Below are 124,902 nucleotides of genomic sequence, written 5' to 3' on the forward strand. Positions count from 1 at the left end.
CTCAAACCAAGAATCGGAATGAGAAAGAAAGGGGCTTTATGGCACTTTTCGCACTTGGTTGTTTGTACTGGATAGGTTGGTCTTAGTATTTCAGAAACTTTAGATCGACTGGGATTTTCCTGCAGAAGCATATTTAAGGTTTACAAACATCGGCCTGAGCAAGAGAAAAGTCCAGCAAGCAGAAGTTCTCTTGTCCAAAAAGCCTCATCGATGCCAGAGGTCAGAGGAGAAGGGCCAGACTACAGGGTGGGCCATTTATATGGATACACCTTAATAACATGGGAATGGTTGATGATATTAAAGTCCTGTTTGTGGCACATTAGTATATGTGAGGGGGCAAACTCCTCAAGATGGGTGGTGACCATGGTGGCCATTTAGAAGTCGGCCATCTTGGATACAACTTTTGTTTTTTCAATAGGAAGAGGGCCATGTGACACATCAAACTTATTGGTAATGTCACAAGAAAAACAATGGTGTGCTTGGTTTCAACGTAACTTTATTCTTTCATGAGATATTTATAAGTTTCTCTTTGTTCACAGCCATTGACATGTCGAAGAGGTTAACACGTGAGGAGCGGATCGAAATTGTGTTGATATCTGGTGAACGCAGTAACCGGGTCATTGCAGCAGAATTCAATGCAAGACACCCTACGAGACCACCCATCTCCCATGCTACAGTTAGCAAACTGCTTGCTAAATTTCGTGAAACTGGTTCAGTGTTGGATTTGCCAAAATGTGGACGCAAGAAAACTGTCACTAATGAAGAAACATCAGCGGCTGTCCTAGCTTCATTCAGCAAGAGCCCACAGCGTAGCACTCACCGCATGTCACTGGAGAACATCCCTTCGGCGGATATTAGCTACTCACAAATGGCACCCTTACAAACTCCAGCTACTGCAGCATCTCAACGAGGGTGACCCAGATTGGCACACAGAATTTGCAGAATGGGCAAAACAAAAATTGGAACAGGACCCTCAGTTCACGCAGAAGATTTTGTTCAGTGATGAGGCAAACTTTTATGTGAATGGTGAAGTTAACAAACAAAACCACCGTTATTGGTCTGACACTAACCCACATTGGATGGATCCCTCCAAGACTGTTGGAACAACAAAAGTGATGGTTTGGTGTGGTATATGGGGTACAACAATAGTGGGTCCATTCTTCATCAATGGAAACTTCAAGGCCACTGGATATTTGAAATTGCTACATGATGATGTGTTTCCCTCTTTATGCACTGAAGCTGGCACGTTCCCTGAGTTTTTCCAGCAAGATGGTGCACCACCACATTATGGGTGCCAGGTCCGAGCATTCGTGGGCCAGTTGAATGGCCCCCAAAGTCTCCCAATCTGACCCCCTTAGACTTTTATCTTTGGGGTCATCTGAAGGCAATTGTCTATGGTGTGAAGATACGAGATGTGCAGCACCTGAAACTACGGATACTGGATGCCTGTGCTGGCATTTCTCCTGCGGTGTTGCTATCAGTGTGTGAAGAGTGGGAGAAGAGGGTTGCATTGACAATCCAACACAATGGGCAGCACATTGAACACATTTTATAAGTGGTCAGAAACTTGTAAATAACGCATGGAAGAATAAAGTTACGTTGAAAGCAAGCACACCATTGTTTTTCTTGTGACATTACCAATAAGTTTGATGTGTCACATGGCCCTCTTCCTATTGAAAAAACAAAAGTTGTATCCAAGATGGCCGACTTCTAAATGGCCACCATGGTCACCACCCATCTTGAGGAGTTTGCCCCCTCACATATACTAATGTGCCACAAACAGGACTTTAATATCACCAACCATTCCCATGTTATTACGGTGTATCCATATAAATGGCCCACCCTGTAGTTTAAAACCAAGGTTACAGTAGGAATAAAAATGAAAAAAAATCAGTAGATACAATTAAGGTGTGCAGAAGAGCAACATGTCAAACTTTACAGCAGATGGGCTATAGCTGCTGCTTGACACAGATTCTGGGTGGTGGGCAAATTTTGCCAGATATCTGGGAAAATACAGCTGAAGTGGTGAGGGAAATGACCAAGAGGGTATTTGGTGTATTCTCTGGACAGAGGAAAGATGACAAGGATACTTGTTGATGGAAGTGTTTAAAGAAAAGGGACACTAAGGGACTTGTAATGATTTGGTAGGCAGAGACATTGAGCTGGAAAGGATGGGCAGCAGAGATGGAAATGTAAGAGAAGAGAGTATGATAGAGAGAATGATGAGAAGGTGGAAGGAGTACTTTGATGAGTTGATGAATGAATTTAATGACAAAGAAAGGAGGACAGTGAATTAGGGAGGACGGAGGGTTGGCAAGGAGGAGAGGGCAGCGGATGCAGAGTGGAAAAGTAGTTGGTCCAGATGATATACCTGTGGTGATATGGAGATGGCTAGGAGAGAGGGCAAAGGACCTTTTGACCAGACTGTTTAGCACAATCTTGGATGGTGAGAGGAGTCCTGGTACTGATCACAGAATAAAGATGTGCATAGTTGTAGTAACTACAGAGAGACAAAGTTGATTAGCAATACCATGAAGCTATGGGAAAGAGCTGCCGAAGGCAGAGGCAACAATAAGTGAGCAGCAAGATGGCTTTATGCCAAGAAAGAGCACTACAGATACAATGTTTGATTTAAGAGTGTTAATAGAGAAGTATAGAGAAGGTCAGAAGGAACTTCACTGTGTCTGCTGGACCTGTTGTACTGCATGAGTCCGAGTGTCAGAGAATCATGTAGGGATGGTGCAGGACATGTAAGAGGACAGTGAGACAGTGATGAGGTGTGCGGTGGGAGTGACAGATGGGTTCAAAGTGAGGGTGGGATTACATAGGGATCAACTCTGAGCCCCTTCTTGCAGTGGTGATGGACAAGTTAACAGATGAGGTCAAGCAGGAGTCTCCCTGGACCATGTTGGTTTCAGAAGACATTATGATCTGTACCGAGAAGATCTGTGGAAGAGAGCCTGGAGAGGTGGCGGTATGCACTGGAAAGAAGTGAAATGAAAGGTACTGGAAGCATGAAAAAGGTGGAGTGAGGTGCAACGAGTGTCAGGGGTGATATGTAACAGAAGGCTAGCAGCAAAAGTGAAAGAGAGGATTTAGAAGATGGTAGTGATGTATGTTTTGGAAATGCTGACCCTAAGAAAAAAGACTGGAGGCAGAGCTGGAGGTGGCGGGACTGAAGATGTCAAACATTTCACTGGGAGTGATGACAACAGATTAGAAAGAATACATCAGAGCGACAGTTCAGTTTCATGTTTGGAGACAGAGTTGGAGATGGTTTGGACACGGACACGTGCAGAATATGTGTTGAATATGGAGCTGCCAGGCAGGAGGAAAAGAGGAAAACCACAGAGAAGATTCATGGATGTAGTGAAGGAGGACATGCAGAAGGTTGGCATTGACTGAGGAGGATGCTAAGGATAGGGTGAGCTGTGGCAACTCCTAAAGGGAGCAGCCATAAGAAGAATGAAGCATAAATATTCCATATTTACAAAGACCAAAGGCTGTATTTGTCAGGTGTGTGTGTGTTTGTGTGTGTGGCCCCTAACTCGACCATGTGCTAACCCCACACAGCTGCAGAGTCCCCTTGAGGGTTTGTCGCACAGGCAACAGAGGAAGGGCGGAGAAGGTGGGGTGGGGGGTGGTGTGTGTGTGTGTGTGTGTGTGTGTGTGTGTGTGTGTGTGTGTGTGTGTGTGTGGCGGTGGCGTGGCGGTGTGGGGTGGATTGAGCACTCATTTCCATGCCGCACTGTTCTGGCAAAGACATTGTACACCGCTGTGATTGTGCGTCTCTAGTGCTATTGCTCAATCTTTTTAGGCCTGTCAGTTAGTGTTTTCATCAGCTAATTCTCTAGGCACCAAGGTTGGAAAGCTCAATGTGTACTTCACTGTGGCAAATGTGTTTCTTTATGTGTGGCATTGCATGTATACAGGAGATAGAAGAAGAGACAAGGGGACTCTTTAGATGGAATTAACAAGATAATAATCTGATTGTTTTCTTTATGCTAAACATCAAATGGAGTTGCAGAGAATACAAATTAATTTAGTCTCTGCTCAGATACCTTAGCTGAATTTTATTCAGCTATATTATCGTAGCACTTGTCAGTCTTGTAAAACTACAAGTGTTTTCTGCACACTTGTAGCAGACATACGACAGCTCATAGTCCAGCCTGAAAACAGTAATGGAGAAACCAAGGAGTCTCAGGTTCCTCAAATATCCCTGTCAATCACACACCGTTTCCTCTGAGTGCGTTTTCTATCTGTCAAGGGTCATAGAGAGTGAGGATGAGCCCCGTCCCTCCCTCCCTACTGCTGCTTCTCCATCTCCATCTCCTCCACCTCCATCCCTCCCTCCTCTCTTTCTCCTTAGAGGTGTATCTCTACCTTGTGCATCACGTCTGGGCATGACCTGTTGCTAGGTAACTCTGGGTCACAGCTGCACACTATGGCAGACCCTTTTTTTATTTATCAGTGAGTTATGTGGGAGACGGGGGCTGTAATTTATTAGTTTGATATTGGCCAGGCTGCGCAAGTTTGGGATTGTAAAAAGAAGAGACGGCCTATAGCTCATCAAAATGCTCATTCTGATCCCGGGCCTCCGTTTGCTGAAGAGATTCACAACAGAAGGGATCACAACATTATAAATTCATCTGCTTTTTACTAAGAAAATCAAGCATCTCCAACAACAAAGCCAATAGTAATGCACTTTCCATGCTGGTAATTGAACAGATGTGGTCAGAGCTTAGAGGACCGAGGAAAAGGAATTCATCTCAGTACAGTATGTGACTGATTCATGTCCAAGGATGAAGTGGGTGCAGACAAATAGCGTTATCCAGCTTTGTAGTACCTGCAGGATAAATTTATGCAGAGCTTGCATCAGACTGATTAAGTTAACACATTTGTGTAAACCAATGATTTTGATAGAAATAAAAACTAAAAATATGATAAATGTCTGATCTGATTTCAAATTCACGGTTTCATTTAGATGTATTTTGGTTTGATATATAGGGAACTGTGCTTCTTTGCTTTCGGTAAGGTTGCCACCAGTCTCATATCTGTGAGGTGAACGCAAAGCTGGAGCAGCAGCTGGTTAGCTTCGCTTAGCATAAGAGCTGGAAACAGATGGCTTATGTAGTGTAATAAAAGGTTATCAGCCATAAAGAAGATATAAAGGTTATATATCAAAAGATCAACATCTATGGCATTAACCGGAAATATTACTAATACAATAGATCGAGCACAATGTAGAGTTTTCATTGACCTAAAGAGAAGCTTTAGAGACAATTTATCATGAAATACCTGACCACTGGAGCACTATGACATTAGTGGAGTGGTGTTGGAATGGGTCAAGAGTTCTTTGAGAAGCAAACACAAATTTGTGAAAAGATGTTATTATCAATCAAAGTGCCTGGACACTGTTTTTGGAGTCCCTCAGGGATTAGTATCAGGACCAAATTTGTTTATCCTGTTCATTAATGATATATGTGAAATATCTGATATATCACAGTTTAATTCATTTGTAGATGATACAAATATCTTTTTGTGCTGAAAAAAATTCACGTCAGCTTTTGGAAATTCACACAAGAAATGATTCAGTTGAGAACGTGTTTGATGGAACCAAGTTTGAAGAAAACTAAATTTGGCGGTATTGGTACATACAAAACTTCACTTCGACAATTATGTAAACTTGATAAAAAAGAGAAATCTGGATCATAAATCAAGCATGATTTAATATTCTTTTTTTAAAGTAAAAAATCTTAAAGTTCATGTACCTCGTAAAATATAACACTGCACAAATTATGTATAACAGTATGTATAAATATAAAGAAGACGTTTGTTGGCAGGAAGGGGACTGTAACCTGAGGGGAATGTAAAACTTGAAGACTTTTAATGGTCAAACATCAATTAAAACCTTTTGCATTTCTGTTTGTGGATTAAAGCTGTGGAACAATGAACCTACAGCAATGTTTAAGCACTATCCAGATATGAATTTGATGTTTGATGACTATGTCTACAGTAAGACAAATTAATACATTTAAAATAGATTTATGTGAGTTAATAGAATTTTCTTTTTCTCCCTCTCTTTTTGTGTTGACTTAATGCAAATGTTATAATGATGAACATGGTAAATCTGTAGAATGTTGTGTAAGGATTGAAAGAAGCATGTGCATACTCTTCCTATTCCATTGCGGGCTTGATGATTGAGTTGCCATTTCATGTCATGTCGATTCTGTTGACTTTATTTGCACTCATATATGAGTACATATATATATGTATATGCTTATATATGTGGGTATACATGTATTTGCAATTGTATATATGGGTTTGTTTGTTTTGTATGGCAGAAATAAAAGGTTATCATCATTATCATCATCATTAAAATTTTATAGGTGGCAGCTATCAACTGGAACAATAGCAACCATTAATATTATTACTGCTAGCTAATCACTAGCATAGGGCAAAAACACCAGAATGTCACCTCAAGGAAACCATAACTGCTTGTTTTTACTCACAAATTCTAAGTAATATGTACATACTGAAAGAGATCTTGGTGTTTCCATTGGTGCGATTGATGTTTCTAATTAGAATTAAAAATGGCGGGAATTTTCTAATTAAAGTAAGCTAACCAGCAGCTAGCAGAACTGTTAGCAGTATAAATATTCTTGTGTCACTCTGAGAAAGAAAGCTTGTTCACTGAAATATACCAACATATTTCCATAAAACGGAAAAATAGTTATTTTCTGTTTTAAACATATTTTTTGTGGTAAAGCAATTTAAAATTTTTGGAATTTTAATGACCCGAGAGAGATTTGTAGATACCGGCAAAATGCATAAGGTGAGACATTTCCCTAGGATTATTACTACTCCTTAAAATTTATCAGAATAAGAATTTCTACATTTTGCAGTAAAACAGCTCTCATATTATTTTATGCTATATAAAATAAAATTCTACATTTCTTTTCTTTCTTTCTGTTGTTGAAATATCTAAACAGATACATGGAAATAACTCACCCCCTAAACTAAAATGTGGTTGGTAAAATTTTAGAACAGACTGCTGCCATGTGAAAGTTTGACAGTTTTTGCAACACTTCAGTATGATATTAATTTGTGATGCATCTGCTGCTGTTGACTCAGCCACACATCTCTCTCTTTGCCCTGATGAAAGCTCACCATTGCATCCCAGGTCTTGCCCGCAAAGCTTTTGTTAAATTCCTCTCCCTAATGTGCGTGTGATGAATATTTTTCAGATGCTTCCTTCAGGCCATAGCTGATCAAAACAAATGCACCTGCACTTTTTTTTCCCTCCTTGCAACTGCAACTCCCCCAGGACTGGTAAAAATTGACTCCCTGGCTTCCTCCACCAGGCAATTACGTGCCATCTGTTCCCATCTTGGTTGTTCCAGCTCGTTTTGTTTCTGCGATTGTTCGTCTAATATCATAGGCCTGAAAGTGTTAGAGAGGATGGCGGGGTGGGGGGTGGGGGGTAAGAGTGGAGGGGGGCACAAAAATGAGGAGTGGCATGAAGAGGAATTAATCGAATCTAACAGTCGAACCAGATCTTCCCCTCTGAAAGGAGATAGTCCCACTAGAATGAGGACAATTACCATATTCATCACCTAATATTGCCTGCTGTATGCAAAGTGGAGAAGAAGAGTGTGATATGACTTTCTTGACCACCTTTCTAATTCCATCTGTGGAAGCTTACAGACTTGTTTTTTAATTGTTTGTTTGCAACAAGTCCATGTTGTACCTGCTTTGCTGTGGCGCGGCCATTTGTTGGAGAGTGCTAATAATAACCCATTAACTTCCCTGTCATATAACCCACTGATAAATCTATATGTGTGGTTGTTATGCTGCCATGCTGAATCACAATATTGTTTTGTTACAGTAACTATTGGGCCCATTACTCTCTGCCACACACACGGGCTGGTAGCAGCGTGTAGATTTAATTGCGGTGATGTTGCAGGCGAGGCGAGCAGCTGGATTGGAGAGTTTTAACAGTGATATCAATAACGGAGCGCCACCTTAGGCCGATATTATTTTCCATCTCTCCTGGCAGAGCGGAAGATAGAAATAATCAGTCACAACACCAGCCAGGCAGCCTGTAGGACCCCGTGTGACATCCAGCAACACTGATGGCTCAGGACCCATCTGTGTCCAGGGGGCAACGCTCAGTGTGTGTGTTTGAGTGTGCCTCTCACGATAATTGGTGAGAAGACGCCGGATCCTATAAGAAGCGGGAATCTGTTACTGTGCTGAAAGGCTCATACAGTAAAAACCCTAACTGTGTTAATTAGTGGATATCAAACCTCTTTTGTGCCATCTTAAACAAGTATCCAGTGCTTGCTTTGGCAAACCAACATTTTACACTACAGTTTTTAGATATCAAATGAAAAGAAAGGAAAAGAAAAGAGATAGCAAAAATAGCTTAACAATAAAATATTTTGAAAAAACGAGTGAGAAAATGACAAAAAAGAAGATGGAAATTATCTGCAAGCAGCTGAGGACAAATTCAAGCACAATATCATTCCAGTATCTTCTTAACCTTCTTCTGTAAATTGTTACCTCTGAGAGGTTTCGAGTCTCCACCCACAGAACCGGTGAGATCATTTGGTTTTTAATAATGGTAATTAGATAAGCAAAATCCCATAATGCAACTGAATATCGACAGGCAGCTGTTGAACATACGTGGCTTGAAGCTTGTTGACAGCAGCAACAAACCCTGTAGGTTTACTGTTATTTTAAATTCATATCCGCAGTTTCTTTTCCAAAGTAGCCACCCTGGTTGGAATGGCAGCTTAAGCTTTAAAAAAATAGGAAGGTAAGTGTGAGTCTTTAATTGGTTGCAAATCTGTTAAAAAATGTGAGCTTCCTGTGTAGAGATGCTGATAAGGTTGACCGACTGTAAAATGCTATCTGTAAAATGCTATATGATGGGGAATTTTCATAGCTAAAGTTATTTAATATGAAAATATACACAACTAAAAAGTATTTTCCTCTAATTAAATGACTTTAAGAAAATGATTTAATCTTTATCTATATAGTGCAGTATCTTTAAGTTGTGTGTGAAACTGAAATATAGCTGTGGGGTGAACTCCTGGGAGTTTTGGCTCCTTGTTTAGTAAACCTGGTGAGAAAATAAGTCTTGACAGTCAGCCTGAATGATAACCTCTTTCTATAGAGTAAAATACATTGCTTTCTTAGAGCTGTTTAATTTGGAATTAAACAGCTCTAACAAAGAACAAATTGTATTAACTTGCATGGCAAGCTCCCCTTCGATTCTTTATATTTGCTGACATCTAGTGGTTCAAACTTAAAATGGATCTGTAGAACAAGCGTCAATAGAGAACTTCGTGTGATTTCTCAGATATTTAAAAGTAGAATAGGAGGCAGAGCCTTTGGCTTTCAGGCTTTCCCTCTTCTGTGGAACCAGCTCCCAGTTTGGATTCAGGAGACAGATACCCTCCCTTCTTTTAAGATTAGGCTTAAAACATTCCTTTTTGCTGAAGATTATTCCTATGGCTAGATCAGGTGACTCTTTAGTTGTCCTGCAATAGCTTCTGCGGAGTTCCCATTATGCACTGAGTGTTTCTTCTTCTCTCATCTTTTTTCACTCACTTTGTGTTTATGCATCAGTCTGCGTTTAATTATTAGTTCTTATTCATCTCTGGCTCTCTTCCACAGAGCGTCATTTGTCCTCTCTTCCTCCCCTCATCCCCGGCAGATGGCCGCCCCTCCCTGATCCTGGTTCTGCCGGAGGTTTCGTCCTGTTAAAAGGGAGTTTTTCCTTCCCACTGTCGACATTTGCTTGCTCATTTCGGGTCATGATTGTTGGGTTTTTCCTCTGCATCAGGTCCTTAGTTTACAATATGAAGTACCTCGAGGCGGCTTTTGTGATTTGGCTTTATATAACTGAATTGAACTGAAATGTATTGAATTAGTAAAGTGCTGTATTTTCATTAAATTAAAAAACTGATGGCTTATAATATACAGTGTTTGTGTTTCTAAACCTAGCGAAAGTTTGCTGACATAACACACCGAATAGTTAACAGTTACATTAAAATTATTATTAGTATTATTAGAGACAGCTATATGCCTATTGTGTATTTGGTTCATCTAGTTTACGAGCCAGAGTCCAATCAAAGTGAGTTCTAATGTGACATAAAATAATCAAAATTAAAAATCCATTTCTAATTATATAATTGAAGATGGGTTTCATTATTCAAATATTTACAAAATAATAAGGAGTAAGTCTGTAAAAAGCTTTTTACTTGATTGATTTTTGAATGGGAATTCATTCTTGCAAAGGAGTCATCCTCATGATGTTTGTAGATCTTCATCCTCACCTGCTAAAGTCTGCCAAAGATCAGCAGGTATTTAATGTGAGACATTTGTTAGGAGCAGACTGATGATGGCAGATGATTTAAGCAGCATCGCTCTGTGGGAGAATATGTATCATCACAAATGTACCAGCAGGATCAAAATGACAAAAACATAATACACATTACATTTGTTTCAAAATAGTTCTGTGCTCCATCAATCTCATCGTCTTGGGGGGTGGGGTGAAGTTTTTATGTCTCATGTTGCTTGTTGTTTGAAGGTACACCTTCTTAGCTATCATTTACATATATCATGCATAAACTGTTTTTGCTTTTTCCCCCCCTCATGAATTTTTCAGCTCCCCAAAATGATCTACATTTTCAAAGAAGTTAAAATTATTATCCCTTACTGTAATTCAATAACACAACAATGCAGCCTATGAAATATGCAAGGACACAAAAAGGGGGGGAGAAAGATCGGGGAGGAGGGAAGCAGGAAGAGGGGGGAGGAAAGAAGGAGTAGAGGCTGCAGGTCAGAGCAGAGTGAGGAGCAGAAGGAGCAGTGCACACCTTGGTTACAGGTAGGATCTCCTTAACATTGCTACTTTTAAGACAAAAAGGTATACATTGTTCTGTATATTCACCTTTAAAATGCTGGTATGCTCTATAAATACCAAAAATGCAAATGATGGCTTTTAGGGACAGTTTGCGACTCACAGATTTTCTTTCAACCAACTGCAGGACATGTGAGTTTCAAAGAGGTGTTTAGCTGTGCTGAGCTTTACACTCCGTAATGCTTTCTGAATAGCTCTCTTATTTAGTTTGGATATGCAGTAATGCTCATGACCGTACTGCATAATCTTTTCAATTATGAATGGTATGATTTTTTTTACACTCAGTGGAGGGCGTTTGGTAACTTAGCAACTACTGCCTCTCATTCAACATTAAAGTGGGGTAACATGAGAAGTCAGTGTCCTCTCTCCAGATAAGTGACAGGGATTTGTTATTGAATGTAACCCACAATTTCCTTAACTTTAACCAACAGATTAATTCACAGACCGTGCATATTTTAACCCAGTTCATGTGTGCATAATCTGTAGTTTTGATTAAACTTGAGTTTATGTGTCCAGTGATTTCCTGCATCTGAGTTCTGTTTAAAGTAATGTTTTTATTGACCTAAAAATGTATAACAAATCACTCATGGAAAATCTTAAACATAAAAAAACCCCATAGTAAATAGATTTTATCCATTCAAAACAGGAGTTCACATCTTTCCTTTGGGGCCTTATTGTGAACCTCCACAGGTAAACTGATACCTCCCCTTTCATCCTTGCAAAAGCTTTTTTGTTTGTTCCGAGGGAGCACAGAACTGCCTACCCAGGTCTACACTATTAACATATACAGTACATGCACCTACCCACAAATGCCAGCTCCAAATATGATCCCTTTATAAATGGCCATAAAACGCATAGGCTTGCTGAAAGCACTGACCTTCTCTGGCAGTGACTCGCATACTTTGTGTCAGAGTTGAAAGACAGAGTTCAGTTTCAATGCTTTAAGCAGATAAGTGTGGCTGTTTCCACCAAGAGTGACAATGGGGCACCTGTGCTGCGTTCAGAAAAAATATTTGAGGCTAAGATTTCATGATGAGTAACATCAAGAGAAACAACTTGGCAACCATAAGCCATTGTGTTTTGCCTGGACTTCATGTGTAATGAGGATTTAATAATAATTTGAAGTCAGAAAAAGCAGTAGATTATAAAATAAGGTATACTTGAGCCAACTGTTGATTAGCATCCTGTTAGAGACATTTATTGTTGTCACCAAACTCTTCCAACAGAGTTAAAGTCTGATTACAACACTGACCCCAGAGAAATGGAACAGTGGTTACCTGAGAGTATTTTGGAGTCTCGTGAGAAACTGGATATTGTATGGGATAGATAAAGTTGCAATGAAAGAGACTCTGTGTCCCAGTTTTAAAACAGCAACAGATAGGCCATGCGGTTTTTCAGGGGGACTGTGGCATTCATTGATAAAACACCACAGACTGTGTTGATGAGACCCAAGACATCTGAGTGACGTACCATACTTAATTTTGCTTCAGATCTACTTAGCTTTTATATTGGCCTGCCACTTTTCTGTTGGATGAACATCTTATTTTGAATTCTACCTCCACATGTCTTACATTTTTTAATGCGTTCAAATACTACAAAAGTCTGTATATTTTCTATTCACATGAATAATCTTTTAACTCTTTACAGAAACATAAAGGAGTAAAAAGTAAAAAGAGAACTACTGAAATCTATCCGGCACAATGTTAATGAGGTCTCACTCAGAAAGAAGAGCCCTTCCTGGGTTCTCAGCCCTGCTGACACATAGCACTCCAAAACTGAAAGATGTGACTTTCCCACCTCCACTTTCTCAAACCCCACGGGAGTCCATCTTTACTCCCATATCTCTTACTTCACCACCTCCATGGGTAGCACAGGCTCTTTCCAATCTGGAGCGAGGAGAACAAGAGCTATTAAATCTCAGGGAGCAACAGCAGGCCGAAGTAGAGGAGGTGAACCACGAACTGGACAGCGCTGCAATTGAAGCTCAGCGAGAGGAGCGTCGCCTTCTTGAAAAGGTTGAGCAAGATCACAGAGAAGCCCAACGGCACCTCAGTCAAGTGAAGAGAGAAAATGCTGCTGCGGTGAGAGTTGTGCAGTCCCTTGTTGATCAGCAACTCAGAAAAATTGGTCAGCTGAGGGAACAGATACAAAGATGGGGAAGTACAGCTGGAGAATCTAATAAAAATCAACTGCAAAGAGGGGTAGCAGAGATGACCCAACCATGGGAAATCTCTCTAACACTTAAAAGAGTCAGTTTTTTACCAAGCCCTCAGTCCAAATCTTTAAGCTTAGGGGAAGTTGATGTTCGTGAGCAAGGTATGACCTACCACATTGGTGTCTGTAGTGCTCAAGGACAGAAGTGTGCCTTGCACTCAGCAGATATGAAATTTTTTAACCTTTCCCCTCTAGAAATTAGAAAGGAACCTCAACCAAGCAGAACTGGCCAAAGGTATAGTCCAGAGGAGAGCATGAAGACAAATACTGGGAACATGCGTATTGTCCGGAAACTACGTCTGTCAAGTTCTACAGAGAATGAGGAAGACTTAAAATCACCCAACTCTCCCATACCAAGACGCCGTGGTGTATCTGAGTCTTCCCAAGATGAATTGGAATCCGTGTTTTCAGACACACAAGGGCAAGACCTTTTCCTTGCTGTCCAACCTGTCTCCAGTCAAGGAGAATCTGAAGGAGATGACTCTGACAGCAGACCAAAGGGAACAAAGAGACGCAACACAGTGAAAGGTAAAAGAAAGCAAAAGGCTCTTGTCTTGGTCTCATGTAAGGAACCATCCTGCCCTCCTGAAGAAACAGGTGAAAAGACAAGTGATACAGCAACATCTCCAAACACTAGACACAAAAGTTCACTCTCCAGGCACAGTCTTGTAGATGTTTCTACAAGGCATCTTTCTCTTTCCCAACAAGGCCTTTCACAGAAATCCTCATTGGACAATAGAAGCCCGCCATCCCCAGCCAACAGTGAGCATTTCTGCTACACCTATACTGTGAATACTCCAGTAAATGGATCCCTTAGGCAAGAACACTGTCGCTCAGTATCCACAGCTGACCTCTATGGTAAACTCCGTCCTTTAATTAGTGATGACAAGACTGAGAGCAGTGGAATCAGAAAGGTCAACAGAATGTGTCTTGTCTCTGAATCCTCAACTTTTGAGCAAGGCCAAGGAAACTCCCAAGAATTTGAAGGGAACACAAGCCGTGATGAACAACAGTCCACAGCCATGACTCAAGTTACACAGGGTTTTAGTTCAAATCGTGTGAGCAGATCTCTGTCAATGTCAACCATTGAAGGTGACAAATTCCACAGAGTCAATGAAACACAGCAGGATATGGAAGAGGAAGCTGTGTCTGGTTTGAAGGAGTTGGTGGAAAGAGCTGGTGGTTCAACTGCCCTAGACTCAGCTTATCTAGTCAAACAGTTTGGAAAACAAGGATCAGGCCGTACTGACTTCAACCTGCCAAGTGGTATCCACGCAACTGTCAAAGGGCAGCTATTTGTGGTGGATTGTGGTAATGCCAGAATTCAAGTCACAGATCTCCAGAAGAATGTTGTACAACAGGTGTCTCCTTCAGGATCTGAAAGGTCGTCCCGCATCTGCAACTACTTTGATGTGGCTGTGAACTCAAAGGGCCTCATTGCCCTGACTTGTGCTGCTGAACGAGCTGTGCTGGTGTTCAGTCGTCATGGACGGCTCCTGCAAACGTTTGGAGGCACTGCAATCGGTTCTACCACTGAAGAGTTAGATGCTCCGAGAGGGGTCACTGTTAACCGTCAAGATGAGTTTTTAGTTGCTGACATCAAGCGCGGCACTTTAACTGCCTTAAAGCTGGATCCCAAAACAGGGGCCAGGTTAGAGCGCACAGTGGTGACAGGGTACCACAGACCCTACTTGGTTGCAGCTTGTCTCACCACTGGGCTCATGGCAATATCAGAAAGAGGCAATGAAACTGGGCGTGTCCCATGCATTCGAGTCCTGGAGCCAGGCTGGAACACTATCCGAATACTGGGAGTGTGTTCTGGCCTGGGGCCAGTCCTGACCTGTCCATGGGGCCTCTCTATTGACAGTGATGGGGATGTATTGGTGACAGATTGGGGCAAACAGCACCACCGTGTCCTTATCTACCCATCCAAGGGAGTTGGCTGGCCTCTGGTGACTGACAACCTAAGTAGCCCAAGAGGTCTAGCACTTCTCCCTGATGGCTACATGGTAGTGTCAGACAGCATGAATCACTGCATTAAGATCTACCAGTACAAATAAATGCAGTGCATGGTAAAGACTGAGATACAATAAAATAGAGATACACTAAGGGTGAAAAGTTTTAGAACACCCCAATTTTTCCAATTTTTTATTGAAAATTATGCAGTTTTATATCTCATTGCACTCTGAAATGAAAGCATGTATTTTAAACTTCTGACTGATCAATGTAGCCACATTTGGCAGATACAACAGCTGAACACACACCAGTGGCATTCACTCTACAACAGAGATCAAATATTCTTCAGAAAGTTCTTCCCATATCTGTCGCACAAGTTCCCATAAATGTGGCACGTGTAGGTTGCTTTGCTTTGACTCTCCTGTCCAGTTCATCCCAAACCAGCTCGATGGGGTTTAAGTCTGGAGACTGTACCGGTCACTCCATGTTTTCAAGCTTACCATCTTGTTCTTTGTTCCTGAGGTAGTACTGGCATAGCTTGGACTTGTGTTTTAGGTCATTATCTTGCTGTAGGTTGAAACCCTGACCAGCTAGAAGGATAACAGAGGGTATTGCATGGCGCTGCAGAATGCTGTGTTAGCCGTTTTGGTTCAGAGTGCCTCTCACTCTGTACAAGTCACCCACCCTGGATCAAGCTTCAAACCATCACACTTCCTCCTCCATGTTTGACAGTTGATGCCACACATTGTAGAGCCATCCTTTCGCCTACTCGAAGGCATAATACCTTCTTCCAGTCTTCAGTAGTCCAATGGCGGGGTTTCATGGCCCAGGCAAGCCTCTTTGTCTTATTCTGACGTCTTAGCGATGGCTTTCTTCCTGCAGCTTGTCCTGTCAAACCTGCAGCTCGAAGTCTTGCTTACTACAATCACTATTGAGCTGTGCTTGAAGCTGTTGTCCTTGTCCTGTAACGTGAACTGTGAAATCTCAGAAATCTGTCCTCTGATTCAGTTGTGGCTTTGGGTCTGCCAGACCTTTTCCTGTCAGAGTTTGCCCAAGTTTCATTGCCTTTTGATGGTGAAAGAAACTGTACTCACTGACACCTTAACTTTCCTTGCAATTTCTCTTTAGGAAAGACTTACATTTTTAAGTGTTATGATGGTCTGTCTCTCTTCCATTGTTAATTGCCTCTTTCTTTCTTTCATTTTTGTAGCAACAAACTACTTTCTGCCATGCAATGCAGCACTTACCTTTGTACCATCTCAAGCTATTCATTAGACTTGAACAACTTGAATTGCATTAAATAACTGGAAAAATTGGGGTGTTCTTAAACTTTTGACTGGTAGTGTATTCTAACAATAATTGGTGAAATAATTCGAGGTAGGTTAAACTCTTAGAAGAGTTATAATCTGACATTTTTTGAGATTCTTCTAAAATCTTGTACCTCTTACCAGTTATATTTGACATGATTATGCTTGAAGAGGTTTAAAGATTTAGGGTCATAAGTTAGAGTGGTGTAGAAAATTACTACTTTAATAGAATTAATTTTCAATATTTTCCTTTAATTTCCAATTCCAGAAGATGCAAGCAATATGGCATGCTTGGAAAATGTGAGCACAGTGCAATGGGTACATCTATAACTCTTGATAATTGTGTGTTTCTGGGTGATATTTAGACTTTTTGTGTATATTTCCATATTGCAAAACATTTAGATGATCAATAATAATCATGACAAAATATAATAAGATCATTGTAATCTCTCCTGTATCAAACTCTTTAGTTGGCTTGGGAAGGTCTGAATAACTTTTGTACTGTCAGTTTCTTAGTTAATTTTATTAAACTTTCATTCAAATCTAATTTCAAACTATTTTGTTGTTTCTGGAGATTTTTTTTAATCCTACCCTTTCAAGGGTGTTTCATTAGCTTTTCGGTATTTCTATAACTGACAAACTGTCCAAAATTGCAGTATTTTCAGAAATCTCTTACAAACACTGTAACACAAATGGAGTCTTTTTTGACCAACGTGCAATTATCAAATGTAGTTAGAAGTGGTAAAATATTAACCAGAAGATCAATAATTACACTTTAATCTGCTCCATAATGAAAGTAAATCTTCTCCGCATTTACTCTCATCTCAAGGCAGATATAGAAATATAGTTTGGTCTGCACACATTCTCATGCAGAAAGAATAAAAATTAGCAAAGTTGAGTGAAAAGTGATAAATGATTATGTTACAGCCATATTTCGCAACAACAAAACTTCCATCACTCTGGCTATACAAACACACACAGGAACACAGGATTTCCTAACCTGTCCACCCACACATGCACAGCGCAGAATAAAAGTGCAGCTTCAGCTCCTGTGAAGCTACAGCAACAGCACCGCTCCAGAGTGAGACTCCACATCTGAGGACTTCAGCAAGAGAAACATGGAGCTGATCACCAGAACTCTGCTTCTGGGTCTGGCACTTTCCCTCACTAATGCAGCACCTGCGTGAGTGTAAATGAGCTCCATTTATTTTTTGAAGTTTTAGTCAAAATAGACAATTCGTGTTGGCAGGATTTTTCCTACTATCCTGGCTTTAAAGGCAACATGATGTGCCATGTCTTTTAAAATAATTTGCAAACACTTGGAGTACGAATTTTCTGTGGGTTGATTCTTTGTTGAGGTTAAAAAGGCAAAATGTGAAACAACTCATATTTTGTTTCTGTAAATTTAGGATTAATGGAACACATTAAAATTGCTAACTTTTCTTAAAATGTCAGTCTGTAACTATTTAGTTAGTGGAATAATTTCTGGAGTTTTTTCTTCTTATCAGTTGGAGATATAGTGAAAAAGTCCGTTTCATCCATTTGGAACCCTGTTTGTTAGATCACAAAGTTCACCAGATGAATCAATAGAACAAATTTAAGACTGCTTAGCCATCATATTATCGCGCTGTTTTGTCAGTGACTCACTTTTTTTTCATCTAGAAAAATAACTTTTTGAAATTATCTACAGGCATCAAGACGAGCCAGCACCAAAAGGTAGGATTTTATGTACATAAACTGTACGTTGTTTGTCAGTTACATAACAGCTGGATCTCAATCACAGCAGCATTCTGTACTGAGCAATACTTGTATGTGTCTAATGACATGCATTTTGAATATTAAAGTTACATTAACAGTTAAAAGTATGTTACTTTTATCTTGGGAATAAAGATGGAGATGCTGCTCTACCAGACCGGTGTGAAGGAATTGAGTTTGATGCCATCACTCTTGATGAGAGTGGAAAAAACCCCTTCTTTTTCAAAGGTATTGGACATGTTCTTTTTCTTAGAATGTTGGACTAAATCATCCTCTAAAATATTGTGTCTGTGGTGTTTTCTCCTCAGATGGCTACCTGTGGAATGGTTTCTATGGTCCAGCTAAACCCTCAACGATGTTCTTCAAGGAGCTAGATGAACACCACCACCTCGGCCATGTCGATGCTGCTTTTCGGATGCACGATCACATCTTCCTCTTCCTGGTACGATCCTCATATGCTTTCAGCTATAATATGGGTCAAGACATCTTTTACTGATCTCAGATATTGTGTACTATTGTGTACTAGGATGACCACGTGTTCAGCTATTACAACCACACTCTGGAGACCGGATATCCAAAAACTATCCAGGAAGTTTTTCGTGGAGTCCCCACACATCTAGATGCTGCTGTGGAGTGTCCTCAAGGAGAGTGCATTACCGACTCTGTTCTGTTCTTCAAAGGTATGTTGGCATTTACTGCTGCAAAACTGTTCAGTAAGTTGAAATGAATTCTTTGACAGCATTTTGTTGAGTACTGTGATATAATGAGGTTACAATAAATAAAAAAGAACACTGTGATGACTTGTGATCTCCTTCTCAAAGTGGTCATTTCCCTCCATAGGGCAAGATGTGTATGTTTATGATATAGTCACAAAGACAGTGAAGACCAAGACGCGGGCCCGCCTGTCTCCCTGGGCCCGCCTGCCTCTCTGCACGTCTGCTTTCCGCTGGGTGGAACACTACTACTGTTTCCATGGACACAACTTCACCAGGTTCAACCCAATATCAGGAGTAGTTAACGGCACGTACCCAAAGGATGCCCGCAATTACTTCATGAACTGCAAAAACTTTGGTGGGTTCATTAAGAAGAGAATCTTAGAGATTCATTTTGGAGGTATTTTTTTCAGACACATGCAATCTTGTGTGTTACCTGCAGGTCACGGAGGTGATCACAAGGCTCCTAAATGCAGTGAAGTCAAACTAGATGCCATTACTACAGATGACAGAGGCAGAATTTATTTATTTACAGGTAATGTGACGTATGTTTCAAAATCTCAGTTAGCTCTCACTTAGTATGATCTCACATAATTGAATAAATAGATTATAATTTAATTATTTCTAGATGTGCCTTTAGCTGAGGGAACTTGGGACAGTCCTGGTATTGGAGTTAACTTAGGATAAGCAATAAAATTTCAAGCTAAAAAAAGATATTTTGGTTTAATTTATTGCCATCAAACATCAAACTGTAAGAGTTTAAATACAAAAAAAAATAATGTTAACAGTCAACTAAGTAATGATGTTAACAAGCTAAACTAAGAAGGTGCGTATTAATAATGCACTTAAAATAGCATTTAGCTATTTGGCTAAGTAACATATAGCCTTATGTAACTGCTAAAGTAGGATTCTTTTGCAGTTTAGTTGTTGCACAGATCAAACAAACAAATTGTAACTTTTTTTTGTAACTTTACAACTTCCCAGGTGTATTTTTGAACTTTAGTGAGAGTCAGGCTAACCCGGAAAGATTACAGAGAAACAGCTGAGTTAATAGTATGTTGATCCACACTTTATATGTAGCATACAGATTTAGGAGTGCTTCATCCAAATGTGATCCTGTAACGGGAAAAAAGTGTCTTTAAGTTTTCTGCCATGATAAAGAACAAGTTCAATCTCTCAGGGCTTAACTACATGCGTGTGGACAACAGGCGTAACGGCCTTCACGCCTTTCCAATAACCAGGGGATGGAAAGAAGTGACAAACGGGGTGGATGCCGTTTTCTCCTACACCGACAAAATGTACTTGATTAAGGTAGACACCATATAACCACTCAGGTGTTGTTCCCCCCCAATTTCTGTGTTGAAGTTAAAACTAAAATCCACTTATTCTGACAAAACACTTACAGGATGATCAGGTTTACATCTATAAAACTGATGCCCACTACGTCCTGATTGAAGGCTACCCTAAATCCCTCAGGGAGGAATTGGGCATTGAAGGAACGGTGGATGCCGCTTTCCTCTGTCCCAATGAACACACAGTTCATATACTCCAAGGTAAGTTACTGAGTGCTTTTGTCTTGGTTTTTGTGGAGAAAATTGGTATTTACACATGCTTTCTCCAAAAGGACACAGGATTCGTGATGTTGACCTCAGTGCCACACCCAGGGTCATCAACCGAGAAATACCTTTGCCCTTGCCTGACATTGATGCTGGTCTCTGTGGTCCAGATGGCATTAAAGTGTTCAAGGGGTCACAGTATTACCTCTATGAGAGTCCCATGGTATTGGCTACAAGCAAGATCGCTCCTGTTCCTCAAAACATCACGTCAGGAATGATGGGGTGTGAGGATCAATCAGAAAAAGAAAAATGAGGAAGAAACCATACTAATAATTTATTGGCAAGTCAGTTTTTGGATGTGAAGACTTCAGCGAAACCTAAAGTAATAGGGAACAGCTTTATTAGGTGACCAATGCGTTTCGGCTTGTGGTCTTAATCAGGGTCATTCAAGTCAGTTTTTGGAAAAATGATCATGTCTTGCAATGAAGTTTGACTTGCTTGGTGAATAAAGCATTTTTTCATGGGGAAATCTTTATCATTAAAGGGTCTATATTTTGAATCTGCAAGCTTGGAACTGAAATCAACCAAATTCAGTTAAAATGAAGTAATGTCAGAGTTTGGCCACAAGAGGACCTTCTGTACAAAGGCATGCATATTCCCATGCATGGCTCTGTCCCAGTGACTTCTTTCTTTAATGAACAAAGTGTGACTTCTTGTTGTTGCACTGATATTACAGGTCCTCTTGCTGACCAAAAGTTTTTCTTTTCCCATAGCTTTCAGAAATGATACTGGTACTTTAAAACTTATATACATTTCTTTTCTATCAGCTTTATTCAATCAACACTGAATGTTCAGGTATCTGAAAAATCCTGTTCAGGACTATTATTTGACTAAAAGGCATCAGGTCAAACAAACAGCTCATGCAGATTGTTTTCAGTCATTGCTTCTGTGCCCAAATGGGACACATCCTCTGATGTCACATCCAAAGGGGCACTTGAGTGCTCTAAATGCCTCTTTTGTAAGTGCATCTGTCTTCCAAGGGGCTCTTCGGTCGGCCCAGATAACATTTTGGTTAGCTTAAGTGCTCCTTTAGTGTGAAAACTAGGAATTAAAAAAAATGAACTTTTGGCTTAACCCCTCCCTCTTAAATAGCCTATTGATTGCACAAATGCACAAGGGCAGCACAGTAATGCACGTGATGGAGATTTTATCCATTGTGTTGTTTTTAAAATAATTTTCGGACAATCTCTTTTTCACCTTAACCTTTGAAAAACCAAAGTGCAGACTTTTTGACATAATCCCAAATCAGACCAGTAAGGGACAAATGGGTTGTGCATGATGCTATCTCAATATCAAAACATATATATATATATGTATATATATATATATATAGATATAGATAGATAGATAGATAGATAGATAGATAGATAGATAGATAGATAGATAGATAGATAGATAGATAGATAGATAGATAGATAGATAGATAGATAGATGGAGCTATGTACAAAACTCACAAGTCTCATTTACCTTTGAAATAGAAGCAGTGCACTTAAGTGTTTCATTCCATCACATTTCATGTTACTCTTATAAACTCCTCCATGTTCTCATATGACAAATGAAACTTTTACTAGATCATACCTTTTATTAGCTTCTTGAACGTGTTGTAGGTCTTACAATTATTTTTGAAATTAAAAAAAAGAAAACAGTGTTAATTTTTAATATGTTAACCTCAAAGTCAGGTATTGCATTTCCATCATCCTTTTATTATCAATATGTATATGTAGATATATATAACTGAATTATAAATACAGTTCTCTCTCTTTATTGCAAAATATTTAAATTACTGTCTGTAGCCATACTGGACCATGCAGACACGTACGCACCAGCCTGCAAGAGTCCAGAGGTCGGAATAGCATTAGCAGGCATTCAAGGCCTTTTCTCTCCCCGGAGAGGTTTTTGTTCAGCCAAAATCCCTGGGACTTTCAGCTAGCATAAAAGAAGTGCTGGCCTCAGCACAGCTTAATGGGCGAGGCCATTGGGAGACACACACACACACACACACACACACACACACACACACACACACACAGCAGAACATGTGTAAGTGCATATTCGCGCATGCGATCCAGTGTACTTGTTACTATGATTAAATAATAAACATCTGTTTATGAATTTATTGATTGTCAATGATTCTGTTGGCTTCTTTTAGACCAGTTTTTGTTCCGCTCTCTAGCACTGCACATTTGCATTTAACTGAGAGAGCTTCCTGAGCTGAAGCAGGAGTTTTTGTTTTTCTAATATTTATTTATTTGTATAAATACAAATGGAGTCATGGTGAGTTATGACTTTCAAAAGACACATGCAAATAAACATATATATTTTCCATTTCCTGTATTTAGAGGGATTGCAGGTGGAGAGAACTATTTTGCCACTTGGCAGAGAGCACAGTTCATACCTGATACATATTTTTACACTTCAACTGAGTTACTTGATTTGTGATAATAGTTGTAATTAAAAGAAAAGGACTCAATTAGATTTAGACTAGGAATACACTGTCTTAGCTATACTTGTGTCAGTGGGCCTATCCTTTCCATTAAGTTGTATGTTGTTTGTTTCACCACATGACTCCAAATGTCAAATGACTTGACTTCAAATGAAGCTCCTCAGTCTCAGCAATAGATATCATACAATATCATACATATACAAACTAATAGATTGCTTTTTTTTCTATCTCACATTTTGCCTAGAGACTGCTAGAACATAATTAGGTTCATACATTTTTGGATAACGACACAACTTTTGTAATTTTGCATCTGTACACCACCACAGTTGATTTTACAGTGATGTGGAAAAGTATTTGCCCCCTTCCTGGTTGCTTAGAATTTGCATAATTGTCACACTGTCATGTTTTGGGTCATAACATACATTTTATTATTAGTCAAAGAAAACCCGAGTAAATCCAAAATGCAGTTTTTAAATGATGATTTAATTTATTGGCCCTATTTGAAAAAGTAACTGCCCCCATGAATTAACTACATTTTTTTAAAAGCTGACTTCAGTTCCACTAGCCACACCCAGGACTGATTACTATCACACCTGTTGAATTAAGAAATCACTTAAATCTGTCAAAGTGAAGACATCTTCTGTGGCCTGAAATACCACAGAAGTAGGGATGGGAATCGAGAACTGGTTCCCAGTATTCCAATTCTTTAGAATGTTAGTCTGCTTGTCTATCGATCCCAATTATTGGCTCCATTTGCACTTATGGTTTGATCTATCAAACCAAGTCATCTATCAAACTTGATGGAGGCCAACACGTTCTCACTCCCAAAGCGTAACATTTTACGCTAGGTGAAAAATAGTCAACATATTACGCTTTTATGGCACCCAACACGTCCCTATATTACGAGATTAGAAAACATGAGAACCGTTTGGAATGAATCTACACATGTATGTTCGTTTCGATTAAATCGCTTTGGAATACACTATCTAACGTCATTAGAGTGCTAGTTAAGGTTAGAGATGAGGTTATGGTTAGGGTTAGGGCTGGAATACATGGCTGGAACGTGTATTTCATCCATAACCCGGCGTGTAGCATAAGAACGCGGACGCGGACGGTCACCTTTCGCGTTCCTGAGGAACGCTGCAAGACTTGACAAATTGTCATTAGATTACTCCTCGGGAATGAGAACAGGCTGTGGAGGCAGTGTTATAGTTATGTTATAGCATGGACATCACTAGTACTTTTGATGATGTGTTCTAAAGCTTACATGGCACACTGTCTGTTCAGATTCAAACAAAGTCTGCAAAACTGATTGGAAGGGAAAGTGCAAATATGATGAGCATGTTTTTCAGTTAAAAAAGACCCAGCTGGATGCAAAAAAGGCTCACAAACAGTGATGGCAGATGCAGTAAAAGGTCTGAAAGAGTATCTCAAGGTATCAAGCACAACATATGGTGATCAGTCCAAGGGTTCCAGACTTCAGGGAATCATTGACTGCACAAGATTTTAATTTAAAAAATGTTAAAAAAAAAAAAAAAAAAAAAACTCGCACTTGCACTTAAAATGATCTTTGCTTGTCCAATTGAAAATGGGGGACTATGTATAATCACTGAGGGTTAGATTCAAAGTATCACCAAAAATTTAATTAAAGAATCTTTAAGTGTTCCCTTGGAGCTTGGAAATAACTAGACAACAAAACATGAATATGCTAATTAGCACTCTCAGTTCAATTCAGTTTTATTCATATAGCACCAATTCACAACAGTTGCCTCAAGGCTTTGTAAAGTAAAGACCCTAAAATATTGGAAAAAATCCCAACAATCATACAACCCCAATGACCAAGGACTTTTTACCAGGAAGAAACCTCTAGCAGAACCAGGTTAGGCTAAGTTTGAACTACTTTCCATTGAAATCAATTGGCAACATTGCTCTGGACCCCAAAATATTCCAAAACAAGCAACAAATATAGGTATGGTACAAAATGTTTATTGAGTAACAGTTCTGTAAACATCTGAGGTAAATCAACATTTACATCAACATGTTCTTCAACAAAAGGTTCAGACAAAAGGCACTTCTCTTCAAAGACAATCATTTTACAGTGGGAGTAGTCGCAGGGGTTGTTCTGTGTCTGCTCCTGCTTGTGTCGATGATAAGTCCATCATACAATCTTTATTATTTCCCATCAGAAAGTCTTTGATTCATGGTACATCCACTGGTAAAAGGTAGAGCCAACATCTCTTCAACCATTTTCAGGACAGAAAAATATCACTTTAGTTTCATTTCTCGTCCATTCCAAGTCTAATTGTGTTTGTTATTTCCACAAATAAACTAAATATGTTCATATATCCCTCTTTATATGAAACCCTTCTGATTTTTGCTTCTCTCTAAATATTTCCATGTCTTTATAACTATCTAACTGTGCAAAACTTTACCTACATGTCAAAGATACTAAGAACAACTTGATACAACAAAGTTAGAAAAAAAAACATTTCAGCAATAAAAAAAAGATAATACCTTATTTCAAAAAGTCATCTTTTTAAAAGAAACTCTAACATAATGTATTTTCTGTATTGTATTATCTCTTTGGTAGATATTTCTTTGGTTTGGTTAAATCAACACATCACAACTGGCAACTTCCTCTCTAAGAATAGATTAAGTCGTTCAGCATCTACAGTGCACCGAATTTATTGTCATCCAAACTTGATCAGAGACATAAACTCTATCCACAAACACCATTTATGCGGGGCTTATTTTATGCATTACAAAATTATTTGCTCTTAACTACAATTATGTAGAACAAGTTCCTTTCACAGTATATTGTTTCTAATTTATCACCTTGTTTCTTATGTTCATTTATGCAGTTTAGGAGTTGAACTCATAACAAGATGGAACTCTTTGAAAAGTTCCAAAAATGAACCTGTGGGTGACCCCATCAATGGTCTGATGCCATCTAGTTTTACAAGAAATACATTCTTAATCACAAACTTAATGACTGCGATCACATCATAGTCAAATAAAACAGAGGTAAAACTCTACGAACAGATTCAATGTCACTTGAGGCATGTCCTATCTCCAGCGAATAGCAAATATTTGGCAAGTACTGTGGCATTCTCCTTAACTGTTTTGATATCGATATTGGTATCAGGCCATTATAAAAATACCCTAAGGATGTCATCACTTTTACAGATTGATGAAACCTGAAATGTGACATAGTTAATGTCTGAAAAGGCCTCTGGTTTGTACCATGAAGGTGGTAGATGCTTGCAAGGGATATTGTATTTCGGGGAAACAACCGCATTTGCTATATATTTTTTAATTTATACTAGACAAACAATCCAGCAGATCCAATTCAAGCGCTATTTATCTGTGTAGGCCTATCTGTAAATCCACAAGATAGGTAGTTGTGCTAATCAATATGCCTGGGAGCAAGGGTAGCTATATATAATATATTAGCTAGCAGTCTAGTCTAGTAGCAGCATTAGCATCTTTGGAACAATAGGTCAGACCCTATTGTTCCAAAGCCCTGAGGCAAACCCCTAAGGCTCTCTGAGCAACGGAAAAGGGAAGGGGAGGATTAGTGAGTGTCAAATCCACAGTCCAGGATGAAACATGGAGCATCCACAAATACATCAAGAGGATGGACCCTCGAGATAAGCAGCTGCAAGAATGCCTCTGGCAGCTGAAGACAGAGGGCGATGGACGACCAAGCCGCTGCATGGGATGAACCATTGAAAGAAAAGGCCGGCCTAAGGGACAGCACAGAGGCACTGATCATGGCAGCACAAGAACAGCCCCTAAGCACCAGATCCAGAGAGGAAGGAGCCTACCACCGCCAACAGGTCCCAAGTTGCAGCCTGTTCAAAGGTGCCCAGGAGACTATCCACCACATATTAGCAGGATGTAAGGTGCAAGCTGGGGCTTTACACTGAGAGGCACAACCAAGTTGCTTGGATGGCGTACAGGAGCATCTGTGCTGCATATGGACTAGAAGTCCCCAAGTCCTGATGGGAAAACACCGCCAAAGGTGACTGAGAACAACAGGTCGAAGGTCCCGTGGGACTTGGAGTTCCAGACAAGCAGATGCTGGCCAACCAACCAGGCATAGCGGTGGTTGAAAAGGAGCAGAAGACTGCAATCGTGATAAATGTGGCAATGCCCGCAGATAGAAACATCAGGAAGAAAGCGCTTATGAAAACAGAGAAGTACTGAAGGAACAACTGCAATAGGAAAGGAATGGAAGGAGCTGTAACCCTAAAACTGGAAAATTGGCTCCAGCAGATTCCAGGCACAACATCCGCAACATTCAGTTTATTCTGGAAATTTAGAACTTAGTTTTACTAAGAATATTAAGTTGACTTTATCCACTACACCATGTCTACGCCATCCTAAAAGTGTAAAATATGAACCTTTTCAAACTGAAATGAATGCAGATTATCGAACAATCACTAGATCTACGTTTATGCATTTTGTTTCAGTATATGAGCATTACTTAAGGAACTTGAGCTGTGAAGTATATGAGGAAGAAGTGTTTAAATTCAAATGGTTATCACTGACTGTTCTTTGGTAGGTTGCATTTTTTTCAAGCATGTCATTTATAAGCAACTCAAATCTGTTCATAGAGGAACACAAAGTTGCAAAAACACAAAACACAGTTTGCTCCAAACCACTCTCTCCTGCTGTCCTGATGCAAGGCTGACTTTTTTCCCCCCAATGGATAAAATTGGATAAATTAAAGCTTTAGGGAAGTTACTAATAAGCAACATAACAACTTAGAATGCATAAACCATTATCCGTATGTTTTCTTGTGTTTTTAATCTGGCAGGAATTAATAGAAAAACAGGACATAAATGAACATTCCTATGTGGGATGTGTTAAGTACTAACAGCAAAGTAAAAATGAACACTTCTTAGATCATATTGCTTTCTTTTCTCTCAAAAAAATCTAAGAGCTACAGCATAATCTACAGCTCATCTAGAAAATTAACTTAAGAGTCCTCCTAAACAAAACAGCTCCAGGGAACTCAGCACTTCTGTGCCACACTGCAAACACAACCAGCAGAAAGAAGGCAGTTTTTATACTCAGTTCAAGCTGCAAAACTTAAACCTGTTCAGTAAGGAACTTTGAAATACTGTCTTATTAGGCGACTCAACTCTTATGCTAAGGGGTTTTGCATAGTGACAAACTTTGGCTCAAAGTCAGTAAAATGTTAAAGCATTTATGGTTCTTGGTTTCTTATGTAAAACTGCAGCTTGATCAGAGACAAACTTTTTATAAACATAGGTAGTTCTGTATAAAGTCTTGTCGTGAATATCAATGCTGTTAATTATTAAGTATTTACATATTTATATATAGTTTACCCTGATGTAACTGCAGAGATATTATTTTGTAAACATGAAACATTATAAATATACCTAAATGCAGACACACACACAGCCTGTAAAGCCTTAAAACTACATCTCTGGGTGGGCCTGCTTTATGGTCACCTGCTATTTCCTAATGCTGTGAATCCCTCTATTTATTAAAACTACAGGCTGTGTAGAGAGCGTACACAGAGATGGACAAGTTCTACACACTTACGACACTTCAGCTCCACCATCACATCACAAGAAAATTAAAGCTCAAGAAACAAAAGTGCAAACCTTTCCTCTGATGTCTCACAGGAAAGAAATAAAAGAAAGATGAAAATAAAAAACTGCACAAAAACTTATTAGTAGGTCCAGTCATCATCATCATCACAATAACCTTTCCTTATTTGTATTTTTGCTGGCTGTGTGGATATTTTAAGTGTGCATATGTGATGTGTGCAGTTACATTAAATGTCATCTAGATTTCTTATTCTGTATTATTTATCTTTTGTCAAAGAGGAGTGAGAGAATGGCCAGAGAAGCAAAATTAAGTAGCAGTAAAATTGACTTGTGCATTTCTGTCTTTGTGTCAGTAAACTACTAAAACAATGGATTTGATATGATTAGCTTAAATTGGCTGGGGGTGATACTTTTTTCAGTGGGCAATATCATGGCTACAGGAAAATTCCTGAAAACTCTAAGCTGGAATGACAACCATGGCCTGATAAGATTTTTGGTCTCGAAAATCTATATACAAAAGATATAGTTTCTTTGGCCATCACAGTGGCTAGTGCCATCTTTAATATACAGTAGTTTGACTGGAAAAAGCAGTATAATAGAAACTATCTGCTATGATGCATCTGGGTTGTTTGATTGATTCTTGGAAGATTAATACTGTGATGGAAACAAACAAATGCTCTTTTCATTTTTTCTATTTGTATTAAACTAACACAAATGTATTATGAATACATTTTAGAGCTGTTTATTATGAAGTGGTAACTTTTTCCCTCTGTGTTAACTCAGTATGCTAAGCTTAGCCTAATGACTTCTCTCTTTAGCTTCATCATTATTATACTGACACAAGAGTGCTATTAACCATCTAATCTCCTTCTCATTGTGAGCTGAATGCTTGGTAATGACATTACCACAGTAGGCTGTTTAATTAGTTGAAATGAAGCTGAAAACGTGCCAGTTCCTATTTAATTTAGCCTCTAAACCTAATAGTTAAAAAGTAAAATTAAAATAATCTGGATGTTTTTATATGTTTGTAAATGAAAAAAAAATGGACCCCCATGCGCACAGCCATTACTCTAAACAATTTGAACCTCCTTTGAACTGAAAACTTACACGTTAAGAAACTAATGTGGACATACCCTAATGTTGTCGATATCTATGTGGGGCATCAAGATGTTGTCTTCCATATGACAGAAAGACTTTTTTTTTTTTTATCCCTGTTTCAGATTCGCAGTGTTGACTATAAACTAAGCAGCCAACTCCAGCAGGCATCAGGCTCATACTGAAGTGCATGCTTAGGTGTGGTTTTATGCTGCAGTGCATATTAAAAGAAAAAAAAGCATGTGTAGGCTCTCTCTGTGTATAGAGCATGCATGCATAGTTGGGTAAAAGTGTGAGTGAGTGTGTGTTTTAGCTACACGGCCAGGTCATCGGGGCGAGCTCGTCCACCGCCACTCTTGCTGGCCCGACTTGGCTTGCGGTTGTCTGTCCCCGCAGCAGCAGGAGGCTGATGCATCTCCGCTCTGGTTACCACAGTGAAGTCATTGTGCAGGACCTTAGAAGGTGCTGTGATGACAGTGGTTTCCTCTTTCATTGCCGTCTCCTTTGGCATGAGAGAAGAAAGAGGGGTGTTGCGCGGAAGTGTGGGAAATGCAGATTGCTGCTCCTCTGGTGTTGGGGTCTTTTCAACTTGAGGAGAGGAGGAGGCTGAGGCTGAATTTTTTCCATTCAGATTGTGGACTTCCAGCACCATGTTGTTCCAGTTCTGCTCCATCGCTACCAGCTGTCCTTGACTTCCAACGCCCACTTTCTCACCGCTGCTGTAAAAAGAAGCAGCATCCAACAAAAAGTCATCTGGGTGGAACATCGTGCTGTCCATCTTCATCCCGGCAGGCACAGGGGTGGTTGCAGCGTTTAAGGAGGTCACAGTAGGGAAAGACTCTGGTGGGCTGTAGGCCCCTCCCTCAGCTGCCCCGTCTCCCATCACACTCACGCTGCCGAATGCCGGCAGACAGTCGAGCACCAACGGAGAGGTCTGCTCAGGGCTCGTCTCTGCGTCTGTGGGCTCATCTTCAGCCATAATCAGTGACTCGCTATCAGGTGCAAACTCATTGGTGACCCCTCGCTTTACTTTCTTCCAGCCTAGGTGATAGATCTCCAGCAGGTTGAGGACCAAAGAGACACAGGCAACGACCAGCATAAAGATGATGAAGATTGTCTTTTCAGTGGGCCTATGGCAACAGAGGAACAAAAAGAGGTTGTGATTAACAAATCACACCAGTGTATAATAGGAAATGTAACATTAAAAGAAGAAGAAGGAAGAAAATCCAGTGTTATTATTGGATTTCTCATTGTTCTCATTCTCAGCGATGGGCAAAAGGCTGCAGTGGGTACACTTGGTAATAATCATTTTTAAATAACCCACAAGGGCAAAAATGTTAATATTTGAACAATATCTTCATAGACTCAAGCAACTAGCTCCTTACTATTCAATATACTACCTATACAATATAATATTAATTCTGTAGTCCCATGCCCTTCACATTGATAGTGATGGTATTGACTTTTTTGTTCATACTGTGTCCTTTTACTTTAGACTCCCTCTGTAAACACAAAATTCTCTTGTGTTAACTGAAACTGACCTTATTATACTCAGGTACTCAGGTAACGCTGTACTTCCAACTGGGGGTCTCTCCTAGAGTAGTTTTGCATGATTGTCCGTTCAAAATAATTCAAAATAATCCTTGAGCCTTTTTGCATCCCTAGATTCATCCACATATTGAAATAAGGCTTCTCTTTAAGCCCTTTGCCTTGATTCACATTGGCTGCCACTTACAAACAAAAGATTTGATTTGACCATGCTAAGGTTATTGATTATTGACACCATATTATTGACACCATACAACATACAAACATGATACAACCCGTCTGATACTGAGTGTTAAGAGCATTTTGTTTATTTATAAATACTGACTTAACTATTTTAACCTTTAGCCAAGCTGGCCCCTTAATGTTTTTAACAGTATTATGTGCTCATGTATAAATGTAATTTAGCTTCGAGTATAATTTTAACTAACATTAGTGTCACGTCTTTAAAACAGTGTGTATATTTCAGTGGCCATGGCCCAGATTGGTAACAAGCCCATCAGCCTTGTTTATTTATGGGCTGGTTTGTTTCACGCATGTGCAACACACGTAGAGCAAATAGTCAGACTCACAGCCACACACTAGCATGTCATCAGCATAGAAGCGCTTCAATGTGAGTGAAAACACAAAGTTCGCCAAAGTAAGCTGTAGGAGGACCAGCGCGAAAAGCTTCTTAAAAACAGGCCTAATCAGACACTTAAACCACTCACACCCAGCTGAGCATGGACATTTGAAAGATGCTAAGCAAGACAAAGCCACTAAAGCTTTATTTGTAGCTCATTATTTGTACCTCCTCCAGTAGCAGAGCACTTTATTTTCAGTTATTTTAGAGAAAATAAAGTGGTTCCAAATGATCAAAAGCCCAGCACAACCTCGGATAACCTTGTCTTTTTTTATTTTTGCACTATCAGTCTTTGTAAGAAAAAATGATTCTTAATTTGTTTGTTTTTTTGCCCCCGTGGTATTAAAATGGTATTGGGTATCAAAATTCTAGTAATGTGGCAACCCTGTTGGAGACAGGAATATAAATTGTTGTTTTCTTTCAACTCTTTGAAGCAGTCTATTAGCCACAACACTACAACTGACCAAACTGCAATGCCAGCCGCATTACAACATACCGCCCATTTCTGCATGCAGAATTGCTCTTTTTCATTTAGAAACAAAAGGTCCCACATCGCAGACAGGTCTGGCCCTGGTGTCAAGCTGGCACTGCTGGCTGACTTCTGGCATGGTAAGTGGTATGTCATCCAGATAGGGGCCAGGCTTGGCGTAGATGGCACTGTCTATGTGATGGCATGCTACATCTGGCTCGATTGTGGTTTGATGTATGTGGCCCAGATCTGGCATCAAGCTGGCACTTCTGACTGACTGGTGTCATGGCAGGGTGTATGTCAACCAGATGTGGGCCAGGTCTGACAATGATGCCACTATTTATGTTCCTATTTTCCTATTTTAGTTAGAAGACCCAAATGCCATGTTGCAATACTACACTGCTATGGTAGCCAATGCTTCAAATGCAGGTTTGACAGGTTTGTGAGTGTACACTTTATCCAAAACCTAGTGAGGTTTTACTCATGTTTATCACTGGGTGGCTGTAGCTCAGGAGGTAGAGCAGGTCACCTACTGATCAGAAGGTTAGTGGTTTAATCCCTGACTCCTCAAGTCTCCATGTCAAGAGTATGAATGTAGTTAGGAAGCACTCAGTTTAGAGAAAGTGTGTGATTGTGGAATGTGGAGCACTTTGAGTAATCTGGGAGAGCAGAAAAGTGTTATATAAGAATCAGTCCATTCACTGTGTGAACAGAGTTTCGTCATGTTACTTTTGCACTATTATGTTCCGGTACATGTTGTTATTACATGGCTTGATTAAGGTACACATTAGGCTGATATCTGGGGCCAAAGCTGAAACTGTTCTGGGCCAGCACAGGAACACCAGTGTGTCTGCAACTGGCCCTGTGCTGGCCTATGTGTGGGCCACATCTGGCCAACCTGATTTCGGCCACCAAAGGGCCGTCATTCTTTGCGGTATGTGGGCCATGTGTAAGCACATTGTGTGGGCCAGATCTGGGCCATACCAATTTTACTATGTGGGGTGTTGTTTAGACTATTAGTGTTGTACAAGAACATAGAGTGTGATAGATTTAGTAAATATAACTAAGTGACAGGATGTATGTGCAGAGTATAATGAAGAATAATTAAACCAAGACACAAAGAAAAAAAACTTTGATTGTGATGCAAAACAATAAAACTGGACTTTCTTACCTGGAGATGAAGCAGTCCACAGTATTGGGGCAGGGCCAGCGGCCACATTTATAGAGAGGCCTCAGCTGGAATCCATACAGGAAGTACTGCCCTAGAATGAAGCCCACTTCAAACAGAGTCTTGAATATTATGTTGAAGATGTAGGTCCTCAATAATGCCCCGCGTATCCTGATTTTTCCATGTTCATCACGAATTGGGGGTTTCTCCTTTTTCCCTCCACCATCACCAACTCCATTGTGATAGAGAGGATCATGGTCGTCCTGGTGTCGTCCGGCCTTTCTGAGCTCCTCTTCCCTCTCCCTCCTCTTCTCCTCCATGCGGACAATGTGTAGTACATGGCCCAGGTAGATGAGGGTTGGTGTGGAGACAAAGATGATCTGCAGCACCCAGAAACGGATGTGGGAGATGGGAAATGCCTCGTCGTAGCAAACGTTCTCGCAACCGGGCTGCTGTGTGTTACAGGTAAAGTCTGATTGCTCGTCACCCCAAACTTCTTCAGCTGCTGCACCCAGCACCAAAATTCGAAAGATGAAGAGTACTGTGAGCCAAACCTGGTTCGGACAAACATGACAGTTAGAAACACAGTAGTTAGTACTTCCTGGATAATGCAGAGGGTAACTAAAGCTTGTGGTTTCTCCACAGTGTCAGTATGGTCTGCCTTTTACCAAACTGAAAACCAGAAAATGTCATCAACAATGTTGGCGTATCAAAAGTTCTATGAAAAGGAAATACAGTGAAAATCATCAAAAGGTAAGCTTAATATGTTTAACAGATAATGTTTTTGTTATCAATAGTCGGTCACCTTTCCAATCACAGTGGAGTGTTCTTGAGCATTCTCCAGCAGTCGCCCTAGAAAACTCCAGTCACCCATGCTTCTCTCAGTTTTCTAGCCTACAAAGAGACATGAGAGTCTGTGGTGAACAATAAAAAGTCAATTAAAGAACAATACAACAGAAAGTCAGTATTTAGGGTTTTATCTGAACTTTTATGGCTGATACTGTTTTACCTTGTGTCTCTATGTCTGATTGTAGGTGTGTGTGTGTGTGTGTCTCATCACAGAAAATCATGTCAATATGTATCTAAATCTCTGAGGAATGTATACAGCATCTTGTTGAATTCACAAAGAATTAAGCCAGTTCTGAAAATCAGTACTAGCAAGTGTCCTAATCAAGTGTTCGGTGAGTGTATTTTCCATGACGTTTATGAGGAATCATTCAATCTCTGTCAGTCTGTTTCCCTTTTTTCTTATGCCAAACATTCGCTTTCTCGTCCTGTAATCAGTTTGACACTTCTTTTCCATGAAAACATAAAGAACTAGTATTGTTCCCTTTTTAGTCTGTGTCAAACACAGACTAGTGAGTCCTAATGAGATCTAACGGACAGTTCATCTATAAAGTCTTTAGCCTAGAAGTTTTTGAAAGTATTCATCTAAGCCACAGTTATTCATACACTGTTCCAAAAAATAGTAATGTCAAAGTATCTTACTGTATATTTTACAGTTTTGTACTGTTTTTCTAGAATATCATTAAATTTACACAAGTAGACTGTGATTTTACATGTCAAATGTAAAATAACATAACATCACTGTAAATATAGTAAAACACAATTAACTTGTTTTTTAAATTTTTTTTTTTTTTACATATGCATATTTAGATTGTAAAAATACATTCAGAAATGTATCATAATTTCACAAATATTTGTCTGTTATGTGAGAGAATGATCTGTTAAATTCAAATGTAATACTATGGAAAAATATATAAAATGATCGAAAATTAATGAGAATAATCAATAATTAAAGGAGTATTTGAATTATAATTTTGCTGAAAATTTCATGTCATCTAGGTCTGATTCAATAATTCAGAGGTAACAAGTGAAAATATAATTAATAGGAATAAAAACTAAAAAAAACATATAAAACATTGCACGGCCACGCTGTGCTAATTATATATTTTAAAAAATAAATGTAGAGGTAGGAAATGCAATTAATATAAATCTCAAAGTATTCACAACATTCCTGAACAGAAATAGGCCTCTGCACCTGGGGTGAGGGTGTGGCCATGAAAACAATGTGACATGCCATTGGATGTTGGGACACATAATAACATGACGCTAAGCATCAGCCAATGAATGTGAACTAACAACCACAAGGTGGCGGGTATGGCTGCACTGTAGGAAAAAATCCTAATATAGAAGTATTCTACTGTGCATTTTACAGTTTTGTTCTGTTCTTCTAGAATATCATTAAAGTTACGTAAATAGACTGTGACTTCACATTTCAAATGTCGATTAACGTTAAATCACTGTAATGTAATAAAACATAATTTTCATGTTTATTAAATGTATGTCTGTACATATGCATATTTAGATTGTTAAAATACATTCACAAATGTATCATGATTTCACAAATATCTGTCCGTTATTTGAAAGATTGAACTGTTGAATTCAAATGTGATGCTATGGAAAAGTATATAACATGATTCCTGTAAGCTTCTGTTACATCACATAAGTATTATTAGCATTGCTATTTAGGGCGATCGTGGCTCAAGAGCTGGTAGTTTGCCTTGTGATCAGAAGGTTGCCGGTTCGAGCCCCGGCTCGGACACTCTCGGTCGTTGTGTCCTTGGTCAAGACTCTTCACCTACCGCCTACTGGTGATGGCCAGAGGGGCCGATGGTGCGATATGGCAGCCTCGCCTCTGTCAGTCTGTCCCAGGGCATGCAATCCATTATTATTTAAACCAACTGTTAACTGTATATTTCTGTACATTTACGTATTATGATTCATATTGCCACATTCATTGACCTTGTTTATAGGTAATTTCATTGTTTAATCACGTTAAAATGTTCCTAATTTAATGTCTAAAAGCACTTGGAAAAGGCAAGATCCCATGTAAAATTAGCACAACAAACTGTATTGTCATTACTGGAAATAACCGTATTTTTATGAGGAAGTTATTTTCTGTTATTTTACGGTAGTATTTTGGCGCCCCAGCTGCCAGAATATTACTGTTTTAAGATGTTTTTTTTAACAGTGTATATTTAGTTTAATTCCATTAAATTTTATTTATATCTCAACAGTAATTGTCTCAAGGTGCTTTATATTGTAAGGTAAAGACCTTACAATATAAAGGCTATCATCATCAAAAACAAAATTCTTTGATATTCTGAAATATTGCTTCATATAAACGAGTGCTGTTAATACTTACCAACAAAATAACTGCATGAACATCTCAAGCAGTATCTTGCCTTACAATACCAAGAAATATTTTTTTACCATTTAAACCTTGGTGTTTCACTGTGAAATTTTACAAAAACTTGGCTGCTGCCCAAAAAGCTCTTTTCAACTGAGCACAGAAAGCATAACTACTTTCGAACTTCAATGCTAAAATCAAGAAGAGAAAAGACTTCAAAATAAAATTTCAAATAAGTTGGATTGTTTTGAAAAAAAGAAAAATTAAGCTGACTTACTAAAATATTGTTGTGTTGTCAGAGATAAATCCATTGACCAGAAATCAGAACAAAAACTATATCTGGAAGGAAGAGACAAAATGCTTTGTGTTAGCTTTTTAGGCTATCATCATACAGACATCACACAAAAAAGGATACAGGGCTTTTTGATGCTGATGCCAATATGAATATTTTTCTTAACCAGAAACATTTTAGTGCACAGTAGGTACAAATGATGCCATATATTTATAGTATGGCATCGGAAACGGTCTTGTTACTCCTCACCTGATGCTAGGATTAGTACCAGTGCTAAGAACTGTCCAAATTTTTTTAAACAGTTCAGATATTTTAAATTATCAATCACACAGGTCTATAGAGTGATAACTTCAAAATTAATTCTGCAGCATGATGAAAACCCCAGAAACATAGCATAAGACATAAAGAACAAGCTAAATTGAGTTCGGCAGCGTATGGTATGACCTTTCAGAGCATTCTCATTCCCAACGTGTAACATAACTACAATTTGTCACGTCCCAAGGCATCTCAAAGGTAACCTTCCGCATCCCTATGATACGCTCCAGATTGTGGATGGAATCCAATAGAATGACACTCGCGGAGGTAACACACATTCCAGCCGTGTATTCCAGCCCTAACCCTAACCTTAACCATATCAGATAGTGTTTTCCAAAGCGATGCATGATCAGAACGTAAAATAAATTTACATGTGTAGGTTCATTCCAAACGGTTCTCGTGCCTCCGAAAGCGTAACATACCGACGATTTGTCTCATAGTGTCGGTATGTTATGTTTTGGAATGAGAATGTGTTGGACCTTCACAGAGTCCAGGTTTCAGCTTCACAGATTCCATGTGGAATTACATGAAAAAGGAGAAAGAGGTCTCACAGAGGACCCGGAACAGTCAAGTACTCTGAACTAAGTGTACTACTAAGAATTGGTAGCTGCAGTTTAAAAGGGTTCATTTATCACTACTTTGAATTAATTTCACTCTTTTTTCTTCATCTGACATTTTGGTGCAATCCAATGCTCACAGTAGCACTGCACATGTCTGAATGTTTGATAGTTATTCCATGGTATACATTTGCTTTTGGATGTGCCAAATTTGTGTGTACTTGTGCTGGTATGTGTGTGCGTGATGCGAGACTGGCTGGTTAGTGGACAATGGCTGGCCATCTGTGAGAAGTGAAGTGAGTGAATAACAGGTTGTCACTGTTGAATGCCGGACTCATCACATCCCAGGAATGCTGATGGGGGCAAATGTTTGCCTGGGATTCACTGATATGAACGCACACAAACATATACATGCATTCTAAAGTTTCAGCAGTGTTCTGTACTCCTGCATATCGCCACTGTGTAACTTACTTCCAAAATAAAATGTAAATCCAGGAATTTGTGTCTGATAAGAGGTAGGTCAACTGAGTAAAAAAAAGAGAAAGAGAGAGAACGGAAGCTCCATAGACAGAAAGGAAATATCGCGGTCATGATTTAACTGTGTTCTTAAAAAACTGCTTAGAAACACAAATAAATAAATAACAAAGACTTTTCAGATGTCTTACACGTGAAACATATTCTCAACTGACAAATGGCTACAAATTCACCAGTCTAACGGTGGTATGTGTACATGTACATGATGTGTTGACGTGATGAAATACCATCGGCCATGGCAGACAATAGGGAAGCTGCCAGATGGATATTGTTCTGGCTGCTGTGTGCTTTTGATGGATCAGAGGTCTTTGTGCTAAAACAGCCCAAACAGTTAACTCCTGGCCTGCCATTTGCACAACGAAATCCTTTTAAAAATATGCACAGTCACAATCAAAGACAATTCTGTTCATTACTCAGTTAGTCAGCTATCCTAGTGTATATCCAGAAACTTGAGAGGACTGTGCTCAGTGTTTAAGCAATTAGTTCCACATGGTGTGGAATAGTACTGAAGATGATTAAATGCAGTTTGCCAGCACAAAGAAGATATTTTTGATACATATATTAAAAATGTAAATATATGTCTAAAAGTGCCATTCCAAAAATGTGGAAAGAGTTTGTAACTGTACACACAAGTGAATAAATGGGTCCAAAGTTGCCTAAGATACTAAAAGTACAAAAAACGTCTTTTTTTAAAAGTGTGCAGAGATTTATAGAATGGCACACAGCATCTAAAGAGAGTTTGGAAATAATCAATTCAGCAGCTGGTTGGCTGGTTGGTAGCAGCATCTTATTTCTTCCATTTACTACAGCAAGTCACACAGTACAATTCCAACAAGCAGAAAAACTACAGGAAGGTTCTTCCTTTCGTGGTAACATTAGACAGTGTGTCTCCTATACAAAAGCAATGGTTACATTTAAATAGCCATCAAAATTAAAATGTAAACTTCCCTACAGTTGACCTCAAATTTATTAAAAACAAAACAAAACAAAAAACAGTCCTACCGCCTGTTTTCCATTAGTTTCTTGTCCATGACCCTTTAAAAAAAAAAACTTTTTTAAATTAAAGTATCAAAATCTAGCCTAAAACCCCACAAAATGCATTCTTTTTTCCCAAAGATTATTTAAGCCTGGACGATATTGCTTTGGATTTGTGGCTTCCTGTCTGCCGTCTTTCCCACATGGATGTGAACGCACCATGAGAGGTGCTGATAATCCAGCAGGTGGAAAGATGATAATCCCTCTTCCCTCCCACTTTAGCCTCCAGCATCACTTTACGGTGACCCTGCTTACCGTTAGGCACCGCGCTCCTTCTCTTCTTTTTTCTTTTAGTCCCACGGAGGTTCTCGGGGCAACCAAGAGAAGAGTAGGCAGATTGATAGAAGAGGAGAAGGGAGGGAGAGAGACAGAGAGAGCAATACACAGAGTAACAGAGAGAGAAAGTTAACAACAAAAAAGGAGGAAAAAAGAAAAGAAGAATACGCGAGGCTAGTCTAGTCTAAAAAAGGGCGCCTGTGGAACCTGTCCCGCGAAGGCGAAGCACAGCGGCTGCGTCCCGCGTGGCCAAGGCCATCCGCCACTGTCAAACATTGGTGTCCCCGTGCAAGGGGCGCACGAGGGGGGTGGTGAGGGGAAGGCGCGCGTTTGAGTGCGCGCGCGTGTATATGTGGTGCAACGCAACTATCACATTCCTGACCAGACAAAAATTTTCTTTAAGAACTTCTGATAAGGGGGAAAATATATATTTGGATTGTTCCTTTTTTCTTGAATGCTGTATGAGGTAAAACACCGTCTGGGTATTAGCTAACTTACTAGCTTTTTTACTGTCATTACACATAAACATCAATATGGAAGATTACTGATGTCAAAAATTGAGAAATCAGAAAAAAAATAGACAAAAATGGAAGTGTAAAAGTAAGCTCATCTTTCTAAAAGTTCTTCATATTGCAACAGTTTTTTAGCCCCCAAAAGGAATTACATGTTAAAGTGTTACATTACATACATGACATTTAGTTACATGTAAATTACATTCAGTTACTCATTAAGGGTAAACCTCACCTACAAAGATGATATTTTAAATGATTTAAAAGAATAGAAGCATTAAACACCATCAAGTTTTCATAATAAAAGATACAGGATAACAGAAATTAAACACAACAAAATACAAATGTAAAGACAAAAACGATATAAACAGAAGCAGAAAATGCAGAAACTAAAATCAGTTATTCCAAGCTTAGTACAGACATGAAAATCTTGCAGTAATAGTCAGCCGTGTGGCCAAGCTTAATATGGCCCAGAGCACCAGTGAAGAATAAAATGAATTCTATCCACCCAATGAGAGCCTTATAATTAAACACTGACATATAGCCCATTTTTCACATCTTTTAAACAGAAAAGACTACCTTGGTATTCATGTGAGATTAAATGATTCATAGTATAAATGTTGACTGCAATAAATGTGAAAAGTAGAGTGATAAATAACACCCACAGTCTTAATAATGCTGGCAGAGACAAATAAATTATAAATGTCACTGTAGCTTTTTTAAAACCTTTTTTCACTCCAAAACATTGCAAAGTTTTTTCTTTTTCTGTACGAGAAAACAAGTTTTTTGTTGTTGCTTCTTAACAACTACAAAGGATGGGGTGACACCATCTATTCACCTATGTTATCACTTAGTTTTGTGTCACCCAAGGAAAGTCCCTCTGGGTAGGCAGGGGAAGGAATTGTTGCAGACCTGGTTGCTCACCAGCAGGGGTCAGCAGAGTACAGTACCTCATTACAGAACAAAAGAATTCATGGGTTTGTCTTTTTCATTCCTTTAAACACAAACATCATAAATATCATAAGAATATACTACATAACCAATAAAATGAAAAGAAGATTAAATGTTATCTGGAGAAGTTTTACATTCAATTAATTATTATGAAAAATACAACTTTTTGTAAATGTTTGTACACCAGTGGCTTTTCATCAGGACCTTTCAACCAGGACATGGCCCAGGGGTTGGGGACTGCTGCTTTACATTACTGCCTTCTGGTGGTCTGCTTGTTTTGTACTCATAGGAAATTGTAGCTGTCCCCATTTTTTTCTTTCTACAAACAATTTATAGAACATGATTCTGGACATTGGACAGAATAAAAAGTATTTAAAATGACCTCAACATTAAACGCATGTAGTTAAATACACATGATGTATTTATATTTTTATTTGTTAAACAGCTTATCTACATACAACCTCATTTAACATGAAAGTATAGTTTTGAGATGCTAACATCCTCTCCACCCCTTGATTTTCTACAGAGTATCATCGAAAATGTCCGATTTGTGAGTTGTATTTACATTTATGATTCTCACACATGTATTATATCTCTAAAATGACAATGTTTTTATCAGTTTCTTCTCCACCCTCTGTCTTCTTGCTACATTTCAAAATCAGGTTGAAACAACTGACTTTTGGTTAGTCCTGATCCGCATCTTCTCTCTGCTGCCTAATTTCCTCTCCTTCTGATCACAGAGACCCCTGCAAGAAAAAATAAATATATATATATAATATAAAGAAGTGCATATGGAATGCACAGCTTAAAACTCAAAAACAAAATAATCCAAAAAAGAATTGCATCAATCAGCTGATTAATCACCTGACTGTCTGATTAATACTATTACCTAGTGAAAGCCTTGATGACAAGATATACAAGTTCAGCCACGTTAAGGACCATGCAGATAGATGAGGTAGTGGCCATGAAAACAGTGAAGATGGTTTTCTCAGTCGGACGTGAGATGAAGCAGTCCACCAGGTTAGGACATGGCCATTGATCACACTGCACTAGCCGTGGCATCTGGAAACCATCATACACCACATACAGAGCATACCTGGAGACACAGATATCATACCATCAAACCACAACAGCTATCTGAGACTGACGGAAAAAGGAAGCACTGGTCTTACATGAATCCTGCTTCAAACAGCAGCCTGAACACCAGGCTGCAGGCATATGTCCACCAGAGGGCACCCGCTATTGGGAGCCTCCGCTTTTTCAGAGTCTCCAACTCCTCATCTTGGCCTTTTGCGCTGAGAAACCCAGCTCTACCAGGACTCTGTCGCACAGGATGAGATAATTTGAGCACTCAAAGAGCTTTCTACTACAAGTCTCATTCACCCAAACACACACATTCATACATGCCTAAGTGCCTTTTTATCTAATATTAACTTACACACACTGATTAATGCATTGGGGGCAAATCAGGTCTCTGTCACAGCTGCCCCAAATGACATCATCATTTTGTCTGTCATCACAATGACTTTGCCGTAATCATAATAAAACAACGCACACACCTGAAGGAGCTTCCTCTTATCTCTGTGGTTACGATAGGCCACATACATGGCAACCAGGAGTGTTGGCGTGGAGACAAAGACAAGCTGAAGACACCAGAGACGGATGTGGGACACGGGAAAGAACTGATCATAGCAGACGTTTTCACAGCCAGGCTGAGGGAAAACAAACCCACCATGATCGTCACAATTATGACAACATCAGTGTTTAGTTAATCTCTTTGCCTGGTCCACTGAAATCAAAGGTCAGCTACTGAGTGAAAAGTAGGTGGAAGCTGCTAATAATTATCACACTCTGTGTCATCTTATACGTCTTGTCCATACGTTTGTACCTTTGTACCTGTGGACAGTTTACGCTAAAAGGCCAAGATCGTTCTGCTTTGAGATAGTCTTTGTGTAACTAAACTCACCAGTAGGGCTGCTCAATTAATCGAATTTTAATCTAGATTACAATCTGGGCTTTCAACGATCATTAAAAATGACTGAGCCGATTATTAGCACCTCCCTCGTGCTTTACTCTCGCGCTGCTCCGTGTGGCAAATCGAGCGCACCTCTCTGCATTTCGAATAGGGGTGGGTTTTAATAATCGATTCATCGATTAAAATCGATTCTGGCTTGGATAACATGAAATCGATTCATTAAAATCCTGAATCGATTTTTTAATATAAATTTATTTTGCCCGAAACGCCAGAATCTCAGGTGAAACCTCACAAAATTTCAACAACCACCAAACAGCTAAGACAGTAAATGAGAGCAGGTACACGGATTCTGCACAAGGACGTAAACACACAGCGCGGACCTGCGGATCAGAAACAGTGAGATGTCGCCTTTCTCACCCGACGGGTGCTGCCGCTTTAAGCGGCTGCGCGCGCTCCCGCAGACGGCAATCACTTTCTGGCAGACAATCACTTTTTGGCACAACAACTGCACGGACACGGTCGGAGCTGAAAGCCGACAGCTCGCTGATTCTGATGTTTCGGCGGGTCCGCGCTTTGTGTTCACGCCCTTTTTGCGCTGATTCTAAAGCTGTTAGTTTTATCTCTCTCCAAACAATATTGACTGAACCAGCAGCAAAAGAAGATCCAAACTACGCTTCACATAAACATCGTCATGAAATCACTCTGACTTTTACTGTTTTGCTTCCACCGCGATAAAAATCACACTTCATGCACAGCTCTCTCTCTCTCTCTCTCTCTCTGTACTTCAAGAACAGTTTCCCGTCTAAAAATCTGTTTTCTGCATTATTCGCTTGCTTGTTACGCACAAGTCTACCGTTGTTTACAGCGCTGTCGGCCGCTGTTTTTTTTTTTTTTTTTTCGTTTTACATACTTCCGAAAAGAAAACCTAATTTCTGCCGTTCAATTTTGAACAAATTTAAACTTTTTAAAATTATGCAAAATGCAAAACGCTTAGCCGTGTCTCTAATAAAACCGCTGTAACGTCAGAGGTAACGTTCATATGTTGATTAATGGTTTTCTTTCGTTTTTGATGTACTGCAGAATATTTTTATAAAATCCCAGGCCAGGAAAACCACCTTCATGTTTTTCTGTGTTTTATCTTCAGCTACTTTGACACAAAGGCATCTGATGTGACGCTCACACCTTTGATAAAGTCTTGCGTGTGTCAGCTTCCTTTTTATAAATACAAAAATATTTAAATGTACTGATCTGAATTATAATATTTCTGACTGTCAAAATTTCCCAGATTCAAATCGAATTTAATTGAATCGAATCGAATTGAATCGAATCGTGGATCGAATAGATTCGGGACCTTGTGAATCGGAAACGAATCGATTCTAGAAATCAGTGACGATACCCAGCCCTAGTTTCGAACACGTCACAACAATTAAGAGGACCCGAGGGAAGCTCGGAAAGCTCGGAAAGCTAAGCAGAAGTTATTTGGAGAGGAGAGGATAATGGCTGCTGAAGAAAGAATGCCGTTGGTTGAAAAGAGAGATAAAACGACTTCAGTGGTGTGGAAACATTATGGGTTCGCGGAGTCAGACGTGGATCAAATATTGTGCAGTATTTTGAAGTTCACTAAACATAGATGTTTACATTTTTCATTTATTTTGTATATTGCAAACATTTCCACTGTAATCAGTATTTGCACACTATTCTATATTATTTTTTGACAATCTTTAAAGCCATTATTCAATACATTGTTATTGTTAAATAAATATCGTCAAATAATCGAGATCTCAATTTCAGTGAAAATAATCGTGATTATCATTTTTGCCATAATCGAGCAGCCCTACTCACCAGCGACTTTGTTAGTTACACCTCACAAGTACTGGGATGAACCTGTTTTTGCCTTCAGAACTGTTCTTCGTGGCACCAATTCAACAAAGAGCTGGAAACACTCCTCTGATACTGCGGTCCATGCCATCACTCAGCTGTCATTTAAACTTGTCACAGAGTCTCCGTTTCCTGTTCTAGCCGACAGGAGTGGTGCCCGACACAATAAAAGCACAATAAAAATATTAAGTGGTGATAGTGACTACTTTTTAGATTATTAATACTTTATGTAGTATAAAACTTTACAGTATAACTTTGAAGTCAGTTCTTAGACATACAGGAAACCAGTGGAGAGAAGCAATCTGTTAAAACCAGTGAGAAGAGTAGATTCTGTATTCTTTGCAAACTGGGGGTGAGAGAATGATTCTTTGAGCTGCAGAATTCAAGCTCAGACAATAAAACCCAAATCTTATTTTAACAAATAAGTGTCATTATGACTTACATCCCATGTGTGGATCAGATGTAAAAATGGACACTTCCTACCTGCAATGTATTGCAGGTGAAGTCAGACTGCTCGTCCCCCCAGACGCTCTCCGCGGCAACAACCAGCACCATGACCCGGAAAATAAAAAGCACAGAGAGCCAGATTTTACCCAGGCTGGTGGCATGACGGTTCGCCCCGACCAACTGAGTGTACAGAGCGGGCCAAGACATCCTGGGGGAAAGGACAGTGACAAGGGAATGGGAATGCTTGCACTACAGAACAGGGATTCATCAGCGCACTCTTTTGCATTTCTTGTCATTACATGGCCGTGTTTATCTGCTTCTTTTACAGCATCTACACGTCTGACACATGGACACCGATTTCAGACATTTACGAGGAAGTCAGTGGCAAATGATGAAAGCAGAGACCGGTACTGAACAAAAGACGAGTTTGAAAGAGGACGGGATGAAAAGGAATGAAAGTGAGAGGAGGAGGGGAGAAGGTCCACTGCCAGCATTCATGTGAACTGATGAACCTCTCTGCCCACTGTGGACTGTACTGAACCGAGCCCACTCATCTAAAAGCACACTGAAACACACTGTACAAGCACACTGCTGCGGTTCTCACTGAGCTTCACCGTTCACACTCGGTCACTGATTGGTTCATTCATATATTTTAGATGATGTGTACTTGCACTAAAAGAACCTGGGATATATTTCACATGACATGCTTATTAAGAGGTTTGTTTCTAGCTGGAGATGTTTTGTCGTGAAGTAAAAACAGAAATTCTGATAAAAACCTGAAGCGACTTTTACCACAATAAATTAAGATTAACCTTTGTTTTGCTTTTGTTGTCGTTTTCTTACCTTGTGTCTTCAGTGTCAGGATGTTTCCGGGAAAGTATTCCACATGATCCTTTTCAGTATGAAACACACACACACACACACACACACACACACACACACACACACACACACAGCCTGTTGTTGCATCAGTCACATTTAAAAGAAAATCTCAGTCTAAGAAACTGAATAAAACACAAACCTGCAGCTCCTGCTTCCTTTGCATGAAATCAAAGATGCACCTCTCAGTGTGAAGTGAGCCAGGATGATGTCTGATAACTTCCTATGATGACTTTCAAAATAAAACAACACAGCGCAGATTGTGCATTTTTGGAGGAAGAGCCAACAGAGAGGAGAAATACAACATTTTTAGCAGCAAGAAAAACTCTGGATTGTGACAAGAAGCACTCTGAGAGTTTTGCTATTTGCTCTGTTAAAACCCATTTTAAAAGGCTTGACATAATTTTGATTATTTTTATGTGGATATAGCACATTAATTTCATGACTTAGTAAAATCTGTTTTATTGTTTAGGAATCAACATCAAATTTAAAACGTTTTTGATCACAACCTTATTTTGTTTTCCCCAAAAAAATCCTTATTTAGGAACATTGTGCAAGGATATTCATATTGTTACATATTTAACTGGTTATAGCCTGTTATTGTAATGTACATAACAAAGTCCTAATGAAATAAATGTTGGTAAAAACAGCTGATTTTTAAGCATGATTTTAAGGATAAAAGGCATTTTATTAAATTTTGATCTTATCTGACCTCAAGAAGAGGTCAGAGATCCAAAGAAGTGTGATAGCTGGAATCCCCATACATCACTCCCTATAAGTCAATATACATACAATACAAACAAGAGCAGTAGGAAACATAGTTTTAAATAGCCTTGTCTAGAATTATTATTACTTTGACCTTCCGATCAAGCTACTGATCTTGAAGCAGAGGTCAGAGGCCAAATGTATTTTTATTCAGTGCTTTCTGTGTAATACACACCAAAACTTGTAAGATTCATATTTTCAGGTTATAAGGTTTTTGTCCATTTTCCACCAGTAAACCATTAAGTTGACCTTGATGTCCTCGGTGGATGTAAATCAACTTATAATGGACTGTTAACATGACCTCACTCTACATCGCTACAAAGTTTTATCAAATTTTATTCAGGAATATAAACTCAAAGTAGTAATGAGATGAAATGCCAATTATTGATCAAACTAATAAGGACAGGGCAGGCAATTACTAAAGAGGGAAAACAGACAACCTGGGCAGGAAGTAAAAGAACAAAGGGAATGCAAGAAAGGTTTGTTTCCATTAAAGTTTCATAGAAATTTTCCACTTTTTACTGTTTCACAGGCTGGTTAGTGCTCTTTGGAAAAGAGCTCAATTTCATGTGCAAGATGAGTGGGACGAGTCACTTTTCTTTGACATACTGGATTTTCCCAACTAAATAAACTTGGTTTGGATGACCATCCACTGCACCTCCTCTGCAGTGTGGAAGTCCGAGAGCAGAAAGAAGCAAAGCTGCGCTGGGGTTTAATGTGTGTGCGCGATCTGTCTGTGGCTGCAAGCTGAAACAGGTAGAGTCAGATGATTTTTAAGGTCCAAACCTGGACTTGGCAGCAGTCACCCTGCAGGACAGAGCAGCTCTGTGTGTTGCTGATGGCTGTGACCGATGAGCCTTTCCCACTGTTTGTCAACATGTGGGAGGATAAAGCACAACTTCCTCAGTTTACAATAAGGACGCTCAGAAATGAAGACTATTGAGGAAGCTCTAACTTGTTCTGCATTCTGTGCTGCAGTTTGAGTGGCGAGGTACGGATATAAACTTTTAAACAAATATTTTGCAAACGAAAAGGTGCCAGCGTGTTAAAAGCTGACGAATGAAGCAGAAGCGTCTCCGTGCAGAATTGCAGACATCCTGGCTGGACTCTCATGTGCATAACTACACGTAACATGACCCAGCATGATGAGGAGACAAGAGCTGAGACAGAGAGGGCATCAGTGATCGTAATGGAGTCATTAGGGAAATAACAGCAGCACTTATTCTTGATGCATATCAATGAATGAGTATCAGTGTCAGGGCCCGACTCAAAGAGCCACTGTTTGATCTTTCAGTCAGCACAGGGTGAAAACAGAGGGGTGAAAGCTGGCAGATTGGCTGCCCATTCTGATGAGAGGAGGTGGTGATGCAGTGGTGATGGTGGGGGGCTCCAAGACACGCACACACACACAGTGAATGGGTGGAAAGAAAGAGAGAGAGGTAAAATAGAGCTGATTGTTAGAGTAGCTCCTGATCAGCCACAACTGCAGGAGAACAGAGAGAGGCACTGTTAGGATACACACACTACACAAACACACACACATACATACTGTACAAAGACGCACTGTACAACGCTCACATATATGTTACCCAGAAATCTACACACGCTCACCCTCGCGCCATGTAATGAGTGAGGGGGAGAGCAGCATGTGACTGAATAGCAGGTTTCACATCTGTAGGTGGACTTGGCTGCCTGATCTCAGATCAGCCACTCTGTGGAAGTCTGTACAAGTGCTGCAGGATGAGCATTTACCTTAACATCATTTGAAAGGCTGCTACAGGTGTTTGAGACAGGGGTGCACTGGCCACCCCCACTCCATACTGAGAGAGCGAATTCGGATTTCAAAATCTTATTTGCTTTCATGTACCTATTTTCAGTGATATTAACTTTAATAGCAGGAAATTAACTAGGCATATAATTCTTTTCTTTCTCTCTTATATAACTTATATTTGACAATAACATAATAAAACCGCTGATTCTCTTTTTGTTGTGCCATCCCAATATTTTTAATGCCCCCCCCCCCCCATACAGCCACTCCTGTGAAAAAAATCTGGAGGCGTCCCTGACCAGAAGGTGGCAGTAACTTACTCTGCGGTGGACGAAAGCACACCGGAAACGGAAACTACATGCTATCCGCCTCATTTTTGGCTGCAGTCTGACTGAAATATCCAGCACGGAGGCACAAGTCACCTAACTGAAGCAGTAAATTATTAAAAAAGTAGCAATGGCACTTGAATCGCGGATCACACAGGAGGAAATAAAGAAAGAACCAGAGAAGCCAATTGACAGAGAAAAGGTAACCAGCGAATTTTGATTCGCGTGCTGTTTTTGTTATTAGCTCCGAGCTAACCTGAGTTAGCCCTGAAAGCTAACTGGTCACTTTGATGCAGACTGGCTGATGTTTGCTCAGAACTGTCGCAGTTTTAGGGGTAAAAATGGATAAAGCTGCATTTGTGCTTTGTTTTCAGGATATGCAGCGTTAATGCTCAGAGAGTCACCAGTTTGGATACAAAGTGTGCTAATGAGCAACGGCGTGTGAGCTAAAATTCAGTTCGATAGCATCCAGCGGCACTGTTGCATATATCATGTTAACCTGATATAATTTTGCAGCTGATTAGTAACTTTTTGCTTAGTGTTTACTTCGTAAAATGGTAAAAAGAAAAAAAGAAAAGCTATATTTGAATCGTAATTCACAGCTGGCAAAAGCACGAGACATTTTTCCCCCTTTTTTAAGCTAGAATACCTTTAAGGTCTTTATCGAAATCCTGGCGTTTTGAAATGTGCCTATACGCAAATGCAAGCCAAAGCATTAATTTAGCTCAGTTGTCCGGTTAGATTTAGATTCAAGAATTTCAGTGATGTCTTACTATCAGTTTACTTTTGTAGCATTTTGAGTAAAACAAATAAAATAGCTCTGCAGTTTAAAGTTAGATTTGTAGGCAAAAGTTCAGAAATTAGCAATCAGGGAAACATTGTGACGTGCGTAAAATAATCGGTCAGTAAAATGTGAATCCAAAGGCTCTAATGCGTCTCTTTCATATCTTTAGAACAGTCTGCTTGCACCAGTTTACACAAAATGAAAACGCATTGATCTTATTACTGGTGTGTAAACAAGCCTGTGCCTCGATCACCATAGATTTCCTTTGCTTTCTTTCTTCATTGAGATTGGGAAGTAGATCTTACATCTTTCAAGGCAGACTTATGAGATGGATGTCAAAGCTTTCACTTAATTTAACCTTGTAGTAAAATAATTTTGAGTGCGGTCCACATTTCCATTAGCTGGCTTCACATACTGTGACATTGGTAGTGAGAGTTTATACAGTGTTCCTATCAACTGGAAAGTAAACCTGTATAGCTTTACTGTCAGTTATTCACTGTGTAAAAAACACAGTGGTAGATGGGAGCAGCTACAAAGTTGCTTTTCTTCACGTTAGAGTTTGTGGATCAGGTGGCTGGATGATGGGCTTTTCTCAGTGTTTTCCCAGTAAAGATTTTAATGGTGAATTTACAGGAACAAGCTTAAACTTTATTTACATGTATATTTCTCTCATCGTCTTAAGAGAGAGTTTTATAGCTTCTGCTAAACCACTACGCAAGACCAGCAACAGAAACAAAGTGGTAGTTCATCCATGTGAGAGAGAGCAGTGAAGTATGGGGCTGTGGCATACCATACATGGTGGTGGAAAACTGCAAAATAAAAGCGGAGAAGTGCACAGATGGACTCGCCGTATCAGGTTCTGTTACTTTGTGCAGGGTTCCTTGTTAATCATTTAAAAAATCACAGAGAATACACACCTGAATTATTTGAAATCAATATTTTTTTATATCTCTTATGAATCAGATGTTTTCATTGTGTTTCTTCCATTGTAAACTGAATTTGTTCAGTAATATTATTATTATGTTTCTTTGCTGCAGACCTGCCCCCTTCTGCTGCGAGTCTTCACCACCAACAGTGGGAGACACCACAGAGTTGATGAATTTGCTCGAGGAAATGTCCCTTCCAGCGAACTGCAGATATACACTTGGTAAGATCACAGATGTCTCACTGTTTTTTTTGTTTGTTTGTTTTTTTGTGAGTGTGTTGGCCGGAGTTGAGGATTCGCCAGTGTTTTAAGCTAAGTTTGTAAAACAACAGAAACATAGTGTTATGATGCTCTTCGGGGTTGGATAATTTTCTCAAGTCAGTGCTCCTGGCCATCTCCCTGTAGCATCGGTGATCAGTGATAGCATTGTTGCTGTGGCGACAGAGGACGTTGATTGATTTGGTTGATTTGGCAGCCGTGGTTAACATAATTGGAAGCACATCGGCTAAATAGTTAAAAGAGGACTAAATAAAAACATTGGCAGGCCCTTTTTAAAGTTCGAGCTATAGTTCTCATGTATCGTCCAGTTTGTTTCTGTTGTTGCCACAATGGAGAGTAATTCTTCAGATTAGCAATAGGTGGATCTCAGCTTCCCAATTCCAATTAAAGTCAAAAACACAAAAACTACAGGAGAGGAGCAAAAGTTCTATGCCAGCTGTTTTATTGAACAGTGTAGCTCAGCAAAACAGAAGGAAAAGCAAAGCTCCCCTAGGGTGTTCGCAGTAAGCGCATGCAGGTAGGGACCAACCCCACGGACAGACAGCAGGAAAAAGCCCAGAGGGCTGTCCCCGGCCCCCTTTTAAAGGTACCAGTAGTCCCACCTCCTGCTGCTGAGTAACTTTCCCACGCACCCAGGAGCAGCAGGTGCAGGGTCAAATGCCGGCCAGAGTTCACACCTGGCGCTGGCTGAGCGCCCGGTCCAAAGTGACACCCCTAGGTTAACCCTTTGCTTTACCCTCTGACAATAGGTCACAACATGGTCAAAGGTCACACATTAGTACAGCAAATAGCATAGTTTTTAAAAGATAATTATGATATTAATGTGAATAATACTTGGCCTAACTACATCAAATATATGAGTTAAATGCATAACATAAAAATAAAACACTCCAGTGTAGGTTTATAGTGTGTGTGTGTGTGTGTGTGTACAGGACAGTGAAGATATGCCTCATGAGTGTGCTGCATGACTTGTGGGTGTGTGTGTGTGTTTGTGTGTGTCACCGCGTGCCTAAAACCCCACATGAAAGTTAGAATATATATATTCAGATAGATATATAGGTACAAATCCACCACATTAGATATATAAGTATACATGTCATACAAAAATCCACTACATTTCCTCTGTGTCATATCCCACCTGTCTCTGGCTCTCTTTTCATATACGGTGGAGTTTTTCCACAGACAAAAAGGACATTGTGAAAAAGTTAAGGAGATAAGGGCCTTGTTTTTTGGTTTTTTGTTTTTTTTTGTTTTTTTGTTTTTTTGGGGGGGAATAAGGACACTGGAGCTGGTCTCTGATTGTGTGTATGTGTTTCAGGATGGATGCTACACTAAAAGAGCTGACTAGCTTGGTGAAGGAGGTATATCCAGAGGCCAGGAAAAAGGGGACCTACTTTAGCTTTGCCATTGTCTACCCTGATCCCAGAGGGAAGATGTACAAGTGAGTATCACACCAAAGACTGCGCTCATTGGATTCACGTAGCTAAAGATTGTGGTGAGCTATGTATATTGCGTCTTTAATAACCTCTCTTCTCCCACCTCCTTCAGGTTGAAAGAGATTGGCAGTACTGTGTCTGGCAGAAAAGGTGCAGATGACTCAATGACACTGCAGTCTCAGCGCTTCCAGATTGGAGACTATCTGGATATAGCCATCACACCACCCAACAGAGCACCGCCCCTTGGCACACGCATGAGGCCATTCTGAAAATACACATGCACAAACCAAGACCTTCTGTATTTTGTCTTCTTTTCATCATCTTGGATGATTTTGACTCAGTTTTTTTTAGAGTGTGATCTGTAATAAAATTGTCCCTTTTTTTTCCAAAGTCTGAATAGTTTCTTTTGTGTCACTGTGAGATGATTATTGAACTTGTTAAACTAGCAAAGAAACAGAAGTGAAGCAGGGAGATCGCCTCTTCCTTGAATGCTGTATTAATTTCCAGGATTGGAAATGTAGCCATTTACTGAATTCACATTATTTGGCTTCCTTTGTATTTGTAATCTATAATATTAAAATTAACTGAATTGCATTTTAATTAAAAACATGAATAAATATTACAAATTAAGTGCAAAAAAAAATTTTAATGCCAAAAAGTGCATATTCAATATTCACAGTACCCACAAATCACCAATATCAAATGAGTCCAAGCTACATGTAACAAGAACTGCTTGATCAAAATGTTCTTTTCTTTTGAATGCAAATCTATAGTGAAAGATCGATGAGAAAAACATGGTCACCATTCGTTTAATTTTGTATAAACGAATTTAAAAGTGTTCAAATCAAGCTACTCTATTAAAAATAACCAACTATAGCTAATCCAAGTACAGATTTCCCCGATCTAGGCTTACTATAATTATTTTGTAATTGTTTTATTTTATTAGTTTACTCTTGTTAATGTCTGGGGTAGTCAGTGTGGGAAACGTTTTATTTTGATAGCTATAAGAGGAAGTTGTACCCTCTCCGTCAGCGCATGCGCGAAGCTACATACTGAAGGCTAGCAGAAAATCCAAGTGACTGTTAGCTAAAGAAACTATTTGGTTTCTGTATTAAACACGGGGTGAAATGTTTCGGAGAAAACTGGGCGCTCTGGATTATCACAACCCCGACGGCTTTGACTGCACAGGTAAGAATAAACTTATGAAATAGCAGTTCGGTTGGTCAGTTGAGTTGAACGTGGAGCCGGCTAACGTGTCCTGTCTGTATGGAGACAGAGAGCTGCCCGATTAATAACGTAGAATATGTATGTTCAGTGTGAGACAAACGTGTATCTTTATGAAAAAAGCAATGTACAAGCTGCTTGTGTTCGACACTATTATTAATTTTAGCTAGTTTTGACTATAGGTTGTTTGCATTTTACACGCAATAAACACACACACTCGGGCTTGATTAGTAGGCTGCAGATATCAGCTTGCCACAGTCATACCAGTGAGTTCAAACGCTTCCTGGTGCCAAAGTAAACAATTTGCGTCCTGTAGTGAGTGATTCAGCAGATGTGGTCTTGGAACCTCGGTTTTATTTATTCACTCCTTCACTTACTGGCCATGTGTAGCTGCTGATGTGTTGTTATAGGTATTGTCTCATTTCTCGTCAGATGAGACACAGTTTAGGAACTGCATTGTGTGGCTGGAGGACCAGAAGATTCGACATTATAAAATCGAAGACAGAGGTAACCTGAGGAACATCCCCAGCTCAGAGTGGCCCAAAGCCTACCAAAAGGTAAGACTGCTGGATCATCTGAAAGTAATCACTGCATTTCTGATATAATATGAGGAGCACGGTGAGTTGTGTTTGAGTTTTCTTTACCTGTGTGCAGTACCTACAGGATGTGAACTGTCCGTTTGGAGTCGATGAGAGGAAGGAGGCTGTAGATTGGTTACTGGGCCTGGCTGTGCGGTATGAATATGGAGACAATGGTAAGGGGTTTTATTTGGTTCACATTTACTTGTATAATGTAAGAACTCCTTAAAAAAAAAAAGCAAAAGGAAAAAAAAGACTTCTGGCAGAACCAGACTGGAGGGGACCACCATCAAGTGGAAAAGTGCAAGGAGCTACAGTAAGGGATTTTCTCCTTACCGCTGTTTTCCAAGTGTTCTCTCAAAGTTGGTCATGTGATTGTCGGGGTTTTCTCTCTGTATTATTGCAGAGTCTTTGCCTTATAATATAAAGTGCCTTGAGGTGTCTGTTGTTGTGATTTGGTGCTATATCAATAAAACTGAATTGAATGCAGTATGTGTAGAGAGCTGTGCTACAGAGCAGAGGTTTAGTGGGAAAACCTGAGGGTTAACTTGGATTTACAGGTTTGCAGAGGGGGTTCACATCAACACAGTTGTGTGCCGCACTCCTAATGGGACTTTTAGCAGGTTATGGTTAGGATAAGTGATAATGTGTACAAAACTGCCACCTACTGGCCAGTCAGTTCCCTAGTAAAAAGTGTCACCAGTCTATTATTGTGTACCTTTTAAGTTGTGTGCATATAACAGATTACATGAAGACATTTGTTGTTTTATTGGTGTCACTAGAACAAAAATGTTGTCATTTTAACCTGTCACTAGTTGAAATACCAATGATGACCAGGAGATGGAGACATTACAAAAGGAATACTTTTTGTTAAGTGTCAGATCGTATGTCTCCTTTTACTGCAGAATAAGAAGAACAAATTGTTACTCTTGTACTCGTTAGTGTGAGCTCCCCTGTTAATGTAGTGCAAGTCAGTCTGTTCATCAGTTGCATGTTTTGTGTGTCTCTTCACAGTGGAGAAGTACAAAAACTGTCAGCCCCTGGCAGCTTCAAGTAACAGCGATAAAGCAGTGGACCCTCTGGTTAACCTTGACAGTAAGTAAAACTTGGATTTGAGCTTCCTCCGTCATTCTTTCTTCTTTCCCTCTTCAAATCTTTGCAGGATAAAAGTTAAAACGTGTGTGTTTGTTTTGTTTTGTTTTTTTCCAGGTAATTCTCCAGATTTCAAAGCAGGAGTTACAGCTTTGTCCAACATCCTCAAGATACAGCGGCATGACGACTACCTGGTTATGCTTAAGGTGAGAGCAGACTAAAGGGCTCTTTAATACTGTAGCAAAGCTCACCTGGGCACAGAGAAAGAACAAGTTGGTCAGTTGGTGAAGTTTGTGGTTGCTTCACAATAAAAGCCCTTAAAATGATGAAATCCTTTAATGTGAGCTGGCAGCCCTGATTGGTTCTTTTAATGGTCAGACTGATAACACGGAGATAATAGTTGGCACTCAAAAAATGCAGAATAGAAATTTTGCACTTTCACTCGCCACTCGAAATGGAAAGTAATGCTGTTAACCATATTAAGGGTGTTTTTGTTTTTTGTTTTTGTTTTTTTAAAATATGGAAATCTTATGTATTAGAAGGATCTGAAATCATTAAGAAGAGAGGTTTTTCTTGTTTTTCTTTGCAACTGCCAGGCCATTCGTATTTTGATCCAAGAGAGACTTTCTCCAGAAGCCATCGCTAAAGCCAGCAACAATAGAGAGGTAAACTGAAGACACATGTGCATAATATGCATCAAAAATCATAAGTCTATGTATAGATTGCTGCAAGTCTAGAGCCATGATTTCAGTGGGGTTATTGACAAAACTTTTATTCTCAGCCAGATATATTTTCTTTTTTCCTCCAGGGTGTTCCAGTAGCTTTAGACAAGCACATCTTGGGTTTTGACACTGGAGGTAAGTTATTTATTTAATTAATTTTTTCTGCAGGAAGGCTGAAAGCCGATGAGCAAATGCTATGACGATCAGTCTGCCCAGAGTTCACAAGAATTGCTTCTCTTAATGTATTGGTCAGATTTTGGTAAAACTTCCGTCTTTTCTCCTCAGATGCGACTCTAAACGAAGCGGCTCAGATCCTGCGCCTGCTGCACATTGAGGAGCTGAGGGAGCTGCAAACCAAGATCAACGAGGCCATCGTAGCTGTTCAGGCCATCATAGCCGACCCCAAGACAGACCACCGGCTGGGCAAGGTTGGCAGATGAGAGCGAGGACGGTGACGGACAGCAGAGGACGGTGACGGACAGCAGAGGAAGTGAGGGACTGAACCTGATTAGATTTTTGAGAGGGAAAAACCTTTTGTTTGGATAAAGGACATCAAATAATTTTTGTTGTTTTTTTTCCGTTGTTGCATGAGATCGGACTGTTTAAATTGGGAATCTCATAAATAAAAGACCCAAGTGTTCATATGTGGACATGCAGCCTGGATAAGTTGTTAAAACTTAGTAATGTATTAAATAAATAAATAAATTATTAATAATAATAATAATAATAATAATAATAATAATAATGATAATGATAAATAAATAAAAATGTTTTCCATTAATTATCCAGTAACAAAGTTTAAAGCTTCTCAAGCAGCATCTTTTCTTCTGCAATATTCAAACTGACTGTTATATTTGTTTCTGGTGTTTCTGATGAAATATTTTTTGCAGATGAACAGAAATTGTTATTTTGAGGTGTGAGGGGAAAATCTATAAATCCAGCTGCACACAGTTTGACTCCTGCGCTTCTTTTGTGGTGAATCTTTGACAATTCTTTTTTTTTCACAATAAAGCAAAAGAAAAGACAAACGTTCAGAAAGTGTCTGAAGTACCCAGTCACATTTTATTTTATAAATATCACACCTTATAAAAAAAAATTAAAGTAGAAGAAGAAAAAGTATTTGCTAAAAGATGTCATTTGTGTGAAATACAATTAGTAGTGCAGATATGTATAGTAGGGCTAATTGGATGGGGGGGGGCTGGAGAAACATACTCCGATTACAGTAATCTGATTACAAAAACTGGTAGGCATACAACAGTATCAGTGACAAGGGTTACAAGTATCATGATTCCTTGGCAGGTATCAATACATTTGGGGGGAAAAAGATGTATAGCTGTGTGCTATATATGCTCCTAGCGTGGCTACCTGTCAAGAAAGAGTAGCTAAACTTTCTTTAAACTAATAGATGCTCTTACATTTTACTTTTGCTGATATAAAAGAATCAAGTCATCTTTAATCTTTAGTGTTAGGTGCTGTATTTTATCCCTGCTTCCACTCGTTCAGTGATGGTAAACTAGTCTTCTCCTGACTGTGGCTTTATCTTTAAGCATAGACTGTATATAAAAGAAGAACGTAGCCACTATGACTTTACCCACTGAGTGGAAATGCCAAGGTGTATGATAGCATGGTGTAAATCCAACTGAGAAACTAGGACTTTGCACGCTGCAAGTTTAACGTCTCAGAGCTCTTATTCTTTTAACTGTTATTTCTAACAGACTGTTTACAAGACAGTCCAGAATGAAAGGGGCTCAGTGGAGCAGTAGCCAGACAATGTCTCTTAATAACAGTCACCAACAAACAACTTCTGAAGTCTACCTAAAGTCTAACATCAATCAAGCGTTTTCTGATGTAAATCTTTAACAGGCATTAGCATAATGCTAGCATTTTATGGGCAAAACTAGCTTCAGTGTAACAAAGACTAAAAGACATAAGTGTTGTTTTATTGCAATTTGGACACATAATCAAACCACGTAAAGTGCTGCGACACGTAGTGCGCAAAAGTCGCCAACGTCCGCTGACTCAGTAACCACCGAGTTTCAAATCCTCTGTCATTAACATCAACACAAAAAGCTGTGTGCTAGGAATTTCATGGCATGGGCTTCCATGGTCGAGCAACTTCTTTAGGTGTAATGTGTGGCAAGGACTTTTTTCCATATATCGTATATCCAGTTTTTCTTAGTCTGTGTATTTAGCTCATGGATGTGAGTGCAGTGTTATTCCCAAAAAGCCAGACTGCACCTTTAATATGCAGTTGTTCTTGTTAACCAGAGACCACTATGAGTGCAACTGTAACTTCTCAACTTAATGGCCAATGTTATTTGTTGATATATTAAAAAAAAAAAACAACAGCTTGATGTTAGGTTTCCCAAAAGGAAAAGCTTCAAATTATTCTTCTTTGGCTTTAAAGTACAAGGAAGCCCCCAAAAACTACAACCATGCATTTTAACATCTGATTTCATTGTTCTGCACCTTTATTCAACAGAAAAACAAAAATCTCAAGCAATACAAAAATACAGTAGAAAAAAACTAAAACTGAGGTATAAAACAAATTTACAAATCATTTACTTTGGGTTACATTACGGTGAGATACTGGGGTTGGAGTGGGTGTAAATTTGCTCTGATTGCTGATCTGGCTGTCGGAAGCCATCTTTGCTCCCTGCTGAGTGTCCTTTTTCCAGAGGGACACCAGAGGGCCTGGACCTGCCCTATGTCCATGAATCACCTCAGAACTTTAGCACCAAAGCGCACTGCGGGTGCAGGCCGTCGTTAGTGGCTCCCTGTGACACACACACACACAAAGATAAAAGCTCATCACTTTGAAACATCATCCCATAGTGGAAGTACTTTAAGGATCTAAGTTAAAATGAGAGGTTAAAGGTCTCCTTTTCTGCGTGAATCCAAATGTGACAGGATGACAACTTGGGCGCTGCAGTGCTCTAATGACAGAACAAACAGCCGTGCACTTTGTAAATGGAAGCGACTGAGAATTATCTCTGTAAAGAATGTGTGTATATTTATGTATTGCACAATAAGAGCTTTTAAGCCTCTCGCAAGCTCCTCCCAAACCTTTAGGATGTGTGTTTTAGAGCTGTCATCATGGCAACAATTGCACCACACATCGTCATCTTTAAAGCTAGCGACTGTAATCTAGTCTGACTGTTGAAGGATGTGACTTTTACAGCAACACACACCAGTGATAGTGATCCTTCCGACTGTTTTCAAAGGCAGATGCATTGTGATGAGATTATGTACTCTGCAGATGTGTGTAGCTTTAACGGCGACATTTGCCAAGGTGCTACTTTAGGGATTATCCTGTGTACTTTGTACTTTAACGTGAGGCTTTGAAAGGACTTGAAGCCATCTGCAGACATCAACACATCAAACATGACGCGTGCAAAACACAGGTAGAGGGTCGCACACAGCTGTGTAATCTTTGTTCTTTGGTCTCTCACACACGCAGGTCACAAGTAGAGGGTCGCAGACAGCTGTGCAATCTTTGTTCCTGTCTATTTCATGGGTGTATGTGAAGTCACCCCTCAGACACATATATCTGCAGAGTGGTGGGTGTTAGCCAGCTGTGTGATGAGTGCAGAGTGATCAAACATGAGCTGTGATTACTTCCAACAACAAAGACTGCCCAAAGAAACCAGTTTGATTGACCTTTATCGGTAACATGGATTAATAAAAAAAATAAAAACGTAAAGCTCTGCTATCACTTCCAACATAAATGATGACAGGAAACTAAACAGTAGTGATGTTTGTAGGGTCACTGAAGTTGGACTAGCTGGTATATAATGATGTGCTATGTGACTGCTAGCGACACAGCTGTGTTAGCATAACATAAACACTGTGAAGCTGGAGGATTAACGCTAACTTTTTTCCACTCAAAAGTTAACGTGACGGTTCCTGATGCTTAGGGACAAATGCAATTGCATGGCAAGATGCTGTAAACGGACCAAACTTCAGTCAGGAGAACAACTGAGATAATCGAGGTCAGTCATTAATTTACTGCTGCATGGGCTGGGCTGTAGTTACATCGTAAGGTTTTAAGTACAGTGGCTGCATGTCCTGGTTAGAGAGAACAATAATGGGTGATAACAATTCTTAAGGATAGCAACAGATGGCAGAAAGATACCCTACTCAGAAATGTTTCTGATGAACTGAGAGAAATGTAAATCTCAGACAAGTAACACCATTCATTTCAGAGGAACTGTAATCAGTGGATATGCAGCCTGCACAACATGTTGCTGAAGGCATCTAGTTTCATTTCATTCATACTGTCAAATGTCATGTTATTCAAAGGATGTGTGAGATTATATGAAAGTGCAGTGCAGGAAAAGCAAAGTTGGTACACAAACCAATGAGTTCACTGTCTGCAACACCTTTAAGTTAGAGTGTGTGCATAATACATTTAGTTTTCCTTCAGTTTAGCCCTGTGACAGACTGGCAGCCTATCCAGGGTATATCCTGCCTTTCACCCAATGACAGCTGGGATGGGCTCCAGCTCCGCCCCCTGCCGTAACCCTTAACTGGATAAGTGGTTAAGAAAATGGATGGGTGGATGTTCCTTCAAACTTGAAAGACTGACTCTGATTACACAATATATCTCACCTGGTAGGCAGTGGGTCGTTGCTACGGTGATGCCATACAAATGAGAGCGCTGCTCAGGCAAGTACTCATCAGTGAACAGACTTCTGTCTTTATTCACTGCAATCACGCCATCCCTGTGAGTAACAGGTTAGAGAGGAATGATATCAGCGATATACACATATCAACTTATTGAACTGCGACCACCACTGAGATCTGAGTAGAGGGAGATGAATGAAGAAGACTACCTCCGCCAGTCAGTGTAATAGAAGTGGTTCCTGTAGTAGACCATGCTGAATGGGTAGTTGAGGTTGGTGTGGATTACTCTTCGACCTGAACCATCTGAAGATATACACTCTAAACGCTTTGTACCTGACCGACACAGGAAGACAGCATGGCTCATTACAAGATCAAGAAAATATAGATTAGGTAAATTCTAGAGTATTAACTTTTAATTGAAGAGTTTTCAACTATCTCAATAAGCAAGATATGACAGTATATAATCTGAGAGGCAGCTGTACACTGTTTACAGATGTCATAAATTATGTTGGTACTTTAAAACCCTGGGACAATAAATAAAGGACCAACTGTCATGAATGCAGTATTAGCATTAGAGCCCATGTTTACCTGCATCAGCCCAGCAGATCTGTTCAGAAGCAGAGTCATATGTTAGAGCATTTGGCAAACCAATCCCATCAGACACTATTACCCGGCGGTTTTGACCATCCACTGATGAGCTCTCGATCTTAGGGGCCTCTCTGTTCCAGTCTGTCCAATACAGAGTACTGCAGGGAGACACAGGAGGGGGAAACTTATTACTCTTACTCTGATTGTTCCTTTACTCTTTTCTCCATAAAGACAACATTTGATAACCTGCCCCGAAACCACCTCAGAATATATCAATAAAGATGTGATTTGACGACCGTTAGAATAGTGTCCAGGGTTTTCCAATAGGCAGCTGCATATACAGAAACCACCCTCACTAATTTCTGATGCAAACCCAGTCATTTCATTCTTAAGTAGGTCTGAAATATGACGGAAACTACTCAGTTGGGAAAAGAAATTCAAGCATTTCTCCTAGTGGGCTTTCAGGTACTAAAAGAGTTAAAGGGGACCTACTTGTGGGAGTCAAGCAAAGCTACTCTAGAGTAGAGATGGCACGATACCACTTTTTTATGTCCGATACCGATACCGATATCATAAATTTGGATATCTGCCGATACCGATATGAATCCGATATAGTGTGTTTTTTAATCAATAAAACTGTTTTTTTAATATCTTGTTGCATTTTGTATAAGTTCATGCTCAAGTTTAAATAAACAATAACACTAAAGCTATTCTGTTATACCTGTATGTAAAAAATACACTGCACCCAAAATATTTCATAGTTCAGCAATACTGACAAATCTAATAAACTTAATCCTCCCTATTCTGGTATTTTAAAGAGTACTTAGCAGAAATATTAAGCAACCTAACTAATAGGGTTGCAAACTCCCAGCAAAAAAAAATAGGGAACCACCACCCACCCTCCACCTGATGATGCTTAATCGATGTAATCAACTTTAATTTGTTGCAGGGTGAAAAAAAAATGCTCAGAAATAAATTATTTTTCAAGAATAATTAAATAGATTCAACATCTTTCTTCAACAGAATTGCAGAATTCACAGATGGTATCTTCCCAAAGGAAAAAGTACTATAGCTTACTAGGGTATATTAGACTTAACAGTTACTATATACAGTAATGGACTGCTATACATTTTACATCAGATTAAAACTTTGGGTGTAAGATTCAGATAATTATTTATTAAAAGCTAGACATTTTAAATGAGAATAAGAAAGCAAAGTATGTCTTTGTGCCCCCTTTTCCCTGTTCATGCCCTATCGGCCCCCCTGGCTGCACTTTGCTAGATCCGCCCCTGCACAGTTACCAGCCGTCAGCTGCGTAGAAAAGGATCCTGGTGTAGAAAGTAATATTAAATACATTCTAACAACAGCTTATCAAGCTTAAACGTGCTGCTGTTGTTCCGCCGCTGGTTTCCTCTTTCTGGTGCAAAGTGGACCAAAAACAAAGAAGAGAGACGGACTCGCGACAGAAAAGCCGATCAGCTGATCATTGATCAGTTTCACTATGAAGTAGCAGCAGGAAGGTGAGGGAGAGAGAGAGGCAGTCGCTCCATATATCGGTTGTTAAGCTTAACATGGGAACGCTTTACAAACATTCAGAGATGAACTTACACACTTGCTTTACTTCTCTCTGGGATAACTTCCTCGGAGATGAAATGCTGTTTTGGTAGCGAGACTACAAATACACACAGCCGCTCTATCACATGAGGCATACTGCTGCAACGTGCTACGGTTATGAGCCGAGTTACGCCGTGTTGCAAGTTTTGTGACATGCTTTTTTGATATTTAATGGATCGGATTACATTTTTTATTTTTCGCCGATATCCGATCCAGTAATTTAGGTCAGTATCGGACCGATACCGATACGTAATATCGGATCGGTCCATCTCTACTCTAGAGTCCAAAATTAAAAATATGGAGCTGGACATGAGCAGAATGAACCCCCTTCCATCTGGATTGTTGACTACAGTCATTTTGCATTGACTTGTTTCAGTGCCGGACACTTATATGTGGTTAAATCACACACACACACACACACACACATGACTAAAGGGACCAGTGGTCTCCTGATAATGAGGTCAAGGTCAGGCTAGTCTTTTTAGTTTTTAGTCAAGCTTTATCTGTGTACATAGAGAACGTGGACCACACTGCCTCACACATGCAGACATATTTTTCAGTGTTTTCATATTTCCTGTTTAATGAAGATTTAAATAATATTTTAAACAGGCTGCTTATGTGCTGGCAGTCCTCTGGGAACTACAGGTAATACACACCACATGAACATTCAGCTTATACACACACACACACTATGTACTTATGAATTTGGTGAAGGTGCAGGGCAGCAGATGTCTGACACGTTCACACATGTGTACATGCTTTTATAAAGCCTTTGCGTGTCATTTTGGTGTGTCTGCTTCGCTGAGTGTCGTGGTTAGGGTTAGGGATGAGAATATTCAGCGACCCTCCCCAATTCGGTCTATTCACCTGATATTGGTTAGGGTTTACCGCACGTGTTCATGTAAAGTGAACACGTGCAGCCTCAGAAATCACAGAGGACATGCTTAATCAAAAGTACATAAGTGTGCCCGTATGGAACAGTAATTACCTTTCAAACCTGAGTTTTTGTCAGAACACACACACCCCATATATTTACCCTTAAGTCAGAAACTAAGCTGTAAAATCAATAATGTCAAGCAAACATTTCAGGTTTTATGACCAGGGTTATTGCTGCTGTGTTTAATCATTTGTAACAACCACATTAACCAACACACACACACACAAACATGCACGCGCATAACTGTTGATTATGTGATTAGTTGCTGTGATGAAGAGCAGATGTTATTCCTGGCGAGTTGGCCAATCAAGGCCTCTTGCTTTCATCCTATGAGCGTGTGTGTCCAGGATTAATGGCATCAGTAAAGTCAGGACAGTCTTCTTGGCTCAGTGTGACACCCACAGAGACAGCACTAAAAATCACTTGTGATAGAATTAGCAAACACTTGTTACTAAAGACAGACTCCACCTGAAAATCCCCATTCCTATATTTTTTCTGAGTGCCAGTCTCATAATGATGAAGTCATGTTTTGGTCACAGTCTAAATCTTAGAATCCAGACTCAACAACCCCCTTTACTGCCAAATAGCTTTAAAAACAGAGTTTGCACTGTACTAATGAATTAGGTACAGGGCTCATTGAGTCATAGCCTGTTAAAGAACTAGTGTTTAATTTTCATTCTCGTAGTAACAGACTGAAAACCATCTGTGCTCTCCTCTTCCATAAAATCTCTGTGGATACAGTGAAGGCTATCTCAGCAGAGCACCTCCAGGTTGTTGCAAGACAGTGTGTGGGCTCTTGTTTGTTTCTTGTTGCATGTCTGCAAATCCAGATTATGTTAACATACTTTTCTTCATTTCTAAGTGGAGCTTTGTGCCTTTCTGTATTTTTTTCCATATACATATGTTGTGACGTTGTTGATACTTCAGACTGCTCTAAACACTCAGCCAAAGCTATCCCTATTTGTATGAGAGAACTGAGTTGTAACCCTGCAAACATTCCAATGTTCAGTTTTATCCTATCTAGTCTGAAAAATACTTTCAAAATGAAAGCTGTGCAGACATTGAGAAGTTAAGTTAAGTTAAGTTAAGTTTGCCATCAACTCGCTGTACTTCTTGCACATCGCCTGGATGCCTCCGTTTGACTTTTCAACAATGGTATTCTGTGTGCAAGACAGACATCATATTATTCCTTCGTACAATTCTTCTAATTCTTCAAACTATAACAAAATAATAAGCAAAATATTCTTGATGGTGACATCGAAAAGCCCTAACCTTTTTCGTCATAATACTGCAGCCAGTTTCAACCCAACAGATTAGATTGCATATGCATATCTCTTACCCAAGCTATGGCTAGCAATGTGTATCAATAAACATTTAGTGGATGTTTTTTTTTTAAATATATCTTATTCATTTTAACACTGGTTAAAAACAATTGGCTGCTTTGATTAGCAGGTGTGCTGACAGCAGATGTAGCTAGTAACTGTTTGCTAGGTCTCTTCTCTACTAATGGAATTATCTTGAGTTATTAGCTAATGCCGATAACTCAAGATTCAGTCATGTCATCCAAATGTGATTACGTCAGGGTCTAAAAAAACAACATAAGTGTAGTCAAATTGCTAATGTTGAAGCTTTCGTATGGGGAATCCAGAACCCCACGGAAGATGTCACTGTGGTTTCATCTGTTTAAATCTGCTCTTTGTGCGAGGCAGTGGGCTTTAGGGAAGGAGAGCAGCAGTTAAAGAAAGAGACAAGTTGCTTCAGACAGTGCATCACATTGATGTCAACAGCAACAAGGACAGTTTTTTTCAAATAACACTACGGATCTGGAAATTGGCATTTTGAAATTAGTGAAAGCAAAGAAAGATGAACAAATGATTTTACCCGGTGGAGGAAACCACTATGATGGCACGGGGGTTGACCAAGTCTGTGTCAAACAGGGTCCTCCTCCCACTGCCGTCCAAGTTGGCTCTTTCAATCACATCAGGAGTAGAGTCCACCCAGAACATCAGCCGGCGTTTGACATCCACTGCCAAACCTTCTGGACTGACGAGATCTGCAGAAGCGAGAAGAACAGAGACATCATAGAGGAGATATTGAAATCATTTAAGGGATTCCACAACAATCATTACAGGAACAAGCACCACACAACTGTGAAAGCTTACTTGTGTTAATGAGAACCTCAGGCTCAGCACCAGACACCATTGAAGCTCTGTTGATTGATCTCGCAGACAAATCTGTCCAGTAGACTTGGTTTTCTTTGCAGTCATAGGCTATACCAACAACTATGGAACCCTGGAGACACACACATAAATACAAGCTTCACGAATGTTGACTTACATCAGTTCACACAACTGTACCTCAAAGATGAGAACTCACCTCCAACATTTTGGCCATGGTGTGAACCAACAACAAAACTCAAAGTTAGTTATAGATACTATGAACTATGTGCTCTTCTTCTATTGTGGTCTCTCTTTCCCATCACCAAATTGATCGAGACAGATAGCTGCCTCTCCCTATGCCTGATTCTGCCAGAGGTCTCTTCCTGTTATAAAAGGAAGTTCTTCCTCCCCACTGTCACCAAGTGCTTGCTTATTGGGGACTGCCTATTCACTGGGGTTCTTTATCTAATATTTTAGGTAGTTTTGCTTAAAGTATAAAGTGCCCTGAGATGACAGTTTAACAGAAACTTAACAGAATTATGTCGTTGCAGTCACTTGGTGTATGGTGAAAGGTGCTCTAAAGTTTACCAGTTCAATGATCCAGCTTTTTAAGTGGATAAAAGCATCTGCATTCAGATACAAATAAACTAAAACACCATATTTATATATCTGCCAGATTTAATACTTTCTACTCAAATATGTAATTCTTTATATTTATATACATAATATTAATTATACTAGTCAGATATTTTCTAAAATCTAGGTGCAAGGTATTCACAGTGACATACAATTTGTAATACATGATGTCAAGTCAGTTTTTACTTCTAATTCTGAGACACAATTCTGCTTAAGACATAATGCTGACAGATTTTTTCTTTCTTTCTTTTAAATAGCAAACAAATTTACTACAAAAATGAACAAAGATTTAAAAAATCATTTTATAAAGTATGTGATCTACTCATTAATTTCTTACATGGAGAGCCAATAGGGTTTTGGACCGACTTTCGTCTAGTCTGGTCCCGTTGAGAGGCAGCGCTCCTATTTTCTGTCCCTGAGCATACAGCAGTGTGATGTCAGTGTTTGTGGGAGGGGTGACATCTGGACGGGATGTTGGACGCACGGTAGGCGGTGCCACTGACGAGATGCCTGGGACATGATTGGATGGATAAAAATGTTTGAGTCATAATTAGTGAAAGACAAAACTTATATAATACAGTACAATGACATGTATCTTTGATGATTATTGCTTACATGCAGGTTTGACAGCATCATCTGATTTGGTTCCGGGAACCATGTGTCCATTCTGGTCCACACACCAACAGTAGTTGGTCTCCCCGTAACACTGGACTGGACTGGGAGGGTGCAGGCAAACGGAAAAATCAGAACACCTTTAAACAGCAATGCAATTTTTTTTTCTTGAGAACTTCCTCTTATGACTGCATATCTGCTGCTAACCTGAACTCTCCATCTGGCTCACACTGAGGTACATACTGCTGTGGGCCAGGTTTTCCACCATAGTGTTCAATCAAACTGGCTCTCCATCGCTCACACATGCTCTCAGGGCGTTCTGTTGGAGTCACTGCAACTAAGGGGAAGCCAAAAAACCCAAAACAACCCATCAGTACTTCCATTCATAAAGCTAAAGATAAATTACAAGTCAGATGATATTCTTCTGCAGTTCATCATTATTTATTCAATTACACTCTCAGGATGTTCCCTACTTTGCTGAGTTTATACTACAGTGTTAGTTGGAGGCTAATGGTGAGGGGATGCCTTGTGTTTAAAGAGGCACACATATACACTCATCGTACTTTTGTCAGAAATGTTTGCCGCGTTAAAATCCCTCTAATGACTCACTTTATTGGAGAGCATTAAAACTAAACCTCAGAGCATTTCTGGCTTCTACTTGTGTTTACACTGGCCTCGCTCTCTCTGTGTCAATTTTGAATGTGAGACTTTGCTGTTTGTAGACTGAGAAGGAGAGGAGGACATTTGAAAGGGACCAGTTCTCTATTGTGAGACAAAGACGAATCAAACAATTAAATGCAGTTAGCTTTTCCAGAAGTGTTTATTATAGTGGCAGTTAGCCTGCTCCTATTCAGTCTGCTGGATCACTTGGTTTTGCTTCTATTTAATGTTGAGACTACCCACTAAATATAGCGGTTTGGAAAAGAGCAACAACGCTAGATTGCTAACAAACAGACAGACAACCAAACAAATGGAACTGATTACATACATCCTCTCTTTGGAGGGAAACAGTCTCACCTGGTCTGTCACAGTCTACAGGTGGTGCACCAGGTGGAGTCCTGGTTCCTGCTCTCTCCTCTCCTCTACTGTCCACACACCAACAATAGCCAGTGGAGCCATGGCACTGAAATAACGATGAGAAATACATTATTTTTGGGGCATTTTGACCTTTATTTGATAAACAGTAAAGAGTTTTCAGACATGAAAGAAGGGAGGAAGAGTGGTGGAAGCCACGCAGCAAAGCTCCCTGAGTGAGAGTCAAACATAGACTGCTGTGTTGAGCTTTTCAGCATAAAGTTGTCTGCTCAACCACGTGAGCTAAACTAACACCAATAAACACAGTCTTAAGAAGAACAAAAATAAATCACTGATAAAAGCCAAAGAAGAAACTGTAGTTATTCACTAAATAAATAAAAAGTCAGAGTTTAACCTGCTGAGGTAGATACTGTCCTTCTGCATCACACTGTGGTTTGTAGACTCCAGTTATAGGATATCCATCAGCACCGGTGGTCTTTACGCTGTCTCTGTGGTGCTCACAGTGAGTTTTAGCACGCTCTGGTTGAACTGAAGGAAAAAATAAAAAAACACATATAAGCCTTGCTGTGTCAACTCTAAATAAACCTGCGTAAAACAATCTGAATGAAGAAGTCTCACCTGGTCTGTCACAGTCTACAGGTGGTGCACCAGGTGGAGTCCTGGTTCCTGCTCTCTCCTCTCCTCTACTGTCCACACACCAACAATAGCCAGTGGAGCCATGGCACTGAAATAAAGATGAGAAATAAATTCCATTTTGGGGCATTTTGAACTTTATTTGATAAACAATTAAGTGTTTTCAGACAGGAAAGATACACAGCAAAACCAACTGGGACAGAATCAAACACGGGCCACTGCATTGAGGCCTGTAGTTTACAGCTGCCTGCTCAACCAGGAGAGCTAAACTGCCACCAACAAATGCTTTGTTAAGAAGAACAAAAAGAAGTTATAGACAAAAGCCAAAGAAGAAACTGTAGTTATTATATAAATGAATAAAAAGTCAGAGTTTCACCTGCTGAGGTAGATACTGTCCTTTTGCATCACACTGTGGTTTGTAGACTCCAACTATAGGATATCCATCAGCGCTGGTGGTCTTTACGCTGTCTCTGTGGTGCTCACAGTGAGTTTTAGCACGTTCTGGTTGATCTGAAGAAAAAAAGGCAATCGATGCTTTGTTGTACCAACAGGAAATAAACCTGAATAAAACCAATCTGGATGAAGTATGAGCCACAAGAATACCAACAGCACCCAGAGAGAACAACTGCTCCTGAAGGAAAAGGGCTCCACTAAAACTTATATATTTTATGATGTTTTTATTACAGCATGCAGAACACTCATGTCACCAAGGCCTCGTATATTGTTGAAAAGTTTGAAGATAATCCATAAAAATTGTGCGTACCCCTCCCGGGGTATGGGCCTCCAAAGGTACGTAGATCTCCAGAGATTTCTGTCCTGGGCCATTCCTTCTAGTTGGGTTCAGGTGTAGCCCATCTTTTTTGCTTCTGCCTCAAGGTCCTGTCGCCAGGTGTTTCTTGGCGGCCTCTCTTTCACTTGCTTTGGGGGTTCCACCTGAGAGCCTGCCTGGTGATGTTGTTTGGCAGTTTGCGTAAAGCGTGCCCTACCCAGCACCATCTTCTCTTCCTGATTTCTTCCTTAACAGCGAGTTGACAGGTTATTTTCCTTAGTTTGATGTTACTAAATGTGTCTGGCCCACGAATGTGAAGAATCCTTCTGAGACAGCTGTTGAGGAATGTCTGGATTTTCTTATTTGAGGTTTCATTTGTCTTCCAGGTTTCAGCCCCTTACAGCAGTACTGATTTCACGTTGGAGTTGAACAGTCGGATCTTGGTAGTCAGGGTCAACTCTCTGGATGCCCAAATGTTCTTGAGCTGGATGAAGGCAACTCTTGCTTTGCCAATCCTTGTCTTGACATCTGCATCGGTTCCACCTAGGTAAGTAAAAGAGTGTATTTCCTAAGGGGACTTCCACTAAGGATGACTGGGTTCTTGCTATTGGAGTTGATCCTAAGGATTTTGGTCTTCTCCTTGTTGATAATGAATTCAACCTGTGCTGATGTGGCTGTCAATATGCTGGTCTTTTCTTGCATCTGCTGCTGGCTGTGGGAGAGAAGTGCGAGGTCGTCAGCAAAGTCTAATACATCAAGTTGACTCGACGGGGTCCACTGAATTCCATTCCTGCATTAGCTGGTGGGTGTCTTCATGATCCGGTCGATGATGATGAGGAAGAGGAATGGGGACAACAGGCATCCTTGTCGGACTCCGGTCTTCACCTGGAAACTGTTGGTAAGTTGCCCTCTGTGGATGACTCTGCAGGTCGTGTCCTCATATGAGCTCTTGATCATGTTGACCATCTCTGCTGGGATGCCATAATATCGGAGGAGCTTCCATAGGACCTCTTGGTCCACAATGTCGAATGCCTTCTCATAGTCGATGAAGTTGATGTATAACGATGAGTTCCACTCCAAAGACTGTTCCACTATGATGCGTAGCGTTGCGGTCTGATCTATCCACGATCGGTTCTGTCGGAAGCCTGCTTGTTCATCCCGCAGTTGTAAATCTACAGTGACCTTTATCCGCTCTAGGATGACCTGATTGAAGACTTTGCCTGCTACTGACAGGAGTTTTATGCCCCTGTAGTTGTTACAGTTACTGAGGTCACCCTTCTTGGGGAGCTTGATTAGATAACCCTCTTTCCAGTCAGTCGGTATCTCTTCTTTTTCCCAGATCTTCTCAAAGAGTGGATGTAGCAACACCACTGATGCTTCAATTTCAGGGCCTCTGCTGGTATGTCGTCAGGTCCAGCAGCCTTTCTGTTCTTCATTAGAGTGACAGCCTTCCTGATCTCTTCTCTGGTTGGCTTGTCGCAGTTAATATGAAGATCTTCGTCGGCTGGATTGATGTCTAGTGGATTTGGTGGTGCTCATCTGTTCAGGAGCTCCTCAAAGTGTGATGGCCTTTCCCTCTTTGTCCTTGATGGGTCGTTCTGGCTTGCTGTACTTCCCAGACAATTTCTTGATTATTGCGTAAAGGTATTTCATGTTACCATTGTATGCTGCCTGTTCTGCCTCAGCTCCCAGTCCATCTATGTAGACATTCTTGTCTTTCCTAATGCTCTTCTTCACTGCTCTGTGGGCTTCTGCCTATTCCGCTTGGGCCTTGGCTTTATCTGCTCTAGTCCTGCTGTTGTTTACTGCCACCTTCGTGTGTTTTCTCTCTTCTATCTTGCCCAAGGTCTCAGCTGTGATCCATTCTTTATGATGCTGTTTCTTTATTCCAACCACTTCTTGACAGATTGTTCTCAGTGTCTTCTTTATGGTCTGCCAATTGGCCTGTATGCTGCTTTTCTCCTCTCCCTGAGAGGAGCTGTATGCAGCTAATTAAGCACCTTGATCTTGCTCTTCAACTGAAATCTAAACTCCTCCCTTGATCTTTAGTCGACTGACATCATACTTCACTCTACGCTGTGTTGTTTTTGTCCAGTTCTTCTTTAACTTCAGCTGCATGTTGGCTGCTACAACATGGTGGTCAGATGCCACATCTGCTCCTCTTCTCACCCTAACATCCTGGAGAGATCTTCTAAACTTCTTACTAATGCTGATGTGGTCAGTCTGGTTCTCTGTCACACTGTCTGGTGATACCCAGGTTCTTTTGTGGATCCACTTGTGTGGGAAAATGCCACCTCCGATGACCAGGTTGTTGAATGCACACAAATCAATGAATCTCTGCCCATTATCATTCATTACTCCCAGCCCATGTATCCCTATGATTTGTTCATATCCTGTGTTGTCAAACCCAATCTTGGGTTCACATTAAAATCTCCCGTAAGGATAATGATGTCTCTGGCTCGGAATGCTAGATTGCTAACAAACAGACAGACAACCAAACAAATGGAACTGATTACATACATCCTCTCTTTGGAGGGAAACAGTCTCACCTGGTCTGTCACAGTCTACAGGTGGTGCACCAGGTGGAGTCCTGGTTCCTGCTCTCTCCTCTCCTCTACTGTCCACACACCAACAATAGCCAGTGGAGCCATGGCACTGAAATAACGATGAGAAATACATTCCATTTGGGGGCATTTTGAACTTTATTTGATAAACAGTGAAGAGTTTTTAGACATGAAAGAAGGGAGGAAGAGTGGTGGAAGCCACGCAGCAAAGCTCCATGAGTGAGAGTCGAACATAGACTGCTGTGTTGAGCTTTTCAGCATAAAGTTGTCTGCTCAACCACGTGAGCTAAACTAACACCAATAAAAAAAGTCTTAAGAAGAACAAAAACAAATCACTGATAAAAGCCAAAGAAGAAACTGTAGTTATTCACTAAATAAATAAAACGTCACAGTTTCACCTGCTGAGGTAGATACTGTCCTTCTGCATCACACTGTGGTTTGTAGACTCCAGTTATAGGATATCCATCAGGACTGGTGGTCTTTACGCTGTCTCTGTGGTGCTCACAGTGAGTTTTAGCACGCTCTGGTTGAACTGAAGGAAAAAATAAAAAAACACATATAAGCCTTGCTGTGTCAACTCTAAATAAACCTGCGTAAAACAATCTGAATGAAGAAGTCTCACCTGGTCTGTCACAGTCTACAGGTGGTGCACCAGGTGGAGTCCTGGTTCCTGCTCTCTCCTCTCCTCTACTGTCCACACACCAACAATAGCCAGTGGAGCCATGGCACTGAAATAAAGATGAGAAATAAATTCCATTTTGGGGCATTTTGAACTTTATTTGATAAACAATTAAGTGTTTTCAGACAGGAAAGATACACAGCAAAACCAACTGGGACAGAATCAAACACGGGCCACTGCATTGAGGCCTGTAGTTTACAGCTGCCTGCTCAACCAGGAGAGCTAAACTGCCACCAACAAATGCTTTGTTAAGAAGAACAAAAAGAAGTTATAGACAAAAGCCAAAGAGAAAATGTAGTTATTCACTAAATAAATAAATAGCATAAATATATATAAAAACTTAATGTATAAAAAGTTACAGTTTCACCTGCTGAGGTAGATACTGTCCTTCTGCATCACACTGTGGTACATAGACTCCAGCTATAGGATTTCCGTCTGGACTGGTGGCCTTCACGCTGTCTCTGTGGTGCTCACAGTAAGTTTTAAGACGCTCTGGTTGATCTGAAAGAGAATATTTAAACACTGATCTAAACCTCTCTGTGTCAACAGCAAATAAACCTGCGTAAAACAATCTGAATGAAGTACGGGCCACTAGAATACCAACAGCATCCAGAGAGCACCACTGCTCCTCAAGGGCAAAGGCTATACAAAAACAGTGATATTATGTTTTTATGATACAAAACTCCATCATCATCATACAAGAATGTGTAACAAAATTATTAATAATTACATTTCATTACAACATGCTGACGTCAGTCTGGTTTTTAAGGTTAGCTTTGACCTTGTGTGTTAACAATGAAAGTCAAAGTCAATTGGTTAGCGAACCTCGGTACTCATGTCCCTCAAGACCCTGTATATTGTTATGAAGTTTGAATATAGTCTGTATAAACTGGTGAGTAACATAAAATGTTTACCACTTTTCACATTTGGTGTGACCTGATCTGATTGTCACTAAAATGAAATTAGCTCAAGCTGTTATTGGGGTCTGCCATCACAAATCATAGACAAAAGCCAATCCAAAACTATATATTCGCAACAGTGGACGCTACTTTGCTAACAAACAAACAGACAGACAACCAAACAAATGGAACTGATTACATACATCCTCTCTTTGGAGGGAAACAGTCTCACCTGGTCTGTCACAGTCTACAGGTGGTGCACCAGGTGGAGTCCTGGTTCCTGCTCTCTCCTCTCCTCTACTGTCCACACACCAACAATAGCCAGTGGAGCCATGGCACTGAAATAAAGATGAGAAATACATTATTTTTGGGGCATTTTGACCTTTATTTGATAAACAGTGAAGAGTTTTTAGACATTAAAGAAGGGAGGAAGAGTGGTGGAAGAAACTGTAGTCATTCACTTAATATATAAAAAGTTACAGTTTCACCTGCTGAGGTAGATACTGTCCTTTTGCATCACACTGTGGTACATAGACTCCAGCTATAGGATATCCATCAGCGCTGGTCGTCTTTACGCTGTCTCTGTGGTGCTCACAGTGAGTTTTAACAGGCTCTGGTTGATCTGAAAGACAAACAAAGTGCATCTACACCTTGCTGTGTCAACTCCAAATAAACCTGTAAAATACTGGCGGCCGCTAGTACTACCCCTCAACTTCATAGTAGCTGCACCTGCATGGTATCAATGTCAAAATCCTTGTTCACAAATAAGATTTTTAGAAAACTTGACCTCTGACCTTTAGGTCAAGGTCACTGAGATTTGAACTCATCTGAGATTTTAATTAGATACATCTGTGGTACCAATTTGAAAATCCCATGTCGCCTTATTCTCGAGTTATTGAAGGGTGACAACAATACCCCACAGCTTTTTACAACTGAGGGGTAATATAACAAATCTGAATGAAGTACAGGCCACTAGAATAAGAGTCTCACCTGGTCTGTCACAGTCTACAGGTGGTGCACCAGGTGGAGTCCTGGTTCCTGCTCTCTCCTCTCCTCTACTGTCCACACACCAACAATAGCCAGTGGAGCCATGGCACTGAAATAAAGATGAGAAATACATTATTTAGAAGAACAAAAATAAGTTATAGATGAAAGCCCAAAGCCAAACTGTATTAACTGACAAATAGATATAAAGTCAGAGTTTGACCTGCTGAGGCAAATACTGTCCTTCTGCATCACACTGTGGTTTGTAGACTATAGGATATTCATCATCACTGGTGGTCTTTACACTGTCTCTGTGGTGCTCACAGTGAGTTTTAGCACGCTCTGGTTGAACTGAATGAGAAAAAAGAAAAAAGGAAATCAATGCCTTGTTGTGCCAACAGGAAATAAACCTGAATAAAACCAATCTGGATGAAGTACGGGCCACTGGAATACCAACAGCACCCAGAGAGAACAACTGCTCCTGAAGGAAAAGGGCTCCACTAAAACTTTAATATTTTATGATGTTTTTATTACAACATGCAGAACACTCATGTCACCAAGGCCTCGTATATTGTTGTAAAGTTTAAAGATAATCCATAAAAATTGTGGGTGACACAAAGTTACATAAAGTGACCTGATTTTCACCGAAATAAAATAGACTGGAGCTGGTATTGCTATCTAGCATCACACAAAATTTGAAAATCTTATCTTGAAAACAGTTTGCTAACAAACAAACAGAGAGACAGACAACCAAACCAATGGAATCGATTACATACATCCTCTCTTTGGAGGGAAACAGTCTCACCTGGTCTGTCACAGTCTACAGGTGGTGCACCAGGTGGAGTCCTGGTTCCTGCTCTCTCCTCTCCTCTACTGTCCACACACCAACAATAGCCAGTGGAGCCATGGCACTGAAATAAAGACAAAATATGTCTTTAAAAAACATGTTTTTGTGCCATTTTCAGCTTCGTCTGATAGAACAGTGAAGATGCTTCAGATAGGGAAGACACACAGCAAAGGGTACTGTGCCAGAATAAAATTCATGCTTCCACATTGAACCTTGTGGTATATGGTGACCTGATCAACCAAGAGAGCTAAACTGGCAGGAAGAAATATATTCTTAAGAAAAACAAAATCAAATCACTGATAAAAGCCAAAGAAGAAACTGTAGTTATTCACTAAATATATAAAACGTCACAGTTTCACCTGCTGAGGTAGATACTGTCCTTCTGCATCACACTGTGGTTTGTAGACTCCAACTATAGGATATCCATCAGCACTGGTGGTCTTTACGCTGTCTCTGTGGTGCTCACAGTGAGTTTTAAGACGCTCCGGTTGATCTGAATAGAGAAAAAAATCACAAAGACAGAAAAAAGCTATTAGGAAAAATAACAAACAAAATATAAAAAAGCATAAATTCTCGAGCTGCAAGAGACAATCTGTCAACATCAGAAGTTTCTGACTGGCAAAGACACCTGTTTGGAAAGTCAAGGGTGAACAGTTCAATTCCACCTGAGATCACAAAGCACAAAGGCCCTCAACTCAACACTCAATGGTTAAAATCAGACTGAATTGGAGTCTTTGCCTTTAAACCAAAGGCATCTTTTTCAAAGGCACTGGTTGACTAGATTTAGCCCAGAATACAATATCCATGGAGTGCTACTGACCTTCCTGCTGGGAACAGTAGAAACCATTCCCAAAAAACCCCAGCTGGCACTGACACTGGAAAGATCCCAGTCCATTAATACATCTGGCATTGATGTGACATGGAGAAGAGCTGCACTCATCTATATCTGAGTCAGTGGTGACTTCAGTGGTGATTTATCAGTAGTATGATTATCTAAATGTAGAGTATTATACATAGTGGTATTTTTTTTTTTTTTGCGGGGGGGGGGCTCAAAGAAAGTTCATCAAAAGTTCACACTGATGCGTGAAAGGAGGACATGTATGCGCACACACATTCACAGACAGACACACAAACACACACACAGGCAGGACCTTGCTCCTCCACACATTCCAAAGCAACAAACACATTGTGCCGTTGCTCCATTTGTCTTTCCCTTAACCCCCGCCCGCCCTGTCTAATCTCACCCTGTCATTCTCACATTAGTTCTGTTCTCACATTTCTCATCTATCCTCCCCTCTGCCTGTGTTTTCTAGCTTTTTGCAGCTGTGGATGAAGAAATGTTGTAGCTCTGCTTGGACAAACAAGTGGACCTTTTCCAAATATTCAGCTCATTTTGGAACTTGGAGGACAAAATGCTCCGAGAACACTTCTCAGGGGGGCAGTTAGTCCAGCTGACAACGGATAAAATGCAACAAAGGCAGAATGGAAGAATGATGTGGTTGCCACAAAATATATGTGTGCACATATTTGGTTAAAATTTGCATTTGCATCGAAGGTACGGTATGTGAAAGCAGACAGGATGCCACAGCTTAAAAAGTCAGCAGAAAACAGCACGTTTCTAAGCAGAGATTCATAAAACTGACACGATGTTATGGCTTCCAGTTGATTTCTTTGCACACAGGGGATACTCCTAAGTGGGAATTCTGAAATGCTAAACATTCGGTTTAGTGGAAATTAACTGCCTGTTTGCTGAAGCTAATCATCAGCCGTTCACCACCGTCATCATCATCATCATCATCATCAACCAAGGGACTGGATCCTCTCTAGAGAAGCAACTGAATAACAATGAGCGCCACAACACCAGTCACCTGGCTAGCCAGCTGACAAATAGTGAAAATTTTCAAAATAAGAGCTCATGAGAAAGGGTTTTCCAACAATAAACTGATGATAGATGCAACACACGTCAGTTCTTATACAGAACAACTGAAAATGTTCACACTTGTTGCTGATGATGTGATGAAACTGATAGGAGGCAGTTCAGAATGTGCAGGCTGCAAGTGTCGCAAGAAAGTTGATATCAGCCCTTAATGGAAACAATCTGAGAGGCAAAAGACGAAGAATTCATGCAAGAGATAGCAAAAGAGGTGGACGAGAAGTAAAAGAATATGGAAAAGAAGCACAACATTTTTGGCTTCTAATGAAATTATTGGATAGAGTTCCATTGATTGATGTCAAGTCATTCATGTTCCCCTCAGAGCGACCCGTAATAACTGATGAGATCTACTGACTTTGCAAAAAATTTCCTCTCACATTTTATACAGATGTTTTATGCATTTCTTGAAGGAATTTCCATCTAAACTCACCAACACAGGTACGCCCATCGTAGCTAAATTCGTAGCCCGTCTGGCAGTGACAGCGGTGACTCCCAGGCAGGTTCACACACTCAGAATTATCCCCACATGTGCCCGAACCCTCAGCGCACTCATCTATGTCTGCAGAGAGGGAGACAAAGAAATTAGCTTTTCTTTAAATTTACAAGTCTGTAAATCAGGAATTCCTTGTCATCACATATAAAAGCTGTAATTAGGGCTCATTACTGGTGCTTTTACTGTATAAAAAGAAAAAGAAAGGTTTCATAGGACTCTGTGCAGTCTAGTAGTACACCCTTAACAGCTTCTAAAGGAATTACGAGGGTAAATAACAGTCAGGTGCTGCCCTTGATTAAGTGATCATCAACAAGTTTGAGCACCTCTATAAAAGCAGAGGTTTTGGCAGTTTGCTGTTCTGACACATCCAGGTGTGTGCTAACACAATGCCACAATCTTCCAAGAAGTAAACGTCTCAGGTCAGTACAACTGACGAGCTACAACTCAGACTCTACAGACCTCAGTTAGCATGTTAAATATTAAACATTGGTGGTGGGGTGATGATTCACGGTCAGTTTGCAGGACCTGGGGACTTTGTAGTCATTAAGTCGACCAGGATCTCCTCTGCATGCCAAAGTATTCTAGACAAATGTCAGGCCATCTGTCTTACAGCTGAAGCTTGGACAAAATTTGGCTATGCAAAAGGATAAAGATCTCAAGCGTGCCAACAAATCTACAACAGAAATGCTGAAAAAGAAAAGAATCAAGGTGTTGCATCAAACTCCAGTCCAGATCTTTACCTGATTAACATGTGTGGAGGGACATTAAGAGAACTGTGCATGAATGAATTCCTGCAAACTTCAATGACCTGAAGTGACACTGCAAAGAATAATGAGCCAAAACTCCTCCACAACAACGTGAGACAATGATAAGTCGTACAGAAAACAATTGCTTCAAGTTATTGCTGCTAAGGGGGTTCTACAAACTGAGAAATGGTGGTGAGTCTTGTGCATGTTTTTTTTCCTCACATGACTGTAAATGCATTGTGTAATACAACATGGAGATCATCTGAGCAGAAAAGCGCACATCCATGAGAACTTAGGATGAGCCTGGGGCTTTCTTTGCTGTCAGCAGAGAAAAAGACCTGCTGCTGGGCTAATGACAGACCACACACCAGCTTGAAGTCCTGAAGGCCCTTTTAACGTGAAAATTAACCTTAAAGAGACGAATGGAGAGGAAGGATGAGGAGAAAAGAAAAGAAAAGAAAAGAAAAGAAAAGAAAAGAAAAGAAAAGAAAAGAAAAGAAAAGAAAAGAATGATTAAGGACGATTCTGCTCAACCAGCCTGTACTTGACCCCTCTACACTGCCTGGACAGATGTTGATAAAACACAGAAACACTGTCTTGGACTTCGACATTTTGTATGCGACAGAAAACGCTAGACTAAACAAAGGCAGAGGAAGCACTCTGAAATGTACATAAACCGTCTCATTGCTGCACAGTATATCCACAGAAGAATTATCCTTGTTCACAGAAGGACCGACACAGATACAGATAGATACCGTAACAGTTGTGCCCATCTCCTGTATAACCAGTAGCGCACTGGCACTGGAAAGCCAGGTCCTCTAACGGGATGCACTGGGCTGTGGTGTCGCAGTCATGGGTCCCGGCATAGCAAGGGTTGTACAGCTCAGGGCCTGGAGCTTCCATTTCATGAGGGAAGAAAAAGAAAGGATTGTGTTTTTAATCACAGTGGATGCAACTTAACAGTGACTGACAGTGACAGTGAAAACTTACTCCAAGATTCCTAACAGTGCTGCTGGAGAGAGAGGATATGTTTGGACACCAGGTGTCTATGATTTTTAGGGTCAAGTACAATAACTCAGTTTCATCTGAATTTAGAAACAGATCATCCAGATCTTTATGTCTTTTATACTTACCTGCATTCTAACTAGTTGGTATTTGTCATTTGGTTTCATGGATAGATAAGCTGGGTATCATCTGCATAGCAGAGAAAATGTATGCTATTCCTTCTAATAATACTGGCTAAGGATAGCATGTATAATGTAATAGAATTGGTTCTTGCAAGGAATCCTGTGGAATAATTAACCTTAGAGTGTGAAGAGGACTTCCCATTTACACAAATAAGTCATAGTCTATTAGATAGATGTGATTCAAACCACAGCTGCACAGTACCTTTATCACTAATTGCTCTAATAAAATATTACACTACTTTAATCTATTCACTGCAAGGTCCTTAATGAGCTTAAGTACTTTTTATATGCTAAATTTCATATAACTCCCTGTAACTAGTGTCTAATATACTTTCTTTATTTAATGTAATATATATACTTCTGTCATGGTGGATTTTTCATGTTCAAAGTTTCAGTTGAGGTCAGCCTTAAAAATAATTCAATATTTCCTCTATTTCAGACATTATTTTGTCTTACACTGGCTCTGTATGATGACAAAGAGAGACCATATCCCTGTTATAGTCATCTCAGTCAGATTGTTTTGGCTATGGTTACAGAAGCCCCACCCACTTGCTGGTAAAACCTTCTGTTTAGGAGTAGCAGCCAGGTAAAATGGCTTGTTTCAGGTAACCTGATGGAAATCATGCAAAGCTACTCTATTAGAAAAAATTGCTTGTGTACTGTCACTAATGTCCTGTTGTCCATTTGAAGTCATTTTCACTTTCTAGTCTTTCAAAGCACATTAAAAGTGGTACCTTCAACAAATGTTAAAAAAAGAAAGAATTTAAAGAAGCAGACAATAACATTAACAGACATTATAATCTGAAAGTAAACTGCTTTAGACATAAAAGAGCAACACTGTTAAAGCTGGTGTGAGAAAATTCAACCAAACAACCACACAAAATCTGCTACACACCAAATGTCCTGAACTCAGATCAACTGAGGTCTGGATTATTTAGTGAAACTTCAATGATTAGGGCAATGATTACAGGGCAAGTTAACCAAACACACATGTAAAATCACTCCAGACAAACTCCCACAGGACTCCTCTTAGGAAGTGACTCCCTTCATGTTCTCTACGTTCAACATATGGACAAGCTTAGACGCATATGGGGGGGGGTAGACACATAGACAGAGGGATGAGTGAGCGGATGTGAGTTCAGGGTTTCCTCATACCGCTGCGTGGCTCAGACAGACAATTTCAAAAACAAACCTCAGAGTAATTTTGATAAAATCAGAAATATAAACAAAAGAGCAAAGAAAACAATGGGAAAAAAAACAGGAATGTTAAAAATGAATAAATATGCTTAAAGTTCAAATTCGCTCTGTACAGCAGGATACAGCAATGATCCTGGCACTGTTATGAGAATGCTCCAACTCTTATTTTTTGTATTATCATAACTTTAACGTTAAGGAATATTATAGTGTCCTTAAAACAAATCTCAGCATCTTGATCGATAACTTTGGTCTCGTGTCATGTAACTATTATCTAATGTAAAATACCCCACACTGCTCAGGCATTCTTTTAATATTCCTTCTACCCACACAATTTAAATATTGGCCCAAATATGGAATTTAGATTCGGCTCAAACACAAACCTTCAGTGTCTGCATAGTTTTGCTTTTATTTCAAGGACATCTATAGTTAGTCGACTCCAGTTGGCTGGGATGTAAAATATTCTCAGTTATGCACATGAGCACATCTGTTATAATATCTGTTTTTAATAATCTTAGAGTGTTTCAGGCTGGACTTTTGCTTTACTGTCAGCTTCATCATATGCCATAAACAACAATACACTTGCACATAAACAAAAACAAACACACACACACGCAGCTTGTTTTCATCTCCTGAGGCCAGAGAGCAATTTTGGCTCATTATCAGAGAGAGAGGGAGAGAGAGAGACCCTGCAAAGTCTGAATGTGGCGGTAAAGAAGGGGAGATGAGAGGGTGAGATACACATGGACTGAAGAAAAGGCTGAGGGATAATTAAAGAGAGAGAGAGAGAGAATGGGAGACGCACACACACACACACACACACACACACACACATCATCAAAGTGGTGAGTGCAGTTTCCCACCTGTTGCTTTTCAAAAATCTCCTCCACACACACATAAACACGTAGACACAAACAAACTGGGTTTATGCACTGGACACTTAAAGTCCAACGGTCCACCCTTGAGCAACACTGAATCATCTGAATGCACTGAAAGCTGGATTTAAGTGCTTTATCGGGCTAAAAAAACCCAGCACAGCTAAGGAGAAAACTACCCAAATGAATCCATAATGTGTCAACAGTTATCTAAAGTGAGGCTGGAAATAAAAAACGAACTGCAGGCGTGGTGCTTAAAACATGCAGTTCTTTTAAAATATGCAGCTTTGGCTTTTGCATTACGGGGAATATACAACAGGGCCTTTGAAGCCCGAGGCTCATTAACAGACTCAGACTCTTTAAATTGATGATATGTTTGTTCAAAGCAAAATCCAGATAATTAAGACAAATATGAATCATTTTAGCAGCACGGTGGCACAGTGGGGTCTTTCTGTGCGGAGTTTGCACGTTCTCCCCATGTTGCGTGGGTTCTCCCCAGGTGCTCCGGCTTCCTTCCAGAGTCCAAAGACATGCAGTTAGCGGGGATAGGAAAACACTAAATCGCCTATGGGTGTGAATGTGAGAACGAATGGTTGTCTTTGTCTATGTGTTAGCTCTGCGACAGACTGGCGACCTGTCCAGGGTGTACCCTGCCTGTCGCCCTAAGACAGCTGGGATAGACTCCAGATGGATGAATAATTTCAAATCTTTACTCCAAAACAATTTACTCCAATACTTTAAATTAGAGATGGACCGATCCGATATTACGTATCGGTATCGGTCCGATACTGACCTAAATTACTGGATCGGATATCGGTGAAAAATAAAAAATGTAATCCGATCCATTAAATATCAAAAAAGCATGTCACAAAACTTGCAACACGGCGTAACTCGGCTCATAACCGTAGCACGTTGCAGCAGTATGCGGTCATGTGATAGAGCGGCTGTGTGTTTGTAGCCTCGCTACCAAACCAGCATTTCATCTCCGAGGAAGTTATCCCAGAGAGAAGTAAAGCAAGTGTGTAAGTTCATCTCTGAATGTTTGTAAAGCGTTCCCATGTTAAGCTTAACAACCGATATATGGAGCGACTGCCTCTCTCTCTCCCCCACCTTCCTGCTGCTACTTCATAGTGAAACTGCTTAATGATCAGCTGATCGGCTTTTCTGTCGCGAGTCCGTCTCTCTTCTTTGTTTTTGGTCCACTTTGCACCAGAAAGAGGAAACCAGCGGCTGAACAACAGCAGCACGTTTAAGCTTGATAAGCTGTTGTTAGAATGTATTTAATATTACTTTCTACACCAGGATCCTTTTCTACGTAGCTGACGGCTGGTAACTGTGCAGGGGCGGATCTAGCAAAGTTTAGCCAGGGGGGCCGATAGGGCATGAACAGGGAAAAGGGGGCACAAAGACATACTTTTCTTTCTTATTCTCATTTAAAATGTCTAGCTTTTAATAAATAATTATCTGAATCTTACACCCAAAGTTTTAATCTGATGTAAAATGTATAGCAGTCCATTACTGTATATAGTAACTGTTAAGTCTAATATACCCTAGTAAGCTATAGTACTTTTTCCTTTGGGAAGGTACCATCTGTGCAGTCTGCAATTCTGTTGAAGAAAGATGTTGAATCTATTTAATTATTCTTGAAAAATAATTTATTTCTGTGCATTTTTTTTTCACCCTGCAACAAATTAAAGTTGATTACATCGATTAAGCATCATCAGGTGGAGGGTGGGTGGTGGTTCCCTATTTTTTTTTGCTGGGAGTTTGCAACCCTATTAGTTAGGTTGCTTAATATTTCTGCTAAGTACTCTTTAAAATACCAGAATAGGGAGGATTAAGTTTATTAGATTGATCAGTATTGCTGAACTATGAAATATTTTGGGTGCAGTGTATTTTTTACATACAGGTATAACAGAATAGCTTTAGTGTTATTGTTTATTTAAACTTGAGCATGAACTTATACAAAATGCAACAAGATATTAAAAAAACAGTTTTATTGATTAAGAAACACACTATATCGGATTCATATCGGTATCGGCAGATATCCAAATTTATGATATCGGTATCGGTATCGGACATAAAAAAGTGGTATCGTGCCATCTCTACTTTAAATAACAGGTGGCTATATTAGATTCAATTAAATAATCGAAAATAGGGGGCACTCAAGAAACTATACCACAACTAGTTAAGTTGCAGTTTAACAAAGCGTATGCGTGATTAGAAAGAGAAAGCCAACATCTATGGAGCTCCAACGCCAGGATTCACTATGGTAATGCATAAAGAGCAGAGGCTATTTTCAGTGTAAGTGTTCAGGTGCAGCAGGACTGGAGGAGTCAGAGGGAAACTCAGAGGCACTTGGAAGCCAATCGTCCATCCTGGGCAAACCTATTTGGTGGATTGAGTTAAAATGTTAACTAAGGTAATGGTGGTGGGGTATATGCTGGTGGAGTAGACAGGTGGTAAGTCCACCAATTTTAGCTTGACATTAATGTACACAACAATGTAACAAATCTACTGGTTTACCTGTCAGTTCAGCGTCTTTTCTTCCACAATTCTCCTGACATCACTAGTCAGCTATTCTACCTGGCAACTCCCACTCAAGAAAATCTGTCATAGGCTAGGATATTATTTCCCAGAAAGTGCAACCCCCCACCCCACCCCACCCTTCCCCGCCCCACTCCACAGCACACATGTATGCCCTCTGTGTGACAGGCTCATACTTAACCCATGTTTACAAAATCCCTTATCCCCAAAAGTTCTTCCAGCTGTGGTCTGGGTGTATCATTGTGTGTGAGCATGTGCATGTGTGAGATATGTCATCATAACGTTTTTAATCAGTGTGCTGACGTCTAAACGACAGATAACTGGTCTGAATCCAAAAACAAGGTGGTGGTGTCTGTCTCAAATTCTTTTTCCCATCATCTTACAAGGTCACGTATCCAACTGTCACTATCTGCTTTTCATCAGGCAAAGTGGGTAAAGACAGCACAACTGCTCCACGTTGACAGAAAAAGAACACAACACATGTCCTGTCCTGTATTTATATATCTATGAACATTTTTTCTTCCATTATTTTAAGGAGAGCAGATGAAGGTAATGGACATAAAAATTAAAAACAATGTGGGGAAAATTGTTGAAAAACTTTTCATCTAATATAACATAATTCATCTAAAAGCTGTGGATCTTTTCTTTGGCTTAGCTAGCCACAAAGACCTCTGTGATTCTCAAAGTGCTTGATTTACCATTCACTTGGGTGCAGTAAAGCTTTAACAACCATAAAACTGTAAATAGGAAAGATTACATCAAATATGCCTGTCAGCCACACACTCCCCAAACACATTCAAATCCAACCCATACCTTGGATAGCACTGGACCTAACTGCCTACAGTTACTATTCTGTGACCAAAGCAGCCAAAAGTAGCTAGTAGGTAATTTCAGGTTTACCTTCTATCCCAAACCACCTCGATTGGCTAATTTAAATGAGAAGAACTGGCTCTACGATCCCCCTCTCAAATGACTGACTTCATCTGCATCTCAACCCATCTCTTCAGAGGAAGCGAATTTCCATTTATTCCTTTGGTCAGAACCATAAGCTGGTGGCCAAAGGCGAGGGCAGGAACTTAGAACTAGTAAATCAACATCTTCATCTCAACATTTTTCCTACAATAGACAGATGCTGGCTGTCAATCACCTGTTTTTACCCCACTTGATTTACCTCTACTTGATTCAATTAATTTCACTTCATTTCAATTCATTTCAATTTATACAGAACCAAATCACAAAAACAGTTGCCTCTAGATGTTTTGTATTCTAAGTAAAGACCCTACAGAGAAAACCCCAACAATCAGATAACCCCACTCTCTTTTAACAGAAAGCAGATGTCTTTGATTTGTCTTCCTCCCCTCACCCCCAACCAGTGGTAGCAAAGTCTACCCCTCCCTAAATTTCTGGTTCTGCCAGAGGTTTCTTCCTGTTAAAAGGGAGTTTTTCTTCCCACTGTCTTCAAAGCCTTGGCTAATAGGGGGTCATCTTATTGTTGGAGGTTTCATCTCTAAATTTGTAGGGTCTTTATCTTACAACATAAAGCCCCTTGAGGCAACTGTTGTTGTGATTTGACATTACGAATAAAATCGAATTAAAATGAATTGAAGAAAACTCCAGCACAGCCAGGCTCAGGGAGGTACAGTCATCTGTTGTGACTGGTTGGGGGGTAAGAAAGGAAGACTGGACCAAAGAGACAATGTGGAAGACAGCCAGAGATTAACAATAACTAATGATGAAATACGATGCTGTGTCCCAAAAGTTTGATTCTGTTCAGCTGGACGTAGTGTTTTCAGTGGGAGAAACGTTTTGTCACTCATCCAAGTGACTTCTTCAGTCTCAGCTGACTGCAGGTTTCCCCAATCTTATAAACAGTACCTTTGCATAATGATCATAACGCAAGTGGATCCAGTGTGAAAGTGAGTTTACCAAAACTCACATCCTCTGCCTCTTCATGGCTCCTAAAAATTCTGTCCATAAAAGTTGTAAACAGAGTTAGTTGTACCAATAATACTTAATAATTATAATAATTACTAAGTAGTATTCCAAGTACATTACTTTTTTATTCCTAGGTTGTAGATGATAAGGCAGAACACAAACTTGGGGGCAAATTCCATTAAGGAACAACAATCCAAGTCCATATGCCACAGAACCAAACCATTCTGGTCAAAGGTTTTGTGGTTTTGGCTTGTGCTCTGGAAACATAAGGTGCTTTTAAAAACAGAGTCTAACAGTAAGGTGAATATTTACTTTCAAGACTCCGAGATTTTTTTCCACTCATGCTAAGTGCTCATTAAATTCTGTTGGCCTGTCTACAGTTTTCACTCCTTGACCAGCTCTTTTGGTTAACTGTGTTAACACATGTCTGGATTCATCTGCAGGTGAATTCATTAAAATCCTTAAAGACAGCTGTGACAGCTGTGACGCAAACTGTGGTTCAAATAATCCTTAAAAGGGTCTGGTGTATCTGCACCATGGTAGACACTGAAGTGAAAATGGAGACATTATGACAACATTTTCTATGGTTTCAATCTGTAAATCCACAGCATGTGTTCTTAAACCTGTGCTCTATCCAACTCTGTGCCATTGGTTTGGCTGAGGTTTCTGTTGCAACCCTGCAATAATTAATAGCTGGTCTGGTTAAAGGCTCTGGAAGAGAAAAAGTCATGTTTCCAACACTGTAGGCGTCGACTGAAGCTGAAAGACTGAAGTTACAAAATATGTGGTACAAACTTCTGTGGACTACTCTGGCTTGTGTTGTTGGTCCATCCAAGTTATAACATACAAAGAGCTGAAGTGAAAGCAAGTGTTAAAAATGATGGGAAGTGTCCACTGCAGTCACTATCTGTAGTTTTCATATTGTATTTTTTATTATTATCTTTGATGGAGTTTGTGTGCTTCTCTCTTTCCTCTGGCGAACTATGTTGGGGCTCGACAACAGACAGCTTGATCTGCACCCAGCAACGTGCAGTTGGGGTTTTGGAAGACTGCACAGGAGGATGTTTGCGGTGGGTGAAAACCCCTCACCAGAAACTGTCCATATGGAACGCCAAACGCAAACAGACACAACTGGTAGACCATAAAATATACATGACAGGGATGGTCTGGAATCAATTTAGCCATTCAAATCATCAGATTTGTTGATTTAAACTTTAAATTGTTTCAGTTTGGAGAACAGCCTGTTTTTTTGGTCGTCATGTATTAAAACTGTATCTAATAGATGTTTTTACGACAGCTTGCTGAGAAACAGTTTGCATATTGGCAGCATTTACGGGGGTGGCTGTAGCCCAGGAGGTAGAGCAGGTCATCTACTGACTGGAAGGTTCGATCCCTGGCTTCCCCTAGTCTGCATGCCAAATATCCTTGGGCAAGATATTAACCCCAGGTTGCTCTCCGATGCATCCATTGGACTATGAATGTGTGTGAATGGTAGTTACTAAGGAGTTAAAAGCATAGAAGACAGTGCTTGCGTGAATGGATGAAAGTTGGAAATTGCATAGAGCGCTTTGAGTACTCAGGGAGAGTAAAAAAGCGCTATATAACACTCAGTCCATTTATCCTTTAAAGAAAAATCTCTGCATAAGCTCAGAAAACTGTCACAATTATCGACACCTCCAGTCATTAAGTGAACTGCAGTGTCAGCTATCTTTTCATGAGTTCAGGTTCATAAAATGTGTGCAAGCTTACAGCCTTACGGCCATAACAGTGAACACTGTCCATTGTACCGTGTGTTATTTATCTTATATTACAAGTAGTTGAATGGCATGTGTACTAAATACCTATATCTATATACCAAGTATCATGAAAATGATCACTTTTTCACTTTTTGGCACAAAAAATGCCAGCTGGCCTGCTAACCACCCCCATGGTGGCAATTACAGCATAAAGCAAATGTAGTTGATTTACTGATTACTAAAACTAATAGCATTTGATTTTATAACAAGGGGCAACTACTCAAGACAGTATTTTCTTATGTGAGCTTGCAATCTGTCTCCATTGGCAGGGAAAGACAAATATTATCCCGAAACCAAACAGTCCCTTCATGAATCAAATGCCCTTTTGATGTGGGCCATAGTAATCCCTTGGCGAGCACATTTCTGTCTAGACAGGCTTCAGTAGACAAATTCTTCTGGCTAATGTTAGCTAAAGGTGACAGTTGCAAATTGTTTGACAGTGGGAGCAAAAGAGAAGCACTGAGTTAAGGCACCAGGCAGTGAGCAATCCTTTGGATTTACAGTTTAACAATTTAATGTTATTCTTATTATAATTTATTGCTGGCCAATACATACTTAAATAAATACAGCACTTAGCATGATAGCTGGTATCTGTCTTCATATTTTGTCAAAACAGCAAGCTTGAGTACAGAGCTACTTAATATTATAACAATTTCATGTTGCAGCCATATAGAGCTATCATGGTAAGTGCTGATTGTGCAAAGGCACAGACAAAACAGAAGATCTTCAAATGTGCATGCAGGAGGAGAGACACTGGTTAAATTCCTACTTGCAGTATAAAATATTCCAGTGGGACAGCATCAAGTCAGGGTCACATATATGTTGATTTATCCTACAGTGGAAGGAATTGGATTGATATTAAATTATCTGACTATAATATTCTTAAATACCTTAAACATATTTTATTTCAAGCTGGTTTTTATGTGGGATAATACAGTGCATTAGACTTACTGTTACTGACTTCAGGCTTTTAAACTGCTGTTGTGTTGTGTTGTTGTTTGCTGTTTATGTGTCTAAATTTGTTGACTTGATTTTATAAGAACTTTGCATTACGTGTGGTCAGAGGCTTGACAAGTTGCAAATGTTCACTTTACTTCAGGTCAAGGCACTACTTGCTATGGTAGATTTAAGAAAACACTACCATGTTAAAACTCACACATTATATGAGTAAATATTGTGGCGAGCTCAGACAAGGAGGAGACAGAGGTATCGTTTGGTCTTGCTTCCCGTGAGCTAGCCCGGGAGCACAGCCGTTTATTAGCATAGGCAGACGAGCATACAACGCTAACACCACCGCTCGGCGCAGCAACAACAACAACGCACAGGGCGCTCTCTCACCCCGGGAAACACACAGACGCAGAGAGAGAGTGTCACCTGTAACCATGGCAACGTAACAACAAAACATGACTGTCAAAACAAAACCCCGAACAGCCCTGGCCCGCTACATAGCCCCCACCTAAGGGGTCAGTCGTCCCCGACAACCCCATTACCCAACACAAAGTCCTGCAAATGTCCATGCGTCTTCCTTCGGCGCGCAAGCCGATCTCGACCAGCAGGGGAAGAGTCACTTGGATGAGAACCTGGGGTGCCACCAGCATCCCCTGCCCCGGCGGCTGCTGGAGCGGGCGGGCGGTACGGTGAGAGCCTGTCCTGGTGCAACACCGCCATGTGCCCTGGGCCCGGCATGCGGATCCGGTACACCACTTCTGTTAGCCGCCCCACGACTTCCGCCGGCCCTTGCCAGTGACTGCACAGCCTGGGGGACACCCCTCTCTTGCGAACTGGGCAGTACACCCAAACCTTGTCGCCAGGCACGAAAGCTCCCCCACGGCACCTGGTGTCGCAGGCTCTTTTCTGTCGTACTCCGGCGCTGACCTGGGCCTGGCAGGCGTAGTCATGAAACACTCATGGCCGCTCCCTCAGCCTCCTGTAGCAGTCCCTGGCCACCGACACGCACCGGTTCCCTGCCTCGGGGACGAGGAAAGGCCCTAGGACGTCTCCTCCCAATCTCTCGATCGGGGCCCCCACCCAATGCTGCTGCAGGGGGGCAGTGGGGCGTTGAGTGGGGCCCTTCCGTGCCGTACAGGTGTCACAGCAGTGCACATGAAGTTCCACATCCCGTCGACAACCAGGCCAGTAGAACTGTCCCCTGAGACGGCGGAGAGTTTTAGCATTCCCATAGTGGCTGGCCCCCACCGAGCCGTGGACAAGCTCGAGCACCTGCGACCGCAGCGACCGAGGCACCAACAGCTGCGGGAGATCCTTGCCCTGTTCGGGGGCCCGCCATCTCCAGTACAGGAGGCCGTCGTGGGTCTCCAGATTGTTATACTGGGAGTAGTAGGCCTTCACTTCGGGCCCCTGTCCTGACACCCCTGTCCAGCCTGGGTGTCGTGCTGCCTCCAGCCAGGCCCCCACCTGAACCAACGTCGCATCAGCATCCTGCTCCTGCTTCAGCTGCTGCATGGTCAACGAGAGCCATCCCCCTCCGCCGGCTGTGGCCTGAGCAGTAGCCATGCCCCGTGCCTCCTGGGCCCGCTCTCCCTGCCGTTTCACAAGGGGCAGCTGGCGTGGGCGCAGACAGATGGGTTGAGCAGAGCCGGTGTCGATGGTGTGCTGAACCAGCCGCGTCTGCCTGCAGTCTCTGGTTCCCTGCTTTTGACCGCACTGGAGGGCCAGAGTCTCTGTACCAAGAGTGATAGCCAGCTTCGCAGTGTCAACGCAGGCCCCCCAGCGGGTCAGCAGATCAAGGCCGATGATGCACTGGTCTTGGATGTCAGCAAGCCAGAAGTCGTGCACCAGCTCCAGATCCTTCACTCGGATCCGCAACGGTTTCTTCCCCCACATGTCAGTTCTCTCCCCCGTCACTGTCATCAGCTGGGTGTCGGTGGGCGACCAACCCATCACAAGTGGCCCGGATGTTCCAGGAAACACACCAGGTCGTATTAGGGAAATGGTGGACCCCGTGTCCACCAGAGCCTGGCAGGGCTGGTCCTCAACACAGCAGCTCAGGTAGAGTCCCTTGAGGTGCCCGACTAGGCCCGCCACCGTGCATCGTTCTTGGAGGGGGGCAGGAAGCTGGAGTGGTGGTCCCCTCGCTGTACCGCTCCCCCTCTCATCCCCCTGAGGCCACATAGCTCTGGCCTTTGGGGCGGGCGCCAGGCAGTCGCGCGCCACATGGCCAGGCTCATCGCACCGGTAGCAGCGGTCGGTCGGTCGACGGGGACGCCTCCAGGGCACCGAGGGCTGCGGCTGGCATATACCCGCGACCTCCCCCTCACTGTCGCAGTCTGCAGCTCTGATTTGAGGGTAGTTTGTGGGGCGCAACTGCTGGTCAGGTCGCGAGGTGAGCACAAGCTCGGCCCTTTCAGCCTCAAGGAGCGCCTCATGGAGAGTCTGAGGCATGGCCAGGCGGACATGTAGGCGTAGTCGCTCTGGGAAAAGTCCTCGCAGGAAAGCATGCAGGCTAAGCTCCTCACGGGCTGCTGCTGGGAACTCTGAGTAGCCACGACGAGCATACAGCAACACATCCGCTGCAAAGGTGCCCAGGCTCTCCCCCGGCCTACGGCTCCGGTTGGTCAGCTGCTCCCTGCTCTGATCAGTGGAGTGCCGCTGCCCAAATCGCCTCTCGAGTGCTATGGTGAGGGCCTGGAGCTCATGCTGCCTTGACGGAGCTAGGTCAAGGAGTACCTGCAGTGCATCTCCTTCCAATGCTAGTGCTAGGTGTGTAGCAGCCTTTTCGTCGCTCCAGCCATTATGCCTCACGGCTAGCCGTACTTGTGAGAGGTAGGGCTCTAGCGGGGTTAGCCCGTTGTATTTCGGTACCTTAGCTGGCGTTGCAGGCATCACTGCTCGCTGTTGGGGGCCCGGCGTGTCGGTCGACAGAGGCAGCCCATGAAGCACTGTCCCAGCGTCGGTCGTGACCGGCCGCTGCCGCGGTGCGCTTGCGCCGTTGGGACCCGTCGGGGGACTTACATGGCCGCTCGCTTGCTCTCTCTTCAATCGCCCACTTCCCAAGCAGCGAATGCTCTCCTCGACGGCTTGCTCCAGCCTCTGAGTGTCTCTCTCCCTTCCGGCGAGGGTGAGCTATCCCACTTCTGACACCAATGTGGCGAGCTCAGACAAGGAGGAGACAGAGGTATCATTTGGTCTTGCTTCCCGTGAGCACAGCCGTTTATTAGCATAGGCAGACGAGCATACAACGCTAACACCACCGCTCGGCGCAGCAACAACAACAACACACAGGGCGCTCTCTCACCCCGGGAAACACACAGACACAGAGAGAGAGCGTCACCTGTAACCATGGCAACGTAACAACAAAACATGACTGTCAAAACAAAACCCCGAACAGCCCTGGCCCGCTACAATATGTAGTATATACAGTAACTGGACCACCTGTGAATTAGGGCTGTGCGATATGACCAAAATTTCATATCCCAATATTAAGACATCTATCGTCCTGACAACGATATAAATCACAAAAATTTAACATTTTCTGTAAATTCTGTGAATCTCGGGCAACTCGACTTGCGTGAAGTGTTTTCAGCTGGGCGTTGTGGAGTCGAGTGTTTCAACCGATGCATGAAACTATACATTTTTAGACATAAGTTGTAACGGCGGCCATTTTCTTTGTGAGTATTTATTACACGGCGTGCTGCGGGGAAAAGCCTGTTCTAACATTTGAGTCTAAGGTTTATCTTTTAGCACCTGGCGGCTCTTTTTTGCTTCTCATCCATAAACACTGCATACTCTGATTCAGTTTATTTTGAAAAGTCTCAACAGGATCTTGAGCTGTATTGTGAAAGGTTTATGTGGAAAATAAATAAGCGGACGGCGGAACCACGCGATGGTTTTACCGTCGTTGTTGCTAACGACAACGCATAAAAACAGTCGCTTGTCCGTCCGTATTGTGGTTACATTAAATATAAGAGAAAGAGAGAATTTTAAGAAATTAATATAGCTACTACAGTGACCATCAAAACAGTGAAAAAATATTGCCGTAAACAGTTTATTTTGCGACACCACGAAACAAACGATAGCGTAAAATGAAAGGATATATATCATTATATCGAACAGCCCTACTGTGAATTGCTATTAAAGTGTGATCTCTGTAAACATAGTTTGTCTCACCTCTAACTGGGCTGATCTTGTTGGTGATGGCGTATCTCAGGATCCGCTCCTCCTTCACGAACATGACAAACACCCTCTCCATAAGGATCTGCAAAGTCTCCGGGGTGGCAGCTTGGTTGTTGTGTGGGCAGTCACGGTAGGTGATATTCTGTTTCAGCTGGAAAGAGAAGGACTCGGACCCTCGGTCTGCTGTAACCACTGAATACTCTCTAATAGAGGTGGAGGTTGCAACTGCAGAAAGAGAGATGGAGTCACTTTAAGCAACGAAAAGGGCAATCGAATGATGTATACTGTTCAATCCTTGCCTTTACCTGAGGGGTAATACTGATAAGTCTCTTTGAAGGGCTCCATGGTAACTTCAGCACCAGGAGGAAGGAAGGGCACACTGCCGCTGATTACAGTATCCACGGTTAGGTGGTTTTGGTCATCGAGGCCACGGCCCGTCTGAATAATTGAGAAGCGCTGGTTGCCAGGGTAAAATACAACCTCTGCGTGACGACTGAACTCAGCACCTTGTAACACAAATAATCATCAATCTTTTATTTACTGGTTTATATATAACACAAACATGCAGAAGCTACATTTCAGAAAAAATGCCCTGTCTACAATGGTTACACACTAACACAACCACACAGCTGTTTCCCATTAGTGAGGGGAGGGGGAAGACTGATATCACATCACATCCCTGGAGACACTACATCTGGCTGGGAGACCAGAAACACACACATGCAAAGAAACAGACACACGATGTCCTTGCTATTAAGGAGTTCCCTCATGTCTCTCCAGAATGTCAAGAGTCAGGATGTACAAGGCAAAAAACTGTGCACTGACAAACATGTTTACCTGTCAGTTTGAATCCTGCTTGGCTATTCTGCAGTTCCAAAGCAAACAGCCATCCAAATAGCTCTCCAATGGGTGCAACTGGCATCAGTGCCCAGCCCACTGGTTCTGGTACCTGACCAAGAGAGACAAAGTTTGCTAAGTTGACTAAGTTTACGTAAATGATGCAAGACATTAAGACGTTAATTTTTTCAGAGGCTTTTTAACCAACATATTTCGATTTCCTTTCCTTAAAAATGATTAAATCCAAGGTGGATTTGAAAGAACTGCGGTTGAAAAAAATACTGAAACACCAAAAACTCGAATTCCCCCAATGGACACTTAAGGCTGAGTGTGAAATCATTCTATATACTTTGGTACACAGAGGGGTTTATAGTTGACTTAATGGCTACAAGGCAATAAAATGAGCCTGCGTCATCATCCGTCCACCACCGTGCTTGATATGCTGTGTTTGGTTTCCACCTTATTTGGTGTTATACATTATAGCCAAACTTTAGTTTCATCTATACAAAGAACATTGTTTCAGAAGTCTTGTGATTTGCTCAGATGCAAAGTGGAAAACCTAAGCTGTGCTGCCATGTTCTTAGAGGTTTTCTCCTGATAACACTTCCAAGCAAACCATACATGCTCTTTTTTATTAAATAACGATGCTGTCATGACATTAAACATTGATGGACTCAGACTCTACAGGCCTCAGCATGCTCACGCTGCATGCTGTAGAGCACATGTGTCAAAGTCAAGGCCCGCGGGCCACATCCGGCCCGGCGTACATTTATATCCGGCCCGCAAGATCATTTTATATAGATGTACTATTATTGTTATGCATGGCCCAGCGATATGAGGCGCTAATAATATACAAACTACAGATCCCATAATGCAGCGCTGCAGCCTCCTTGCTGACCGCTAGGCTAACTGGGAACATTCCCCCGTCAATCAAGTCAAACTTCTGTTATTGCGAAGCTAGCCGCTCACAATGGTGGAGAGAAAAGTTGAATCTGAAAGCAGAGCCTTTCAGCACCGGTGGGAGGCTGAATATATGTTTACAGACATTGCTGGTAAACCCGTGTGTCTTATTAGTGGAGCTAATGTGGCTGTAATTAAGAAATTTAATTTAAGACGGCACTACGAGACAACACGTCAGGATAAGCTGAAAAACCTGAAAGCAGAGCAGAAACTACAGAAAGTAGAAGAGCTAAAGAAGAATCTGACATTTCAGCAGACGTTTTTCACCAGAGCAAAATCATAAAGTGAAGCTGTTGTGAAAGCAAGTTTAATTGTAGCAGAGGAGCCAAATCAGCCCGGTACCACTCTGAAGAGCTGCATGATGAAGGTGTGCGACGTCTTGTGTCCAGACAAAACGCAGATTTTGGCAAATGTGAGCCTGAGGAGAAATACGATTGCTGATCGGGTTTGTGAGATGGCCACTGATTTAAGAACACAGTTGTGTGAAAGAAGCAAAAACTTTATTGCATACTCTCTTGCTGTGGATGATAGTACAGACATGATGGACATTGCACAGCTGACCATCTTCATCCATGGAGAGGAAATAATGAACATTAAATGACTGCACATTTTTTAAAACGTATGTCAAAGTGTAACCGACATGAAACTGCCCTGGGACAAACTTGTTGGACTCACAACAGATGGAGCGCCGGTGTTGTGCGGTGAAAAAAGCGGACTAGTCAGCAGGATGCGAGTAAAGATGCAGGAGGAGAACCGGTGAGTTAACAGCATATCACTGCATCATACACCAGGAAAGGCTGTTTGGTAAAGTCCTAAAAATGGAGCATGTAATGATCACCGTAACGCAAACCGTAAATTTTATCTGAGCTAAAAGTTTAAATCACCGTCAATTTCAGTCTTATGTGGGAAATAGAGTCAGAGTTTGCCGACATTCCTTATCATACAGAGGTCCGTTGGCTGAGTTGGGATAAAAATTCTCAATACAGTTTTTGAGCTCAGCAAGGAAACCTGTCAGTTCATGGACATGTATGATGTGGTGAAGGCATTTCAAGTGAAGCTGTCACTAATGCATCAGTGCAACCTGCCTCGCTTTCCCTGTTGCCAAGTAATGTCGAACCAAGTCAGCGGACTTTGCTGAACTGCACCTGTGCAGATTCAGATGGAGCTGCAGTGTAATGATCCACTCAAGGGAAAGTACGACACTGAATGGCCCGCACAGTTTATTAGTTCCATTCCTGAAGCAATGCCCCAGCTCAGTCTACATGCGGCTCCAACCTTGTGTTTGCTTTCATTTATTTTTTCTGGGGTTTTTGGCAGCATGTTCATATTTCTAACTTGCATAATTTTGACAGGATATATTTTTATGAAGAGCAAAATATTTAAAGTTAAAGTTTATTTTTTTAAGTTTACTTAATCTGGAATAATGTTCCTGTCTGTTTTTATTCATATTTATGTTTAAAAACATTGTTTTAGTGTGTTCAATAAATGTTTATCTTGTTTGGCCCACGACCTAAAGTGTGCCTTGAGTTTTGGCCCCCTGTGCAATTGAGTTTGACACCCCTGCTGTAGAGTCTGAGATGTAGTTCTTGGTCTGACATTGGAATGAATTCACTGGGATTACATTATGTTAACTCACCTCAATGCTCCAGACCAGCAAACCAACAAAACCTTTATAGAGGTGCTCAAACTTTCTGATGTCAGTTAATCAAAAACATTTGATTAGCCAAGTATTAGGGTTACCCTCTTAATTCCTGTGGAAGCAGTAAGGGTATGCTTAGTTTGTCTCATGTCTACATGCAGTCCTCCAAAAACTTTCTTTTTCATGAATGTAAGTTAAACCTTGCTCCTGATCTCCAGATCTGATAAGTTAGCCCCACTCCGAATGCTTACCAGATTGGTTCCTTAAATTTGTTATGGAAAAAGTACTGGCTGTCTTAATCTTAATTACAATATAGAAGTAGCTTGCACACGATTAATGGGGCTGTTTTTCAGGTTGTACCTCGCTGATGGCAGTATACGCCCTCCCGTCTCCCACCACGATGTAGGCATGGAGATCAATGTTGTTCAGCGATACTGGAGTCGATCCCACATACACAGTGCCGCTCACCTTACCGCTAACACGCTGGGGGGCACCTGGATGAGCAGCACAGAACGCACATAACAAAGCAGCTTTAATATGTAAAGACAACCAATGGGCACAGCACTTAAAAAAATGGCCAAGATCTAACCATCAGGCAGACACTGGCGTCCATTTCCATAGAAGCCTGGTTGGCAGTGACAGCAGAAGCCTGTGGCATAGTCAGTGCAAAATGCATTCTGGGAGCACTGCTGCAGGAATCTAAATGAGAAGGAGAAAGTTGTAGTTTTAAGTACGATCAGTGCTTTTTTGATATGTATTTATGCCATCAGACTAGGCAGGAGAATAGACACATGGTCAAGTGTCAGATCAAGCAGACACTAACTTAAAATATTATTTCTGCAGGAAAGAGCTTTTCTTTTTTAAGAAAGATCTTCAGAATCTGAGAAAGCAACTTTTCCTCTTTACACTTTTTTTTTGAACAAATCTCAGTGTTGTTAAGACACCTAACAAAGTTGTCTTTAACATGTTTTTGGTGTTTTTTCAATGTCTTACCAACAATGTCTGATTTTGGCTATGTTGGTATGCAGATTAAATTGCATGTCTACTCTTTACATACCTGGCACATGTTTCCTTATTCTCTGTAGTATATTGAATCACTATGAGAGAACAAAAAGTAAGATTAGAGGATACATAATACATAGATAATACACCACATTTAAACTCATTAGCCTAATGTTTCCTCTCTAATGCTTCCATTATACCCACTACATTGGTTAGTTTGCGCTCCACTGGTGACATCATCACTCAGCCATATTCATTTAAGCTCTCTGTTATGGCGCAGGTACTTGTTGCAGTATTCTCCGGAACAGTAAGTGTCGCTACTCAGACAAAACCTTCATATTACTGATGGTATAGGGGGAGAAGAGTTTTTCCGACTAACTCTTATCTTTTCAAACTGTTGCAACATCTCCCTCTGTATCATCTGTGAATGTCTTCTGCAAAGTTTATGAAAAAGATTTTATAATGATCAACATTATTTATTATTTTTATGACTTTTACCTTAAAATAAGCGAAGGTAAGATGATTTTCTTGAACAATTTATATTTTGTATCTACACATTGTACAAAAACTTCAATTCAAATGTATTTATATAGCACCAGATCGCACCAACATTTAGCTCAAGGCGCGTTATACTCCAAAGTAAAGACCTTACAATAACACAAAGAAATCAGACGACCCCATATGACCAAGAACTTAGTGACAGTGGGAAGGAAAAAATCTCTTTTAACAGGAAGAGACTTCTGCAACTGGTTGGGGGTGAGTGGAACAACATGAAATTTGCACACATACATGCAGACATATGTGCATACACTCCAAGATGCTATATGAAAAGAAAACCAGCTGCTGCAGTCCTGCTTCAAACATCCACACATGCACATCTTTCCTCTTTAATGAAAACCTTCATTGACGTAATACATGTAGTCTTGTAACACTCACCACTCACTGGCTAACCACAACCCTAAACTAAGCCAAATATTAACCTAAACCTCAATACCAAGTAATAAACAGACCTTGGATGTGGCCAAGATAAGACCCAATGTCTTCACAGCATATACATGTTCTGACTAAGACTCTAAACAGACTCTAAGCTAAAAGACTGTTTATATGTTGAAAGTGTCTCTGACTTGCATGCAGCTCAATACTTTTTTTGGAATGGACAAAAAAAATAAATAAATAACTGAGTCAGCAAGAAAACTGCTGACTTAAGATATTTTGCATGAAACCTTAAATGCCTATTCTTATTAGAACTGCTCAAGTCTGACCACAACCTCACATGCTTAAGTAACTTCTCTTAACAAAAAACATCACATGGAGCTTGCATAACTCCTGAGCGAGTGCATTGTTCTCTTTTGACTTTCTCATTTTCTTTCTCTCTTTTTTGGGGCGGAAGGATGTCGGAATTTTCTAGGGAGACAAAGAAGTAACAATTCCACTCCAAGTTTCATAAACATCAAATCCATGAAAATGCCGAAAAATGTAAATGTGCTTTCTAAAAATTTCAAAACACATAAATATAGCCAAATACGTATACTAGTACATGAAGTCTGATATTCTTTAAGTCTGCAAGATATGGTCTAAAATGGCCTTAGCAGCAAGATGCTCCATATCCCATCCTGCCTGTTTCCACTTTTACTTTAGCTCTATAACAAAATAGTGAGCTTAAAGACACATATCTTGTTTTCCTAAAAACATGCATAAAAATGACAGACAGAACAATAAACACTTGGCGACAGATCTCGAAGGCTTCTCAGAAAAAACTGTTTCTTTTTCCCAAACTGACCTAATAAGATGAACTCACTTACATAGACAGTTTTCTTGACCTTATATAAGAGGTTTACTGAGAACACATTCTTATTTATGGCAAAATCCTGTGGGAGTAGTCTGAAGGGGAGGGAGTGTGAGCACACACACCTGGTAGCTACACAGTACAACGGTAGTATTGTATTGGGTACCGCTCGGCAGCTGGCCAAGACAGCGAGGTAGCGTTTTCCATGAAACTAATTTCAAAGAGTAGAGAAAGTGCAACCCAGGTTATTTTGTTATAGCTACAATGTACAGATGTCCCCAAATGCGTCACATGCAGGCAGTGACAAAGTTACTGATATGAAAAGAGAACAGCTATGAGAATTCAATCTCTGAATATGTGTATGGGTTTGACTGTGCCTGTTCAAAATGTGGCTGTGTGAAATAGGCACATTGTTGGCTGTGGCTTTCTTGAGAATGGCTCCTCAAAACATAGTCTCATGTGACTCACTTCATTGTCACAGGAATCCAAAGACAAATAAATAAATAAAATTGCATTAAAAAAACATAATGTGTACTTGCCCAGTTATCACTATGACAACTTGACTGTGAAAAAGATTGAACTTTTGACCAGCTGTCCTTTTTCTTCTGACATCCTTTAATTACCCTATTTTGGCCTAAGCTTGAAACAACCACACTATGAAGTAACTTGGAAAACTGTTGGACAGTGCATCTAGAAGATTCAGTGAGGAACCACATATTGATTTGACTGCTCTGTGCACTTCTTTAGTATGATGTTTGCTGATAAGTTTTAAAAAAAGAAAAATACTCATTGTTTTTTTCTTACCTCCTGTGTCAAAATTAACCTGTTCTTCATCCACACTGACCACATGTGCTCCAGGGGAAAGAGGCGGAGCATTTCTATGTGGGGTGTGCACATTCACCACTTCCAGAGGCAGCTGCAGAGGAAGACACAGGAGAAATATGTTCTGGCATTGGAAGCAATGAAATCCCAGCCTGTAGCTGTAATTCTCTCCAAATATCATAATCCAGAAAGTTATGATCTGTGCTATGTTCTCATTATTTTGTTGACATTTTCTTAAAATGTCCTTTGAATTTAAAATCCTTTTAACAATTGGAACGGCAACAACCTTGCCGTTCCGGCAACAACCCTGCCGTTCCAATTCCCTTTTTTTCATATCTAACTAAGGCAGTTGTGATGGCAAAAGGTGTGCATAATACCAAGTTGTGCATGATAAACGGTTAGTGGGTTATACTACAGTTCTTTTGCACATTTGAACCGCTTGCTTTGTTTTTCAGTGTTACCTGTGGTTGCTGTTCCTGGGGCTGCTGAGCACCTCCCTCTGCGACTGTCTGTGGAGGATTAGGGGAAGCGTACTGCCTTTCTGGTGGCTCTAAACCATACACAGGTTCAGAGGTCAATGGTATATTGTCGCTCCCATAATGGCTTTGCCGTAGAAGGAAACTTGATCGGTCACCATCAGCAGGTGCAGGCTGGAATTCAGGGTTCCTCCCTGTTAAAGGATAATCATCTTCTCTTTCTTGGGTATTAGGGTCGAACGTATTCTCCACATACTCTTCAAATTCATCATAGTCTGGGGTGGTGGTGCCCTGGAAGGAAAAACAATGGAAAAGTCAGAGGAGTAAAGAGGAGCATGGGTGTGTGAGGTTGTGGTGGCAGCTAATGAAACTGATCGGACTGGGGATTATCTAAAAAAAACATTAGAAACACTGTGTAAGATAAAGAACAGTGAAAGCAAGCATAACAAGAGGGTTGTGTCTGACTGTCTATCTGTTGGGAAGCCCAAGGTAGTAGAAATGTGCTACACTGGTGCCAACTCCATCCAACACCCAAAGAAGGGTCACACCAACAGATTTTACTGTTAAACAAGTCTAAGTCCTAGATCAGATGGTGACAAAACTTCCCCTATGCAATAGGAGCAGGCGGCAGTTAACTGGGGGCAGATGGAGGTACTGCAGGCCCAGGCCGAGCGGCACAACCCGGTGCCGGAAAACCTTGTGGTCTGGTCTGGGGCCGCAACTCAACTGCCTCTACTTACCATGGTTCTTTGATCATGCCACACAAGACAGTGGAGACGTATGACCGCAGCTGGTCTTGGATATGTTTGAGGATACAGTGTTGGAGGCTGGTAAGCAGCTGGTGGAGGAAAAGGCTGTGTGGCTGCTTCCCCTATTGTCTGGGGAAGGGCAGGCAGCGGCGCTCAGCCTACCAGTGGTTTTTCAGGGGAACTTTAAAGATGTCCGGAAGACTGTGCTGGACCTCTTGGGCTACTCCCATAAAGACCAGTGCTGCCAGTTCCACAACTCCAGACTGGGAGTGGGAGATCAGCTATTGGCCACACCCAGCTTGCTGTAACTAGGGATGTTGTAGTGGGAAATGTGCATCCTGTTGCTGGTGGTGCTGATACAATATGATAAAACCATGATAAAATCATGACCCGATTCTTCTGGATGAGTCCTACTTGGAATGCCAGTCAGGTCATTTCACTGGAGTGCACAAGGATATCCTTTTGTTTTTAGTCTTGGTGGATTATGCAACACAATATCCTGAAGAGGTGGCTTTGTGAAGCATTTCAATTTCTGCTAAGGGCGTGGTGCATGAGCTGTTTCTGGTCATATTCTGAATCCCAAAAGAAATATTTACTGACCAGGGCAATTTGCTCATATGGCCTGGTGGAGTATGTGAATAAAGCTTTAAATTCCATGATGTGTGAGTTCATTCACAAGGATGAATGCACTTGGGACTGGTGGTTAGACCCTCTGTTGTTTCCACTGTAGGAGGTGCCCCAGGCCTCCACTGGATTTTTCTTTTCCTTTGAAATGCTGTTTGGCAGAAAACCACGTGTGGTGTTGGACCTACTTGCAGAAAACTGGGAGTCCAAGCAAAAATAAAAGAAGAAAGGATGATCAGCAGTATCTGTACAACAGAGAGGCTAGACTCAAGTAATTTACACCAGGAGATAAACAACTTGTGTTTCTCCCATCCTCCAGCTGAAAAGTACTTGCCAAGTAGTAAGGGTCTTTTGTGGTCACACATGATGGGTGGGTGATTTCAATTATGAGTTAGCACATTCTGCCAGGGGTAGAGCCACAAAAATATACCGCCTGAAAGTGCGGAGGCAGGCAGATCCTGTTTCTCTGGTGAGCTTGATGAAAGACAAAGATGGGTTGGGGCCCGAGGCACCAAATTTGAACATTCCCGCCACTCCTTTGTGACAACCATCTCACACAAGCCCAGAGAGCAGATGCTGTTAGGTGCTTCGTGGAGCTGGATGGGTTCATCATGCACTTTGCAAAGCTAACTAGTCCCCTGACCAACCTCACCCGAAAGGGTGAGTCAGACCTGGTCCGTTGACAGAGCAGTGCCAAGGAAGCTTTAAATTCCATTTCACTAGGCAAAATAAACTCTCTGGGGGGAAACCCTGCTCCATACTCCTAACTTCTCCCTGAGGGCAGGTGGTCGTTTTGTCTTTGCAGGTGAGGGGATTCGACTGAGGTATACATCAGTTGTAAGCTGTCAGAGCAAAAGGCTAAATACAGCACAGGAGATAAAGAATGTCTGGCCATTCTGTGGGCAGTTGAAGCCCTCCACTGTTATCTCCTGATATGCCGATTCACCCTCTGTTCGGGCAACGTTTTACTGAATGATGGCTCCATTGCACAAGGATGCCAACACCCAGATCACCCAACGATATCTAGCTTGACAGCCTTTCAAATTCAAGGTGATCCAAAGGCTTGAGGTATAGATGGTTGTGGCTGATTTCCTCTTCTGTGGGCGAAGGAAGTTTAGGCCGGATGGCTCCTCATCCCAGGTTGGGCGATCGGGGTATTTGGTGGCGGGGTGTGGTTTTGGCCCAGCTCCGGGAGGGCTGGAGCAGAGGGTTCTTTGGGCTGGCTGGCACAGCTGTCAGCAATTGTCTCATTATGTCTCTTCTATTTATGCAGTAGCTTGCTGGGACCAAGGTGTGTATGGCAATCACTTGGACTAGCAGCCAGAAGAGCTACTAGAGCTGATAAAATTGAGTGGACATGTCACTGTTTAAAAAAGCATTAGAGATAACACTGAATGAATAAAGAAAGCAGCATAGCAAGAACGTTGTGTCTGACTGTGTGTGTTGGGAAACCCATGATGGCAGAGCTGCGCTACAGCAGGTGTGTCAAACTCATTTTACATGGCGGGCTACCTGCAGCCCACTTTGATCTTAAGTGGGCCGAACGACTGAAACTCGCCATTCTGTCAGTGTAAAGAAGTTACATATTTAACTGTTTTTCTACATGATAAAGAAAAAGCTGCTGTGCCAATGAGAGAAATCTGTCAGCATGGCTCTTTGGACTTAAATTGTAAGAAATAAAATTAAAGTAAAAGTTCTGGTAGCTCATTGCTCAGACTCTCCAGTTTTGTGTTATTTGTTTTTTTTAAATTGTTTTTTATTGTTTTGTTTTTAACTGTAGTTGTAAAAACAATGAAATATCTATAGTAGAAAGTGAAAAACAAACTTTTCTGTTTTTCACAAAGTTTCAGAGGTTTTACTAAAGACATGGCTAAGCATTTTGCAATTTAGCATAATCTGGAATGATTTGTGAAAGTTGAAATTTCTGATGTACTCAATAGCAGAAATTAGGCTTTCTTGTCAGAGGTCATTTGGGCAGAAAAAAACGTGGCCGACAACACTGTACACAGCAGTAGACTGGTGCATAATATCCAAGCAAATAAGGCAGAAAATAGAGATTTTTGATGCGCTATAGGTATATTTCAAGAAGATGTATTGTTATCGTCCAAAAGCTGAATCAAGCAAATAACAAAATTACCACATGGGAGTCATATCCTACAGTTGGTGGAGTAGAAACAGGACCTCTAATGGATGCAGGTACAATGTTGTCAAAGGAATAACGATTTCCAGTGTGGAAAAGCCAAAGGCCTGGAATTCCACTGTTACCAAACCTAGAGGAGAAGAAATCAGACATTCATAGAAGGAGGTAATTAATTTGTTTATGTGCACACAAAAACCCAATTTTCTGTTGTTAGAAATGTCCTAAGCCTCTCCTGCAACAGCATTTTGAAGAAACGGTACAACAAAGCACATAAAGCAAGGCACATAATGAATGTGAACACCTTTTTTTGAGTCACTAATTTTAGCTTACGTTTGCAACCTGTAATTATTAGCTATCTGCCCCTTAGTCTGCTATACATATACACTGTCATTAGCAAGCTCTTACTACATACACATTTATTTACCAGTATTTGTTTTAGCGATTACTGTGTATATGCATCTTGTTACTAAAAAGTTGCATTGTTTGCATTGTTTAGTAAGCCTGTTAGGTAGTTAGCAATAAGTGAATTATTTTATTCGGTGGAGTTTGGATATATTTCGATTCTGATCATGGAACAAGTCATTATTTGCGTACATCTAATTCTAAGGTTAAACTGTTGGCTGCAAAGAAATTTATGGTTTAACCTTTTTTACTTACTGGTAGAGGTTTTTAACACTCTGCTCATTACTGGTGACACTGTAGTAAGGGCCTTCAGTTCGGGAAAATATTAAATATGGAATTTCTCCTCTGCTGAAGCCAACTCTTGCTGGAAGCTCTATCTCAACATTATATGACTCCTAGAAAAATTAAAACCAAAACAAACAAACAATAAAAGAACAACATAATAACAATGTTCTCAAATAAAATAAAATCATTTGTCAAATATTTAGCAACAAATACTAACAGTAACAAAAGTTAGGAACTATATAGAATAATTCAGTAGTCATTAAGGAACAAAAATGAAATTTATTTCCAATTCCACGAAAAGGAAAACAAACACCTTCTTTGTCTTGTATGTAACTAATAATGGCTGTAAATCAAGTAAATGTTACAATAATATGTAAAATCTGAGCAACCAAAACGTGCATACAGATACATCTTGAAGGGCTAACATAACCCTGGTCAGGTGTTATGTTGACCCGTTTATGCACCTAAAGCAGCAGTGGCTCTGTGAAGTGATAAAAATAGTGATATAAATACAATGGTTCACTTTGCTCGTGTACATTTTGCCCTACAGCTGTAACAGTGATAACTTAACTCTTGTTTGCTTACCTTAGGCAGTGTGCCAAAGAAGTTCAGACCGCCTTCAGGGTAGAGGAAGAGGACATATGAGTCTGTCTCATCATAACCAATAACAGCCTGGAACGTATTGATCTGTGGAGGCAAAAGTGGATTACAACAGGGGCAGCAAGCAAAAATAACCCTTTGGAGGGCAGTGTTAAGTACATTTATCTGCAAGCTACAATTATGGCTGGTAAATTTAAAAAAGGATAACAAGAAAGATGCAGAGTGTCTGAAAAGGAAAAGCAATTCAGGATACTGAAAAGCTTTAGCTAACACACATTTTATGGGATCAAGAATAAGAAAAACAAAAGAAACAGCTGCTTCCTTATGTCATGGCCGCTGATGTTTATTTCGCTCTTAGTTACATGTACTGTTTATATTACGTTCCTTCTGTGTCTTTTCCCCGTATCAAGTTTATTTTTGTGTCAGAGATATTATTTACTTCCTGTTTTACTTTTCTTCTATGTTTTGAATTCACTTTTACTTCCTCCCCCCATGATTGTGTTGACTGTATGGACCTGTGTTTCATTTTCCTCTTAGCTGTGTCTCATTCTCTTGATTAGGTTTCTTACCCTGTCAGTATAGCGCTGTCTTCCCTTTGTCCTTAGTTACAACATCTACTTTGTTTTCTCATGTCACTCCTCTTGCTGGATTGTTTAAAGACGTCATTATTTGACTTTTATCCACTAACACAGCCACAAGAAAAGAGAGGCATACAGTAGTCTGCCTTTAATGGCAAGAGTTATGAAATAGGACTTTTTAAAGCAGTAAAGTAAAGTTACACCACAGATTTAATGCAGAAGCTTAATTCCTACTTAAGGCTTTGTATGTATTTTTGTGTTTGTGTGATCAGGTGCACACACTTGCACATGTGTCTTGTGTTATGGCAAAACTATTTGGCCACAACAATTTACTTATATGCATGCAGAAATGAAAATATAGTATATAAAGGGAAAAACATTGTTTTCTTTTTGTTTTTTACAAGTCACACAAGCTTGAAGGTCAACTTTACTATAATTTTTTTGGATGCTTACTGCCTTGGCTCTGTTGTCTATCAAGATTATCTTAGCTTAACACAGAGGCCAGATGATTATGATAATGATTATCTTATCATTATTCCAGTAATGTTGAGGTTCAGGCTGTGGGGATGCCAATTAATGAATGACTGTGTTCCATTGAGTGCTTTTCTAGCCAGGTATGCTCATTAGTACCTCCTCGGATTAACTCGCCACAGTTTCCAGGGTTTTCCATCAGAGCATAGTACCTGGTACCAGATACTTTTTTAGTACCTGCTCAGCCAGGGTTCCAAGCGATCTGAGCAGTTACTAAAATGTGACATCATCAGACTGCATGCCACCGATTGGCTAGTCAGTGGCGTCATTCCATGAGTCATGAGAGCGTGTCGTTCACGAAAATCAAAACCACCATTTTTGAAACCTGGCAACAAGGTCGAACAATGCCGTGTTCCCCCGAGCAGCGGGTATAATCTTGCCTTGAAGTCCACTCTTATTGTAGATTTTGTATTGCATATTGATTACATTGTGGGATGCTCAGACGCGTTGCTATGACGATGACCACGTCTATCACGAGGTACTAAATTGTAATGGAAAAGCAGTCGATCCACGTTGAACTGATCTGAGTAGGTACTAACGGAAAAGGGGCTTGTGTGGTGTCAATCAAACACTTTCCAGGTGGATCAAATCTGGAACATCTGACCAGATATGACAAGATTCCCAACACCACTGGCTAACATGCAGCTCCTAACCATGACAAAACCTCCACCGTGTTTAAAGATGGTTATAAACACTCACTGTTGTATTCTATTGTATTGTATACCTGTGAGACTGTTCTATATTTGCAATCTTTCATCGATTGAACTAAATAAATGGAAACAAATGTTTTTGTGAAAGGCTACTAATAAGAAAGTACCTAAAGTACAGTTTAATTCAGTTCATCGCTCGAGCCTTGTTTTCCCCTTTCCCTTTTTTATGCTTGAACAATTCACAGGTTAAGTTACTTAACCCAAAAAATAAAAATAAAATAAGAAAGTCTGACTCATTGGAAGCAAACTAGACTACATATTTATTTATGTTTTTCTGATTAACGTAGTGTTCAATCCAGTTTTTACACATCTATAAAATCACCTCCAGTGTGTCCTGCTCAGCTTAACCTCCCTCAGATTATTCATTATTTTTACACTTACTCCTCATGTTTAAACTTCACACCTCTCCTCGCACCTCCCCTCTCCTCCTCCCTGTGTAGCCTGCTCTTCTTCTCTCATCTGCTGGATCCCATGTTTAGACTTCTCACCTTTCACACCCCCCACGCCTTGCGGTCACCAAAACGACTACTTAATCTGACTCTCAAAAAACATCCACTTTACACAAACTAAACTGAATTAAATGAATTGAGTCCGCATGGACTGACGAAAGAGGGAATTCCATTTACACGGGAGACTCTGACTTGAAGAACTTATCTCCTACATGTATGGGGGAGGCCAAGCCCACTGCTCAACCACAGTTGAACAAACACAGATTTAGTGAATGAAGGAAACACTGTGAGTGATCCCATGTTGTTTTCCTTTGGGACAAAATCCAATTATCCGTAGACTCACACATAAAAAGAAAACAACAGATATACACACACCTCATACTCTCAGCCCCCAGCCCAGATGTTGATCTCCACAGCTGTCTTCCTGTGTGTCTGAACATCTTTCAGGATGACTTTACAACATGCAAACCAGAGACCAGCTACAATGTGAGCCAGGGGCCATGGAGGGCAAACACACACACACACACACAACTACAGATGTTCCTCCACCTATATTAATCTCATGTGAATGCATGTGTGTGTCCCCCTCCTTGTTTACATCAACATCTTTAAATGCTCTTGCTGTTTGTGGGCGGGAGGGATTTTGGAGCCTCTGGCCTCTGCGTGAGGAGGGGGGCTTGTGTTTTTCTGCTTTCTGTCTTCAGGGAAGGAGGAGAAGACGCTGGAGCAACATGACGTGATGTGTACCTTTTTTTGGGGGGGGGGGGATCCTGATACTCCAACTAGATGTCTGCACTATTCTCTCTTGTTTTTGTTGCCGCTTTCTTGGGAGCAGGAGGAGGAGAAAGGAAGGACACAACGAGAAGCAAAAGGAGCACTAAAATGTAAGATTAAGTTGAGAAAAGCAAAAGGAAGTTTGTTTGTTTTTTCTCTGTCTACATGTAACATACACCAATCAGCCACAACATTAAAAACACTGACAGGTGAGGTGAGTAACACTATCATGTCTTCACGATAAGGTGAGTGCTAGGAAACCTTGGGTCTGACATTCATGTGGATGTTACTTTGATAGGTACTATCCACTGAAATATTGTTGTAAACTACAGGGTGGGCAATTTATATGGATACACCGTAATAACATGGGAATGGTTGGTGATATTAAAGTCCTGTTTGTGGCACATTAGTATATGTGAGGGGGCAAACTCCTCAAGATGGGTGGTGACCATGGTGGCCATTTAGAAGTCGGCCATCTTGGATACAACTTTTTCTTTTCAATAGGAAGAGGGCCATGTGACACATCAAACTTATTGGTAATGTCACAAGAAAAACAATGGTGTGCTTGGTTTCAACGTAACTTTATTCTTTCATGAGTTATTTACAAGTTTCTCTTTGTTCACAGCCATTGACATGTCGAAGAGGTTAACACGTGAGGAGCGGATCGAAATCGTGTTGATATCTGGTGAACGCAGTAACCGGGTCATTGCAGCAGATTTCAATGCAAGACACCCTACGAGACCACCCTTCTCCCATGCTACAGTTAGCAAACTGCTTGCTAAGTTTCGTGAAACTGGTTCAGTGTTGGATTTGCCAAAATGTGGACGCAAAAAAACTGTCACTAATGAAGAAACATCAGTGGCTGTCCTAGCTTCATTCAGCAAGAGCCTACAGTGTAGCACTCGCCGCATGTCACTGGAGAGTGGCATTAGTCGAACATCCCTTCGGCGGATATTAGCTACTCACAAATGGCATCCTTACAAACTCCAGCTACTGCAGCATCTCAACGAGGATGACCCAGATCGCCGCACAGAATTTGCAGAATGGGCAAAACAAAAATTAGAACAGGGCCCTCAGTTCACGCAGAAGATTTTGTTCAGTGATGAGGCAAACTTTTATGTGAATGGTGAAGCCACCGTTATTGGTCTGACACTAACCCACATTTGATGGATCCCTCCAAGACTGTTGGAACAACAAAAGTGATGGTTTGGTGTGGTATATGGGGTACAACGATAGTGGGTCCATTCTTCATCAATGGAAACCTCAAGGCCACTGGATATTTGAAATTGCTACATGATGATGTGTTTCCCTCTTTATGCACTGAAGCTGGCACGTTCCCTGAGTTTTTCCAGCAAGATGGTGCACCACCACATTATGGGTGCCAGGTCCGAGCATTCCTAGATGAACAGTTTCCTGGAAAGTGGATTGGTCATCGTGGGCCAGTTGAATGACCCCCAAGGTCTCCCGATCTGACCCCCTTAGACTTTTATCTTTGGGGTCATCTGAAGGCAATTGTCTATGGTGTGAAGATGCGAGATGTGCAGCACCTGAAAGTACGGATACTGGATGCCTGTGCTGGCATTTCTCCTGCGTTGAAGTGGTCAGAAACTTGTAAATAACTCATGAAAGAATAAAGTTACGTTGAAACCAAGCACACCATTGTTTTTCTTGTGACATTACCAATAAGTTTGATGTGTCACATGGCCCTCTTCCTATTGAAAAAACAAAAGTTGTATCCAAGATGGCCGACTTCTAAATGGCCACCATGGTCACCACCCATCTTGAGGAGTTTGCCCCCTCACATATACTAATGTGCCACAAACAGGACTTTAATATTACCAACCATTCCCATGTTATTACGGTGTATCCATATAAATGGCCCACCCTGTACAACCCCATGAAACCTAATAACACCTCAACTCACTGTGAGTTACCCCTGAACTATAAGTGTTGCTAATCAGAAAAAAAAGGATTGTATCAGCACTGAAAACACAGATAAAAGAAGTTAAAACACGATTTTGGGGAGCAACTGAAAGTAGCTGAGTATATTTAATCTTTCCCAAGTGTTCAAGCAAACTCCAACCTGTTCCAGCCTGTAGAGATGGAGTGTGGTGATGGACATGGGGGGCGGGGGGATATAGATGATGATCTCATTTTCACAACAAATAAATCCATTCATAGACTGCTGAACTCAGTCCTGTAAGGTCCTCTGTGCTGGTCCCCATCCCGTCTCTGTCTGCACCCATGTGTTTGTCTGTCTCCCGAGTGTGTAAAGAAATCTCACAGCTGGAGTACAACAAATTGCAGCCAACACACATCAAAGACTTTTAGACTCTGTAGCTCAGTATGCATGTGAGAGGTCCCCCGCTCCACACACACACATACATATACAACACTCAGACTCCCTACAGGCATCGTGTCACACCTTTTTAAAGCGTTTCCTCACACTCTTTGCTGCGAGCAGACGCGGGCACAGACGTTTAATTGTCTCTGGGACCAACAAATGTTTCTTTTGAGGGCCATGCTGACTGTTTTAAGATTTAGGTGGTAACATCATCCATCTGCTAGGTCTGTCTGCTTCACAGCAGGGGGTGAGAGAGTCTGCAAACACCTCTAAAGAAAAATACCGGAAGTTTATTTAGAAAGTTGATAAGCACTTACATGAGCTTGGCTTTATAGACCTGTGTATAAATCACATTAAAGTCAATTATGTTTTATTATCATGGGACCAGTTCTCTACAATCGCTGTCACAAAGGGATTTTTACTGCACTGTAAGGAAACAAGCCCACAATATTCGAGAGATATGCCCAACAAATCAGGTGATCACGATGGTGGGAAGGAACTAGCTTAGCTGGTTAGCTATGATTAGCTTTGCTTAGCATAAAGACTTGATACTATAATACTATTTAATGAGCTTTATTCTGTATACACAGATCATGTAAGCAAGAAATATTCCTCAGCAGCCCTAATCTAAACAACATTTTACATATACTATAATATAGATCCAATTATTTACAGCCAAGAAGTTATTTTTGCAAAAGTTTGTTTAGCTGATGCCAAGTAGCAATAAAAAAGAAGATAAAAGGAGTCAATCCATATAGTAACTTACTTTCTTACAGCCTGGTACAAAAACTGTTTCCCTATTTCTAAAAACTATCTGATATGATAATATTCATATCACTCACCCTATTAAAATCTATTCATGTTTAATGTTGTTAAACGACCACTTTAAAATGTCATCACTTTCAGCATTCAGCTGTACTAAAAATCACTTTAGTGAGTTGCTTCCGCAGTCTTTCCACTAAGTTAACTTTGCTTTCTAGGATATTTCTTGCCAAAATTAGCATGCCATACAACATTACACTAAAGTACTTCTACAGCTTAATTAGCAACCTCTCAGCTAATGCTAGCACTGTTACCCTTAGTTAAAAACTGACAAAATCTCATACAAATATGGTCATGCATGGTCAAGACTGATTGCCAAACTACAAACCTCCATGAATCCACAGTGCGCTGTGTAAGCACACTGGCTGTATCCATCTTTTATATACACTCTTTGCTTGACACTACGTTAACAAGGCTTTGAATAAACGACAGCAGCTGCAAACATATATCAAACTGTTGTGTAGAATTAATTTTAGGACTCTCTCAGTTTACTCAACATAGTTTATCTTACTTTGGGCTTGTTTAGTATTTACTTATTTATTAGTAGTGTGGTTTACTCCCTTGAGATAGTTGAGTCTACTTTACCTCACATAAATTAAACTGAAGACAGTTTCGTTGATTTTCCGTCTCATCTGGCTTTTAAATAAATGACTCAACACACTGTAGCTGATGTTCTGAATCATGTCACAGATATTTAAAGCTGGAATCCAGTCTGCTTTGCCTGGAACATCCCAGGGAAACGAGTTTGGGATAAATGGACTTCACTTGTTTGTCGGTTGCTGGTGTTTTAGCTCGTTGGCCGCACAGCTGCAAGCAGGCAGAGTGAGGCAGACAGCAGCTGCAGCCCAGTTGCCAGCCTCACCAGAGTGCTACAAAAGGAACTGCCTGCAGCGTGGGAACTGGCACACACACATACACACAACTCACTACAGCCCTGCACTCCTGTCAGTATCTTACTGTTGTCATATGAAAATCTCTACACTAATTTTATTTTTTTGTGACTTTTTTTTATACCTTCAGCTGTTTATAGCTGAAAAAATCTGTCCAGCTTTGGGGCTTTTGAAAGCTTTTCAAAAGCTTTTTGTTTAAATCAAGAGCAAATGGTGGTTAACCATAGCTGCTTTTCTTAGATCCTCAAAGGTTTGCGAACATGAATCTGTTACGTAACTACAAACCAGACAGCTATGAATGTGTACTTATAATTAGTAAAGCGATATCCCAAGTCATCATGAGTCATTTTTTGGACATTACAGAGCAGTACACTAAGCCAAACTCCATTTTTCTTCCCTCCTTTTGTCCACTGATAAGCAGAATCTTTCTCAGGGCGTAAAAGCAGAGTAACATCTTCTAAAACTTGAAGTTCAGTAAGTCTGCTTTGGACCGGGATGAACATATTTCAGGGGGATGCCTCCTGTGTCACTGCAAGGAGCCACCAGAAATAACAAATAACACCAATGGCAACAGCACTTCCTATTGTGCTACAGTAACAAGACAGTTCAGCTGGCAGTACTTTTCTTTTTCCACATATGCAGAGGACAGATTTATAAACCAGAAAACGTGCAAAGATATATTCTAAGATCAAATCTTCTTCATGTTTCAGAACTGCTCCCAACAAACATAGATGTTTACATGTGCGCTGTAACTGCAATAAGTTAATCAACCGATTCGCACTACAACCTGGTTTGCCTCTTATCTGTAGTTATTTTTATTTTATTTAATAACTGTACAGTACTCTGTTTATAGTAACCATTGTCCTTAATGTAAATATGTAAGAAAAATTGTGTATGTTTCTGTTCTGTGTCCTGTGTACTGTTTGTTTGTATATGTGTCTTTTTGGCTGCTGTTACAACCAAATTTCCCCTTATGGGACAATTAAAGGATTATTCTATTCTATTCTATTCTATTCTATTAAAAAGCCAGGACGATTGCTAAGAAATGACTGTGTTGTCACTTTGAAAGACAGTCATGTTACACATGGCGTCACGCACTATCTGAGTTGATCTACATAATATTTGAGAAATAAGTCTTGAACTGAAGCTGAGTAAAACCATATATAACTATACAAAATGATGGATGGCACCTATTGGTTTGTAAGTCCTGCTGTTGAGCATTATTGCCATCCTCAGTATGGGTGAGAGACGGATCTAGCTTAGAAACAGAGGGACACTGGACAATCACATCATCATAAATTCATCACGTAATAAGATAATAGGTCAAGGGAGCCGAGAATCATTTTGCTAATGACTTCTATTATACACCCAGATTTTGTTTTTACGACCAAATGATTCCCCTCATGCCAATCATTAGCAAGAGCACAGGTTTAAGGCACTCTGGAATCTGTGAAAAACTGAATCAATTTTTTTACATTTTGCAATATATTAACTACTGTAATAATATATAAATTGAGATTTATCACCTTTTGTCAACCATAAATTATGTCCTCATCATTGAAAATGACATATCTGTAGCTTTTTACATAAACCGAAATTCACATTTAACTATTACATTTGCTGTCGGCAACCCATCCGTTCTGTAGGAATATAACCAGAATACAACCAGCTGGCAGCCAGCTGAGTCAAGTCCACTCAAGTCAGCTCGTCCACTCGAGTCGAGTGACAAAGACCTAAGCGTGATGGCAACATGTTGGTAATCTGTCTGCATTTATACATTAGACAGAAGTTATGTGCAAAACTTTGACTCTCTCTGAGAGTAATTGCAGTCTGTCCAAAGGTTGTTATCCTATTTTTACTGACGTGACTGGGCAGTTAGCTTGCTCTGAATTAGGGTGTGTCCAATGTCGAATGTTTTTTTTTTGTTTTTTTTTTAATTTAGCCAATTTAATGTAAGTTTGCTTGGCTAATGTTATCTCAGGATGGTGGTGCATGAGATGAGCCCCTTTGCTTGTAGTACTCCCAGAGTTTTTTAAATGTATTTGATAAAATATTGATATTTGGTGTTCCTGTATTGTTCCTGTATTGATATAATATCCCCAAGCAAAGTATTGCAATACTATACGGTATCACAACATTTTCCCCACCCCTACAATATATTAATATTAAACATAAATAGAGACATCTGACGGATGAACTGATAAACCTGCGGTTTGGCTCCACTTATCACCTCAGAGAGAATTCTTACTTCAAGTGACACAAGGCGTTTCTGATTGTTTACCTTTATGCTATGAAACATGCCTGTTCTGATGGGAGTTGTGTTTCTGTTGACAATGGCCAGTAGGACACAAGGAACCGAAGTTATCTAGTGTTGCTTTGATGAACAAGCAAGTTATAACATGCTAATTAGTTAGCTTGTGCATCTGTAGATGTTGTAACTTGCAGAGCCTGGCTAGCTGTTTACCTTTCATCTGGCCTCTGTGTTAAGCTAAGATAGTCATCTTTTTTTTATCTAATTTGTGACAAGACAGTGAGTATGTGTGACTTTAGAAATGTCAACCTGCTCCTTTAACATCAAGATAACTCTAGTGCTTTTATTCTTTGGATGACATATTTTTCCAACTTAGGGCTGCTTAGTGTTACTGATAATCGCTCAAAGTAAAGTCAACACTTCTTAAAAGATCTAAACACTGAAAGCAGTCTTTAGCAAAATGACTGCAGTAATTAGCTAACTGAGCTCCCTGCTAGTTGATGTATGGGTGTGTATTTTAAGTCAAGTAATTTCTGTCCAATTTTGATAATAGCATCTCTAAGGCTAATTTCATCGAAAACACAGCTCAGGTTATTAGAAGTGTGAGCCTTCACTCTTTCGCTTTAATTCTCTCTGTCTTCTGTTTTCCTGTTATTTCATCTCCACAGCCGACGTCCAGACGCCACACATTCTGCCCTCTCCCCCTGAAACAGCATCCCAACATCCCCCCAGTACCCACCCCAACAATCACACACTTCAGATCACACACACACCAATCTGCCCTCAACACACCGCACCCAGCACCTCTGGCTAATCACTTCAAAGGAAGATGCTATCAGTCTAAAGAGAGACCCACTCAAGCAAATCGGAGAGCGCTCCAATCTGATGAGCAGCACAGAGCACTTAAATAGCAAAACACGTCACTTCTTGTACTTTAAGAGGTACGCTCCATCCTCTAATTAGCATGTTGTCAAGAACTGAGCTAACACAAAATTCCAATTTTGGCGCTCAGAGAAAAAGCCCTTGTCCACTTGGGGGCTTGTAAATCCCAATCAGTTCCAGAGAAAGCTGTCAAGAGGCTTAATGTTGCAGTACCCATTAGACTACTCTATGATAACTTTTTAAACATTCAAGGAGGAAGAAACAAGTCTAAAAGAAAGCAGATTGTGAGAGCAACAAAAAGAACAAACAGAGACGAGGAGAGCTGACAGAAAGAAAGATCCCCTGGTGTTTTTCCTTAAATCTACCACTCCCTTTATCCCTCTTTACCCCAAATTCTGCACACCAAGAACATCAAGACGCTGTTTGTTTGATCAATAGTAGGCCTGGCTTTACTTGGAGTCTCTCCCAAAGTTGGACTGTAACAAAGCAACCAATGCTTCTCCTGTTAACTCTTCTTAATACAGCTCTTTAAGTTCTGAATCATTTGCTTGGACAGGATTTTAGAAATTATTAACATTGACATTAATATTAAAGAAAACAGATACAAATGTCTGACGGATACACCATAATTTAAACCCTGTTAGTGTCACTATACTTTGTTACGCTTTAAAAGACATGAGCATGTAGGTGGCATGAAAGGTCTCATGCAAGGGTCACTGCTGAGCTGCATTATGACATTAAGACTGCACTGCTTCTGCACCCACACGAGAGGCAGGAATTCTTAGTCTCCACTGATTTGATATTGACCATACCTGCGAATAATGGATGATCTGATATTGTCGTGTTGGTGTTGTTCCAGGATCAACATAGTAAATGTTGTTCCAGGATCAACATTGGAAGTGACCAATCAGAATGTTGTGACATTATTCTTTGGTGCGCCAAGCCATTTGTGCATTTTTGAAATTCCAATGTTGCAAGGACAATATTAATTCTGCTTAGCGTTTATTAAAGGGTTGGGGTTAGGGTTAGGGTCGGGGTCCGTTGATCAGCGGACAGAGGCGGTTTCTTGCAGCTTAAGTACAGTTTTTTGTTTTAGGGCAGTTTTTCCCGAAGTCGCAAAAGTGTGACGTCACAACATTCTGATTGGTCACTTCCAATGTTGATCCTGGAACAACATTTACTATGTTGATCTGGGAACAACACCAACACGACAATATCAGATCGTGCGCGAATCATCATGCTTTAGTGATAGCTGTCATTACGGTCGTGGTTGCACAGCAAACAGGAACTATCAGTGACCAATACTTTTAATGGCAAATACAGTATTTAAAAAATGGCACAGTTATGCTACATTACACAAAACGGAAAGACAAAAAAGGATTTAAAGAGTGAAACACAAGGAAATTTTTTAAAACCATTAGTGGCTGATAATAAGGAGGGGAACAATGGTCAAGACACGTTTTTGTCTACTGGTGTGTGACCTGGAGGAGAGGATAAAGAGGGCGGGGGACACTTTGATGACTCTTAAAGATGATCTTTGACCCTTTAAAAAGGTTAAGAGGCAAATTTGGGGAAGGGGGATTACAAGTAATCTCCCCCACCTCAGGGTGATTACAAGTGATGCACAACAGCCAGGAATTTGGGATTAAGTGTCACACAAGAACCAAAACATACTAGTGGGGGGTATGTGGGCTGTTTACATGATGATAAAACAGAACTCCTCCACACAGGGAGGCCCTGGAGCTACTGGTGTCTCATCCTCAAAACATCTTACCTTGTTTGGGGGGCTAGGGGGTCGAGTTTGTTCTTCATATGCCGGGACATTTTCCCACGTTGCAACTACAGCATGTGTGGGTGTGAACTTTGCATCTGGGAACCCCCGCTGTACTTCCTGGGCGAGGAGATGAATGAATGAATGAAGGAGGAAGGGAAAGGACGACACATGAAATAAGGGAATGAAAGACAAACACTGAGCTGATGGATTGAGACAAACCAAATCTGTAGTTAATTAAAGTTCAACAGGTATTTTTTTCTCTAGTGTTTTTATAGCATCTTATGAGTTTTCAACACTAAAACTGTAATCATTACACACCTGTGCGACTCTGTTGAGCACACTGGGTGTTTCAGTCACCCTGTAGTAAATCTGTCCTCGCCCTCCGCTTGTGTCAATGTCAGCCAGGAATGGAGCCACCGCAGGGAAGTCTGTGGGGAATCCATCATCAACGTATTGCTTCTCCATTGGCAAGTCCTGGGCTGATATGATGCCATTGGTGGCCACCTAAAGGGAGGGGAAGCTTTAGTTTGGAATATTTGGAATACTATCACGAACCCAACAAACCTCCTAATGAACCCATTCGCCCTTGTAAACCACTAGAACCCCTTCATGGACTCCAGGAACCACTTAATGAAGCCCTATTCCCTTCAAAAACCGCTGGAACAACCTCGGGGTGCCCTCCCAATTTTTCTGATCAAGATTTAGAAAAGTTCTGACCACATACAGCCACAGCTGTACTCAAGCAATTCAATATTTCCATTTGATGCTATTTCACAACATTTTAGAAGGAGATTTTTACAAGGCTGTAGATAGATAGTAGATAGATCCCCGTGAGTCAAAAGATCAGTTTTTTCTACTCTTGGCTCTGTATGACATCAGTCAGAGGGACTATCCCTAATATGGTCATCTAGAGACCAAACCTTTGACTGTGAGCACAGAAGCCCCACCCAGCTGCTGTATTAAAGTGATGTACACATTAAAGCATTAATATTGGTATTCCTGATTATTGAAGTGGCTACGTTGCATAATGAGTATTCTCACATGTGACAGTATTATTTATCCAGTATTTATCCACTTAAACCTATCTGTCTATCTATAGTGAAACCTTTGATTCTCCTTGGGTAGTCACAGTTCAACATAATCTCTGTTTATCACATACCAGCCCATGGTGCTGTAAAAGTGCATTGCTGAGACTTAGTTCAAGTTTTAAGTGAGGATAATGTAACACTGACTTTGTTTATACAACAGTTTACTACTTTCTTTGGATCTAAAAAACTTTGTTGATCTCAAACAAGAACAATAAATCATCATTTATTTCTTGGTTATATTTTGAGTTATTTTCCCAGATCTGCAAGCTATCAAATAATAGTCAGTTAGAAATAGTTAAGTAGATGCTTTAAGTGGCTTTTTTCATTTGAACCCATTGGTTCACTCCTACTTTGCAGCATGGCTACTTTGCAGGCTCTGACAGGAGGCACTCTGGGCAAGAATTACTTTTACTTTTAAAGCATTAAGTACATTTGACTGAGCAACACTTTTACTTATACTGGATGCTCCTACAGCAGTTATGGTAAAAGAAAAAAAAGGAGTTAATTCATCTGCATCTGTTGACATCTGCTGAATATCTTAAAAGTGAAGTTGCTGAAAGATTTGGATTTAAATATTAGGAGCGCAGTTTGTTGAGATCCTATGCAAACATTGGTCCTTCATGAAAAAAAGAGTACACATGATAATAAACCCAATGTCCTCTGTTGTCATTGTCCCGACTTTTTTTCATTCAGCCGTGAATGAATTGCTCCATTGAGCAGAGGGGAAACAGCAGCACAGCTCTCCTGAGCAGATTATTCAACAGCTGCAAATATCACCTGAGACACGTAAAGTGGGAACTTCAGCGAATCTTTTTAGGCGCTCACAAAATAGACAACCTCGACTGAGTGCAAATGAATAGTAATGAAGTCATACTTACGTATAGCTGGGAGAAAGGGGAGTTGTAGAAGTACAAGGGTCTGGGCAGGGACAGCACTTTGGACGTCTCATCGTCGCCTTCTCTCAACACCGAATCTCCATTTAAAGTGCCGTAAGGAAACATGTCAGCCCTCTGGATGGCAGTAACCACAGTGCAGCTGCAGCACAGCAGCACGGACACGGCCAGCATCGTCCATCTCTCCATTGCACAGCCTGAGTGATCGAGCAGCGCTGCGCTATGAGAGGGAGCAGCAGGAGAGAAGCACAGCTGGACTCAGAAAGAGGAGATCTTTACTCACTCCTCCTCTCCACCGAGCCCCCGCAAACTCCACGGGGAGGGAAGGAGGAGTTTATGCCCACTGTGATTGGTCAAAGGCGGGGTGAATGACAGCAAGCCGGGGCTGGAGGTAACATCTGGCTTGTATTAAAGAAAAGACAAATAGAGCATTTTTAATCCGGATGTAACTCTATCTGTTTCACAACACTGAAAAAAGACATGTGGTGTCATTTAAAAAAACAAACACACGATTGCTGATGCACAAAAGTGAGAAACATGTTTTCTTAAATAGTTTGTAGGTTTAATTAGAGGTTTTTGAGGGGGACACATTAAGTGAGGGGATCTGGAGGACTTCCCTGGGAAACTTTTAACTTACTTCCTGAATTCTTGTAAAGTTTTCTTCACAAATATGTGCCTTTTCTGCATTTATTCGTAATGGAAATATCTTTATGTAAAGGAAAACATAAAATTCCGACACATCAGGTAATGATATGGTTCACACTTCGTCTATAAACTGTATATATTGTTTTTTTTCTTTGTCTTTTTTTCCTTTTTTTTGGAAGCCACATTTGGATGAGATGAGATATTTAGATGGAGTGTGAATTAGGAGTTAGCACTCTTGGTTTTGCACCCTGTGTTTCTAAGCATATACCTGTATGATCACCTGACAATCCACATCTGCTTCTTGGACGGGCTGTACCATTAGGCAAAATGCTAAAAATGAGGAAATAAATAAAGCTTATAGTGCTACGTCCAGTTGTCTGAGGTACAGACAACTGTAGATAGTGTGGCATGAATGGCAGTGGTAGTGGTAATCTTTATCAGTAGGGCCAGCTGCAAAACTTGTGGAAATACAGCAAGAAGTCGGAAATTTTATGCACTCTCTATTACATTTTTGGAAAAGCCATCCAGTGGGCTAGTCTTTGCGGGCCAACTTTGGACCCCCAAACCTTATGTTTGACACCTCTGCCTTAGAGGGTGTCACTTAAATTCAAAAAATAAAATTATTACAAACTTTTCTTAGCTGATTAAGTAAGAAAAAGTAGTAAGGTTATAACATAAACAATTCTTTCGTGCTTTTTATGGGGTGTACAAATTCAGACACACACTTACAGACAATTTACACCACGTCCAATGTATGAGCATTTCAGAGACTACTTACTGAAAACCCAGAACCATGCAAGAAGCACTTAAAAACTCAATCTTGTGTGCCACCTGGTGTCTGCAAAGGCATACTGCAGCATATGCACCGTGCCCCAGCTAAATTGAGTTTGAAAACAGAGTCATTTACAATTTTCAGCAATTGCTAAGAAACGTTTTTTGAATCCATCCATTTAGGACTGGACAGGCTGGGCAGGTCACAGCCCATTGATTCTCTTGAAAGTTTCCACCCTACATTTATAAGACCCTCTTGCAAAATCTCACAAACACATCAAAACAGCTGTGTTTTGATGTGCTTCAAACTACACCGTTTTATCTGATCATGCATGCAATCAAATGAAGAACATACTGGGCATTCAGAGCACACTACATCAAAAAAATCGAAAACAACTGGTGCAGGAACTGGAAATTGGACCTTTAATCTCAAGTGGTTGTTTCGCAATATTACAATGATTACCAAAATATAAAGCAGACATGTCTCGCATATTGTTTCTACATATTAGTGTTGGATTCAAGTCTCTCTCTCTTTTTTTGGGTTCTGGCTTCTATCACTTCAACTTTTGGCATCTGTGGTCAACGTTCTGCATCGAATTATTGTGCAAATTGTGCTTCAGTGAGTGAGAGTGTGTTTAGTTTGTGGTGTATGGTGTACTTGGGGAACTCCTCCCAGATCTGAACAATCTGAGGGGCAACCTGGCAGCATCAGATAGACCATAATATCCCAGAGGTGTTCTATTGGATTTAGTTCAGACAAGCTTGGGAACCAGTAAGTAGTATCAGTTCCTAGATCAGTTCCAGATCCTTCAAGAACTGCCTGCATACTCTGGGCAATGCCGTGCACCAGAAGGAACCCAGGACCCACTGCACCAGGTCTGACAGTGGGTCCAAGGATTTTAAACCCTTTACCTCATGACAGTCAGGGTGCCATTGCCTAGCCTGAAAAGGTCTGCACATCCCTTCACCACCAAACTTGTCAAACTGAATGTAACAGCAGCAAAATGTTCTCCACAAGTTCTGCAGACTCTTTCATATCTGTCACATGTATTCATGGTGAATGTGTTCTCATCTGCAAAAAGCACAGAGCACCAGGTGCCAGTCAGCTCTGCTATTCTATGGCAAATGACAACTGAGCTCCATGGTGCCAGGCAGTGAGCACAGGTCCCACTACAGGATATCAGACCCTCAGGCCACCATCATGGGGCGATCGTGGCTCAAGAGTTGGGCGTTCGCCTTGTAATCGGAAGGTTACCGGTTTGAGCCCCGGCTCGGACAGTCTCGGTTGTTGTGTCCTTGGGCAAGACACTTCACCCGTTGCCTACTGGTGGTGGTCAGAGGGCCCGGTGGCGCCAGTGTCCGGCAGCCTCGCCTCTGTCAGTGCGCCCCAGGGTGGCTGTGGCTACAACGTAGCTTGCCATCACCAGTGTATGAATGTGTGTGTGAATGGGTGAATGACTGGATATGTAAAGCGCTTTGGGGTCCTTAGGGACCATAAAAGCGCTACATAAATACAGGCCATTTACCATTTACCATGAAACCTGTCTCTAATTGTTTGGAGAGAGACATTCATGCCAGTGGCCTGCTGGAGGTCATTTTGCAGCACTGGCAGTGCTCATCCAGTTCCACAAAGGAGCAGATACTGGTTCTGCTGATTAGTAACTGGGTAGCGTCTGTGGTAACTTTCTGTCTCCTGGAATCTCCTCCATGCATTGACACTGTACTAGGAGACACACCAAGCCATCTGGAGTTGGATTGCCAGTGCAACCTCTGTAGGGTCCAGGTATGGCTTCATGTTACCAGTAGTGACACAGAACCTGGCCAAATGCAAAACAAGGGAAAAACAGTCAAAAAAAAAAGACTAGGAGGGGAGAAGATTCTCTAGTCTAGCCCCTCCAGCGCCCCTGTTGTTAATTTCACCAAATCAGCTGAAACTCACTAACAACCCCATCTGCTACCTAACTAACCAAGATCCCAGGAGTTTAACTGACTTGATGCTATACTCTGATTAAAAAGTGTTCCTTTCATTTTTGTGAGCAGTGTACTAATGTACACAGCCTACGCTTTATTTCCATAGTCTCAGTACAGATGGTCCATATGCTTTGTTCTGTTCAGTGATGGGTAGATTTTCATTTTTTTTTCTGTTGTTTTTAGTGTTTTTGCTTTTTTGTAAAGTGTACTACAAGCAGAGGTCTGCCATGGAGAAATATTCACTTTGTGATTCTGTCAGTACCAAACATTTTGACCACTGTGGTTTAGACACTGTTAAAGGTATCCGTAGTATCCGATTATCTGTAGTATTTTGCTGCATGTATGAGTTGTTTTGGGAAATGTATCTTAGGCATCAATCAATCAAAGATTCAAGGGAAAAAACAACTTAATAATAAGATTTTTTTTTTTTTGCGATCCCACCAGTGTGATTTACCATCTCTTTTCTCACTCTCTCCCATCACCCTGTTGTGTGCTGATGTGTGTGAGTGACAGGCTTACTGTTCCTGTGAGACACGGCCTCCAAGCTGCACTGCTGGAGCATGAGCTGACATAACTGGCATATCTGCTCTGCATTAGCTCATCAACAGCTAGCATACTTAAGAACCAGTTCGCATTATAACGTCAGACTTGTAGTGTCATGCTAAATTACTCTTTGTACTTACCAGTTTCTCTTCTCCCCTTTCTTAGAATTGTCTTGGTGTCCGAGCTATAGCCTTTTGGCTCTCTCTCTCTCTCTGGAACTCCTCAGGTGGACACAAACCACTCCTCCCTCGAATGCTTGCCTGCCCACTCCCCTCAAACTAGCCACGACGTGGATTTTTACCTGCCTGGCTGCTCTCCGCCACATGCCAACGTCCTTTCCATCTAAAGTTCTAGCTTGTTAAATAAACTGTTTCAGTGTGTATTGTTGTCCCAGTCTGTATTTTGAATTCACCCATTTTTTCTGGCAACATAACAAATTATTTAGAGTTTCTGTGTTACAAAATGATACAAAACAGACAAATGTTACACTTTAAAGACCATCATTAACACACTTTAAAGTCATTGTTAACAATAAAATAGTGTAACAACCAGATGATAATATTTACAAATCAGTAATAACATATAACCTGTTACTTTGTATGATATTAGTCAGGTTTGTGTAATTTAGCATACCTCAGACTTTTCCCTTCTTAAAGAATGGCTTTGTGACAGCCAGCCTTCCACTGAGACCAACATAAGGATCAGGTCCTGGGTCAGGTTTTTGCTGAATCATTTCGTGTTTTTTAATAACATGACTTTCAGACTGTTTGTCCTTTTTAGGTCTGCCACTTCTTGTTTTGTCTCCACTTGTCCACTTTTCATTTCAAAAACCCTGAAAATGCCCCTGTCCAACAGCCATGGGAAGCCAGGTAGATTCTTGACATTGAGGTTACTGTGTGAAGAATTGATTGCCAAAAAATGAACACTTTCTCCTTTAAATTAAACGAGACCTAAAAACAACCGCAAACGTGTTGTGAAGTGATGGGACACGAGTGAGGAATATTTCCTACTTACTTACCTGTATCAGCGAGCTTTTCTTCAGACAGGAAATCCGAGCTTGCATTTACACACAGAAACCTGTA

The 124,902-nt window shown here is 40.7% G+C and overlaps 7 protein-coding genes and 1 long non-coding RNA gene across 11 annotated transcripts; 5 read left to right on the forward strand and 3 right to left on the reverse strand.

The window, feature by feature from the left end:
* The first annotated feature begins 10,827 nt into the window (after positions 1 to 10,827).
* Positions 10,828 to 16,759, forward strand: LOC112843878 (uncharacterized). The gene is made up of 2 exons (XM_025903117.1): positions 10,828 to 10,900; positions 12,581 to 16,759. Exon 2 carries the CDS (start codon positions 12,634 to 12,636, stop codon positions 15,205 to 15,207), a length of 2,574 nt encoding a protein of 857 aa, XP_025758902.1. The 5' UTR covers positions 10,828 to 10,900; positions 12,581 to 12,633; the 3' UTR covers positions 15,208 to 16,759.
* Positions 16,760 to 17,437: 678 nt separating this feature from the next.
* Positions 17,438 to 21,824, forward strand: hpxb (hemopexin b). Its single transcript, XM_003440893.4, has 10 exons — positions 17,438 to 17,593; positions 18,101 to 18,126; positions 18,301 to 18,393; positions 18,474 to 18,607; positions 18,692 to 18,845; positions 19,006 to 19,236; positions 19,321 to 19,413; positions 20,059 to 20,189; positions 20,284 to 20,431; positions 20,503 to 21,824. Exons 1-10 carry the CDS (start codon positions 17,529 to 17,531, stop codon positions 20,745 to 20,747), a joined length of 1,320 nt encoding a protein of 439 aa, XP_003440941.1. The 5' UTR covers positions 17,438 to 17,528; the 3' UTR covers positions 20,748 to 21,824.
* Positions 21,825 to 24,738: 2,914 nt separating this feature from the next.
* LOC100702701 (gap junction alpha-3 protein) lies at positions 24,739 to 39,936 on the reverse strand. The gene is made up of 5 exons (XM_003440894.5): positions 39,603 to 39,936; positions 36,892 to 36,953; positions 34,227 to 34,315; positions 33,425 to 33,975; positions 24,739 to 30,747 (listed from the first exon to the last, which is right to left on the reverse strand). The coding sequence occupies exons 3-5, from the start codon at positions 34,293 to 34,295 to the stop codon at positions 29,931 to 29,933; spliced, it is 1,437 nt and encodes a 478-aa protein (XP_003440942.1). The 5' UTR covers positions 34,296 to 34,315; positions 36,892 to 36,953; positions 39,603 to 39,936; the 3' UTR covers positions 24,739 to 29,930.
* LOC109197074 (uncharacterized) lies at positions 33,501 to 46,207 on the forward strand. The gene is made up of 3 exons (XR_002058370.2): positions 33,501 to 33,886; positions 34,067 to 34,174; positions 45,436 to 46,207. It is a non-coding gene; the product is annotated as an uncharacterized LOC109197074 (long non-coding RNA).
* On the reverse strand, positions 40,063 to 46,465 carry LOC100702970 (gap junction beta-2 protein). Its single transcript, XM_005449954.3, has 7 exons — positions 46,405 to 46,465; positions 46,227 to 46,275; positions 45,420 to 45,591; positions 42,643 to 42,795; positions 42,256 to 42,404; positions 41,973 to 42,179; positions 40,063 to 41,829 (listed from the first exon to the last, which is right to left on the reverse strand). Exons 3-7 carry the CDS (start codon positions 45,588 to 45,590, stop codon positions 41,742 to 41,744), a joined length of 768 nt encoding a protein of 255 aa, XP_005450011.1. The 5' UTR covers position 45,591; positions 46,227 to 46,275; positions 46,405 to 46,465; the 3' UTR covers positions 40,063 to 41,741.
* Positions 46,466 to 49,134: 2,669 nt separating this feature from the next.
* On the forward strand, positions 49,135 to 52,940 carry sap18 (Sin3A-associated protein). The gene is made up of 4 exons (XM_003440952.5): positions 49,135 to 49,323; positions 50,943 to 51,052; positions 52,428 to 52,550; positions 52,658 to 52,940. Exons 1-4 carry the CDS (start codon positions 49,252 to 49,254, stop codon positions 52,812 to 52,814), a joined length of 462 nt encoding a protein of 153 aa, XP_003441000.1. The 5' UTR covers positions 49,135 to 49,251; the 3' UTR covers positions 52,815 to 52,940.
* Positions 52,941 to 53,554: 614 nt separating this feature from the next.
* On the forward strand, positions 53,555 to 56,888 carry rtraf (RNA transcription, translation and transport factor). Its single transcript, XM_003440960.5, has 8 exons — positions 53,555 to 53,733; positions 54,202 to 54,326; positions 54,424 to 54,523; positions 55,362 to 55,442; positions 55,557 to 55,645; positions 56,036 to 56,104; positions 56,248 to 56,296; positions 56,447 to 56,888. Exons 1-8 carry the CDS (start codon positions 53,673 to 53,675, stop codon positions 56,599 to 56,601), a joined length of 729 nt encoding a protein of 242 aa, XP_003441008.1. The 5' UTR covers positions 53,555 to 53,672; the 3' UTR covers positions 56,602 to 56,888.
* A 24-nt stretch (positions 56,889 to 56,912) lies between these two features.
* On the reverse strand, positions 56,913 to 120,165 carry nid2a (nidogen 2a (osteonidogen)). Of its 4 annotated transcripts, XM_019351892.2 has the most exons (39): positions 119,876 to 120,164; positions 118,228 to 118,413; positions 117,910 to 118,026; positions 105,890 to 105,991; positions 105,275 to 105,414; positions 104,615 to 104,747; positions 101,090 to 101,395; positions 100,611 to 100,722; positions 98,076 to 98,115; positions 97,608 to 97,717; positions 97,379 to 97,512; positions 94,420 to 94,531; positions 93,888 to 94,088; positions 93,577 to 93,807; positions 79,671 to 79,811; positions 78,107 to 78,235; positions 76,103 to 76,236; positions 75,702 to 75,807; positions 75,120 to 75,247; positions 74,903 to 75,008; positions 74,401 to 74,534; positions 74,145 to 74,250; positions 73,381 to 73,514; positions 72,957 to 73,062; positions 72,733 to 72,866; positions 72,320 to 72,425; positions 69,378 to 69,511; positions 68,987 to 69,092; positions 68,763 to 68,896; positions 68,351 to 68,456; positions 67,541 to 67,670; positions 67,337 to 67,437; positions 67,059 to 67,231; positions 66,089 to 66,218; positions 65,808 to 65,979; positions 61,376 to 61,533; positions 60,997 to 61,120; positions 60,773 to 60,885; positions 56,913 to 58,938 (listed from the first exon to the last, which is right to left on the reverse strand). In XM_019351892.2, exons 1-39 carry the CDS (start codon positions 120,077 to 120,079, stop codon positions 58,928 to 58,930), a joined length of 5,184 nt encoding a protein of 1,727 aa, XP_019207437.1. In that variant the 5' UTR covers positions 120,080 to 120,164; the 3' UTR covers positions 56,913 to 58,927. The 4 variants fall into 4 exon arrangements, with proteins under 4 accessions (XP_019207437.1, XP_025758763.1, XP_025758762.1 ...); XM_025902978.1 differs by lacking the exons at positions 68,351 to 68,456; positions 68,763 to 68,896 and having other exon boundaries at positions 119,876 to 120,165; XM_025902977.1 differs by lacking the exons at positions 74,903 to 75,008; positions 75,120 to 75,247.
* Between the last annotated feature and the right edge of the window lie 4,737 nt (positions 120,166 to 124,902).

The sequence above is a fragment of the Oreochromis niloticus genome, linkage group LG23 (assembly GCF_001858045.2).
Source record: "Oreochromis niloticus isolate F11D_XX linkage group LG23, O_niloticus_UMD_NMBU, whole genome shotgun sequence".
Classification (NCBI taxonomy): domain Eukaryota; kingdom Metazoa; phylum Chordata; class Actinopteri; order Cichliformes; family Cichlidae; genus Oreochromis; species Oreochromis niloticus.

Excerpts from the sequence above, each read along its gene's own strand:
- nid2a (XM_019351892.2), bottom strand. The coding sequence starts at position 120,079 with ATGGAGAGATGGACGATGCTGGCCGTGTCCGTGCTGCTGTGCTGCAGC. Across the intron at positions 105,992-117,909 it reads CCCCTAGCCCCCCAAACAAG|ATCAATACGTTCCAGGCTGT; the intron begins GTAAGATGTTTT and ends TTGCCTCCACAG. Across the intron at positions 75,808-76,102 it reads GACAGTATCTACCTCAGCAG|TGCCATGGCTCCACTGGCTA; the intron begins GTGAAACTGTGA and ends TCTTTATTTCAG.
- LOC100702701 (XM_003440894.5), bottom strand. The coding sequence starts at position 34,295 with ATGGGTGACTGGAGTTTTCTAGGGCGACTGCTGGAGAATGCTCAAGAA. Across the intron at positions 33,976-34,226 it reads ACTCCACTGTGATTGGAAAG|GTTTGGCTCACAGTACTCTT; the intron begins GTGACCGACTAT and ends TGTCCGAACCAG. Across the intron at positions 30,748-33,424 it reads GTGGACTGCTTCATCTCCAG|GCCCACTGAAAAGACAATCT; the intron begins GTAAGAAAGTCC and ends CTGTTGCCATAG.
- LOC112843878 (XM_025903117.1), top strand. The coding sequence starts at position 12,634 with ATGTTAATGAGGTCTCACTCAGAAAGAAGAGCCCTTCCTGGGTTCTCA.
- sap18 (XM_003440952.5), top strand. The coding sequence starts at position 49,252 with ATGGCACTTGAATCGCGGATCACACAGGAGGAAATAAAGAAAGAACCA. Across the intron at positions 51,053-52,427 it reads GAACTGCAGATATACACTTG|GATGGATGCTACACTAAAAG; the intron begins GTAAGATCACAG and ends TATGTGTTTCAG. Across the intron at positions 52,551-52,657 it reads CCCAGAGGGAAGATGTACAA|GTTGAAAGAGATTGGCAGTA; the intron begins GTGAGTATCACA and ends CACCTCCTTCAG.
- LOC100702970 (XM_005449954.3), bottom strand. The coding sequence starts at position 45,590 with ATGTCTTGGCCCGCTCTGTACACTCAGTTGGTCGGGGCGAACCGTCAT. Across the intron at positions 42,796-45,419 it reads TCACCTGCAATACATTGCAG|CCTGGCTGTGAAAACGTCTG; the intron begins GTAGGAAGTGTC and ends GTTTTCCCTCAG. Across the intron at positions 42,180-42,255 it reads CTGTTTGAAGCAGGATTCAT|GTATGCTCTGTATGTGGTGT; the intron begins GTAAGACCAGTG and ends CTGTGTCTCCAG.
- rtraf (XM_003440960.5), top strand. The coding sequence starts at position 53,673 with ATGTTTCGGAGAAAACTGGGCGCTCTGGATTATCACAACCCCGACGGC. Across the intron at positions 55,443-55,556 it reads CCCTCTGGTTAACCTTGACA|GTAATTCTCCAGATTTCAAA; the intron begins GTAAGTAAAACT and ends GTTTTTTTCCAG. Across the intron at positions 56,105-56,247 it reads AAGCCAGCAACAATAGAGAG|GGTGTTCCAGTAGCTTTAGA; the intron begins GTAAACTGAAGA and ends TTTTTCCTCCAG.
- hpxb (XM_003440893.4), top strand. The coding sequence starts at position 17,529 with ATGGAGCTGATCACCAGAACTCTGCTTCTGGGTCTGGCACTTTCCCTC. Across the intron at positions 20,190-20,283 it reads ACAAAATGTACTTGATTAAG|GATGATCAGGTTTACATCTA; the intron begins GTAGACACCATA and ends AAACACTTACAG. Across the intron at positions 20,432-20,502 it reads CACAGTTCATATACTCCAAG|GACACAGGATTCGTGATGTT; the intron begins GTAAGTTACTGA and ends TTTCTCCAAAAG.